The 110,656-nt window shown below is 39.6% G+C and overlaps 2 protein-coding genes, 1 long non-coding RNA gene and 1 pseudogene across 8 annotated transcripts; 1 reads left to right on the top strand and 3 right to left on the bottom strand.

Moving 5' to 3' along the window:
• Positions 1-14,059: 14,059 nt before the first annotated feature.
• Positions 14,060-40,445, bottom strand: LOC131371227 (guanylate-binding protein 1-like). 5 transcript variants are annotated; one of them, XM_058419089.1, is made up of 12 exons: positions 25,377-25,510; positions 24,593-24,688; positions 22,275-22,479; positions 21,936-22,063; positions 21,245-21,354; positions 20,146-20,360; positions 19,618-19,860; positions 19,346-19,494; positions 17,349-17,480; positions 16,698-16,910; positions 16,032-16,134; positions 14,060-14,947 (listed from the first exon to the last, which is right to left on the bottom strand). In XM_058419089.1, exons 3-12 carry the CDS (start codon positions 22,456-22,458, stop codon positions 14,544-14,546), a joined length of 1,881 nt encoding a protein of 626 aa, XP_058275072.1. In that variant the 5' UTR covers positions 22,459-22,479; positions 24,593-24,688; positions 25,377-25,510; the 3' UTR covers positions 14,060-14,543. The 5 variants fall into 5 exon arrangements, with proteins under 5 accessions (XP_058275072.1, XP_058275073.1, XP_058275070.1 ...); XM_058419088.1 differs by lacking the exons at positions 14,060-14,947; positions 16,032-16,134; positions 16,698-16,910; ... (7 more) ...; positions 24,593-24,688; positions 25,377-25,510 and adding exons at positions 29,493-30,171; positions 31,146-31,248; positions 31,769-31,981; ... (7 more) ...; positions 38,406-38,486; positions 40,242-40,444; XM_058419090.1 differs by lacking the exons at positions 16,032-16,134; positions 16,698-16,910; positions 17,349-17,480; ... (6 more) ...; positions 24,593-24,688; positions 25,377-25,510 and adding exons at positions 31,146-31,248; positions 31,769-31,981; positions 32,419-32,550; ... (5 more) ...; positions 37,379-37,583; positions 40,242-40,445.
• A 2,286-nt stretch (positions 40,446-42,731) lies between these two features.
• LOC131370560 (guanylate-binding protein 1-like) lies at positions 42,732-54,760 on the bottom strand. 2 transcript variants are annotated; one of them, XM_058417909.1, is made up of 11 exons: positions 54,637-54,760; positions 52,389-52,593; positions 52,046-52,173; positions 51,359-51,468; positions 50,247-50,458; positions 49,719-49,961; positions 49,446-49,594; positions 47,373-47,504; positions 46,722-46,934; positions 46,091-46,193; positions 42,732-45,038 (listed from the first exon to the last, which is right to left on the bottom strand). In XM_058417909.1, the coding sequence occupies exons 2-11, from the start codon at positions 52,570-52,572 to the stop codon at positions 44,632-44,634; spliced, it is 1,881 nt and encodes a 626-aa protein (XP_058273892.1). In that variant the 5' UTR covers positions 52,573-52,593; positions 54,637-54,760; the 3' UTR covers positions 42,732-44,631. The 2 variants fall into 2 exon arrangements, with proteins under 2 accessions (XP_058273892.1, XP_058273891.1); XM_058417908.1 differs by lacking the exon at positions 54,637-54,760 and having other exon boundaries at positions 52,389-54,088.
• A 4,784-nt stretch (positions 54,761-59,544) lies between these two features.
• Positions 59,545-69,681, bottom strand: LOC131371128 (uncharacterized). Its single transcript, XR_009207501.1, has 4 exons — positions 69,581-69,681; positions 60,682-60,890; positions 60,432-60,534; positions 59,545-60,158 (listed from the first exon to the last, which is right to left on the bottom strand). It is a non-coding gene; the product is annotated as an uncharacterized LOC131371128 (long non-coding RNA).
• A 119-nt stretch (positions 69,682-69,800) lies between these two features.
• Positions 69,801-88,217, top strand: LOC131371127 (guanylate-binding protein 1-like; annotated as a pseudogene).
• Positions 88,218-110,656: the final 22,439 nt, after the last annotated feature.

Raw genomic sequence — 110,656 nt, 5'->3', positions numbered from 1 at the left:
CGTCCATCAGATTTCCAGATGGAGAAGCGCGATTCGTCACTCCAGAGAACGCGTCTCCACTGCTCTAGAGTCCAGTGGCAACGTGCTTTACACCACTGCATCCGACGCTTTGCATTGCACTTGGTGATGTATGGCTTGGACGCAGCTGCTCGGCCATGGAAACCCATTCCATGAAGCTCTCTGCGCACTGTTCTTGAGCTAATCTGAAGGCCACATGAAGTTTGGAGGTCTGTAGCGATTGACTCTGCAGAAAGTTGGCGACCTCTTCGCACTATGCACCTCAGCATCCGCTGACCCCGCTCCGTCAGTTTACGTGGCCTACCACTTGGTGGCTGAGTCGCTGTCGTTCCCAAACACTTCCACGTTCTTATAATACAGCTGACAGTTGACTGTGGAATATTTAGGAGCGAGGAAATTTCACGACTGGATTTGTTGCACAGGTGGCATCCTATCACAGTTCCACGCTGGAATTCACTGAGCTCCTGAGAGCGACCCATTCTTTCACAAATGTTTGTAAAAACAGTCTGCATGCCTAGGTGCTTGATTTTATACACCTGTGGCCATGGAAGTGATTGGAACACCTGATTCTGATTATTTGGATGGGTGAGCGAATACTTTTGGCAATATAGTGTATATTCTGGCATATGCTGTTTAAAAAAGGTATAAAAAAAGAGGAGAGACAAACAGCACTGCAATGTGTAATATGTATATTACCCTATGAATTTAAACAATCTAGGCTGTTGAGGTCAGCGATGTGTAACTATGAAGCTTGACTGTGCCTAAGAGTCTTCTATCCTGGAGCACACTGCCATCTACTGGTTTTGGGTATATCACAGATGTCTGTCTTAAAACCTTCCTGAAGAGCCACTCTTATAGTCATTTACAGTTCTTCAAATCCTTACAAATAGTGACTTACAAAAGAGATTGTATGTCACTTTTACACAAAGTTGTCTATACATCTTCATCAATTTATTATGATTTAAATTTATACTGTTCAAGAAATTAAGTCTGGACTCCCACACACATATGGTTGGAAGAAGCAGCAGATGGTACAAAGTGCCTCTAGGGTTTACGATATGGCTCCACAACATTGAATACTAAGTGGCAAAAGAAGCAAGTGAACATGACATGCATACAATGCCAATGTGTTTGTCATCTTTTGAAAAGTGTGCTGTATGTAAAGCATATAACTGAACATTTTCCTGAAATGCACTGTTATTGTTTTCCTATATATAACATGTAAGTGGAACAACAGGCAAACTAAATACATAAAGTGACAGAAATCTGACATGGCAGTCCTAAAAGCCAGAGGTTTTGGATGGTGGACAATGTGTCTACATTATAGGTGGCTGCTCCATGTAGCAGAAATCCTATAACTATTTAAAAGAACTATAAATTGTCTTGACTTCCTGATAGTTATCAATAAAATGTTTGGCCCAATGCAAAGTGCTTATTTGTTCAGGGTTCTATAACCAGCTGATTTTACCATACATTTGAAGAAACAGAATTTTAAATCTATTTTCAAAATATGCATTTATATAAATTCAGTCAGTTAATTAAAATAAAAAAATCTTTTAGGCCCAATATAGGGTTTAAAACAGTTTTATTTAAAAGCCTGTCATATTTGTAGAATGGATGGATGCTTGGGTGCAGCTTACATCCAAACAGTTTTTTATGTTAAATCTCTTTGCAGAACTGGGTCTATGATAATGGCCAGGCATTGCACCCACTGCATGATGTCTCTCTGTCACAGATTGAGACACTTTATGTTTTTTTTTCTCTTACTGTCCCTCTCTCTCCTCTTCACTCTACCACTCACTGCTAAAACAGAACTGCTATATCCAGTCAACTGTTTTAGTCCAGGAAACAATTTGTTATAATAAACACTAAAATCTTAATAAAATGTAAACATTCTGGTGTATTTCATTTTCTAGAAATAATCATAAAAAAAGTTTTGTTATACTTTAGCAGTCAATATTTTCTTTGCAGAACACTGCCTTATTTGACCCCTTAAGAGCAAAAACATCACACACATCAATCTGAGATCTACCTACTACCTCTGTATAATGTAATAGGCATTATCAAGTGCCAGACAGCTCAGGGTTTGGTTAAATGTACTAGAGCGTACAAAAAAATTAAACAATATCATGTCAGTTTCCATGAATGTTCATTCACAATATCCACAGTATAGCAACAGGGCATTCTTGGAAATAGAATGGATTGGAGAAGGAGTATGAAATGTTTTGATTAAGTGGGTATAATTTTAAATGCTGTGTGTCATGGAGTAAGGAACAAAGGCAGGGAAAAATAAACCTGTGGTACAGATCAGTGTGACTTGGTCCAGTAATCTCATGTGTGTGTGAGTGTGTAATTTATTGACTTTTTTGTTTTTTGACATTCAGGTGTGTAATCTCTTCACCTTCTTTCTTACATTCTGTGATGAGCTGCTGTAATATTGTAACATAACCATTAAATGATTCCTCTATAAAATCAAATGAATAATTTGATACACAGAAAAGATAAAAGGCAATTTTTAATAAAACTCACATTACAGTTACAAGTGCTCTTACAATTTGTACTCTCACATTGTGTACGCTGTTTCCAGTTCTAGTTTTTGTTCCTCTCATTCTCTTCCTCTTGTATCAGACTACTCAACATGTCCTCTCTCTTTATTTAGTATGATGAATACAGGTTTTACATGTGAAATACCTGCAGATTTATAACTTTCTGGGCTGTCTGTGGTGTCTTCAATACATCACACTGGGCCAGTGCACAATAGCGAGGACCTTCAGCACCTACTACTGGTTGTTGAGTAAAACGCAGAATATTGACCCATCTACTCTATCCATAGAATGCTTTAAGATGTTATGTTATCTTCATCATTCCTCTGTGGTCTTATTTCTACTTCGTCCTTATTCTGTTTTAACTTAATGTTGCTTTCTGAAGGTACCATACCGGCTCCATGGCTTTTGGTGCCGTCTTTGTCACCATGTTCATGCATCCGGCTTGTTCTCAAAGATGCAACCAATGGTAACAATATATTTACAGCCCTCTTCTCACTACTCCTTTATCCTGCTTTATTCTTTGAGTACGTGTTGCTGTTTTATGACACTAATAATTAATACTCTGCTCTTCACTCAGGTGAACAGAGATGATGTTACTGTTGCTACCCTTTGAAGATACTGCTAAAATTCTGCTTTTGAGCCTTGGGTAAAGTCATTAAATACATCAACAGAAACAACTACATAGTGGTCAGTAAATAATTCCCCAAAATATAGTGATCTGTGTTTGTGTGCTTGTGGTTAATGTACAGATGGCAATCTCTCATTTCCTGTTTTATTTTGAAAGTACTCAACTCTGTTCTCATTTTATTTCAGAGACAGCTTAACAGACAGTTTTACTTCCTGTGGTCCCTGTCTGAGCAGCCAGTTTGTCTTAGTCTTTAGAGTCTAGAGTTCCAGCCTAGAGTCAGTTTCCCAAGCAAACTCCTAAGTGAATTGCGTTAGCCAATTACCTGTCAGCATACTCCTGTTCCAGATTCCCCTTCAGTGGATCCACCTCAGAGTTTTGCTCCATCTGCCCCTGATTTGGACCCTGTTTCCAACCCAGCTCTCTGTGCTGCCAGAGACTCAGTGTGGCCTCCATATTGAACTCCAGGCTTCCTCCTTCTCTACTGCTAAGACAGCTTATCATATTACCAGCAGAGTGGTCTTGGTCATGGGCTTCTTGAATGTAGCAGAAATGCCACCATTTGCAACTCCCTCCATCTTTTTTAACAGATTTTCACCCAAAATATTCTGAAGCTTTCTCTTATAGATTAGCCAACACCCTAAAGTTAGATTCACCATTAAAATTGACAAATGACTCCTGGAAAGAGAAATGGAAAGACCCCTTACAACATCTTCCCTTCCCACCAAGAGGAGGCATTCCTCATCATTCTGTTCCTTCATCTTGTTCTCCCATTCTGACTCTCCTATATTACCCCTTCAGCTCTGGCACAGACCATGAAATTAGACAGAACCAGGCTGACTGTCAATGATGGAGTGTCAATGATGCCTGCAGGAGGGGTGGTGCATCTACTGTGCTCAGCTGGGGCACTTCATCATCTCCTGCCATGTAAATGTAACTTGTCCCTCCCCACAGACTGTTCCTGTTTCCTCTGCTAGTGACCTCTTAGATTTCCCAGCATAATCTGTAGGAAGTGTTCACCAAGTGTTTACCTCCTCATTAACTTCTCACTGCACATAAGACTGTGCCAATGCCATATACAGACACTCGGCCTCCTATGGGGTGACTTTACTCTCTATCTCTGTCTAGGTTGCAGGCCATGAAGGTGTATGTGGAGTCCTCACTGGCTGCTAGTATTATGTGTCCCTCATCTTCACCTGCTGGAGCTGATTTCTTCTTTGTGGATAAGACTCATAAAAGCACTATGATTCTTTGACCACTGAGTCCAAATTTAATTCATTCACTCTTTACTGTTCTGTCTAGTTAGATTTTTGAAATGACTGACAAGGGTCTATGACTGTTGTATTGTATTCTGTTACCATTTATTTAAAAGAAATAATGTTGCATCAACAATTTTCTTGTGAAGTGTACACAACTAAATGATTGTTTGTTAATTACTCTAGGGTACATTTTTTTCAAAAGACACAACCACATTTTACAGACGTAATATGGTTAAAGGAATAACCTTTAGCTCTGTGACACAGTGAAATAAATAAAAACTACACAAAAATACAGTGTTGCCTGCAGCAGACTGAAGTAAACATTTTTGAACTTTGTACAGGGTTATATTTTATTTTGCAACAATTGCTTCTCAAAAAATAAATAATAGAGTGAGGAAAGTTCATAGTCTGGTGGCTTTCTGTATGAGTCAACAAACCAGAGGTTTTGTCATTAAGACATAAAGGTAGCCAGCGCTCTCTCAGCATGTGTTTTGGATGTATTCACAATAAACAATGCAGGAAACTGTCTCAACATATTTAAAGCTAACTCCTGTTGTCTATATCCTGTGAGTTTTATAACCAGTGTGCTCTCAAGCAAAACTAGGCTTAACAATGACTTTAAAGATGGGCTATAAAACATGTGTGCTGGAGGTTGGCCAGGTTGCAAAATATCAAGTGAAGATTAGCTGAATCTCAATGATTCTTTTGCACAGATATGATAAATTTCATGATCAAAGACCTGGCGGGGGGGCTTAAGCTGGGGGACAGTGTCAACACCATCTCAGCTGGTAAGTTAGCAAATATATATAAAATAACTTGTGCTACCTTTGAATATTTATTCCATTCCCTAATACACAAATAAACAGTGTTTGTCAGACTGTGATGGTTCCAAATTGATAGGATGACAAAGCAGTGAAACCAGCCCTGAGAAGAAAAACATTCTGCTATCTTTTAAGAAAGTTTCCCACATGAGGTTTTTCCAGAGCCAGGGCTGTTTGCTCTGAGAGTTTGTATTATTGAATGGTATGTCAGAGCTTTTTCCAGAGAACTGGTGCCATGTCCTCAAAAAAATGATGTCTGGGACTCACTTCAACTAAACCCTGGCATGTTTGTTATTGTGTGTGAAAGCTGATTCACATTTCACAAAGCTCATCCATGTTGAAAGGAATTCTTCTGTGTGAAAGGAAACCTCTGATCCTTCATAGAATCTCTCTGGGTGTGGAGTCAATAGCACTAAGTGTGTAAACGCCCATTTTTATCTATTTTTATCGTATTTTTATCCACCTTTACAGGATCTGCCTCTGTATACTTCAGTAAAGTAGAGTCACCTTCTACTGTGAGACTTAGCAGGAAGAGTAAGAGTTCACTGACCTTCAGCAAAACTGATGAGCCATCATGCAACTGAACTATGGTGAGACACTGGCCTCAGCTACAGAATATACACTATATTGCCAAAAGTATTCGCTCACCCATCCAAATAATCAGAATCAGGTGTTCCAATCACTTCCATGGCCACAGGTGTATAAAATCAAACACCTAGGCATGCAGACTGTTTTTACAAACATTTGTGAAAGAATGGGTCGCTCTCAGGAGCTCAGTGAATTCCATGCGTCGGATGCAGTGGTGTAAAGCACGCCGCCACTGGACTCTAGAGCAGTGGAGACGCGTTCTCTGGAGTGACGAATCGCGCTTCTCCATCTGGCAATCTGATGGACGAGTCTGGGTTTGGCGGTTGCCAGGAGAACGGTACTTGTCTGACTGCATTGTGCCAAGTGTAAAGTTTGGTGGAGGGGGGATTATGGTGTGGGGTTGTTTTTCAGGAGCTGGGCTTGGCCCCTTAGTTCCAGTGAAAGGAACTCTGAATGCTTCAGCATACCAAGACATTTTGGACAATTCCATGCTCCCAACTTTGTGGGAACAGTTTGGAGCTGGCCCCTTCCTCTTCCAACATTACTGTGCACCAGTGACCAAAGCAAGGTCCATAAAGACATGGATGACAGAGTCTGGTGTGGATGAACTTGAGTGACCTGACCTCAGTCCGAGAGAACACCTTTGGGATGAATTAGAGTGGAGACTGAGAGCCAGGCCTTCTCGTCCAACATCAGTGTGTGACCTCACAAATGCGCTTCTGGAAGAATGGTCAAAAATTCCCATAAACACACTCCTAAACCTTGTGGACAGCCTTCCCAGAAGAGTTGAAGCTGTTATAGCTGCAAAGGGTGGACCGACGTCATATTGAACCCTATGGATTAGGAATGGGATGTGACTTAAGTTCATATGCGAGTCAAGGCAGGTGAGCGAATACTTTTGGCAATATAGTGTATCTGCATTATTATTAGTTAATTAAATTCACTGCTAACAAACATCCAGTTAAATGATTTTCAGTTGTTCCTTCACATTCATAAATCTGATCATCTAAAACATACTAAACATTATTAAACTACACTTTTGTGTGTGAACCAGAGGCCCTTTATATGATATACAGTGAAGACAAATTGTTTCTCCTCTCCTCTAGTTTCAACACCTTTAACTCAGGAGAGGCAACACCTCTATTTCCAAGACTCCTGCACTACATACAAATAAAACTGCACATATTCTCGTATTTTCTGGAATTGTTTACAATTTGCACAAGAAGGCAAATGACATCTCACATTGGAAGGAAACCCATCCTAATTAAAGCTGATAAACTAGAATAGAGTTATATAGAATTGAGTCAAAGCTACTTTCTGAGCATCAGACCTCAGTGAGTTGTGAACGTTAGTCATTAATGAAACTACTACAGTCAGATGATTATGCCTTTGCACTGACACTCCTTTACGATTTAAAGGAACTGATGTTAAATCAGTTTCTGCTTGTAATACAGCTCTTTGACTTAAGAACCAGTTTAGCGCATCTTGATTTGGCAATTTTATTCCAGTCTTCCTTGTAAGAATGCTCTAGATCTATTCAATTGTGATCTACTGAGCATAGCCCTCTTCATGTCATTTTACAGGTTCCCCTCTTCATTCCAGAAGTCATTTCACTTTTGAGAGGACTGAGAGCTAAGCTCTGACTGAGCCATTCCTAAACACTGGTCCTTCTTCAGGCCTTTGTTGTGCTGGAAGATGAATATCTTTATTGAAGGTTTGATTTATTTTATAATTAATAAATACAATGGACTACATATTTATCTATTTATATAAAGTAAAAAAAAAATTAAAGAGGAAAAAATTAAGAGACCTCTTAAAATTTTTCACAAGTCAGCATCTCTACATGTATGGCATTCATTCCATGCCAGTGTCTATTGAAGTCCAACACCAGCAAACCTCATTCTGTTTAATGAAGTACTAATTCGGTGATCACGTAAACCAAATCTTATTTAACGAAGAAAAGTGTTGATATCACTATCCTCTTCCAAATCGGACCAGCTGGATGGCAAAACCAGTGCTAGTAGGTACCTTAAAAGTAATTGGGGTAAAATAATAACTACTAGCCTTGCCAAAAGAGTTGAAAAGAAATGTTTTGAGTGAGGAAAAGAAGGGTTCAATTCTGGCTTTCTGGCAGAAGGAGAATCAAATTGCTTCCATCCTTAAAATTTTAAAGACAGCAGTTCATAAGTAAAAGGTCGAGCTGCAGACATTGGAGACAACAAAGCTAGAGACCAGCAGAGAGAAAATGACTCTCCTCTGACTGGGATGACTGCCAGTTCATTCAAATGTTACTCAACAACCATAGGATGACATCACTGACCTGAAAAAAGAATTGCAAACAGCAGCTAGAGTGAAGTGTACAGCAAGGACAGTTTGAAACAGGCTCCTAGAGGCAGGGCTGAAGTCATGCAAAGCTAGAAAAAAGAGCCAGGCTGAATTTTGCAAAAGACTATAAGAATTAGACCGCTGAAGATCGGCCAGCCCAATCTCCAGACATGAACCATAATTAAAAACTCTATTAAAATTTGATAAAGCAGAAGATGGATGGTTACAAGCCATCAAACAAAGCTGAGCTGCTTTAATTTTTGCAATTTTTGCTTTAATTTTGCACCAGGAGTGGCATAAATTCACCCAACAGCAATGTGAAAGACTGGTGGAAAGCATGTCAAGAGGCATGAAAGCTGTGAAAGTTGAAAATCAGGGTTATTCCACCAAATATTGATTTAAAAAACAAAAACAAAAAAAAAAACAACTTAGTTAACTAAGTTAAAACATTAGTATTTTGTTGTTGTATTGTTTTTTTTGTTGTAAAATTGAATATGAGTTTATTTGCATTATTGAAAATACTCCATCTTTTTAGTTGTAATTTTCTTCAAATAAATGCTCTAAATGACAATACATTGGAATTTGGGGAAACTGTCAGTAGTTTATAGAATAAACAAAAAATATGTTATTCAAACACATATCTATAAATGGTAAAACTAAAGAAACTAAGGATTTTGCAGTGGTCTCTTCAATTTTTCTGGAGCTGTACATGTATAAAATATAAACATTACATTGCAACATCTTAGAATTGTCTTCAATATGCCAATAAACATGATAATGCCATTATAAGTTTTCAAAAATTAAACTTATATGATTGTCTTATATGAGTTTCATCTGTGTTCCCAACATTCATTTAACTCAAGTCAGTAAGCTATAAGTTGATAGAAGGGCAATACAGAGAAATTGTCGACATTTTTTGAAACAACAATTAAACAAAAATGGTGATGCCACTGAAGCATCGTGCTGTTTTCTATAAAGGATAAGTCATAGTATGCCAATGACAGCTAAAATATTAACACCCAAAATAACAATGTACTACCTGCTGCAGCGGAGGGACGCACCTGTGACCTGACCATGATTTGAGGAAGACTGAGTGCAACTGCAAGGTTTCAGTATAACAAACTGGATTGCCTTTATTAATTTATGTTGAGTTAACATGAAGTCGATGAGGAAATTTTTATTTTTAAAATTTAAATATTATTTTTTAATAACCGCCATTTTCTTGAGTGGTGAAAAGGAAGAATTCAACACATTTTCTATGCTCTGTAAATGTTGCCACATCATGCCTTTCATTGCTAATTTGCTGTGTTTATCTATATTTCATAGTTGGTGGTGCTTATTAAGATTATAAATGCTTATGTTACAGCTTGTCATGATCCAGAACACCAGGAGGAGCCCTCTACTGAATACTAGCACCCACGAACTACACTTCCTGTTCCCTCCCAGACATAAAAGCAGCATGCACACATGGTTAGTCACACAGTATCGCTCCCTTGTGACATACCAAGCCTTGGATTACCTCTGCCGTTGTATTGATTACGGTCTACATTTTTCAATTCTAAAGAGAGAACGAGAACTTGGAGCATGTTTTTACTTTTAAGTGAATGAACATGGTGATCTGCTGACTCTGTTTTTAAATGTAACCACCATGAAAGAGTAGGAAAATACTTTTTTCTCATTTTTTTCTCATTAATTCATTTTGCTTTATTTACCAGTGCTCCCGTGCTTTTTCTAGCACAATTTATTATAATCTCTCTCTCTCTCTCTCTCTCTCTCTCTGTCTGGCACCACAAACATAATAATAATAATAATAATAATAATAATAATAATAATAATAATAATAAACGATTGGGCAGTAAAGATGACGATTAAAAAAATGAAAATAGCTGCCACATGCCAGTTGATGTCTGTCCTGGGGCCATGAGAGAGCACGAGCAAACCAGCAATAGATCATCAATTAGCCCTGAAGGACCTGGTACCCTGGAATGGGGTGCAAGTCCAGGTTATAGAACCTGATAAAAGTGTGTGGATAGGACCAGCCTGCCGCAGCACAAATTTCCTGGAGGGGAACACCCCTAGCCAAGGCACTGGACAAGGTGATACCCCTAGAACAGTGAGCTCTAACACCTAGAGGTGAAGCAGTAACATGCACCTCGTAGGCCTGGATAATGGCCTCTACTACCCAGTGTGCCAGGCGTTGCTTGGAGACCAGATTGCTCTTGTTCTGGCTTCCAAAGCAGACGAACAGGGAGGAGGACTTACGCCATGAGCTTGAGCCTTGGACATAAGTTCTCCGGGCCCTTACTGAGTAAAGCAAGTGCAACCTCTCCTGTTCTGCCAACTCATGGAGCATCCTGGGCACCTGGGCTTGGACAGGCCAGGGGCAAATTCTAAGCAGGTAGAGTTGACTGATAAAGCCTGCAGATCTCCTACCCTTCTAAGGGAGGCCAAGGCTAAGGGCAGAGCCATCTTTATGGTCAGAAACTTCTCCGAGGCTGACTCCATGGGCTCAAGGGAGCTTCCAGCAGCCCCTCTTGGACCACAGAGAGGTTCCAGGAGGGGAGGTGTGGTCTGCAGGAAGGCCTCAGCCACCTGGCACCACACAGAAAAGATGAGATCAGAAGGTGCCTACCCAAGGAGACAAGTTTGTGGTTCGCAGCAATGGCGGCCACATACACTTTTAAAGTAGAGGGGGACAGGCCCCGAAAAAGGTGAGACTGCAAGAACTCCAGCACTGTACTGACTGGGCAGTGAACTGGTTCTTGACCATGCTGACTGCACCAGAGGCACAAAAGCCTCCACTTCAAAGCACACAGCTTTCTAGTGGAGGGAGCCCTAGCATTCAACAGAGTCTCCACTAGAGGCCTGCCTCTAGGAACTGGTTCACTTCAGGGGCCAGACTCAGAGCTTCCACTTCTCGGGGCGGTGGTGTAATATTGCCCCCTGTGCCTGAAAGAGGAGATCTTTCCTGACAGTAATCCCCCAAGGAGCGCCATCTAGAAGGGAGACAAGGGCCACAAACCAAACTCGAGCAGGTCAGCAAGGAGCCACTAGAAGAAGGTGGACTCGATCAGAACACCCTGATGATTGATATAAGAAACTACTGTAGGGCTGTCTGTGCCCAACATATGGTAGCCCCTGAGGTGTGGAAGAAAGTTTTTCAATGCCAGAAACACGGCCCTCATCTCCAGGCAGATTATGTGCCATGAAAGTTGAGGCCCCTCCTAGAGACCCTGGGTGGGGCAGTTGTCCAAGAACACTCCCCAGCCCAAAATGTCGAAAGAGTCTTGCGACCACAACACACCCCTTGTGTGAGACCGAAGGTCAGAAACCAGGGTCTTTTTCACATAAGAAGCAGCACATAAACCTTATGGCACTGAGGGGATGGCTGCGGGGATGAAAGCCCAAACCCTTGAGCCAGAGCTGGAATGGCCTCAGCGACAGAGAGCCTTTGGTCTAGCCGAATAGCTTTCACTGCTGACAGTATGGAAGCCACCCGAATAGTAGATAAACATGCCTGCATCCTGGTGGAATCCCAAACTACCCCCAAAGGGGTTTTCAGAGAAGGAGAAAGTACACACTTCTCTGGGTTCAATTTGTGGCCTAGAGACCTCATATGGGCAAGCACAGCATCTTGATAACTGGCTGCCATGGCCTTCAACTGGGCCTGGATGAGTCAGTTGTCCAGGTAATTTAGTACACGGATGCCCTGGAGATGCAGCAGCACCAGGGCAGTATCCATGCACTTTGTAAATACAACAGGGCTAGACCAAAAGAAAGAACACCTCAGAACCTCACATAGGACTCATCTGATTAGACCTACTATGCCCCTACACACAAGTGTTGGAACTCCAACCAACCACACCGGACATTGCACATTACAGGACTGTGGCACACAATAAACACACAATGTACATCTGCACATTTGCACATTTCAAGACTGTGCACACAATACAAACACATAAACATACATGTTGCACAGTCTGCTCCCGTTTACAAAAAAAGAGGACTTAAAAGAGGACAATACCACTGCTCTCATCACCTCATTCCACTTCGTGACCACCCCGTACTGCTGCTGTCTGCACCTTGGACACCTTGGACACTATTGCACACTACACACTTCACTTTATATAATTTTGCAATAATTTTGTATTCACTTTATATAATTCACTTCACTTTATATAATTTTGTACTGCTGCTGTCTGCACCTTAGACACTATTGCACTACACACTATTCACTTTATATAATTTTATAATTTTATATAATTTTGCATCACAGCTGTTGTATTTTACACTTCCTGTATTTTACATTTTACATTTTACACTTCCTATATACATATTCTATATACATACAGTATATACATACCTACTTTATTTATATTTATTATATTTTATTCTATTTTTATTCTATTATATTTTTTTGCTTACTGCAAACTTGTTTTTATATTTTATATTTGGTATTTTAGTATAATTCGTATTCTTATTTTTTATATTTCATATTTTTGTATTTTATTTTTATATTTTATCCTGTCTTTTGTTCTGTCCTTATTCCTTTTCCTTTTCCTAGGGTCATAACAGTCGTGTAAGCATTTCACTGCATGTCATACTGTGTACGATTATGTATGTGACTAATAAAATTTGAATTTGAATTTGTATGGCAGAATACCTGCATGAAAATAGGCATCTTTGAGGTCTACTGTCACAAACCAGTCCTCGGACCGGATTTGTGACGCGATGAGTGTGAGCTTGAACTTGAATGTCTTCAGTGCACAGTTCAGAGCCCGCAGGTCCAAAATTGGATGACATTGGGAACGACAAAATACTGGCTGTAAAAGCCTGAGTCTCAATCTGCTAGGGGAACATGTTCTATGGCCCCTTTCCTCAAAAGAGAGAGAGGTTCCTCTTGAAGGAACATGGTTTGGTGTTTGCCAACGACAGTGGCAAACACCAAGCTTGATTGTTTAGTATTTAGTATTTAGTATTGTTTAGTAAATCATATATGCATGCATTTGAATGTGTGGGATCCACTTGATTTATTTATGTTTTTATATCTCCTTAATGTTGTTTGCAGTTGCTAAGTCAATATGTTTTCCTCTCCAGCAGCTCTGAGCCTCAAGCTAGGTCCACATTATCATAGAAGTCTCAAGGGAAAGAACTTTGAGGGCATTTCACTACTCCAATAGAAAATTTATCTAAATATCTTCTTCTAACACAAACTCCCTGTTAATAACTGTTTCAGTGGAATGTCTTAGATATCAGGAGTACCCAAACATATATTAAATTCCCTTTTGTTAATTAAGCAGCCCTATATGGTATTGCATGTATGGTGGCATCTAATAGTTTCCTCTATTTTGGTCCTGATGCTAAACATACTTTAATTGTTAATCTACAAATATTTCAGACAAAATAAATTTTACAGTCAAATGCCTAAGACATAGAAAATTCCCCATTGTGATTTTTCTGTCTGTAACCACATCCAAGGGATCCTTCTGGGCTAATAGTTAAATCTTCCTATTTAATACTAGTCTTAAACGCTTCTGGTCCAGTCCTTGCTAAATGTGCTCTGTGTTGTTTTGTGTTTAGTTGTGCAGTAAAGTGCATTTGTAAAGTGTATTTCTGTGTTATTGTATTATTTAATTATTTTCTCTTTATTATTCATCTATTCTACACATTTTAAATGTTTGAATTACTAAATTACTATGCATTATTTGGAATGTGCTGTGGGTGAGTGTATACAATCAATGTATTTGTGCATTTTAAAAGATTCTATTTAAAAGTTTGTCATTTTTTCATTCATTCCATCCCTTAAGTAATTAGTAAAACATGGAAAATAATTTTATAAAAATGAAACATTGAGACATGAAATATCTACCTGCCCATATTTTATTATTATTCAACAATATCAACACAGTCTATTTAATTAGAATCAAGCTTTCAACAGCCTTGTGGTATAATAATCATTTAAAGTTCAATATCAGTTTTAACAGTGCACCACATGACATTGAGATTTATAGTTAAGTACAGTTATGATAGAAAAGCATTGAAATAACACAAGATGCAATGCACAAATATCACTGCTTTTCATTTATGACTTATGGACAATATGCAAAAGCTTAATTTCAGTACTTACATTGCTTAGATTCTTCAGTGAAAAACAATCTGCAGGTATAATCTGAAGTACATGCTGATTTTATGTCAGAAGTGAATGTCACATTGCAGTTACACTGGATTTCACCTTTACAAGTTCCACACTGAAATATATTACTTCACACAAAAACTTAGGAGTTATCAGGTTTCTTAAGCTGGTTTTTAATATATATCAAATAATATTTCACTCATTTAAACACTTTTTTCTCTGGCATTAAAATGGTATTTTGAGTTTACTCATGAGTTTATACTGAAGAAATGTGGAAAACACATCTTTGGCAGTGTCAACAAGTGGCATGACATAATCCTTAAAAACGCCACCAGATTCTTTTTCCTTTTCCTTTTCTTTTTTAAGTTGTTCAATCTCCTGGCCCAGCAGCCGGGCTTTCTCATCAAACCCTTTCTGTATGAGTTCTTTCTGTTCAGCTAGTTTGCACTCCACTGCTCTTCTCATCTCCTCCTGTTGCTGATTCTTCTCCTCCTCAAACTTCTTCTCCATCTGCTGTACCCGTTGCTGATGGTTCACTTTTTCCTCCTGTGTTAGTTTCTCCATCTCCATCTGTTTTTCCTTTTCTACATTAAACTGCTGCTCTAAGAGAGCTGCTTGTTCTTTTTCCTCTGTGCATCATCACCAAGGGTCAAAGGAGGAAATAAAGTAAAGAACTCGACTTGTTAGTGTTAGTACTAATAGTTAATTAGTTAATTAGTACTAATAATTACTAGTGTAATGTTTTTATTAATTTTATTAATAAACAGTATTTTATTAATAGGCATTCATAATTTGCAGTATTCTCTTGCAAGCTATTGGATTGGACAGTGTTGACATTTTAATAAGATTCATAATTATGTATCAGTTTTCTGTTCTCACACATCGATGAAGTGAGAACACAAAAGCCATCATGCAATGTGCAAATCTGTTATTTACCTCTGACAGGAAAAGGAAAAGCAATACTTGTCCTCACCCTTGCACCTACTATTAAGTCTACTATCATGGCTTGTAAAGTTGCTAACACAATCATGTAACATTACTAAATAATGTTGTAGTAGATTTATTTTTGTTGCTAACATTCATTATTTGTCTCAGTGTCATTTTGAGCTACTTATCTGTGAACCTCCTCCTTGCTGGTACAGTTCTTCTTCAGTATATTCTGGCTGAAGTATTTAAGGTTTGATGTCACTGTTTAACAGTAACTCAGAAAATCTTCATCCACTGAGTCATTTCTGTTGCTTGAGTAATCAATTTGCTCCCTCACAATAATTTTCTTACAAACCAAAGTTATTGCTTATTATCAGTTACCAGCTAGATATCTGGCTTCATTTATCTAGTGAGCACCTCCTTCCATTCTTTTCTGCCCAAATAGTCTTCCTAATTTCACATTTACCTCCAAGCATGTTTCCACCAGGTATATTTATGGGTAGATTTTTTTTCCAGTAATCCTTATTTACATTTGCAACATTTGGCAGACATCCAACTTACATTTTGTCTCATTTTTATACAACTAAGCAATTGAGGGTTAAGGGCCTTGCTCAGGGGCCAAGCAGTGGCAGCTTGGTGGACCTGTGATTCGAACTCACAAAGTCCAAAGCCTTCACCACTAAGCTACATTTATTTAGTTGGGTAACATCAATACAGTTTCTTTTCCAGAATGTTTTCACACAATGTTCACACAATATTTGAATATATCAGTTATGCCCAGCTTACTTCGAATCTGTTTCTCACTTTCAGTCAGTTGTTCACCAGTCTGGAGAATTAAATTTGCCTCTGCACTTTTCCCCTTCAGAAAGCTCTCCAACAAAGCCTCAGCCTTCACAAAAAAAAATACACATACATAAACGCCACAGAGACACAGAGAGAGAGCGAGAGAGAGAGAGAGAGAGAGAGAGTTAGAGAGAGAGAGAGAGAGAGAGAGAAAGGAAGAAAACACACCCACAGTAGTGGAATTACTGTATTAGTAAGGAACTGGAGCCTTCTGATTTGGGTTTTTCATCAAACCTTAAGGTGGATGGATTATGTCCACCTCATTAGGTTTCTGTCAGTCAAGAAGAGGAATCTGAGAGTGTCATGGGCACAGGCTCACCCTAACTGGACAGATGAAGATTAGAATCTGTCCAGTTGCCGTAAATCTGTGTCCATGATATCTTGCCAGGGTTGCCATTGTTAAAATCACAGAAATCATAAAGCTGAAGCTTTTGACCTGTATCAGCAGAATGTTATGCATTGTGCTATTGCATGATTGGCTTATTAGACAACTGCATGAATGAGGAGGTGTATACTGTGTATACATACATGCATACACACGTGTATTTATATATAAAACTTTACTTGTGTGTGTGTGTGTGTGTTGGTGTGTAAGTAAATGTTTCTTACCTGGTTTCCCTTGTTGGGCTTGCTGTGGTACTCAACAATGATCTTGTCTCTATGTCTGCAATAGAGCTCATATCCTCCAGGCTTTGCATACTCCCCCTGCCGTACACACACATTCACCTCCTCATACAGATCAGTCAGAATTTGGTGGCACTTCTCTTCTGATGCCTCCATGTTCTGAACAGTTAGCTCAGCATAGTGCTTATCTATTTCCTCCTGAAAATAACATTGCATGAACAAGAACAAAATACATAAACATAAGTAATAAAAATAATCATAGATAAACTTCTAAAATCATCTTTACACCTAGAGAGTAGTACATATAATATAAACATATATGTTTTCTAAGTGTTCTAATATTTTTTATTCTGGTCAAGGTCATCTTGGATCCAGAGTCTATCCTGGGAACACCACACACAAATTAAGAAAAAAACCATGGATGGGACACTAATCCATAACTAATCTATGGGGCGCACATATTGAACATTCTTTCATATCTAGGGGAACCTCAGAATAGACAATCCATCGTATTTTGGTGGATAAATTAAAGTGGAGGAAAATGGAGAAAACTGAGCTCAGGATTGACACTAAAGAGTGTGTGCATCTGTGTGGTGTATGTGTGGGAGTGTGTGTGGGGGGGTGTTCAAAACGCACCATCAGTTTCTTGAAGTATTCCCCTTTTTCATCTTTAAAGGAACGTTTCATAAACTCACTGCAGGCCATGTTGCTGATCCTCTGGTGTTCAGCAGAAATTTCATTAAAACTGGCAGGAAATGTTCTCTTCACCTGGATTAACATTGGATATGCTTTAGATTAGAGTCATAAGTCATATCTTAATGCTAGTATCACACACACACACACACACACACATACACACACTATTTTATATATTCATATAACATGTATATTTTTACTTATTAACTATTTTTATTATTATTATTATTATTATTATTATTATTAACTACTTATGTCAAGGCTGTGTGAGAGAGAGAGAGAGAGAGAGAGAGAGAGAGATCTGTAATTGCACCTATATCTGTTTAGTATTTAAATCTGTAAATCAGATTCAAAACCTGAGTGGACATGGCCTAAACATGAAATATTAAATATTAAATATGAACCATTCCACTATGTCCACAGCTACCCAACTCACACAGATTCAATAATTAATATATAGATGGATGTGGGACTGCTATTTGTAAATAGTGCTCATGCAGTTATTATTTTTGTTCGTACACTATATTGGCAAAGGTTTTGGGACATCCCTCCAAATCATTGAATTCAGGTGTTGTTTTTCAGGGGTTGGGATTTAGTGAAAGAAACTCTTAATGCTTCAGCATATCAAGACATTTTTGACAATTTCCTGCTCTCAACTTTGTATATGGACCTTGTTTTTTGCATTGGTGTGCAGTCATGTTGGAACAGGAAGGGGCCATCCCAAAACTGTTCCCACAAAGTTGGGAGCATGAAATTGTCCCAACCCCTGAAAAACAACACCTGAATTCAATGATTTGGAGGAGTGTCCCAAAACGTTTGGCAATATAATGTACTTGTGCCCAGTATTTTTAATAAATTACGTTAAAATAATGTATTCTGTCTTGCATGTATTTGTGGATTAGTCCAGTCCAGTCCAGGCCTTAATGCTACCACTTTGATTACTGATGCTCACATATATTTGCATATGCATTTCTGATAACTCTTGGTTTTTCACAATTATTTTGTCTTTAATTTCTACCATTTAATTTTTGCTATTTTTCTCTATATATTGTTAACTATATCCCTTTGTTTTTCATGTCCACACACTTTAATTTTTACTCTTTTCTTTCTTCATATGTAGGACAGTCGTAAAAAGCATTTCACTGCAAGTCGTACTGTGTATGATTTCGTATGTGATGAATAAAATTTTAATTTGAATTTGATTTTAATTTGGTTGGGTTGTGGTTGTGTTTCTTTTGTGTTTTGGTGATGACAGTTTTGGTTTTCAAACTTACTATAACTGCAAGTTTGGTCAGTCCCATGTTTTGATTTGTCTCCCTTGGCTGTACATAATCACCTTGTATGTGTTAATATTGATATACGTTTGCATTCACTTGTAGTAGGGGTGTGACAGCCATTTATGTTGGAAGTGGGTTTTGTCTTTTTAGGAAAGATTACTGTCTTTTGTTTCTTTCTATTTTTCTGTGTAGGTCAGTTAGTCCCTAACCTCATTGTGTTTTTTCAATTTCAATTCAATTCAATTTATTTGTCTAGCGACTTTTACAATGGACATCGTCTCAAAGCAGCTTTACAAAAGAAGATGAACAGAGAAAGGAGAGGGGAAAGAACAAAAACCCCAAATAACTAGAAATAAAAATAAATTATTAAATTAAATTAAATTAAATTATGAAACTATTTTATCCTTATTTTATTTTATCCCTATTTCCTGTTTTCTGTTTGTTATTATGGCCTTGGTCCACCCTGTAGTTTAAAACAATACTGCTAACGCATAGTACAGTGCCATAAGTTCAGGGTACACAACTTCAAGCTTTTTGCTTCACTAATCACTCAATGCACACTGCTTTATTTAAGAAAAGTGCCTCCTTTTCATGTATATATTCATATTTGGTAACGTGTGTGTCTGTGTGTGTGTGTGTTTGTGTGTGTGTGTCTGTTACCTGTTCCATCTCACTCTCATATAGCTTAAACCCCTCCTGCACAGCTGCCTCATTTTCAATCATTGCCATAGCAACCACAGCATTCTCCAGACAAGGGACTTTTCCACTAGAGATCGTCTGCACATACGTCTGCACTAGGTGACCAAACACTGTCAACACAAGCACACACACAGTCACAGCACAGAGATGAACAGATCTATATGTAGTGAAACTCAACTGAAATGTTGATACAGATAAATAATAATATTGGAGATAAAAAAATTAGTGCTTACTCCTCCCTGTGACTTTATATCCTCCTTTAACTGTTTTTGCTCTGCTTTTAGCAAAGACATAGTCACAGAAATGCTGTGTAACATCCAGAAATTTGGGGAAAATTTCACTCTCATCCAGGCTCTCAATCATAACCATTTTCTCCTGGGAGGCAGGAAACGGGAAAACAAAGCACTTGCGGGTTGGAAAATATTTCCGGATACACTGCCTTGGAAGGTTATAGTTGGTGTCCTTCTTACTAAAACCTGCATTGTAAAAATAATTTTGATCTATTCACACATCCCAGTGGAAATGTTACAGAACAATACAGTTTGACTTCCAAATGCAACAAAATACACAGGTGGCTAAAAAATAATCTGTGACATTGCAATTGAAGTTCTATTGTCCTACTATTTGGAATAAGCATTGCAGTAATAGTTTAAAAGTAAATATTTTGTTCTATAGTGATTTCCACATTTAGAGTATGCTATTAGAAAGAGAGTTCTTGCACATGTTCTTTCAATATCTTGGATCACTAATGTCGTTTATACCTTTCTTCAGCTGCAGGGCAAAATCCAGGTACTCATCCTCGGTCACTTGACCCTTATTCTCAAGCACCAGCTGTAATGAAAAATCACGCACAGTCCAGATAAAGTTAGGAAAAAACTGCACAAACTGAGTGTCTTCCTCCTCCTCCTCCTCAGCCTCAGCTGCTTTGGATGCAGGTGATTTGATCTTAATCTGCTCTGCAAGCTCAGTGACATAGCTGCAACATGTTAAGGAATCATGACTTAATGAGAAATACAGTCTTGGGGAAAAGAAACCTTTTTCAATTCTGTATTTTTTTCATCTATCAGGACCAATATAACAACTGTGTGGTTCTCAGCAACCTTTATAAATGAAAAAATGTTGTTGTTGTTGTGGTCCGCATGTTTCAATTTGGCCCAGGTTTTACGCCAGATGCCCTTAGTGACACAAATAATAATGAAAAAACACAATAGATTTTAATATGTAGTAATTTTATCCAAAATATAAAAAATATATATAGATGTAATATAAAAAAAATGTGCTATATTTCCTCCCAAAAGTGTTTACTAGTGAACCAGTGTTGATTTATGCATTGACAGAGACTTCAAAGCGCTTTTGCATGTTGCTCTGGATAAGGGCGTCTGCCAAATGGCAATAATGTAAATTTTCAGCATACAGTATCTAGGGGGCGATGGTATCTCAAGTGGTAAAGGCTCTGGGTCATTGATCAGAATATCAGGGTTCAAGCCCCAAAACCGTCACAGTTGAGTCCTTGAGCAAGGCCCTTAACCCCACCTGCTCCAAACAGAAACTCCTACTGAAATTGTGTACTTTAATTTACTGTTGCTAAAGGTGGTTTTACATGTTACTGAATTATATGGTATACTTTTGGGTAAAATTATACTTACTGAAATCTGTTATATGTTATTTATAGGTTATATGTTTTTAGAAGTTGGTGAAGACCACACAATTTTGCCTAATCCTAATAAAAAAATAGAATTGAATGAAGGTGTACTTTCTTTTTCCCATGACTGTATCTGTGGCTTTTTAGCATTGTCTAATGGACAATCTAATGGAATTTCTGTATTTGTTTTATTAATTGTATTTTACAAGGAAGGATACTGTAGTTTTTCCACTGCTGTGTTGTCGATGGTTCCACGGCTGTTGTAGACCAGAGTGCTGCTCAGAAGAACAGCCAGACAGAAGATCCAGGCATCATTTTTAGAGTCTCCCTAAAACAGTATAAATAATGTACACTATAGTTATGTATATTTAGAAATGTTCAATATTATATGATCCTTATATAGTATGTTTAGACAAAAAATACTTTTAAAGATATTCTTAATTGTATAGCTCATCAGTTTCAGGAAAATGATTACAAACATTTTATTAAATGTTAATTGTTTCTTTTCTTGTCTTATGCTCATGCAATTAAATCCTCTATAGAATGCATATGTCCCAACACCATAGGCAGGTCCTGCTTTAAATTAGGAACTTAAAATATAATTGTTAATCAGTATCTTTTTGGCTGTGCAAATGAATGAATTCAAACAGATTCATTGCAAAGATATGATTTTTTGTGCTAATAAAACTTTGTTTGCTGATAGTTTCTGATAGTAAATTTGAAGTAACCAATGTCTACCACAACAGATTAAATACCTTGAATGCAGATCATCCAGCTATTCATTATTACAGTAAAGCTTTTCAAATATATGACCAATGTAATTTGGCCACTAAAGCATATATTCTAATTTGATAATATGCAATAAATGCACATTTACAATGATATACTCTGTTGCTATGAAGTCCTTACCTTGTCAACATCCCCAAGTCCCTCAGTGTCCAGCAGCACCAGAGTATGTCCTGTTCTACTGGGATGTGGCACACACCACATCCAAATACCTTTAGTTTTGGACTCAATGGTGCTGCCCAGAGCAAAGCCTGAAAACATCCACAGCAGTCATATTCACTATGAGATTCAAATAAAGTTTGGTATTCTAGACATGTTGGACGGACAGAAGTGTTCACATATTGCTCATGAAGCTACTTTGGTGCATACACTTCTACTGGTTGAGCTATTTTCAAATTCCATAAGGAAGAAATGTCCAATTCTGAAAAAGTGAAAAATCACCAAGCCCTCACCAAAACTCACCAGTTTGTTTTCCTGCCAGTCGATTCATGAGGTAAGACTTTCCTGTGCGATAGAGTCCTACCACAGACACCACCACCACAGGCTGGTTATTCCTGGACAGATACTCTATGGCTGCATCACTTACATGCAGTGAACCATTGACATTTTCCACCAAACAAATAGGCCCAGGCATTGGGATGCACATGATGATCTCCGCCTCTGCAGTCTAGATGTTGAAAATTAAATAGTCTTTTTATTGCAAGTACACAAAAACAGTTAGTTAGCATGCAAGCATGGATTAGAGCCCTGAAGCAGAGGCATGAGAAACACGATGACATGGTCAAACAGTAACAAAGTCACACAGGAGCGCCTGTAAAATACTAAATTACCCCAAGAATCCATGGAAAATTAACCCTATTCAGTGGCGCCAAGTAGACCAGTGAAAGGCTACACTCCTGGGCCTGCTATCCCCATTAATGCTGCCTTGTTTGAAGCTAGGACCTGGATGCTACCAGGAAGGCCCTGATGTGTGCAGGGTCAGGTTTGTCCCTGCAGGTTTTCTACACTGCTAATCTGCTCACTATTATAACTCACTGACTAGTTCTACTAGTGTAACTCTGAGGAAGATTCAGTTGTATTCTACCACATATATTTTACTTTTTACCATGCTATGGCTGAATTCCTGATAGTAGAGGTGGCTGCAAGATAAATCGCAGGGTTTTATTTGTTAACTGGCCCAAGTACCCTAACCAGTTGTCAAACAAGGACCAAATGCTTTCAAATTAATAGAATGTTTCCCAGAGACCATCAAGTAATGCTGAAAGGCAACACTGAGGATTCTGAGACCACAGACAGCAAAAACCTTTCTGTTGTCTGTAAGGAGCCAACTGAAGTTTTGGTGAAAAGTGCCCTATTCATTTTCCGAGCTCTCCAAGCTTACACTCCATGTCAGGTTGTGGACTGTATTCTGCCTTTGGGCAACAAGATGGTGACTCTGAGGACTTTCTATTTTGGAAGTTGCCCTTCCTGTTTGCTTCCTGTCTTTGCCTTGGTCTTTATTATATGTAAGTTTCTGCCTTGCTTTCCCTTATTACTGTGCCTTTTGTGATTTATTGAATTTGTGAGTTCTGTTACCTTCTGAGAGTTGGATTTTTTGAGAATTGTGACTAAGACTTTTTTGCCTTGAAACTTTTTGTGAATGTCTTCAATTAACTTAATTGTGCTCCTGTACCAGCTTTTGCTTTTGGGTCCTTGTTCTGTGTGTAGCCAATTTACACAGACATTTATACACAATCCTGAATCAAACAGAAAGTGGATTTGAGTTATGGTCAGTCAGAGAAAGAGACATTGTTCTGTACTGTTCTTTTATTTCAGCAAACCACTTTTCAAAGCATATCACATGGGTGGCCCCTGTTTTCGCTTCTTCTGTCTAATTGTTACAACTTACCCCAGCAGGTGCTATAACCTACCCCGGTAGTTTTAACAAAGGAACACTGTGCACATGACATCTACAAAGTGCTTAAGGGGACATGGTAAATGGAAAATTTGAGATGGGAGGAAAATGTATATTTCAATGCTTTTGTGTTCACTTGCAAACCTTTTGTCATTGAGTTTGTACAAGCAGTACTTCCAGTTTCATTTATCACTGTCTGCAGGAGCCAGCTGATAAGCCAGCTAATCTTTTTAAAAGTATGTAACGGCAGGTCAGTTTTATTTATTTGACACTCAGAAAGTGAGCATCTGTGAGCTGCTACACTGCCAAAGTGAGTAAAAAAAGATAAAAAAGATTAAAAAAAAGATCATTTTAAATATATATGTAACAACATGAACACAACAATTTACAGTATTTATGAGTATACATGCTTAAAGTTTTAACAATCCTTTACCTTTAAAAATGGCAACACTGGTCAAGTTTAAAGATATGCTATAACGTATTAAGCCAGATAAAAATATATTTAGCAAAAACATCTTTTAAGAATTATTATTATTATTATTATTATTATTATTATTATTATTATTATTATTATTATTACATTTTTAAAAATAATAGATGGTTCACACCCATATGCACTATATTACCAAAAGTTTTGGGACACCCCTCCAAATCATTGAATTCAGGTGTTGTTTTTCAGGGGTAGGGCTTGGCCCTTTAGTTTCAGTGAAAAGAACTCTTAATGCTTCAGCATACCAAGACATTTTGGACAATTTCATGCTCCTAACTTTGTGGGAATCATTTTGGGATGGCCACTTCCTGTTCCAACATGATTGCGCACCAGTGCACAAAGCAAGGTCCATAAAGACATGGATGAGCGAGTTTGGTGTGGAGGAACTTGACTGACCTCAACCTGATAGAACACCTCTGAGATAAATTAGAGTAGAGACTGCAAGCCAGGCCTTCTCATCCAACATCAGTGCCTGACCTCACAAATGCACTTCTATAAAAACAGAATAAAAATTCCCGTAAACACACTCCTAAACCTTCTGGAAAGCCTTTCCAGAAGAGCTGAAGCTGTTAAAGCTGCAAAGGTTGGGACAACTCCATATTACATTCATGTGCATGTAAAGGCAGACATCCCAAAACTTTTGGCAATATAGTATTACATATTATTATTAATAATATAGTATTAATATTTAACTTTAATTTAATGCTGAACTGAAATGACCATTTCAAATTTCGGATAAGTTCACAGTGAACTACTCTATGCTCACAATTATAATCAATTAATTTCATTGTAAAATTTTTAAGTATTTGCTCTTCTACCACTAGATCTCTCAAAAGCTTTCATGCCTTATATTCTTTAAAAATGATTATATCATTGTCAGAAATTTATTTGAGTGTGTGTGTGTGTGTGTGTGCAGAGAGAGATGTCAGCCAAAATCGTGTACAGTAAACGGCAACAGTGCTCAAATAAAACGATCAACATTTCATTAATTCCTCTACACTCCGGTGGCAAAATTTGGGATAAAACATTCGGGGCTCGATTTTAATCTATGAATGAATAGCGCTAACGACGCCCCTGGTTACAGGCACTGCAGCAAAATAAGTGTTATACCCATTAGAGAGAATCTGCAGGGTAACACATTAGGTAAGGAAACCAACCAACCAACCAACCAAAAACTTACCTTACAGGTCAATCTTCAATTGCTAAAGAGATGCAAACCAAACTGATGTCGAACTGCAGGCACCAAGATTTATAGGCTATGATCAGGTCCGAGCGGGATCACGTGGGTTAGTTCGTGAAAGTCATTATATTTCTGAGAAATCATGCAGTGCAATCTGCCTCAGCAAAGCAGACGGGGTGTGATCTAACTGTGGACAAATCTAAACACCCCGTGTGTGTTTTACTTTCACTTTTGCCTGCTTCCGAATCCACAGTAACAGTGAGCACAGGATGTCCTCAGCAGATGTTGCTAGACTACACGGTTGCCATGGTGGTACAGAAACACTCAGACAAACAGTCACACATGAATAAAGAAAGGATGATGCATTAAAAAGGTTTTATTTGTTAAGTAGTCAAACATATAAAACTGAAACAGGCCAGCATTCATTTGCTTAGCAGATACCGCTGAGATGCAGGCAGCAGGATTTATAAGCTATGATCATCGCATGAGATCACGTGGGAGAGTTCATGGAGGTCAAGACATTCCGGGAAATCGTATCATGCTAGTCAGCTTCAGAATGACGGGGCGTTGTCTAACGGTGCAGCATCCTCTGTTTAGTTCACCTTATATGAAGAGAAAGCTTCAGTTTGCTGTACTTTCTCTTTCACATGCGTCCATAGCTGACAGATTCATGCTGTTTACTTCACGACCTTAAGGACTGATGTTTTCTACTCTGTTATTTATAACTATAATATAGACTACTTTACATCTCTTCCATGGACTTTCAGGTCTTGTGACCTGAGGCTGAGTTCACCAATGCATTTCTTCTTTTTAAGAATGTAGCAAATTTTTTGATTGGGCCACTTTAAGTTTCTCTCTCTGATATGTCTTTTTTGTTTTTTCAGCCTCCCTTAACTGCCACCACTTTGAATCACATATTGTGTGTTCCCATAAACAGCTAGGAATTCACATTTAGCACTTGGAATAGTTAATGGAATATTTCTCAGCACACTAAATGCTTGGTAGTGATTTCCTCAGCCTCAGGAAATCATTTAACTTGACCTCTGTTCAAAGTCACCTAATACATGTTATCATACAACTGAGAACTGTGTTCCACACGAGAACTGAACTGTGCTGGACACACACACACACACACACACACACTAATTGTCCTGTTTGCACGCACGTCACTTTACATTTCACTTTATATTTTTAGATTGATCCTGTTTACATGTGTCACTTTAATATTTGCACTCACTGTCTACACTGTTTTGCACAAAGTCGGTCTATATGTCTATATGTTGTTTGTCTGAACTGTCTTGTCTCATCATCCTGTGCACTTCTGTTGTATGTCTAGTCTTTTCTTGCACCTTAAGTATAATTTAGTTTTATCTCTGTGTTTAGCTCAGTGTTTGTCTGCATCACTGTACTTTGTCTGTGTTATGTGTAACACCTTTGGTTTAGGAGGAACATTGTTTCATTTCGCTGTGTACTGCATCAGCTATATATGGTTGAAGTGACAGTAAAGCTTCTTTGACTTTGATTTGACTTGAACTATGTACAGCACACTTTTATCAGTTATTTATTATTAAACAAGAAGAAGTGTGTTTATTTTCACTTTCACATGTGTCCCCACCATACATCTCTGCTATTAATAATCCTCTCTGTAGTCTGTACAGAGAGTAATCCTATCAGTGTTTTATCTCAAAAAGGAACTAACTCAATGAGATGACATGAGGAAGTCATCTTGAGAGGAATCATAAAGAAAAGGGAACATTGGGTGACACGGGATAGAAATATTATGAGTTATTCTTCCACATCTGTACTTCAAACAGTGCGTTTATCTCAATATGACCTTTCAGTTTTTGGTTCACATTCAGGAAGATGTGGAACTGAAATTGGTTTTCGACGTATTGTGCATCCTAGGAGTCTCAGGACAGTTGTGTTGTGGTGGTTATCTGAGCCTATGGCCTTTTTGAGCATTATGGCCTTTTTGTAAGTTTGAACCAGTCTGGCAATTTTCTGTAGATCACATCTACAGCAAATGCATGTACATGTTGCTTTGATGGGTTTTTTTTTTTAAATTGCACTATTCTGTGTAGAGATTCTGGCACCAACTATGGCATATTCAAAATAACTGAGATCACATTTTTTCTCCATTCAGATTTTTGATGTGAAGAATAACTAAAGCTGCTAGACAATATTTGCATAATTTGGAAAGTTGAGGAATTCCATGAATTTTGTAAAGTTTAATTGTTATTAAACTTGATAGAAAATTGGCTTTGAGAATGACAGATGAGGCACCTGATTAATCAGCTGATTAATCCATTCCTTAATCTCTATTCAGTAAGTCCCTGAATGCAGAAACATATGGCAGCCTTGATCAAAATCGATTGTGTCATAAAGGTTTGGGATGGATTTAGATAGATCTAAATCTAGAGTCTAAAAATAAACACATGTCCATCTGAAACTCTGTGCCTTATGTATAGTAGATAAAATTAGGAGACTTGAAAGAAAATGCCATTTTATTTTCTGTTTAGTCTTAGTTAGGCAGCAGAGGCAGAAGTGTTGGAATGGAGTCAAAAGACAGGGGAAAAAGAGTCAGAAAATCTTTGTGCTATAAACTGGTTAGAGAGGTGATCTTGCGACTGAAAATGTTCTCCAAAATCCTGGCCATTGGCCAATTGTGGGTGGAGGCATGAAATTGGCCCAGTCAAGGGATCTGGGTTTTGGAAGGGAGAGTGGACAGAGGGTCAGCTTAAGATGAAGAGTGTTTGAAATCTCTGCATCAGAGTCTGGATCGGAGCCAAGTTCATTGAGTGAGACATTTTCCCAATGTAGGAAGCAGGGTTTTTTAGTGGGGAGACATCTGGAATTCATGATCATATAAGGGTTCATAGATATGGAATGGAATGTGCTACTGAGAAGGCTGTGAACTGACTGGGTGAATGTGTAGACATACATGTGTTCTGTGAGTGTCATTGTTTTAACAAAGTTCATAATATTTATAAACAGAACTCCTTGTCCATAGGTTTTCTATGGGATTCAGGTCTGGAGAAAGTGCAGGCCACTCCATTTGTGCAGGCCACTCCATTTGAGGTACCCCAGCCTCCAGCAGCCATTCCTTAATGATGCGACCTCGATGAGCTGAAGCATTGTTGTCCATGAAGATGAAATTAGGCCTGTGCTGTTCATGCAGGGGCACAATGACTGGATTTATGATGTTATTCGGGTAGTATTGGCTTGTCACTGTACCATTCACAAGATGTAGGGCAGTTCTGTATTGAGTAGACACACCTGCCCAGACTGTAACACCACCACGACAGTGGCTGATGCATAGCACTCTCCTTGATGTCTCCAACATCGTTGGAGGCCATCATTTCTGATCAACGTGAATTGACTTTCATCAGAGAACAGCACTGAGGCTAACTGGTCCCTTGTCCAGCGTAAATGCTCCATGGCCCATGCAAGACGATAATGCCTGTGCCTAGTGGTGTGGCAAGGTACCCTTGCAGGTCGTCTAGCACGCAGACCACGCTGATGTAAACGGTTTCGAATGGTCTGACGTGACACTTGGGTGCCTCTCACCTCCCTTAAATGTGCCTGGAGTTGAGTGGCATTCTTCATCTGGTTCTGCAGGGCACTGTTCACAATAATGCGGTCATCAACGTGGGATGTGGCCAAAGGACATCCACTTCTATGCCTTTCTGTGACTCTTCCAGTCTCTCTGTATCTCTGTCACAACCTGCTGATGACACTCTGTGACACTCTAAGCTCAGTGGCCACTTCCCTCTGAGAACATCCTGTTTGAAGCCTCGCAATGGCGAGGTACTGTTGATCAGTTGTTAGGTGTCGTCTTGGTCTCATGATGTCAAAATGTGAACAGCATGATGAAGAGGACTGTTTAAATAACAATTCTAATTGATCCAGAAAATTTATTGGTCGATTCATGGATCAAACACCAGTTGTGAATTTTGCCGTTAAGCACCTTGTTAGAGAACAGCAAGTTATTCAAAAAGTACTGAAACACTGAACAGTTGGACATGTGCATTCAAAAGTGTAGAGAAGGTCAAATTAAGTTCACCTGTAAAGGTTAAGTACAGTTATGATAGAAAAGCATTGAAAGAACACAAGATGCAATGCACAAATAGCAATTTATGACTCATGGACAATATGCAAAAGCTTAATTTCATTACTTACATTGCTTAGATTCTTCAGAGAAAAACAAAAAATCTGCAGGTATAATCTGAAGTACATGCTGATTTTATGTCAGAAGTGAATGTCACATTGCAGTTCCACACTGAAATATATTACCTCACACAAAGACCTGGGAGTTATCAGGTTTCTTAAGCTGGCTTTTAATATATATCAAATAATATTTCACTCATTTAAACTTTTTTTCTCTGGCATTAAAATGGCATTTTGAGGCATTTCCTCATGAGTTTATACTGAAGGACTGTGGAAAACACATCTTTGGCAGTGTCAACAAGTGGCATGACATAATCCTTAAAAACGCCACCAGATTCTTTTTCCTTTTCCTTTTCTTTTTTAAGTTGTTCAATCTCCTGGCCCAGCAGCTGGGCTTTCTCATCAAACCCTTTCTGTATGAGTTCTTTTTGTTCGGCCAGTTTGCACTCCACTGCTCTTCTCATCTCCTCCTGTTGCTGATTCTTCTCCTCCTCAAACTTCTTCTCCATCTGCTGTACCCGTTGCTGATGGTTCACTTTTTCCTCCTGTATTAGTTTCTCCATCTCCTTCTGTTTTTCCTTTTCTACTTTAAACTGCTGCTCTAAGATAGATGCTTGTTCTTTTTCCTCTGTACATCATCACCAAGGGTCAAAGGAGGAAAGAAAGTAAAGAAGAGAAAGTATAAAAAACTCGACTTGTTAGTGTTACTACTTTTTTTTATTAATTTTATTAATATATTTTATTAATAGGCATTCGTAATTTGCAGTATTCTCTTGCAAGCTATTGGATTGGACAGTGTTGACATTTTAATAAGATTCATGATTATGTATCAGTTTTCTGTTCTCACACTTCGATGAAGTGAGAACACAAAAGCCATCATGCAATGTGCAAATCTGTTATTTACCTCTGACAGGAAAAGGAAAAGCAATACTTGTCCTCACCCTTGCACCTACTATTAAGTCTACTATCATGGCTTGTAAAGTTGCTAACACAATCATGTAACATTACTAAATAATGTTGTAGTAGATTTATTTTTGTTGCTAACTAATTCTGGCTCAAATATTTAAGGTTTGATGTCACTGTTTAACAGTAACTCAGAAAATCTTCATCCACTGAGTCATTTCTGTTGCTTGAGTAATCTATTTGCTCCCTCACAATAATTTTCTTACAAACCAAAATTATTGCTTATTATCAGTTACCAGCTAGATATCTGGCTTCATTTATCTAGTGAGCACCTCCTTCCATTCTTTTCTACCCAAATAGTCTTCCTAATTTCACATTTACCTCCAAGCATGTTTCCACCAGGTATATTTATGGGTAGATTTTTTTTCCAGTAATCCTTATTTACATTTGCAACATTTGACAGACATCCAACTTACATTTTGTCTCATTTTTATACAACTAAGCAACTGAGGGTTAAGGGCCTTGCTCAGGGGCCAAGCAGTGGCAGCTTGGTGGACCTGTGATTCGAACTCACAAAGTCCAAAGCCTTCACCACTAAGCTACATTTATTTAGTTGGGTAACATCAATACAGTTTCTTTTCCATGGTTTTCACACAATGTTCACACAATATTTGAATATATCAGTTATGCCCAGCTTACTTCGAATCTGTTTCTCACTTTCAGTCAGTTGTTCATCAGTCTGGAGAATTAAATTTGCCTCTGCACTTTTCCCCTTCAGAAAGCTCTCCAACAAAGCCTCAGCCTTCACAAAAAAAAATACACATACATAAACGCCACAGAGACACAGAGAGAGCGAGAGTGAGAGAGAGAGAGAAAGAGAGAGAAAATACACCCACAGTAATGGAATTATTGTATTAGTAAGGAACTGGAGCCTTCTGATTTGGGTTTTTCATCAAACCTTAAGGTGGATGGATTATGTCCACCTCATTAGGTTACTGTCAGTCAAGAAGAGGAATCTGAGAGTGTCATGGGAACAGGCTCACCCTAACTGGACAGATGAAGATTAGAATCTGTCCAGTTGCCGTAAATCTGTGTCCATGATATCTTGCCAGGGTTGCATTGTTAAAATCACAGAAATCATAAAGCTGAAGCTTTTGACCTGTATCAGCAGAATGTTATGCATTGTGCTATTGCATGATTGGCTTATTAGACAACTGCATGAATGAGGAGGTGTATACTGTGTATACATACACGCATACACACGTGTATTTATATATAAAACTTTACGTGTGTGTGTGTGTGTGTGTGTGAATGTTTCTTACCTGGTTTCCCTTGTTGGGCTTGCTGTGGTACTCAACAATGATCTTGTCTCTATGTCTGCAATAGAGCTCATATCCTCCAGGCTTTGCATACTCCCCCTGCCGTACACACACATTCACCTCCTCATACAGATCAGTCAGAATTTGGTGGCACTTCTCTTCTGATGCCTCCATGTTCTGAACAGTTAGCTCAGCATAGTGCTTATCTATTTCCTCCTGAAAATAACATTGCATGAACAAGAACAAAATACATAAACATAAGTAATAAAAATAATCATAGATAAACTTCTAAAATCATCTTTACACCTAGAGAGTAGTACATATAATATAAACATATATGTTTTCTAAGTGTTCTAATATTTTTTATTCTGGTCAAGGTCATCTTGGATCCAGAGTCTATCCTGGGAACACCACACACAAATTAAGAAAAAAACCATGATGGGACACTAATCCATCACTAATCTATGGGGCGCACATATTCAACATTCTTTCTTATCTAGGGGAACCTCAGAATAGACAATCCATCGTATTTTGGTGGATAAATTAATGTGGAGGAAATTGGAGAAAACTGAGCTCAGGATTGACACTAAAGAGTGTGTGCATCTGTGTGGTGTATGTGTGGGAGTGTGTGTGGGGGGGTGTTCAAAACGCACCATCAGTTTCTTGAAGTATTCCCCTTTTTCATCTTTAAAGGAACGTTTCATAAACTCACTGCAGGCCATGTTGCTGATCCTCTGGTGTTCAGCAGAAATTTCATTAAAACTGACAGGAAATGTTCTCTTCACCTGGATTAACATTGGATATGCTTTAGATTAGAGTCATAAGTCATATCTTAATGCTAGTATCACACACACACACACACACACACACACATACACACACTATTTTATATATTCATATAACATGTATATTTTTACTTATTAACTATTTTTATTATTATTATTATTATTATTATTATTATTATTATTAACTACTTATGTCAAGGCTGTGTGTGTGTGTGTGAGAGAGAGAGAGAGAGAGAGAGAGAGAGAGAGAGAGAGATCTGTAATTGCACCTATATCTGTTTAGTATTTAAATCTGTAAATCAGATTCAATACCCGAGTGGACATGGCCTAAACATGAAGTATCAAACATTAAATATGAACCATTCCACTATGTCCACAGCTACCCAACTCACACAGATTCAATAATTAATATATAGATGGATGTGGGACTGCTATTTGTAAATAGTGCTCATGCAGTTATTATTTTTGTTCGTACACTATATTGGCAAAGGTTTTGGGACATCCCTCCAAATCATTGAATTCAGGTGTTGTTTTTCAGGGGTTGGGATTTAGTGAAAGAAACTCTTAATGCTTCAGCATATCAAGACATTTTTGACAATTTCCTGCTCTCAACTTTGTATATGGACCTTGTTTTTTGCATTGGTGTGCAGTCATGTTGGAACAGGAAGGGGCCATCCCAAAACTGTTCCCACAAAGTTGGGAGCATGAAATTGTCCCAACCCCTGAAAAACAACACCTGAATTCAATGATTTGGAGGAGTGTCCCAAAACGTTTGGCAATATAATGTACTTGTGCCCAGTATTTTAAATAAATTACGTTAAAATAATGTATTCTGTCTTGCATGTATTTGTGGATTAGTCCAGTCCAGTCCAGGCCTTAATGCTACCACTTTGATTACTGATGCTCACATATATTTGCATATGCATTTCTGATAACTCTTGGTTTTTCACAATTATTTTGTCTTTAATTTCTACCATTTAATTTTTGCTATTTTTCTCTATATATTGTTAACTATATCCCTTTGTTTTTCATGTCCACACACTTTAATTTTTACTCTTTTCTTTCTTCATATGTAGGACAGTCGTAAAAAGCATTTCACTGCAAGTCGTACTGTGTATGATTTCGTATGTGATGAATAAAATTTTAATTTGAATTTGATTTTAATTTGGTTGGGTTGTGGTTGTGTTTCTTTTGTGTTTTGGTGATGACAGTTTTGGTTTTCAAACTTACTATAACTGCAAGTTTGGTCAGTCCCATGTTTTGATTTGTCTCCCTTGGCTGTACATAATCACCTTGTATGTGTTAATATTGATATACGTTTGCATTCACTTGTAGTAGGGGTGTGACAGCCATTTATGTTGGAAGTGGGTTTTTAGGAAAGATTACTGTCTTTTGTTTGTTTCTATTTTTCTGTGTAGGTCAGTTAGTCCCTAACCTCATTGTGTTTTTTCAATTTCAATTCAATTCAATTTATTTGTCTAGCGACTTTTACAATGGACATCGTCTCAAAGCAGCTTTACAAAAGAAGATAAACAGAGAAAGGAGAGGGGAAAGAACAAAAACCCCAAATAACTAGAAATAAAAATAAATTATTAAATTAAATTAAATTAAATTATGAAACTATTTTATCCTTATTTTATTTTATCCCTATTTCCTGTTTTCTGTTTGTTATTATGGCCTTGGTCCACCCTGTAGTTTAAAACAATACTGCTAACGCATAGTACAGTGCCATAAGTTCAGGGTACACAACTTCAAGCTTTTTGCTTCACTAATCACTCAATGCACACTGCTTTATTTAAGAAAAGTGCCTCCTTTTCATGTATATATTCATATTTGGTAACGTGTGTGTCTGTGTGTGTGTGTGTTTGTGTGTGTGTGTCTGTTACCTGTTCCATCTCACTCTCATATAGCTTAAACCCCTCCTGCACAGCTGCCTCATTTTCAATCATTGCCATAGCAACCACAGCATTCTCCAGACAAGGGACTTTTCCACTAGAGATCGTCTGCACATACGTCTGCACTAGGTGACCAAACACTGTCAACACAAGCACACACACAGTCACAGCACAGAGATGAACAGATCTATATGTAGTGAAACTCAACTGAAATGTTGATACAGATAAATAATAATATTGGAGATAAAAAAATTAGTGCTTACTCCTCCCTGTGACTTTATATCCTCCTTTAACTGTTTTTGCTCTGCTTTTAGCAAAGACATAGTCACAGAAATGCTGTGTAACATCCAGAAATTTGGGGAAAATTTCACTCTCATCCAGGCTCTCAATGATAGCCATCTTCTCCTGGGGGGCAGGAAACGGGAAAACAAAGCACTTGCGGGTTGGAAAATATTTCCGGATACACTGCCTTGGAAGGTTATAGTTGGTGTCCTTCTTACTAAAACCTGCATTGTAAAAATAATTTTGATCTATTCACACATCCCAGTGGAAATGTTACAGAACAATACAGTTTGACTTCCAAATGCAACAAAATACACAGGTGGCTAAAAAATAATCTGTGACATTGCAATTGAAGTTCTATTGTCCTACTATTTGGAATAAGCATTGCAGTAATAGTTTAAAAGTAAATATTTTGTTCTATAGTGATTTCCACATTTAGAGTATGCTATTAGAAAGAGAGTTCTTGCACATGTTCTTTCAATATCTTGGATCACTAATGTCGTTTATACCTTTCTTCAGCTGCAGGGCAAAATCCAGGTACTCATCCTCGGTCACTTGACCCTTATTCTCAAGCACCAGCTGTAATGAAAAATCACGCACAGTCCAGATAAAGTTAGGAAAAAACTGCACAAACTGAGTGTCTTCCTCCTCCTCCTCAGCCTCAGCTGCTTTGGATGCAGGTGATTTGATCTTAATCTGCTCTGCAAGCTCAGTGACATAGCTGCAACATGTTAAGGAATCATGACTTAATGAGAAATACAGTCTTGGGGAAAAGACAGTACAACCTTTTTCAATTCTGTATTTTTTTAATCTATCAGGACCAATATAACAACTGTGTGGTTCTCAGCAACCTTTATAAATGAAAAAATGTTGTTATTGTTGTTGTGGTCCGCATGTTTCAATTTGGCCCAGGTTTTACGCCAGATGCCCTTAGTGACACAAATAATAATGAAAAAACACAATAGATTTTAATATGTAGTAATTTTATCCAAAATATAAAAAATATATATAGATGTAATATAAAAAAAATGTGCTATATTTCCTCCCAAAAGTGTTTACTAGTGAACCAGTGTTGATTTATGCATTGACGGAGACTTCAAAGCGCTTTTGCATGTTGCTCTGGATAAGGGCGTCTGCCAAATGGCAATAATGTAAATTTTCAGCATACAGTATCTAGGGGGCGATGGTATCTCAAGTGGTAAAGGCTCTGGGTCGTTGTCCGGAAGATCAGGGTTCAAGCCCCAAAACCGCCACAGTTGAGTCCTTGAGCAAGACCCTTAACCCCACCTGCTCCAAACAGAAACTCCTACTGAAATTGTGTACTTTAATTTACTGTTGCTAAAGGTGATTTTACATGTTACTGAATTATATGGTATACTTTTGGGTAAAATTATACTTACTGAAATCTGTTATATGTTATATATAGGTTATATGTTTTTAGAAGTTGGTGAAGACCACACAATTTTGCCTAATCCTAATAAAAAAATAGAATTGAATGTGTACTTTCTTTTTCCCATGACTGTATCTGTGGCTTTTTAGCATTGTCTAATGGACTATTTCTGTATTTGTTTTAATAAATTATTTTAATACAATTTGTTTTGTATTTTACAAGGAAGGATACTGTAGTTTTTCCACTGCTGTGTTGTCGATGGTTCCACGGCTGTTGTAGACCAGAGTGCTGCTCAGAAGAACAGCCAGACAGAAGATCCAGGCATCATTTTTAGAGTCTCCCTAAAACAGTATAAATAATGTACACTATAGTTATGTATATTTAGAAATGTTCAATATTATATGATCCTTATATAGTATGTTTAGACAAAAAATACTTTTAAAGATATTCTTAATTGTATAGCTCATCAGTTTCAGGAAAATGATTACAAACATTTTATTAAATATTAATTGTTTCTTTTCTAGTCTTATGCTCATGCAATTAAATCCTCTATAGAATGCATATGTCCCAACACCATAGGCAGGTCCTGCTTTAAATTAGGAACTTAAAATATAATTGTTAATCAGTATCTTTTTGGCTGTGCAAATGAATGAATTCAAACAGATTCATTACAAAGATATGATTTTTTGTGCTAATAAAACTTTGTTTGCTGTTTCTGATAGTAAATTTGAAGTAACCAATGTCTACCACAACAGATTAAATACCCTGAATGCAGATCATCCAGCGATTCATTATTACAGTAAAGCTTTTCAAATATAGGACCAATGTAATTTGGCCACTAAAGCGTGTATTGTAATTTGATAATATGCAATAAATGCACATTTACAATGATATACTCTGTTGCTATGAAGTCCTTACCTTGTCAACATCCCCAAGTCCCTCAGTGTCCAGCAGCACCAGAGTATGTCCTGTTCTACTGGGATGTGGCACACACCACATCCAAATACCTTTAGTTTTGGACTCAATGGTGCTGCCCAGAGCAAAGCCTGAAAACATCCATAGCAGTCATATTCACTATGAGATTCAAATAAAGTTTGGTATTCTAGACATGTTGGACGGACAGAAGTGTTCAAATATTGCTCATGAAGCTACTTTGGTGCAAACACTTCTACTGGTTGAACTATTTTCAAATTCCATAAGGAAGAAATTCTTTTTCAATTCTGAAAAAGTGAAAAATCGCCAAGCCCTCACCAAAACTCACCAGTTTGTTTTCCTGCCAGTCGGTTCATGAGGTAAGACTTTCCTGTGCGATAGAGTCCTACCACAGACACCACCACCACAGGCTGGTTATTCCTGGACAGATACTCTATGGCTGCATCACTTACATGCAGTGAACCATTGACATTTTCCACCAAACAAATAGGCCCAGGCATTGGGATGCACATGATGATCTCCGCCTCTGCAGTCTAGATGTTGAAAATTAAATAGTCTTTTTATTGCAAGTGCACAAAACAGTCAGTTAGCATGCAAGCATGGATTAGATCCCTAAATCAGAGGCATGAGAAACACGATGACATGGTCAAACAGTAACAAAGTCACAGAGGCGCACCTGTAAAATACTAAATTACCCCAAGAATCCATGTAAATTTAATCCTATTCAGGGGAGCCAAGCAGACCAGTGAATGACTACACTCCTGGGCCTGCTGTCCCCATCAATGCTGCCTTGTTTGAAGCTAGGACCTGGATGCTACTGGGAAGGCCCTGATGTGTGCAGGGTCAGGTTTGTCCCTGCAGGTTTTCTACACTGCTAATCTGCTCACTATTATAACTCACTGACTAGTTCTATTAGTGTAACTCTGAGATAGATTCAGTTGTATTCTACCACATATATTTTACTTTTGCCACGCTATGGCTGAATTCCTGATAGTAGAGGTGGCTGCAAGATAAATCGCAGGGTTTTACTTGTTAACTGGCCCAAATACTCTAACCAGTTGTCAAACAAGGACCAAATGCTTTCAAATTATTAGAATGTTTCCCAGAGTCCATCAAGTAATGCTGAAAGACAACACTGAGGATTCTGAGACCACAGACAGCAAAACCTTTCTGTTGTCTGTAAGGAGCCAATTGAAGTTTTGGTGAAATGTGCCCTATTTAATTTCTGGGCTCTCCAAGCTTACACTCTATGTCAGGTTATGGATTGTATTCTGCCTTTTGGCAACCAGATGCCACTGATAAAACAAAGAGTCTTGCTGAGAAACCTTTTGTGAATGTCTTCAATTAACTTAACTTAATTGTGCTCCTGTACCAGCTTTTGCTTTTGGGTCCTTGTTCTGTGTGTAGCCAATTTACACAGACATTTATACACAATCCTGAATCAAACAGAAAGTGGATTTGAGTTATGGTCAGTCAGAGAAAGAGACATTGTTCTGGATTGTTCTTTTATTTCAACAAACCACTTTTCAAAGCATATCACATGGGTGGCCCCTGTTTTTGCTTCTTCTGTCTGTTACAACTTACCACAGCAGGTGCTATAACCTACCCCGGTAGTTTTAACAAAGGAACACTGTGCACATGACATCTACAAAGCGCTTAAGGGGACATGGTAAATGGAAAATATGAGATGGGAGGAAAATGTATATTTCCATGCTTTTGTGTTCACTTGCAAACCTTTTGTCATTGAGTTTGTACAAGCAGTACTTCCAGTTTCATTTATCACTGTCTGCAGGAGCCAGCTGATAAGCCAGCTAATCTTTTTAAAAGTATGTAACGGCAGGTCAGTTTTATTTATTTGACACTCAGAAAAAAGAAAAGATAATTTTAAATAAATATGTAACAACATGAACACAACAATTTACAGTATTTATGAGTATACAGGCTTAAAGTTTTAACAATCTTTTACCTTTAAAAATGGCAACACTGGTAAAGTTTAAAGACATGCTATAACGTATTAAGCCAAATAAAAATATATTTAGCAAAAACATCTTTTAAGAATTATTATTATTATTATTATTATTATTATTATTATTATTATTATTATTACATTAAAAAAATAATAGATGGTTCACACCCATATACACTATATTTCCAAAAGTTTTGGGACACCCCTCCAAATCATTGAATTCAGGTGTTGTTTTTCAGGGGTAGGGCTTGGCCCTTTAGTTCCAGTGAAAAGAACTCTTAATGCTTCAGCATACTAAGACATTTTGGACAATTTCATGCTCCTAACTTTGTGGGAACAGTTTTGGGATGGCCACTTCCTGTTCCAACATGATTGCGCACCAGTGCACAAAGCAAGGTCCATAAAGACATGGTTGAGCGAGTTTGGTGTGGAGGAATTTGACTGACCTCAACCTGATAGAACCCCTTTGAGATAAATTAAAGCATAGACTGCAAGCCAGGCCTTCTTGTCCATCATCAGTGACCTCATAAATGCACTTCTATAGAAATAGTCAAAAATTCACATAAACACACTCCTAAACCTTCTGGAAAGCCTTTCCAGAAGAGCTGAAGCTGTTAAAGCTGCAAAGGTTGGGACAACTCCATATTACATTCATGTGCATGTAAAGGCAGACATCCCAAAACTTTTGGCAATATAGTATTACATATTATTATTAATAATATAGTATTAATATTTAACTTTAATTTAATGCTGAACTGAAATGAGCATTTCAAATTTCGTATAAGTTCACAGTGAGCTACTCTATGCTCACAATTATAATCAATTAATTTCATTGTAAAATTTTTAAGTATTTGCTCTTCTACCACTAGATCTCTCAAAAGCTTTCATGCCTTATATTCTTTAAAAATGATTATATCATTGTCAGAAATTTATTTGAGTGTGTGTGTGTGTGTGTGTGCAGAGAGAGATGTCAGCCAAAATCGTGTACAGTAAACGGCAACAGTGCTCAAATAAAACGATCAACATTTCATTAATTCCTCTACACTCCGGTGGCAAAATTTGGGATAAAACATTCGGGGCTCGATTTTAATCTATGAATGAATAGCGCTAACGACGCCCCTGGTTACAGGCACTGCAGCAAAATAAGTGTTATACCCATTAGAGAGAATCTGCAGGGTAACACATTAGGTAAGGAAACCAACCAACCAACCAACCAAAAACTTACCTTACAGGTCAATCTTCAATTGCTAAAGAGATGCAAACCAAACTGATGTCGAACTGCAGGCACCAAGATTTATAGGCTATGATCAGGTCCGAGCGGGATCACGTGGGTTAGTTCGTGAAAGTCATTATATTTCTGAGAAATCGTGCAGTGCAATCTGCCTCAGCAAAGCAGACGGGGTGTGATCTTACTGTGGACAAATCTAAACACCCCGTGTGTGTTTTACTTTCACTTTTGCCTGCTTCCGAATCCACAGTAACAGTGAGCACAGGATGTCCTCAGCAGATGTTGCTAGACTACACGGTTGCCATGGTGGTACAGAAACACTCAGACAAACAGTCACACATGAATAAAGAAAGGATGATGCATTAAAAAGGTTTTATTTGTTAAGTAGTCAAACATATAAAACTGAAACAGGCCAGCATTCATTTGCTTAGCAGATACCGCTGAGATGCAGGCAGCAGGATTTATAAGCTATGATCATCGCATGAGATCACGTGGGAGAGTTCATGGAGGTCAAGACATTCCGGGAAATCGTATCATGCTAGTCAGCTTCAGAATGACGGGGCGTTGTCTAACGGTGCAGCATCCTCTGTTTAGTTCACCTTATATGAAGAGAAAGCTTCAGTTTGCTGTACTTTCTCTTTCACATGCGTCCATAGCTGACAGATTCATGCTGTTTACTTCACGACCTTAAGGACTGATGTTTTCTACTCTGTTATTTATAACTATAATATAGACTACTTTACATCTCTTCCATGGACTTTCAGGTCTTGTGACCTGAGGCTGAGTTCACCAATGCATTTCTTCTTTTTAAGAATGTAGCAAATTTTTTGATTGGGCCACTTTAAGTTTCTCTCTCTGATATGTCTTTTTTGTTTTTTCAGCCTCCCTTAACTGCCACCACTTTGAATCACATATTGTGTGTTCCCATAAACAGCTAGGAATTCACATTTAGCACTTGGAATAGTTAATGGAATATTTCTCAGCACACTAAATGCTTGGTAGTGATTTCCTCAGCCTCAGGAAATCATTTAACTTGACCTCTGTTCAAAGTCACCTAATACATGTTATCATACAACTGAGAACTGTGTTCCACACGAGAACTGAACTGTGCTGGACACACACACACACACACACACACACTAATTGTCCTGTTTGCACGCACGTCACTTTACATTTCACTTTATATTTTTAGATTGATCCTGTTTACATGTGTCACTTTAATATTTGCACTCACTGTCTACACTGTTTTGCACAAAGTCGGTCTATATGTCTATATGTTGTTTGTCTGAACTGTCTTGTCTCATCATCCTGTGCACTTCTGTTGTATGTCTAGTCTTTTCTTGCACCTTAAGTATAATTTAGTTTTATCTCTGTGTTTAGCTCAGTGTTTGTCTGCATCACTGTACTTTGTCTGTGTTATGTGTAACACCTTTGGTTTAGGAGGAACATTGTTTCATTTCGCTGTGTACTGCATCAGCTATATATGGTTGAAGTGACAGTAAAGCTTCTTTGACTTTGATTTGACTTGAACTATGTACAGCACACTTTTATCAGTTATTTATTATTAAACAAGAAGAAGTGTGTTTATTTTCACTTTCACATGTGTCCCCACCATACATCTCTGCTATTAATAATCCTCTCTGTAGTCTGTACAGAGAGTAATCCTATCAGTGTTTTATCTCAAAAAGGAACTAACTCAATGAGATGACATGAGGAAGTCATCTTGAGAGGAATCATAAAGAAAAGGGAACATTGGGTGACACGGGATAGAAATATTATGAGTTATTCTTCCACATCTGTACTTCAAACAGTGCGTTTATCTCAATATGACCTTTCAGTTTTTGGTTCACATTCAGGAAGATGTGGAACTGAAATTGGTTTTCGACGTATTGTGCATCCTAGGAGTCTCAGGACAGTTGTGTTGTGGTGGTTATCTGAGCCTATGGCCTTTTTGAGCATTATGGCCTTTTTGTAAGTTTGAACCAGTCTGGCAATTTTCTGTAGATCACATCTACAGCAAATGCATGTACATGTTGCTTTGATGGGTTTTTTTTAAAATTGCACTATTCTGTGTAGAGATTCTGGCACAAACTATGGCATGTTCAAAATAACTGAGATCACATTTTTTCTCCATTCAGATTTTTGATGTGAAGAATAACTAAAGCTGCTAGACAATATTTGCATAATTTGGAAAGTTGAGGAATTCCATGAATTTTGTAAAGTTTAATTGTTATTAAACTTGATAGAAAATTGGCTTTGAGAATGACAGATGAGGCACCTGATAAATCAGCTGATTAATCCATTCCTTAATCTCCATTCAGTAAGTCCCTGAATGCAGAAACATATGGCAGCCTTGATCAAAATCGATTGTGTCATAAAGGTTTGGGATGGATTTAGATAGATCTAAATCTAGAGTCTAAAAATAAACACATGTCCATCTGAAACTCTGTGCCTTATGTATAGTAGATAAAATTAGGAGACTTGAAAGAAAATGCCATTTTATTTTCTGTTTAGTCTTAGTTAGGCAGCAGAGGCAGAAGTGTTGGAATGGAGTCAAAAGACAGGGGAAAAAGAGTCAGAAAATCTTTGTGCTATAAACTGGTTAGAGAGGTGATCTTGCGACTGAAAATGTTCTCCAAAATCCTGGCCATTGGCCAATTGTGGGTGGAGGCATGAAATTGGCCCAGTCAAGGGATCTGGGTTTTGGAAGGGAGAGTGGACAGAGGGTCAGCTTAAGATGAAGAGTGTTTGAAATCTCTGCATCAGAGTCTGGATCGGAGCCAAGTTCATTGAGTGAGACATTTTCCCAATGTAGGAAGCAGGGTTTTTTAGTGGGGAGACATCTGGAATTCATGATCATATAAGGGTTCATAGATATGGAATGGAATGTGCTACTGAGAAGGCTGTGAACTGACTGGGTGAATGTGTAGACATACATGTGTTCTGTGAGTGTATATCATTGTTTTAACAAAGTTCATAATATTTATAAACAGAACTCCTTGTCCATAGGTTTTCTATGGGATTCAGGTCTGGAGAAAGTGCAGGCCACTCCATTTGTGCAGGCCACTCCATTTGAGGTACCCCAGCCTCCAGCAGCCATTCCTTAATGATGCGACCTCGATGAGCTGAAGCATTGTTGTCCATGAAGATGAAATTAGGCCTGTGCTGTTCATGCAGGGGCACAATGACTGGATTTATGATGTTATTCGGGTAGTATTGGCTTGTCACTGTACCATTCACAAGATGTAGGGCAGTTCTGTATTGAGTAGACACACCTGCCCAGACTGTAACACCACCACGACAGTGGCTGATGCATAGCACTCTCCTTGATGTCTCCAACATCGTTGGAGGCCATCATTTCTGATCAACGTGAATTGACTTTCATCAGAGAACAGCACTGAGGCTAACTGGTCCCTCGTCCAGCGTAAATGCTCCATGGCCCATGCAAGACGATAATGCCTGTGCCTAGTGGTGTGGCAAGGTACCCTTGCAGGTCGTCTAGCATGCAGACCACGCTGATGTAAACGGTTTCGAATGGTCTGACGTGACACTTGGGTGCCTCTCACCTCCCTTAAATGTGCCTGGAGTTGAGTGGCATTCTTCATCTGGTTCTGCAGGGCACTGTTCACAATAATGCGGTCATCAACGTGGGATGTGGCCAAAGGACATCCACTTCTATGCCTTTCTGTGACTCTTCCAGTCTCTCTGTATCTCTGTCACAACCTGCTGATGACACTCTGTGACACTCTAAGCTCAGTGGCCACTTCCCTCTGAGAACATCCTGTTTGAAGCCTCGCAATGGCGAGGTACTGTTGATCAATTGTTAGGTGTCGTCTTGGTCTCATGATGTCAAAATGTGAACAGCATGATGAAGAGGACTGTTTAAATAACAATTCTAATTGATCCAGAAAATTTATTGGTCGATTCATGGATCAAACACCAGTTGTGAATTTTGCCGTTAAGCACCTTGTTAGAGAACAGCAAGTTATTCAAAAAGTACTGAAACACTGAACAGTTGGACATGTGCATTCAAAAGTGTAGAGAAGGTCAAATTAAGTTCACCTGTAAAGGTTAAGTACAGTTATGATAGAAAAGCATTGAAAGAACACAAGATGCAATGCACAAATAGCAATTTATGACTCATGGACAATATGCAAAAGCTTAATTTCATTACTTACATTGCTTAGATTCTTCAGAGAAAAACAAAAAATTTGCAGGTATAATCTGAAGTACATGCTGATTTTATGTCAGAAGTGAATGTCACATTGCAGTTCCACACTGAAATATATTACCTCACACAAAGACCTGGGAGTTATCAGATTTCTTAAGCTGGCTTTTAATATATATCAAATAATATTTCACTCATTTAAACTTTTTTTCTCTGGCATTAAAATGGCATTTTGAGGGATTTCCTCATGAGTTTATACTGAAGGACTGTGGAAAACACATCTTTGGCAGTGTCAATAAGTGGCATGACATAATCCTTAAAAACGCCACCAGATTCTTTTTCCTTTTCCTTTTCTTTTTTAAGTTGTTCAATCTCCTGGCCCAGCAGCCGGGCTTTCTCATCAAACCCTTTCTGTATGAGTTCTTTTTGTTCGGCCAGTTTGCACTCCACTGCTCTTCTCATCTCCTCCTGTTGCTGATTCTTCTCCTCCTCAAACTTCTTCTCCATCTGCTGTACCCGTTGCTGATGGTTCACTTTTTCCTCCTGTATTAGTTTCTCCATCTCCATCTGTTTTTCCTTTTCTACTTTAAACTGCTGCTCTAAGAGAGATGCTTGTTCTTTTTCCTCTGTACATCATCACCAAGGGTCAAAGGAGGAAAGAAAGTAAAGAAGAGAAAGTATAAAAAACTCGACTTGTTAGTGTTACTACTTTTTTTTTTATTAATTTTATTAATATATTTTATTAATAGGCATTCGTAATTTGCAGTATTCTCTTGCAAGCTATTGGATTGGACAGTGTTGACATTTTAATAAGATTCATGATTATGTATCAGTTTTCTGTTCTCACACTTCGATGAAGTGAGAACACAAAAGCCATCATGCAATGTGCAAATCTGTTATTTACCTCTGACAGGAAAAGGAAAAGCAATACTTGTCCTCACCCTTGCACCTACTATTAAGTCTACTATCATGGCTTGTAAAGTTGCTAACACAATCATGTAACATTACTAAATAATGTTGTAGTAGATTTTTTTTGTTGCTAACATTCATTATTTGTCTCAGTGTCATTTTGAGCTACTTATCTGTGAACCTCCTCCTTGCTGGTACAGTTCTTCTTCAGTATATTCTGGCTGAAGTATTTAAGGTTTGATGTCACTGTTTAACAGTAACTCAGAAAATCTTCATCCACTGAGTCATTTCTGTTGCTTGAGTAATCAATTTGCTCCCTCACAATAATTTTCTTACAAACCAAAATTATTGCTTATTATCAGTTACCAGCTAGATATCTGGCTTCATTTATCTAGTGAGCACCTCCTTCCATTCTTTTCTGCCCAAATAGTCTTCCTAATTTCACATTTACCTCCAAGCATGTTTCCACCAGGTATATTTATGGGTAGATTTTTTTTCCAGTAATCCTTATTTACATTTGCAACATTTGGCAGACATCCAACTTACATTTTGTCTCATTTTTATACAACTAAGCAATTGAGGGTTAAGGGCCTTGCTCAGGGGCCAAGCAGTGGCAGCTTGGTGGACCTGTGATTCGAACTCACAAAGTCCAAAGCCTTCACCACTAAGCTACATTTATTTAGTTGGGTAATATCAATACAGTTTCTTTTCCATGGTTTTCACACAATGTTCACACAATATTTGAATATATCAGTTATGCCCAGCTTACTTCGAATCTGTTTGTCACTTTCAGTCAGTTGTTCATCAGTCTGGAGAATTAAATTTGCCTCTGCACTTTTCCCCTTCAGAAAGCTCTCCAACAAAGCCTCAGCCTTCACAAAAAAAAATACACATACATAAACGCCACAGAGACACAGAGAGAGAGCGAGAGTGAGAGAGAGAGAGAGAGAGAGAGAGAGAGAGAAAACACACCCACAGTAATGGAATTATTGTATTAGTAAGGAACTGGAGCCTTCTGATTTGGGTTTTTCATCAAACCTTAAGGTGGATGGATTATGTCCACCTCATTATGTTACTGTCAGTCAAGAAGAGGAATCTGAGAGTGTCATGGGAACAGGCTCACCCTAACTGGACAGATGAAGATTAGAATCTGTCCAGTTGCCGTAAATCTGTGTCCATGATATCTTGCCAGGGTTGCATTGTTAAAATCACAGAAATCATAAAGCTGAAGCTTTTGACCTGTATCAGCAGAATGTTATGCATTGTGCTATTGCATGATTGGCTTATTAGACAACTGCATGAATGAGGAGGTGTATACTGTGTATACATACACGCATACACACGTGTATTTATATATAAAACTTTACATGTGTGTGTGTGTGTGTGTGAATGTTTCTTACCTGGTTTCCCTTGTTGGGCTTGCTGTGGTACTCAACAATGATCTTGTCTCTATGTCTGCAATAGAGCTCATATCCTCCAGGCTTTGCATACTCCCCCTGCCGTACACACACATTCACCTCCTCATACAGATCAGTCAGAATTTGGTGGCACTTCTCTTCTGATGCCTCCATGTTCTGAACAGTTAGCTCAGCATAGTGCTTATCTATTTCCTCCTGAAAATAACATTGCATGAACAAGAACAAAATACATAAACATAAGTAATAAAAATAATCATAGATAAACTTCTAAAATCATCTTTACACCTAGAGAGTAGTACATATAATATAAACATATATGTTTTCTAAGTGTTCTAATATTTTTTATTCTGGTCAAGGTCATCTTGGATCCAGAGTCTATCCTGGGAACACCACACACAAATTAAGAAAAAAACCATGGATGGGACACTAATCCATCACTAATCTATGGGGCGCACATATTCAACATTCTTTCATATCTAGGGGAACCTCAGAATAGACAATCCATCGTATTTTGGTGGATAAATTAATGTGGAGGAAATTGGAGAAATTGGAGCTCAGGATTGACACTAAAGAGTGTGTGCATCTGTGTGGTGTATGTGTGGGAGTGTGTGTGGGGGGGTGTTCAAAACGCACCATCAGTTTCTTGAAGTATTCCCCTTTTTCATCTTTAAAGGAACGTTTCATAAACTCACTGCAGGCCATGTTGCTGATCCTCTGGTGTTCAGCAGAAATTTCATTAAAACTGACAGGAAATGTTCTCTTCACCTGGATTAACATTGGATATGCTTTAGATTAGAGTCATAAGTCATATCTTAATGCTAGTATCACACACACACACACACACACATACACACACTATTTTATATATTCATATAACATGTATATTTTTACTTATTAACTATTTTTATTATTATTATTATTATTATTATTATTATTATTAACTACTTATGTCAAGGCTGTGTGTGTGTGTGTGAGAGAGAGAGAGAGAGAGAGAGAGAGAGAGAGAGAGAGATCTGTAATTGCACCTATATCTGTTTAGTATTTAAATCTGTAAATCAGATTCAAAACCTGAGTGGACATGGCCTAAACATGAAGTATCAAACATTAAATATGAACCATTCCACTATGTCCACAGCTACCCAACTCACACAGATTCAATAATTAATATATAGATGGATGTGGGACTGCTATTTGTAAATAGTGCTCATGCAGTTATTATTTTTGTTCGTACACTATATTGGCAAAGGTTTTGGGACATCCCTCCAAATCATTGAATTCAGGTGTTGTTTTTCAGGGGTTGGGATTTAGTGAAAGAAACTCTTAATGCTTCAGCATATCAAGACATTTTTGACAATTTCCTGCTCTCAACTTTGTATATGGACCTTGTTTTTTGCATTGGTGTGCAGTCATGTTGGAACAGGAAGGGGCCATCCCAAAACTGTTCCCACAAAGTTGGGAGCATGAAATTGTCCCAACCCCTGAAAAACAACACCTGAATTCAATGATTTGGAGGAGTGTCCCAAAACGTTTGGCAATATAATGTACTTGTGCCCAGTATTTTAAATAAATTACGTTAAAATAATGTATTCTGTCTTGCATGTATTTGTGGATTAGTCCAGTCCAGTCCAGGCCTTAATGCTACCACTTTGATTACTGATGCTCACATATATTTGCATATGCATTTCTGATAACTCTTGGTTTTTCACAATTATTTTGTCTTTAATTTCTACCATTTAATTTTTGCTATTTTTCTCTATATATTGTTAACTATATCCCTTTGTTTTTCATGTCCACACACTTTAATTTTTACTCTTTTCTTTCTTCATATGTAGGACAGTTGTAAAAAGCATTTCACTGCAAGTCGTACTGTGTATGATTTCGTATGTGATGAATAAAATTTTAATTTGAATTTGATTTTAATTTGGTTGGGTTGTGGTTGTGTTTCTTTTGTGTTTTGGTGATGACAGTTTTGGTTTTCAAACTTACTATAACTGCAAGTTTGGTCAGTCCCATGTTTTGATTTGTCTCCCTTGGCTGTACATAATCACCTTGTATGTGTTAATATTGATATACGTTTGCATTCACTTGTAGTAGGGGTGTGACAGCCATTTATGTTGGAAGTGGGTTTTGTCTTTGTATTTTGGGGTAAGTGAGTTTAGGAAAGATTACTGTCTTTTGTTTGTTTCTATTTTTCTGTGTAGGTCAGTTAGTCCCTAACCTCATTGTGTTATTTCAATTTCAATTCAATTCAATTTATTTGTCTAGCGACTTTTACAATGGACATCGTCTCAAAGCAGCTTTACAAAAGAAGATGAACAGAGAAAGGAGAGGGGAAAGAACAAAAACCCCAAATAACTAGAAATAAAAATTATTTTATTATTTTATTAATTATAATTTAATTTAAATTATTAAATTAAATTAAATTAAATTATGAAACTATTTTATCCTTATTTTATTTTATCCCTATTTCCTGTTTTCTGTTTGTTATTATGGCCTTGGTCCACCCTGTAGTTTAAAACAATACTGCTAACGTGTACATAGTACAGTGCCATAAGTTCAGGGTACACAACTTCAAGCTTTTTGCTTCACTAATCACTCAATGCACACTGCTTTATTTAAGAAAAGTGCCTCCTTTTCATGTATATATTCATATTTGGTAACGTGTGTGTCTGTGTGTGTGTGTGTTTGTGTGTGTGTGTCTGTTACCTGTTCCATCTCACTCTCATATAGCTTAAACCCCTCCTGCACAGCTGCCTCATTTTCAATCATTGCCATAGCAACCACAGCATTCTCCAGACAAGGGACTTTTCCACTAGAGATCGTCTGCACATATGTCTGCACTAGGTGACCAAACACTGTCAACACAAGCACACACACAGTCACAGCACAGAGATGAACAGATCTATGTAGTGAAACACAACTGAAATGTTGATACAGATAAATAATAATATTGGAGATAAAAAAAAATGTAGTGCTTACTCCTCCCTGTGACTTTATATCCTCCTTTAACTGTTTTTTCTCTGCTTTCAGCAAAGACATAGTCACAGAAATGCTGTGTAACATCCAGAAATTTTGGGAAAATTTCACTCTCATCCAGGCTCTCAATCATAACCATTTTCTCCTGGGAGGCAGGAAACGGGAAAACAAAGCACTTGCGGGTTGGAAAATAGTTCCGGATACACTGCCTTGGAAGGTTATAGTTGGTGTCCTTCTTACTAAGACCTGCATTGTAAAAATAATTTTGATCTATTCACACATCCCAGTGGAAATGTTACAGAACAATACAGTTTGACTTCCAAATGCAACAAAATACACAGGTGGCTAAAAAATAATCTGTGGCATTGCAATTGAAGTTCTATTGTCCTACTATTTGGAATAAGGATTGCAGTAATTGTTTAAAAGTAAATATTTTGTTCTATAGTGATTTCCACATTTAGAGTATGCTATTAGAAAGAGAGTTCTTGCACATGTTCTTTCAATATCTTGGATCACTAATGTCATTTATACCTTTCTTCAGCTGCAGGGCAAAATCCAGGTACTCATCCTCGGTCACTTGACCCTTATTCTCAAGCACCAGCTGTAATGAAAAATCACGCACAGTCCAGATAAAGTTAGGAAAAAACTGCACAAACTGAGTGTCTTCCTCCTCCTCCTCAGCCTCAGCTGCTTTGGATGCAGGTGATTTGATCTTAATCTGCTCTGCAAGCTCAGTGACATAGCTGCAACATGTTAAGGAATCATGACTTAATGAGAAATACAGTCTTGGGGAAAAGACAGTACAACCTTTTTCAATTCTGTATTTTTTTAATCTATCAGGACCAATATAACAACTGTGTGGTTCTCAGCAACCTTTATAAATGAAAAAATGTTGTTATTGTTGTTGTGGTCCGCATGTTTCAATTTGGCCCAGGTTTTACGCCAGATGCCCTTAGTGACACAAATAATAATGAAAAAACACAATAGATTTTAATATGTAGTAATTTTATCCAAAATATAAAAAATATATATAGATGTAATATAAAAAAAATGTGCTATATTTCCTCCCAAAAGTGTTTACTAGTGAACCAGTGTTGATTTATGCATTGACGGAGACTTCAAAGCGCTTTTGCATGTTGCTCTGGATAAGGGCGTCTGCCAAATGGCAATAATGTAAATTTTCAGCATACAGTATCTAGGGGGCGATGGTATCTCAAGTGGTAAAGGCTCTGGGTCGTTGTCCGGAAGATCAGGGTTCAAGCCCCAAAACCGCCACAGTTGAGTCCTTGAGCAAGACCCTTAACCCCACCTGCTCCAAACAGAAACTCCTACTGAAATTGTGTACTTTAATTTACTGTTGCTAAAGGTGATTTTACATGTTACTGAATTATATGGTATACTTTTGGGTAAAATTATACTTACTGAAATCTGTTATATGTTATATATAGGTTATATGTTTTTAGAAGTTGGTGAAGACCACACAATTTTGCCTAATCCTAATAAAAAAATAGAATTGAATGTGTACTTTCTTTTTCCCATGACTGTATCTGTGGCTTTTTAGCATTGTCTAATGGACTATTTCTGTATTTGTTTTAATAAATTATTTTAATACAATTTGTTTTGTATTTTACAAGGAAGGATACTGTAGTTTTTCCACTGCTGTGTTGTCGATGGTTCCACGGCTGTTGTAGACCAGAGTGCTGCTCAGAAGAACAGCCAGACAGAAGATCCAGGCATCATTTTTAGAGTCTCCCTAAAACAGTATAAATAATGTACACTATAGTTATGTATATTTAGAAATGTTCAATATTATATGATCCTTATATAGTATGTTTAGACAAAAAATACTTTTAAAGATATTCTTAATTGTATAGCTCATCAGTTTCAGGAAAATGATTACAAACATTTTATTAAATATTAATTGTTTCTTTTCTAGTCTTATGCTCATGCAATTAAATCCTCTATAGAATGCATATGTCCCAACACCATAGGCAGGTCCTGCTTTAAATTAGGAACTTAAAATATAATTGTTAATCAGTATCTTTTTGGCTGTGCAAATGAATGAATTCAAACAGATTCATTACAAAGATATGATTTTTTGTGCTAATAAAACTTTGTTTGCTGTTTCTGATAGTAAATTTGAAGTAACCAATGTCTACCACAACAGATTAAATACCCTGAATGCAGATCATCCAGCGATTCATTATTACAGTAAAGCTTTTCAAATATAGGACCAATGTAATTTGGCCACTAAAGCATATATTCTAATTTGATAATATGCAATAAATGCACATTTACAATGATATACTCTGTTGCTATGAAGTCCTTACCTTGTCAACATCCCCAAGTCCCTCAGTGTCCAGCAGCACCAGAGTATGTCCTGTTCTACTGGGATGTGGCACACACCACATCCAAATACCTTTAGTTTTGGACTCAATGGTGCTGCCCAGAGCAAAGCCTGAAAACATCCATAGCAGTCATATTCACTATGAGATTCAAATAAAGTTTGGTATTCTAGACATGTTGGACGGACAGAAGTGTTCAAATATTGCTCATGAAGCTACTTTGGTGCAAACACTTCTACTGGTTGAACTATTTTCAAATTCCATAAGGAAGAAATTCTTTTTCAATTCTGAAAAAGTGAAAAATCGCCAAGCCCTCACCAAAACTCACCAGTTTGTTTTCCTGCCAGTCGGTTCATGAGGTAAGACTTTCCTGTGCGATAGAGTCCTACCACAGACACCACCACCACAGGCTGGTTATTCCTGGACAGATACTCTATGGCTGCATCACTTACATGCAGTGAACCATTGACATTTTCCACCAAACAAATAGGCCCAGGCATTGGGATGCACATGATGATCTCCGCCTCTGCAGTCTAGATGTTGAAAATTAAATAGTCTTTTTATTGCAAGTGCACAAAACAGTCAGTTAGCATGCAAGCATGGATTAGATCCCTAAATCAGAGGCATGAGAAACACGATGACATGGTCAAACAGTAACAAAGTCACAGAGGCGCACCTGTAAAATACTAAATTACCCCAAGAATCCATGTAAATTTAATCCTATTCAGGGGAGCCAAGCAGACCAGTGAATGACTACACTCCTGGGCCTGCTGTCCCCATCAATGCTGCCTTGTTTGAAGCTAGGACCTGGATGCTACTGGGAAGGCCCTGATGTGTGCAGGGTCAGGTTTGTCCCTGCAGGTTTTCTACACTGCTAATCTGCTCACTATTATAACTCACTGACTAGTTCTATTAGTGTAACTCTGAGATAGATTCAGTTGTATTCTACCACATATATTTTACTTTTGCCACGCTATGGCTGAATTCCTGATAGTAGAGGTGGCTGCAAGATAAATCGCAGGGTTTTACTTGTTAACTGGCCCAAATACTCTAACCAGTTGTCAAACAAGGACCAAATGCTTTCAAATTATTAGAATGTTTCCCAGAGTCCATCAAGTAATGCTGAAAGACAACACTGAGGATTCTGAGACCACAGACAGCAAAACCTTTCTGTTGTCTGTAAGGAGCCAATTGAAGTTTTGGTGAAATGTGCCCTATTTAATTTCTGGGCTCTCCAAGCTTACACTCTATGTCAGGTTATGGATTGTATTCTGCCTTTTGGCAACCAGATGCCACTGATAAAACAAAGAGTCTTGCTGAGAAACCTTTTGTGAATGTCTTCAATTAACTTAACTTAATTGTGCTCCTGTACCAGCTTTTGCTTTTGGGTCCTTGTTCTGTGTGTAGCCAATTTACACAGACATTTATACACAATCCTGAATCAAACAGAAAGTGGATTTGAGTTATGGTCAGTCAGAGAAAGAGACATTGTTCTGGATTGTTCTTTTATTTCAACAAACCACTTTTCAAAGCATATCACATGGGTGGCCCCTGTTTTTGCTTCTTCTGTCTGTTACAACTTACCACAGCAGGTGCTATAACCTACCCCGGTAGTTTTAACAAAGGAACACTGTGCACATGACATCTACAAAGCGCTTAAGGGGACATGGTAAATGGAAAATATGAGATGGGAGGAAAATGTATATTTCCATGCTTTTGTGTTCACTTGCAAACCTTTTGTCATTGAGTTTGTACAAGCAGTACTTCCAGTTTCATTTATCACTGTCTGCAGGAGCCAGCTGATAAGCCAGCTAATCTTTTTAAAAGTATGTAACGGCAGGTCAGTTTTATTTATTTGACACTCAGAAAAAAGAAAAGATAATTTTAAATAAATATGTAACAACATGAACACAACAATTTACAGTATTTATGAGTATACAGGCTTAAAGTTTTAACAATCTTTTACCTTTAAAAATGGCAACACTGGTAAAGTTTAAAGACATGCTATAACGTATTAAGCCAAATAAAAATATATTTAGCAAAAACATCTTTTAAGAATTATTATTATTATTATTACCTTTGATGCATTACATTCTTTAAAAATGATTATATAATTGTCAGAGATTTCCTTGATTAAAAACATTGAAACTATTGATTATTAAATATAATACTACTACTACTACTACTACTACTAATAATAATAACAATAATAATAATAATAATAATAATAATAATAATAATAATAATAATAATAATAATAATAATAATTATTATTATTATTATTATTATTATTATTATTATTATTATTATTATAAAGACTGCAAACCATGTCCCCTTATGGGCTCTGAAGACATTATCTCACATAGAAGTGATATTCTTGCAGAGATCTGAATTGCTGCCATTTCTAGAAAAGAAATATGGTTACTTTCAAATAACCAACACAAATTTGCGAACTCTAACTCTAATATTCAGTAGGTTACAGGCACGGAAGCAAAATAAGTGTTACAACGATACCCAATAGAGAGAATCTGCAGGGTAACACATCAAGAAAGGAAACCAACCAACCAAAAACTTACCTTATAGATCAACCTTCAATTGCTAAAGAGATGCAAACCAAACTGATGTCGAACTTGCAGGCACCGAGCTATTTATAAGCTATGATCAGGTCCGAGCGGGATCACGTGGGTTAGTTCGTGAAATCAGGGTATTTCTGAGAAATCATGCAGTGCAATCTGCCTCAGCAAAGCAGACGGGGTGTGATCTTACTGTGGACAAATCTAAACACCCAGTGTGTGTTTTACTTTCACTTTCGCCTGCTTCCGAATCCACAGTAACAGTGAGCACAGGATGTCCTCAGCAGATGTTGCTAGACTACACGGTTGCCATGGTGGTACAGAAACACTCAGACAAACAGTCACACATGAATAAAGAAAGGATGATGCATTAAAAAGGTTTTATTTGTTAAGTAGTCAAACATATAAAACTGAAACAGGCCAGCATTCATTTGCTAAACAGATACCGCTGAGATGATCATAGGCGCATGAGATCACGTGGAGGTCAGGAAATCGTATCATGCTAGTCAGACAGGGCATTATCTAATGGTGCAGCATCCCCTGTTTATTTCACATTATACAAAAAGAGAGCTTCAATTTGCTCTACTTTCACTTTCACATGCGTTTCATTTTCTCATGCTGTTTACTTCACGACCTTAAGGAATGTTTTCTTCTGTTATTTATAACCCTCTCTACGGTCTGCAGGCTGGAACTGAAAAAAAAAAAATGCTTTGCATCTACGTTCACACAGATTTCAACTAGATCAACTCTATACAAACATAAGACATGCAGTAAATAGGAATCATTTACACTCTACAATGTAAATGAAATATTATGTTTACTATAAATCGAACAACTGTGCATAACACAGTTATGCTGAGTTAACTTCCAAATGGTGGACTGCAGAACAATGTAGGAAAATGTCTTTAAGCTTTGGAAAGAAAAATGCTTAAAAAGAAAAAGGAAAATGATTATTTGCCCTTTTTATAGTAGATTTTTTATTGATTATGTGAAATATTTGTGGATGTTTTTCCCATGTCCATGTGGGTTTCTTTTGGGTTTATATGCAAGCATATGCCAGGAAGAGGATTGGCTATAAATATAAGTATGTAATACATATACTACATATGGCTATGTAGGTAATACATATGGCTATGTAGGTAAATATAGTGCGAGTAAGTGTGTGAATAAGTTAGTCCATGATGATGTACGATGGACTGTCATCCTATTCAGGGTGTGTCCCTCATATGCAGTGTACCCAAAATTGGCTCCAATAGGCAATAGACTACTTTACATCTCTTCCATGGACTTTCAGGTCTTTTTGTGTTGCTGAGTTCACCAGTGCATTTCTTCTTCTTAAGAATGTAGCAAGTTTTTTGATTGGGCCACTTTAAGTTTCTCTCTCTGATATGTCTTTTTTGTTTTTTCAGCCTAATGATGGCCTCCCTTAACTGCCACCACTTTGAATCACATATTGTGTGTTCCCATAAACAGCTAGGAATTTACATTTAACACTTGGAATTAACTTCAGACCTTTTATCTCCTTAGATTGTCACAAAATAATAGAAAACAGGCCACACCTGGCCACATAACCTTTTGTCAGTCAATTGTCCAATTACTTTTCAGCCTGTCAAAAAGGATGGACTTTGTAAAAATTGGCCAAATCGTTAATGGAATATTTCTCAGCACACTAAATGCTTGGTAGTGATTTCCACCACCTCAGCCACAGCAGGTTCGTGCACAAAGACAGGAAATCATTTAACTTGACCTCTGTTCATAGTCGCCTAATACATGTTATGTTTTATCTGTATTATGTACAGCACACTTTTATCAGTTATTTATTATTAAACAAGAAGAAGTGTGTTTATTTTCACTTTCACATGTGTCCCCACCATACATCTCTGCTATTAATAATCCTCTCTGTAGTCTGTACAGAGAGTAATCCTGTCAGCGTTTTATCTCAAAAAGGAACTAACTCAATGAGATGACACGAGGAAGTCATCTTGAGAGGAATCATAAAGAAAAGGGAACATTGGGTGACACTGGATAGAAATATTATGAGTTATTCTTCCACATCTGTACTTCAAACAGTACGTTTATCTCACTATGACCTTTCAGTTTTTGGTTCACATTCAGGAAGAAGTACAACTGAAATTGATTTTTCACATATTGTGCATCCTAGGAGTCTCAGCACAGTTGTGTTGTGGTGGTTATCTGAGTCATTATGGCCTTTTTGTAAGCTTGAACCAGTCTGGCAATTTTCTGTAGATCACATCAGAAAATGCATGTACATGTTGCTTTGATGGGTTTTTTTTTTCTAAATTGCACTATTTTTTTCTAAATTGCACTATTCTGTGTAGAGATTCTGGCACCAACTATGGCATGTTCAAATAACTGAGATCACATTTTTTCTCCATTCAGGTGGTTGATGTGAAGTCTAACTAAAGCTGCTAGCCAATATTTGCATAATTTGGAAAGTTGAGGAATTCCATGAATTTTGTAAAGTTTTATTGTTATTACAACTTGATAGAAAATTGGCTTTGAGAATAACGTTTCTAATGACAGATGAGGCACCTGATTAGTCAGCTGATTAATCCATTCCTTAATCTCTATTCAGTAAGTCACCGAATGCAGAAACATATGGCAGCCTTGATCAAAACTGATTGTGTCATAAAGGTTTGGGATGGATTTAGATAGATCTAAGAGTCTAAAAATAAACACATGTCCATCTGAAACCCTGTGCCTTATGTATAGTAGATAATATTAGGAGACTTGAAAGAAAATGTCATTTTATTCTCTGTTTAGTCTTTGTTTGAGTGTCACTAGGCAGCAGAGGCAGAAGTGTTGGAATGGAGTCAAAAGACAGGGGAAAAAAAGTCAGCAAATCTTTGCACTATAAACTGGTTAGAGGGGTGATGTTGGGGCTGAAATGTTCTCCAAAATCCTGGCCATTGGCCAATTGTGGGTGGAGGCATGAAATTGGCCCAGTCAAGGGATCTGGGTTTTGGAAGGGAGAGTGGACAGAGGGTCAGCTTAAGATGAAGGAGTGTTGAAATCTCTGCATCAGAGTCTGGATCGGAGCCAAGTTCATTGAGTGAGACATTTTCCCAATGTAGGAAGCAGGGTTTTTTAGTGGGGAGACGTCTGGAATTCAGGCTCATATAACGGTTCATAGATATGGAATGGAATGTGCTACTGGGAAGGCTGTGAACTAACTGGGTGAATGTGTAGACATACATGTGTTCTGTGAGTGTATATCATTGTTTTAACAAAGTTCATAATACTTATAAACAGAACTCCTTGCCCATAGGTTTTCTATGGGATTCAGGTCTGGAGAAAGTGCAGGCCACTCCATTTCAGGTACCCCAGCCTCCAGCAGCCTCCCGCAGCCGTTCCCTAATGATGCAACCTTGATGAGCTGGATGAAGATGAAATTAGGCCTGTGTTGTTCATGCAAGGGCAAAATGACTGGATTAATGATGTTATTCGGGTAGTATTGGCTTGTCTCTGTACTATTCACAAGATGTAGGGCAGTTCTGTATTGAGTAGACACATCTGCCCAGACTGTAACACCACCACGACAGTGGCTGATGCATAGCGCTCTCCTTGACGTCTCCAACATCATTGGTGGCCATCATTTCTGCTCAACGTGAATCGACTTTCATCAGAGAACAGCACTGAGGCCCATTGGTCCCTCGTCCAGCATAAATGCTCCATGGCCCATGCAAGACGATGACGCCTGTGCCTAGTGGTGTGGTCAGGTACCCTTGCAGGTCGTCTAGCACGCAGACCACGCTGATGTAAATGGTTTTGAATGGTCTGACGTGACACTTGGGTGCCTCTCACCTCCCTTAAATATGCCTGGAGTTGAGTGGCATTCATCATCCGGTTCCACAGGGCACTGTTCACAATGAAACGGTCATCAACATGGAATGTGGCCAAAGGACGTCCATGTCTATGCTTTTCTGTGACTCTTCCAGTCTGTCTGTTTTTCTGTCGCAACCTGCTGATGACACTCTGTGACACTCTAAGCTCAGTGGCCACTTCCCTCTGAAAACATCCTGTTTGAAGCCTCGCAATGGCGAGGTACTGTTGATCAATTGTTAGGTGTGGTCTTGGTCTCATGATGTCAAAATGTGAACACCATGATGAAGAGGACAGTTTAAATACCAATTCTAATTAACCAGAAATTTATTGGTCGATTCATGGATCAAACACCAGTTGTGAATTTTGCCGTTAAGCACCTTGTTAGAGAACAGCAAGTTATGCAAAAAGTACTGAAACACTGAACAGTTGGACATGTGCATTCAAAAGTGTAGAGAAGGTTAAATTAAGTTCACCTGTAAAGGTTATAGTGCAATTTAGGTGCATCCTGAAATTTCACCAGAAAGCCGAATATCCTTAACTTTTTGTGAGTAGTGTACTTCACATGGTCAGCACAGTGCAAGACTAAGTTAGAAGAATAAGCCTTTATTATTGCTACATATACATTACATCACAGTGGAATTCTCCTCTTCACATATCCCAGCTTTGGATTTTGAAAGTGCAGTGATGTTTTATGTGAAAACATTAAGGATTCCCTGTTTTAGTATTTTCATTCAAGCTAATATGTAAGATTGACATGAACCATAAATCCAGTCCAAAACAACATCTACTCTTCAATAAATATATAAGGTAAGAGGAAATCATTCTGTCCACTTGTAAACAAAATCAGTTTTTTAGTGCATATTATTTTCTTTTTCTTCAACTGTCATTTTAGTTCAAAAGCAGTGATATGTTATTTTTTGTAGCACATACATTGTACACTTTTATTACTCACTTTATATATATATATATATATATATATATATATATATATATATATATATATATATATATATATATATATACTATATTAGTATATTTAGGGACCTCAGTATTTAGTTTTGATCTATTTCATGTACCACAGGTTCTGGAATGACAATAAATCTCCCTTGAACCTTTAATATATCAATATACTTAAAATATACAAGTGCAAATGTATGTATAAAGGTCTATATTAGTAAATATACTGCGCAACATCATTTTCCAATATATTACAGTATGTAATTGTTACTTAATTTTAGTTAGTGTTTTTTACAGAAGTGTGTTTTACAGAATGACAGTCTTGACTTTCTTACATAATAGGCAATCCTTGCTTCATTGCTCTATACTTGAGATAAAAACCCAACGATTCTTTAGCAACACCCATACCAGGAACAACATAATCCTTAAAAAAACTGTGAGACAGGTTATCTTTTTCTTTTTTAAGTTGCTCAATCTCCAGGCTCATCAGCTGGGCATTCTCATCAAACCCTTTCTGTATGAGCTTTTTATGTTCGGTCACTTTGCTCTCTAGTGCTTGGTCCAGCTCCTGCTGTTGCTGATGCTTCTCCTCCTCATATTTCTTCTCCAGCTGCTGTAGTCGCTGCTGATGGCTTTCTTTTTCCTCCTGCATCAGCCGCTCCGTCTCCATCTTTTTCTCTTGTTCTATTTTACATTGCTGCTCTAACAGAGCCACTTGTTCTCTTTCGGGTCAAGGGGGAAAAGGACAGAGTAAAGAAGTGAAAGTATAGAAAAGGATATTTCACAGTCTACAGTGTTCTCCTTAAGTATTAGAACTAGTACTAAGTTTGGTTAAAAATGTTCAAACAAATTGTACTAACATGATATTATGCATGTAAAAAAATGTACGTTTTAGGAGGGCAGAAGTAGGTACAGTAACTGAATTTTACTCCTATAACAGTCAAACTGTTTTGTAATGTATCAAACTATCAATGATATGGTTATGCTCAACCTACCTTGAATCTTCTTGCCAAATTCGGTCAGTTGTTCATCAGTTTGAAGAATTAATTTTGCCTCCACACTTTTCTCATTCAAAAACCTCTGCAACACCTCCTCAGCCTTCACACAGAAAACATACACAAGCATATTGTAGTGAAGCCCTGTTTTTCTAAGGCACTACAAAACCAACCTTTGTTGATTTCGAGATTATGTTTTAGCTAGCATTGTTGTGTGTTTCTGCAACACTGTATATCTGTATATCAGTACCTGGATTCCCTTGTTTGGCTGGCTGTGGTAATGGATGATAATGTTGTTTCTGTATGTGCTGTAGAGTTTATATCCTCCAGGCTTTGCAAAGTCTCCCTTCTGCACAAGCTCTCTCATCTCCCTGTTTAGATCATACAGAATCTGCTGGCATTTCTGTTCTGATGCCTCCAAGTTCTGAATAGTTCAGCATAGTGCTTATCTACCACCTCCTGAAAATACAATAATAACATACTATAAGAAACTTCATTAAAATCCTCAACGCCCTCATCATTTTATTTTTCTTACAAAACACATTCAGAAAAACAGCAAAACAAAACTCATCAGGTGCTGTGCATATATTAAATATACGATTGTGTTTTTTTTGTTTAAAAAATAATCAAGATCTTGATAATACCAAATGCATTTTCCAGCTTTTCCAGTGTTTTTATTAAACAAATCATAAGAATAAGTGTGCAAAATAGTAAAACTGTGTATTACACAATTTAATCATATGGAAAAGCTGGTGGCTAAGATGAAATTACTGATTTTGAAAGAATGCACAGCATGGTGAAGAAGATTCTTATATCTTAATGTCTGATACACACCAGTGTCTGAGATGTTTTTTCTGCTCAGATAATTAATACATGATTAAGAGTTTGGATTGTTAGAGTTTATCTCAGCAAGTGCTGGTGATCTAACTCCAGTGGTGGGCCGTGCATTTCACACCTAGGCCTTCACTGGTGTCCTTCCTGAATTAATCCACCTCTATGCCATCATTATGACGCCACAGCAATAGATACTAATCAACCGTTAAATAGCAAAGTAAAAAAGAAATTAGTCTACAGTATTTCACACCTCACAAGGAATAGTCAATTTTATTACACTTACTTTTCTCAAAAAAGACATTCTTGATGACATATGCAGCAAACTGCAATCTCCGGAGAATGCAGCATCCGAAATGAGATGCAGTGAATATAGAAACAATGTATAAGGTGCCATGTATATGCATACATATACAATGTATACCATATACAATGTATATGGTGCCTGGCTCTTCTGCTGGCGGACAGCACATCGCAGAAGGAGGTGCGCTAACTCCCATACTCTCCCTCTCTCTGAACCAGTGGTCCACAGCTGGTACTTCGGATGGTTCTCCCGACCAAGGGAACAGAGGTGGTTGGTAACCGAGTATGCACTGAAAGGGGGTTAATCCGGTGGATTCCTGGCGGAGAGAGTTCTGTGCATATTCGACCCAAGGGAGGTATTAACTCCAATCTTGTTGGTGGTTATGGCAGTAGGCCCTGAGATAACGCCCGATCTCTTGGATCTTTCGCTCAGTCTGGCCGTTCGTCTGGGGGTGGTAGCCCGAGGATAGACTTACCGACACTCCCAGAAGTTTGAAGAACCCCTGCCATACCCTGGAAATGAACTGAGGCTCTCTATCAGACACAATGTCTTCAGGGATGCCAAAGTGTCTGAAAACATTGTGGAAGAAGGCAGGGCGGTGGGTAGGCCTTTGAGTGGGATGAGCTCACAAGCTTTGGAGAACCTATCCACCACGACGAGGATGGTAGTGAAGCCATCAGACGCTGGTAAATCCATGGCGAAGTCAACGCCCAAGTGGGACCAGGGTTGGTGTGGAGAAGGGAAAGGCACTAGCTTACCCTCCGGCAGACAGCATGGTGTGGAGATCATGGCACAGACTGGGCATCCTTTCACGAAGTGGGTGACATCCCAGGCCATGTTGGGCCATCAATACCTGTCTTGGAGGAGTGAGATGGTTCGCTGCCTGCCTGGATGACCAGAACCTGGAGCGGCATGTACGGAGTCCAGAAGGGAAGGATGTAGGGAGGTTGGCACGTAGGTTTTCCCTTCAGGACCTCCCGGCGGAGCAGGTTCCTCTACAGTGGTGGCACAAATGTCCTCATCAAGGGACCAGATGAGAGGACATACAAAGAGGTCTGGAGGGAGTATGTTTTCCAGTTCCTCTGGTTTGGGATCAGGTGAATGGATTCTGGAAAGAGCATTGGCTTTGGAGACAGTTCCCAGTTTCCAATGTCATAGTTCTGCTCTGCTGGGGATAACTTCTTGGAATAGAAGGCGCATGGGTGGAGTACTGGGGGCTCACCTCTCCACTGGGACAACACTGCTCCCACTCCTAGAGAAAAGCCATCTACCTCCACTACAAAGGGATGGCTTGGGTCTGGATGGAAGAGGGTCAGTGCAGAGCAGAAGGCAGCTTTCAGCTTCTGAAAGACTTCGACCACGTCTGATGTCCAGCTGAGTATTTTGGGTTTTCGACGAGGTGAGAGAAGCAGTGTATTCACTATAATTGGCGATGAATCATCGGTAAAAGTTTGCAAACCCCAGGAAGCGTTGGAGATCTTTGAGGGTTTGGGGTTGTGTCCAGTCCTTTACCACTTCCACTTTTGTGTGATCCATCTGGATGCCCTCAGAAGTTATGATGTAACCCAGGAAGTGGATAATGAGCTGGTGGAACTCACATTTCTCCATCTTGAGGTAGAGGTGGCAGTGGTGTAGTCGATGGAGTATGTCTCGGAAGATTTCTTTCATGAAGTTCTGGAAGACTGAAGGGGTGTTAGAGAGCCCATGGCATGATAAGGTACTCGCAATGTCCGGATGGAGTGATGAAGGCCATCTTCCACTCATCACCTCAATGGATGCGGATGAGGTTTTATGCACTGTGCAGGTCCAGTTTGGTAAAAATGTGAGCTCCACGTAGTTCCTCGAAGGCCACAGGCACCAGAGGTAGGGGTAAGCAAATTTTACCATTTGAGAATTGAGAGTCCAGTAGTCAATGCAAGGTCAAAGCCCTCCATCCTTTTTGGCCACAAAGAAGCTGGAAGCTGCCAGAGAGGTGGATGGTAGAATGAACCCCTGTTGTAATGCCTCCTGGATGTACTCCTCCATGGCCTTATGTTCTGGGACTGAGAGTGGGTAGATTCTCCCCTTTGGTACCTTGGCGGCGTGTGGTGGAAGTTTTGTAGCGGCAGCTTTGCTGAAGACATCCTGGTAAGCCTGATATTCCTCAGGGAGGTCGACTTGGGTGACGGTCTGAGGAATCTCGATGGTAGTAGACCCCAGGACCACAGTTTCTGGGACAGGGACTGGGAATGGTCATAGGCAGTGTTGAAAACAGTAGTCACTCCACTGATCAATACTCCCTGAGCTCCACCTGATGTTGGGTTGGTGTTGGGCCAGCCAGCGGTGTCCTAGGATGACATCAACTATGGACTCCTCCAGCACCAGCAGGGATAATGTCTCTTCGAGAAGGCAGCCAATGCGAAGGGTTAATTCGGGAGTTATCCACTGCACCAGTCCATTGCCCAGCAGTTTACCTTGGATGGTGGTGATCTGGTAACGTGTAGGGTTATTCTGGCATGGGATATTACAGGTGGACAGGATATGTGAGGAGATGAAATTCCCAGAAGAGCCAGAATCAAAGAGCACCTTCGTCTCTTCGTCATTGTCATTGCAAAGTACATAGCAACGAAATGCTGTACATAAGAATACAGCCTTTACTGCTATCTTGCAAATCTTCACAAATTACATGCGGAAATCTAATTTTAATTATTTTACTGCTGTCATAAATTCTTTTGGTCATTGCTTATCTAACTTTATGGTTAGTTTTATTGTTATTATTTTTATGACACATGCAATTTCTGGCACTAAATGTAGTGCAAGCCAATGTTTTGTTTGTAGCTTATTCTGTCAGTGCTTTTGCCATTAATTAATGCTTTCTAAATACAAGATGAGTGCAGTTTATTTGATGCTAAGTGTATTGGGCTTTCTTGTAATTTGGTAAAGATACAAACATATAATGTGCATATTTACAATGAAATTGCATGTATTGTGTATCCAAGGAGATGGTATTATCACCTTGTCAATGTCCCCCAGTTCTTCAGTATCAAGCAGCACCAGAGTTTGTCCTGTTCTATAGGGATGTGGCACACACCACATCCAAATATCTTTAGTCTTCGACTCAATGGTGCTACCCAGAGCAAAGCCTGAAAACATCCACAGTAGTCATCATTGATCAGCTTATATATACAGTATATATACACTATATTGCCAAAAGTATTCGCTCACCCATCCAAATAATCAGAATCAGGTGTTCCAATCACTTCCATGGCCACAGGTGTATAAAATCAAGCACCTAGGCATGCAGACTGTTTTTACAAACATTTGTGAAAGAATGGATCGCTCTCAGGAGCTCAGTGAATTCCAGCGTGGAACTGTGATAGGATGCCACCTGTGCAACAAATCCAGTCGTGAAATTTCCTCGCTCCTAAATATTCCACAGTCAACTGTCAGCTGTATTATAAGAATGTGGAAGTGTTTGGGAACGACAGCAACTCAGCCACAAAGTGGTAGGCCACTTAAACTGATGGAGCGGGGTCAGCGGATGCTGAGGCGCATAGTGCGAAGAGGTCGCCAACTTTCTGCAGAGTCAATCGCTACAGACCTCCAAACTTCATGTGGCCTTCAGATTAGCTCAAGAACAGTGCGCAGAGAGCTTCATAGAATGGGTTTCCATGGCCGAGCAGCTGCATCCAAGCCATACATCACCAAGTGCAATGCAAAGCGTCGGATGCAGTGGTGTAAAGCACGCCGCCACTGGACTCTAGAGCAGTGGAGACGCGTTCTCTGGAGTGACGAATCACGCTTCTCCATCTGGCAATCTGATGGACTCTGGGTTTGGCGGTTGCCAGGAGAACGGTACTTGTCTGACTGCATTGTGCCAAGTGTAAAGTTTGGTGGAGGGGGGATTATGGTGTGGGGTTGTTTTTCAGGAGCTGGGCTTGGCCCCTTAGTTCCAGTGAAAGGAACTCTGAATGATTCAGCTGGCCCCTTCCTCTTCCAACATGACTGTGCACCAGTGCACAAAGCAAGGTCCATAAAGACATGGATGACAGAGTCTGGTGTGGATGAACTTGACTGGCCTGCACAGAGTCCTGACCTCAACCCAACATAACACCGATGAATTAGAGCGGAGACTGAGAGCCAGGCCTTCTCGTCCAACATCAGTGTGTGACCTCACAAATGCGCTTCTGGAAGAATGGTCAAAAATTCCCATAAACACATTCCTAAACCTTGTGGACAGCCTTCTCAGAAGAGTTGAAGCTGTTATAGCTGCAAAGGGTGGACTGACGTCATATTGAACCCTATGGATTAGGAATGGGATGTCACTTAAGTTCATATGCGAGTCAAGGCAGGTGAGCGAATACTTTTGGCAATATAGTGTATATAAGTGTGTGTGTGTGTGTGTGTATTAAACTTATTACATGTGCTATTACATGTGCTATTGTGAATTCTTGCTAAATCCCCCAAATCAGGTGCTAGTAATGGATTTACTGTCTGGTCATTTCTCAAAGACATTAGCTGGTACTGCATGTAATAACTTGCTCAATTGATCAAACTAGGGCAATATTCCCGGGGCAATATTGCTGTTGAAGTACTGTTTTCTTACTGTTTATTGAAAGCAAAACAACAGTACTTATTTACTTTAATACTCTAATTTAGACTGGTGATCATGGTAGAACTGACAGTGACCTGGGAAGAGTGCACGGATGAAGCATATGAAAGGAATCACTCTAAGCACCAACTGCACATGGTGCTCTCCAGCTCTGCAGTCTAGATGTTGAAAATAAACAACTTTAATTAAATAAAGAAAGCTGAATTGCTTTCTGTCCAATACAATGAAAATTACCTAGATAGGTTTCTTTAGCACATGAAAAACCATGCAAATATCATCAAAATCTACAAAGGTCCAAAGGTCCCTGAAGTTCATAAAGCCACAAATACACTATCTGGCCAAAGGTTTTTGGACATATGCCCAATATATTCATATAAGTTTGTTGAGCATCCCATTCCAAAACCACGGGTTTAAAAGTGAGTAGTTTCCTTCTTTTTGTTATAATAGCCTCCAGTGTCCTTGAAAGTTATTCCACTAAATTTTGGAACATGGATGTGAGGATTTGTGCCCATAAGAGCCAGAAGATTGAGAAGCTGAGCCTGCTAGGCCTGAACAACTCTCTCTGCAACTGGATCCTGGATTTTCTGACTGGGAGACCTCAGTCAGTCTGGATCGGGAACAGCATCTCCAGCACCACCACACTGAGCACTGGAGCTCCTCAGGGCTGCATGCTCAGTGCACTGCTGTTCATTCTGCTGACTCATGACTGTGCAGCAATGCAAGGCTCCAACCATATCATTAAGTTTGCCGATGACATGACCATGGTGGGTCTCATCAGCAAGAACGACGAGTCAGCATACAGAGAGGAGGTGCAACAGCTAACAGCATGGTGCAGAGCCAACAACCTGTCCTTGAACATCGACAAGACTAAAGAGATGGTTGTCGACTTCAGGAGCGCACAGAGTGAACATTCTCCACTGTTCATCGACAGATCCTCTGTGGAGATCGTCAAGAGCACCAAATTCCTTGGTGTTCATCTGGCAGAGAACTTCACCTGGTCACTCAACACCAGCTCCATCACCAAGAAAGCCCAGCAGCGCCTCTACTTCCTGAGGAGGCTGAGGAAAGCCCATCTCCCTTCCCCCATCCTGACTGTGTTCTACAGAGGGACCATCAAGAGCATCCTGAGCAGCTGCATCACTGCCTGGTTTGGGAACTGCACCGTCTCAGATCAGAAGACCCTTCAGCGGATAGTCTTCACCCTCCTGCCATCTGGAAAGAGGTACTGGTGCATTCGGGCCCTCACAACCAGACTGTGTAACAGTTTCTTTCCCCAAGCCATCAGGCTCTTCAACACCCAGGACTGAACTGTACAAACCTCTCTCTCTCACACACACACACACACACACACACACTCAGGACTGAATTGTACAAAACTCTCTGTCTCTCTCACACACATACACTCACACACACTCTCTTTCTCACCTGTGTGGACACACACATAATTTATATTGTTCATTACTTATTGTACTACCTCAACCCTTGAGTTTATTTCATCTGCTGCTATATTTATATTTATGTTTATTTCTATTTGCACTACCTCAACTGCTGCTATTGTATTTTTGCACAATACATGTTGTCAGGCTGCTACATATATGTGATAATCATATATGTTATTAGTTGGATGTTTTTTTTTTCTTTTTTTTCCTACAGTTTCTCATAGTAGTACATCATTTCATTTTATTTTATTTCATTTCATTTACATTTCATTACACATGGTCTTTTCTTTTTTCGGCGCTAAGTGTCCTGTGTTTTTGTGTTGTCTTTTTGTACTTATTGTTTTTGCACTGTCTTGTCTTTGCTCTGTTTGCACCTATCTGCACACTTTGCACTTTATGTGGCTTGGACAAACTTCTGTCCTAGCTGTGTTGTTGTTTTGTGTTTAAACAGGTCCTGGAGAAACATTGTTTCATTTCACTATGAACTGCGTCAGGTATATGTGGTTGAAATGACAATAAAGCTTCTTGAATCTTAAACTTTTGAATCTTGAAGAGCATTACAGAGGTCAACCTGGGGCACAGTCAGTGTTTCAATTGATCACAAAGGTGGTCATTTGGGTTGAGGACAGGGCTCTGTGCAGACCACTTGATTTTCACCCTAAACTTGGAAAGCCATGTCTTAACAGATCTTGCTTTTTGTGCTGGGGCATTATTGAGGTAAAAAGAGTTTCATCCCCCTTGATTCCAGTGAATTAAAATTGTAAAGCTTCATTATACAAAGACATTATATTAAACACCAATCAGGCATAACATTATGACCACCTGCCTAATAATGTTTTGGTCCCCCTTTTGCTGCCAAAACAGCTCTGACCCATTGAGGATCCCTTAAGGTGTGGTGTGATATCTGGCACCATGATGTTAGCAGCAGACCCTTTAAGTCCTGTAAGCTGCAAGGTGGGGCCCTCCATGGGACTTAACTTACAGGACTTAAAGGATACTTACAGGACTTAAAGGACACTTTTGATAGATACTGACCACTGCAGGGTACAGAGAACACCCCACATGAGCTGCAGTGCAGTTTTGGAGATGCCCTGATCGAGGTGTCTAGCCATCACAATTTGGCCCTTGTCAAACTCACTCAAATCCTGACTCTTGCCCATTTTTCCTGCTTCTAACACATCAACTTTGAGGACAAAATGTTCACTTTCTGCCTAACAGGTGCCATGATGATGAGATAATCAGTGTTATAATGTTATGCTTGATCAGTGTTTGTATATACAATTCTGTGCTTCCAACAATGTGGCAACAGATTTTGGAGGGCCCATATGTTGGTGTTCCCCCTGTGATTAATAAAGTTCTTTGAATCTTGATTCTTGAATGTTCAGGTGTGCAGAAAAACTTGGCATTATAATGCATGTAAATAACTAGTGTTCTATTTTAGTCCTTCTAAAAACCAGGAGAGATGCAGTATAGTATAGCAAGACAGAAGTAATACCCATGAGGAGGATACACTGTCATGGTAAGGGCTGGTTGTTTGACCAAGCCTGTTTTTCACTGTGTCATTTAAAAAAAATATCACACACTATGACTTTATTTAAAAGCTTTGCGCTGCGTGCACACAAGCACAAAATGGTGCCCAGGTAAGGGCTAAAAGAAAAACTCTTCCAGATTCTTTATCGCCTTAAATAGATACTGGTTAGGCTGGCATCTGATATTATATTCTTTCTCACCTTTTTTTTTAAAGCATCACCAAAACAATTTTAAGTTTGCGTTTACATTACTACAACCGTAAAAGTAGTTTAAATGAAATATATTGAGTTTGAAAGGATTGATTTGAATCCAAATGTGAAAGATATTTTACCACTGATTCAGGTTATATGACAAATATTTATTAAATGTTTATTGGGGTTTACAGAAATGTCAAGATAAATAATAAAATCATGTTGTAAAGATCAATATATTTTGAAACCAACCAAATACTTACCTAATGCTATGACTGGATTTTAAGCTGACTCTAGAGCACTGGCTACACCAAACTGACAGAGAGACTAAGCTGAGAGGATTTATATGGAGTGATCCTTCCTATAACACAGGGCTTTCCGAGAAACCACGGTGTCACGTGTCTTCCCTTCATGCATTAATAATCAATACAAGAAGCGTTTCTCTGATGACTTTGGGACTTTCGCTTTCACTTTCCCTTGCAGGGCGGGAGCACTATTTAATCATCATGTTTAGGAAACGTCAGTTTAGTTCGTCCTAACATCGGAAACTCGCTTGTGCTTTCAGTTCAGAGCAGAAGTAAAAAAACGCTGCATGATATTATCATCTAATCATTAAGCTGTTCTCTCTGCCAAGGTAAGCGCTTTCACTGATTTGTTATTCTAAGCATTGAAACTGTATATTTTTTACTGCTCTGATGAGTTCTGTAAAGCTGCTTTGAGACAATATCCGTTGCTAAAGGCGCTACACAAATAAATTTTACTGATCAGGGTAAAGATGCTTTTATTCCGCTATAAAATATACAGTGTCATTCACTGGAGCTTAAGCTGATATAGTTGCAGGGCAATACATTTGCGCGTGCAAAAGGACACGATAATTTGACTTAATGTTTATTTCACTGATTTTTGTCAAAGCTGTAAGAAATGATGCGGTCCTATCCTAGAAAAAAAAAAACAGTTCGAAAGTCTGTTTAGCTTTACACCTTCATTTACATCTTCTTTTCTTGACAATGCATGTTTATTACTTTCTTTGCTCATACATTTATCTGGGTTATAATGTTTACACAGTGCTGTGGTATTGTCTAGCATGCTAAGTGTGATGAACCTGCTGTGGGGAAATGGTCGCTTATATCATTTTTGTTTGTCTAATTCACCTCGATTTTATATCGGCCATTCCCTGCCTTCTCTTTTCTAAAAATGAAATAAAATGTATATATTTTAACTGGACAGAGAACCAACTACTATTTATACATTTAATTATATTTTCCGTTACTCCATAGTCGTTTGTCAGTAAGGGACCGTCTAAAAAGTGCATTCTTTTTAGTAGCTTCTCCTTAGATTATACTCGTCTCTTTTGCAAGATATCTTACTGTACTTATTATATTTATTTAGTATCCGACTTGCTGTACTTATTATATTACTTATTATACTCCTCTCTTTTGCAAGATATCCGACTTACTGTAATATTATGTGTTCAGTACCAATTATAGCACAAGTACAAATAAACCTTTTGTAAGAGCACAGGGGAAAAAATCTAGACATGTCTATTGTAGGTTGTTATATTAGTATTCACCCACTTTACACGAATATTACAGAAGAAAAGAAAAAAAGAAGTATTTGTTCACAGAAAATGGCACTACTGTCAAATAGACAGTGTTTCTTTGTTAAAGCCAACTGTGGTAGGTTGCAGGGGCGTTTCTAGGATTTGGCATCAGGGGCTGAGCCAGATATATAATTAGGGAGAGGGGGTAAGCAAGAATAACACGTTTTGCAATGGCATTTTAATGTAATATTGTTTAATAATAAACACATTCATTTCATTCCTCATTTATGCTGGGACTACTGTATTCTTTGTTTATTTTAATTTTATTTACAGCCTCTCTTCTCTTCTCTTCTCTTCTCTTCTCTTCTCTTCTCTTCTCTTCTCTTCTCTTCTCTTCTCTTCTCTTCTATTCTCTCATCTGTCATTCTCTCACCTGTCTTGCTGTTTGTATCTTATCTACTTCGAACTCTTTGTGACTTTCCTATCCTATTTCTTCGAGGGTGGAATCATCAGAGAGTATCTCCGAGACTTGACTTGAGCAAAACGGTCAATTACCATACTAGTATTTATAGTGCTGAGAATTCCTTTTTCAATAGACAGAACAGCCGAATGATGGAGTTTGTTCTGGTCCATTGTTCACCTAAGCCATGTCTGTATATTAACTTAAATACTGCATTAGTTGAATAATAGAAAGTCATGATGTCCAGACTGCCCAAGCCCCGAATGATTAGCCCTAGCGACGCCCCTGGTAGGTTGTAATACATGCTGGGGTAAGTTGTAACCAAAGTATCAAATACAGTTTCCAGCCAATATGATATGCTTTAAAAAGGCTTATTAAAAATAAATAAATTAATGTTGTTCTCATTTTGTCTTTTGCATCTGTTTATTCTTTCCTAAAGTAATCATTGTTTAATTTTTTGCTTCATCTTGTCTGTTCTCCTTTCCTCATTGCTTGTTTCAGTAGTGTAAGTATGTCATATCATTTAATCTTGACCCTGACAGTTTTTTTTTCCCAAACATTAGTGATGTACCCAAGTCTGGACCGCCAGTGACATGTGATGGTGCATAATCATACTCAAAAAGTCAGAAGTGAAAGAACACGTGTCTGTAGATTGGAAACCGAGTTGAATGTTTTTGAGTGTGGCAGCTGCATTCAGAGCAGGCTTCACAATACTTGTATATCATTGTCAATACTTAAAATATTGTATATCATTGTCACATTGGCAAGATTTCATCTTCATCCAAGCATCCTTTGCAGTAATGACCATTTTCTTAAATTGACCTGGATACTGTGATCCACTGACCTGTGGCTACAGTGGCATAACCCTAATGTTTGCAGAAGTCAAAAGTTTTCACAGATATTTGTGAACAGTGTTTATCCTCTGGGCTGACCTTTGTGTGTTTTGCAAAGTGATCATGGTTAAAAAAAGATCTCTTTCCTCATTTGTGTGGTTTAAATCTTATGGCCTATGTAAGGCTGGATGCCACGGAACTCCTCATTGATAGTTTGCTCAGTGTTACAGTGCAGTTCCCATGTGCCTTCACAGATGATCTGACTGATTTTCCCTTGTATGTGGCCTTATCAGATGACTTTATAAAAAAAAAAGTATTGTTATATGGGGATGGTTGTAACACTTTTTTTTAAAGATTCTTTGAATTAATTTATGAATTAATTAATACACAATTCATGCAATATTGATAAAATATGTTTCATTTTCCAATATAAATACCCCAACTTCAAATAATACCTCCAATAAATAAATAAATTAGAAAATCAGAATTTCAAAAACTACTTGAAAAATGATAAAGGGGCTCAACCATTTTCATTTTTATTTAGAAAGTGAGTATTGTAAGTGAAATAGTAAATCTTTTTGTTTGTTTGTTTTCTTGCTTTGCTTTTTTGGGCACTGCACAGACAGCAAGAGATCTGGGAATAGGCACACAGCAAATGCTGCCAGGTATACATCAACAAAGAGGGTGATAGGCCCTCAAAGAGGCATGTCTGCAGCAACTCTAGCACTGTACTAAAAGGGCATTGAACTAGATCCTGACAACGCCGATTACACCAGAGGCAAAAGTCCAACATAGTCTCAACAATCTCAGTTGGGAGATCAGAGTCTAGGAGCTGGTCCCTCTCAGGAGAAAGACCAAAAGGTTCTAATCTTGGGACGGGGATAGAGAATTGCCCCCTGCGCCTGAGAGAGTAGTCTCCTCCTGACAGGAATCTCCCAAGGAGCACTGTCCAGAGGGGAAATTAGGTCCACAAGCCAGACTCCGGTGAGCGAATGAGGAGCCACAAATTTGTATAGCACTTTTAACAGTGGACATTGTCTCAAAGCAGCTTTACAGAAGTAGGGAAACAGAGAAGGAAAAAAATGCTGGACTAGGTCATAGCATACCATGGTTAGAACCCCTGTCAGCAGAGCTATCAGGGAAAGCATACAGACAGAACCTTCTTTACACAAAGAAGTTTTCCCTCGAAAGGAAAAAAAGGGAACTTGTCTGGTAATGCTTCGAAAGGGAACTTGTCTGGTAGTGTTTCGAAAGGGAACTTGTCTGGTAGTGCTTCGAAAGGGAACTTGTCTGGTAATGCTTCAAAAGGGAACTTGTCTGGTAATGCTTCGAAAGGGAACTTGTCTGGTAATGCCTGTGACCATGCTGATGTCTTTGTGGCAGTCGATTGTCACTTCTTTTGATTCGTTGACCAGACTTGAAGTTGTAAAACTATATTTGTTTGAATGAAAACTAAATCAGTCATAAATTTTGGAGTCATACTCTTAGACACAATGAAAATGTTGTGTTTGTTGATTTGTTTTATATGGTTGATTTTGGGATTGATCCCTCACATAAACAAGAATATCAGCATTTTTACATTTTAAATTAATTAATATTTTTTTTTTATACAATTAAATTTTATCTCATAAGCTGGAGAGTTTTTTTTATATTTATATTTATGGCATTAGGTATCTAGTAGACACCCTTATCTAGAGCGACAGGGCAGGCACTGTTCAGAAATCAGAGAACTTTCGGTCAGTCAAAGGAGCTTGTTTGTGTGCATTTCTCATGACAAGACGAAAAAACAACAACAACTCCAAACTTGTTCTTCCACCGCGGTTAAGCAGCCCCTCAAGTAAAATGCAAAGACGCGGCTTTTATACTTAGCTTGCGCTGAAAATCGGAGCTACTGTACAAGACAGCACCATAACTTACTAAAAACATTTTTAATTAAACACATAACAAAACGAAGTCACAATATTTACGGGTACACAGACTAAATTTTAAAAGGGTTTAAATAATATTTAAATAATGTTTAGAGACACTAAAATGTATTAAGCCAAACAAAAATACGATAAATTCACCTGTCAGTATAGTTGAGCTTGAGCCAGGCAGTTTTTAATTCATTATTAAACAAACATTTTAGAATGGTAGTTGATCAAACCCACTTAGATTTGCATTGTTACCTGTGCTCACAATGATGTTCAAGAGTGTGAGCACTTTTATCGCTCTTATCGCTAAGTATTTAAAAGCCGTGCTCCTCCTGTTTAGATGAGGAGACTCAGGAAGAGACTAGTTCTTAAATGTCATCTAGCATCTTATGTTTAAGGTTTGTATTTTTCTGATATCATCCACTGTTATGCTTTTATTAATAGTTTAAATAAGCGCGCTGGTCAGCTAAGTTGGTCAGCTAAGTCATTTCTTGTTACCTAATGTAAATGAACCGTTCGGGAAGCACGAGCTTACCAAAGAAACATAGCATTTAAACATGCGTGCTGATTTGTTAGGTTAGGTCTTAGGTTAGGTCTTTACAGGGGTTGGACAATGAAACTGAAACACTGGCCAGTTTAGTGTTGGAGGTTTCATGGCTAAATTTGACCAGCCTGGTGGCCAATCTTCATTGATTGCACATTCCACCAGTAAGAGCAGAGTGTGAAGGTTTAATTAGCAGAGTAATAGCACAGTGTTGCTTAAAATATTGCAATGCACACAACATTATGGGTGACATACACTATATTGCCAAAAGTATTCGCTCACCTGCCTTGACTCGCATATGAACTTAAGTGACATCCCATTCCTAATCCATAGGGTTCAATATGATGTCGGTCCACCCTTTGCAGCTATAACAGCTTCAACTCTTCTGGGAAGGCTGTCCACAAGGTTTAGGAGTGTGTTTATGGGAATTTTTGACCATTCTTCCAGAAGCGCATTTGTGAGGTCACACACTGATGTTGGACGAGAAGGCCTGGCTCTCAGTCTCCGCTCTAATTCATCCCAAAGGTGTATCGGGTTGAGGTCAGGACTCTGTGCAGGCCAGTCAAGTTCATCCACACCAGACTCTGTCATCCATGTCTTTATGGACCTTGCTTTGTGCATTGGTGCACAGTCATGTTGGAAGAGGAAGGGGCCAGCTCCAAACTGTTCCCACAAAGTTGGGAGCATGGAATTGTCCAAAATGTCTTGGTATGCTGAAGCATTCAGAGTTCCTTTCACTGGAACTAAGGGGCCAAGCCCAGCTCCTGAAAAACAACCCCACACCATAATCCCCCCTCCACCAAACTTTACACTTGGCACAATGCAGTCAGACAAGTACCGTTCTCCTGGCAACCGCCAAACCCAGACTCGTCCATCAGATTGCCAGATGGAGAAGCGCGATTCGTCACTCCAGAGAACGCGTCTCCACTGCTCTAGAGTCCAGTGGCGGCGTGCTTTACACCACGCTTTGCATTGCACTTGATGTATGGCTTGGATGCAGCTGCTCGGCCATGGAAGCCCATTCCATGAAGCTCTCTGCGCACTGTTCTTGAGCTAATCTGAAGGCCACATGAAGTTTGGAGGTCTGTAGCGGTTGACTCTGCAGAAAGTTGGCGACCTCTTTGCACTATGCGCCTCAGCATCCGCTGACCCCCCTCCATCAGTTTACGTGGCCTACCACTTCGTGGCTGAGTTGCTGTCGTTCCCAAACACTTCCACGTTCTTATAATACAGCTGACAGTTGACTGTGGAATATTTAGGAGCGAGGAAATTTTACGACTGGATTTGTTGCACAGGTGGCATCCTATCACAGTTCCATGCTGGAATTCACTGAGCTCCTGAGAGCGACCCATTCTTTCACAAATGTTTGTAAAAACAGTCTGCATGCCTAGGCGCTTGATTTTATACACCTGTGGCCATGGAAGTGATTGGAACACCTGATTCTGATTATTTGGATGGGTGAGCGAATACTTTTGGCAATATAGTGTATCAGAGTTCAAAAGAGGACAAATTGTTGGTGCACGTCTCGCTGGCGCATCTGTGACTAAGACAGCAAGTCTTTGTGATGTATCAAGAGCCACGGTATCCAGGGTAATGTCAGCATACCACCGAGAAGGACGAACCACATCCAACAGGAGTAACTGTGGATGCAAGAGGAAGCTGTCTGAAAGGGATGTCCAGGTGCTAACCCGGATTGTATCCAAAAAACATAAAACCACAGCTGCCCAACTCACTGCAGAATTAAATGTGCACCTCAACTCTCCTGTTTCCACCAAAACTGTCCGTCGGGAGCTCCATAGGGTCAGTGTACATGGCCGGGCTGCTATAGCCAAACCTTTGGTCACTCGTGCCAATGCCAAACGTCGGTTTTAATGGTGCCAGCAGCGAAAATCTTGGGCTGTGGACAATGTGAAACATGTATTGTTCTCTGATGAGTCCACCTTCACTGTCTTTCCCACATCCGGGAGAGTTACGGTGTGGAGAAGCCCCAAAGAAGCGTACCACCCAGACTGTTGCATGCCCAGAGTGAAGCATGGGGGTGGATCAGTGATGGTTTGGGCTGCAATATCATGGCATTCCATAGGCCCAATACTTGTGCTAGATGGGCGCGTCGCTGCCAAGGACTACCGAACCATTCTGGAGGACCGTGTGCACCCAATGGTTCAAACATTGTATCCTGAAGGCGGTGCCTTGTATCAGGATGATAATGCACCACTACACACAGCAAGACTGGTGACAGAGTGGTTTGATGAACATGAAAGTGAAGTTGAACATCTCCCATGGCCTGCACAGTCACCAGATCTAAATATTATTGAGCCACTTTGGGGTGTTTTGGAGGAGCGAGTCAGGAAACGTTTTCCTCCACCAGCATCACGTAGTGACCTGGCCACTATTCTGCAAGAAGAATGGCTCAAAATCCATCTGGCCACTGTGCAGGACTTGTATCTGTCATTCCCAAGACGAATTAATGCTGTATTGGCCGCAAAAGGAGGCCCTACACCATACTAATGAATTATTGTGGTCTAAAACCAAGTGTTTCAGTTTCATGGTCCAACCCCTGTAGGTAACATTAAGAAACGTTAATTACCTTTGATTAACCAAAAATTCTCTAATATCTGAATAGTGCTGGCCTGAGACTCTACAGTTGCAACTTTTGCTGTAGATTTCAGTGATTATGAGATGAACGTTATCTGTACACCTGTAAAACCTGCGATGAGGCGAGCACATTTCAGTGTTATGTGGTGGAAAAGTGAATGGGAAAAAAAAACAGATTTAAGCAAGACAAGAAGTATACAGAAAATACAAGACAAAAATGCACTTGGGAGAAAATATTCTACAGATGTAGGGATGCATTCACATGCTGATGTGAACAATTTGCTCATAACATCCCTTTTTTTATACGGGTGTGTGAACGTGTTTTGGAACACTGCAGCAATAGTAACAAGCTTATGATTTTCTTAATTATTTGTTTAAACGCCTCATTTTGTACTAAAGTTCTACAAAAGACTTTGATGTTCTGGAGTCAACTGGCTGAGAAAAGGTATTCATGACAGGACCTCTACACTGATCAGGCATAACATTATGATCACCTGCCTAATATTGTATTGGTCCCACTTTTGCTACCAAAACAGCCCTGACTCGTCATACACTGTGTATTCTGACACCTTTCTATTAGAACCAGCATTAACTTCTTCAGCAAATTGAGCAGCAGTAGCTCATCTGTTGGATCCGATCATACGGGCTAGCCTTTGCTCCCCACATCCATCATTGAGCCTTGGCCGCCCATGACCCTGTCTGCAGTTCACCACTGTTCCTTCTTTGGACCACTTTTGATAGATACTGACCACTGCAGACCGGGAACACCCCACAAGAGCTGCAGTTTTGGAGATGCTCTGATCCAGTGGTCTAGCCATCACAATTTGGCCCTTCTTCAAACTCGCTCAAATCCTTATGCTCGCCCATTTTTCCTGCTTCTAACACATCAACTTTGAGGACAGAATGTTCACTTGCTGCCTAATATATCCCACCCACTAACAGGTGCCATGATGAGGAGATAATCAGTGCCATTCATTTCACCTGTCTGTGGTCATAATGTTATGCCTGATCAGTGTACATTAAGGGCCACTTTTTTAACCAGTGTGTAATTCAAAGATCGAGGACCACCACCTTTTTTTATTAGTATTTTTAGATCAAAGCAATACAACATTTTCTGCCAAGGTTATCTAATGCAGTTGTGATAGCAGATCCATTTATCAATGACAATTTATTGCTAGTGAGTTAAAATAAAACACTTTTATAATTAAAACATTCAGCTTTTGTATTTCACATGTTTTGGCCTTTTGCATGTTCAGGTGTACACTATCAGGGCATTTAACTGCCCTTTTATTGCATTGCTGTTTATGTTGCCAAAGCCACTTACACACTAGTTCTTGCCCTGTGACACAATCTACAGTAATGTGTTTTAAATGTTTAATGTTTTTAATGTTAAAAAAATATGAAAAAACAATAATGTTGATATTTCTTTCTAGTGCATAAATATTGCTATTTCTATTAAAATTAAATTGATGTAGTGTGAACAGTGGATTTGCCTTGGTGTTCTATTGGAATTAATGTAATTTAATTGTGTTCTTTTGTGTTCAGATGTTCAAAGCCATGGAGGCACCAGTATGTCTGATTAGCAGTGATGCTAAAGGACAACTATGCGTTATGAAGGAAGCTAAAGAGATACTGGATGGGATCACTCAGCCAGTTGTTGTAGTGTCTGTAGTGGGGCTCTACCGTACGGGGAAGTCTTACCTCATGAACCGCCTAGCAGGAGAACAAACAGGTAAGAATCAACATGGGAAAGAATATGTAATAACACATCTAGCAATCTAGGTTATTTTAACACTGCCCAATACTAATACTTTTACATTATTAGAATTTTCAGTAATGCTCTTGTGACCCAACAGGTGCATGTCCAAATCTTGTCAAAAGCCTTCTCAGAAGAGTGGAGTACATAAAAACAGCAAAGGAGGTACTAAATCTGTAAAGTGATGGTCAGATGTGATGGGCAAAGTGATGGGCAATTTAATGTAGATTAGAACATTCTGTGTGCCATGAAAATGACTTCACTTTAAACCTTTTTTTTCTCAGCAATGGATGACAAGCAGACTCATGAATGAAAGATTTTTAAAGTAATGATCAACATTTTCATATAATTACATATAAATTTTGCTGCTGTCTATCTGAAATTGATATTATGAGATAGTGATGTAACCCACACAGTTCATAAAAGCTTTTTGCTTTTCCTATTCTAAACCCCTGCCGTTTGGTGGATGTGTCTCTGACAAACGTCCTGTTCAAGTGATTAATTTTACAGGTACAGTGGTTAGTTTGAAATAAAAGTTTTCTTAACCGTGGAAATTGAGTCTCACATTATTCAAATTTTGTTCACGCACAAAACAATAATGGTGAATGGTGAAGTCTTAGTGATCGGCCACTATTAAACAATAAAGAAAGTAAGACATCTTTTTTGTGGACATAGCTTACTATTCTTTTTGACAGAAAAAAAGAATAGGCCCTAAATGTATGTTAATGCATTGTAAATGTAATCAAAAACATTTTCCCCATTTTGTGCCCCCCACTTTTCAAACCAAAGTTACACCCTTGGCCCACTGTAACCTGGACTGAAACCAGCTGTCTATCTACACTATATTGCCAAAAGTATTCGCTCACCTGCCTTGACTCGAATGTGACATCCCATTCCTAATCCATAGGGTTCAATATGACGTCGGTCCACCCTTTGCAGCTATAACAGCTTCAACTCTTCTGGGAAGGCTGTCCACAAGGTTTAGGAGTGTGTTTATGGGAATTTTTGACCATTCTTCCAGAAACGCATTTGTGAGGTCACACACTGATGTTGGACGAGAAGGCCTGGCTCTCAGTCTCCGCTCTAATTCATCCCAAAGGTGTTCTATCGGGTTGAGGTCAGGACTCTGTGCAGGCCAGTCAAGTTCATCCACACCAGACTCTGTCATCCATGTCTTTATGGACCTTGCTTTGTGCATTGGTGCACAGTCATGTTGGAAGAGGAAGGGGCCAGCTCCAAACTGTTCCCACAAAGTTGGGAGCATGGAATTGTCCAAAATGTCTTGGTATGCTGAAGCATTCAGAGTTCCTTTCACTGGAACTAAGGGGCCAAACCCAGCTCCTGAAAAACAACCCCACACCATAATCCCCCCTCCACCAAACTTTACACTTGGCACAATGCAGTCAGACAAGTACCGTTCTCCTGGCAACCACCAAACCCAGACTCGTCCATCAGATTGCCAGATGGAGAAGCGTGATTCGTCACTCCAGAGAACGCGTCTCCACTGCTCTAGAGTCCAGTGGCGGCGTGCTTTACACCACTGCATCCGACGCTTTGCATTGCACTTGGTGATGTATGGCTTGGATGCAGCTGCTCGGCCATGGAAACCCATTCCATGAAGCTCTCTGCGCACTGTTCTTGAGCTAATCTGAAGGCCACATGAAGTTTGGAGGCCTGTAGCGATTGACTCTGCAGAAAGTTGGCAACCTCTTCGCACTATGCGCCTCAGCATCCACTGACCCCGCTCCGTGAGTTTACGTGGCCTACCACTTCGTGGCTGAGTTGCTGTCGTTCCCAAACACTTCCACGTTCTTATAATACAGCTGACAGTTGACTGTGGAATATTTAGGAGTGAGGAAATTTCACGACTGGATTTGTTGCACAGGTGGCATCCTATCACAGTTCCACGCTGGAATTCACTGAGCTCCTGAGAGCGACCCATTCTTTCACAAATGTTTGTAAAAACAGTCTGCATGCCTAGGTGCTTGATTTTATATACCTGTGGCCATGGAAGTGATTGGAACACCTGATTCTGATTATTTGGATGGGTGAGCGAATACTTTTGGCAATATAGTGTATTTCCTGTTGTTGTAGTCCATCTGCCTGAAACTTTGATGTGTTGTGCTTTCTGAGATTCATATTTGTATACACTGATCTCAATTACCATAGTGTTTCTGTCAGCTGAAACCGTTCAAGTCATTCTTCTCTGACCTGTCATCAAAGCATGTTTGACAACAAAACTATCACTCATTGGTTTTTTAAAATGTAAATTCTATTAATTATTGTGTGATAGTGCAGTTAATTATTAATACATAATATAAGTTCTCTATTGATTCATTTTAGTTAATTCTTTTACATGTTGAAAAATAGCTAAACTCCCAGGGCACATTGTTTAGAATCATTTGATAGTATGGGTTATGGTGGTCTAGATTATGGTTTCCCAGTTGGATTGTGTCTAAAGCATTCTATCCAAATAAAGTGTTACTATAAATTGATTGGAGGTCTTCATAATAATGTTTCATTTCTATTATATTTAGACTTAGTGAATAATATTACAGGAGAGTATTCAACATGTGTAATAATATATTTCTGTTTTTTTGTGGATGTTTCAGGCTTTGCTCTGGGCAGCACCATAGAGTCAAAAACCAAAGGCATCTGGATGTGGTGCGTTCCACACCCCTTTAAAGATGGACACACTCTGGTGCTGCTGGACACTGAGGGACTTGGGGATGTGCACAAGGTATAGACAATGTCTGGATAGCAGCACAGTATCATTGTTTGCATCAGCATTTACACAAATCATTTAGTATTCATGAAAATTTTGTAAATTCTAAAAACCTTTCATATCCTGCTCCTGAGTTTGTGTAAATTAATGCCAAAGAAGAGTTATTAATGTTAACCTCTGCTGATTGGCCATTGATCACAGCATCACAACAAAAATCTGCCATTTTTACAGGAGTTTGTAGAATTTATATATCCTTTGTTTGTGTGTGTGGGAGGGGCGTTTAATACAATAAGGTTACTTGAAGATGGGCCAAAATGAGGAGTTTTTAATGGTTTCTTGTATAAATGATGGAGGAAAAAGGATAGTCCAAATTTTAAGAATGTGACAATCTGTGTCAGACCATTTAAGAACACCAAATATATGTAAATGGCTTTTCAGGGCGATGAGAAGCATGACACGTAGATCTTCTGCCTGGCTCTCCTACTCAGCAGCACTCTGGTCTACAACAGCCTTGGGGTCATAGACAACAATGCACTGGAGAAGCTGCAGTATCCTTTACTGAATAACACACACGTACAGTACACAAACACAAGATACACATAATAGTGCTATTTTCTTGAACAATACTCTGTGCAGCTATGTGACAGAACTCACTGAGCATATCCGAGTGAAAGCACAGGCAGGTGGTGACCATGATGACTCAGCAGAGTTCATGCGAGTTTTCCCTTCTTTCATCTGGTCTGTGCGAGACTTCACGCTGAAGTTGGAGAGGGACGGCAAAGCCATCACAGCTGATGAATATCTGGAAAGTGCTTTGGAGCTTAAACTGGGTGAGCAATAATAGGTCTAAATATCCCTGTTTTTATGGCCATTTAAAAATATACAGTAGTCCCCTGTTTATCGTGGGGGTTACCCTCAAAATGCTTTTTTTTTATTGTTTAAGCCATTAATTACCTCCAATACTTTTTAATCACTCACAGAAAACATTTGCAAGCATATAACGAGAAGAATTTTGGGTAAATTTGTAGAAATATCACATTTAGATTGAGTACTGTATGTATGTTTCTTGCCAGAAGCCTTAGAAGGTGCAGAGCATTTGGGCGCCAACCGTGATTAAGTGAATGGGGCATTCCGATTGGCCAGACTCGTTCCTCCAGCCATACTGTATTTTGATTTTCAGCATCCCCACACCATGCTTTCCTAAACAACACTATGTCTTCTTTGTCTCTGGAGTAAATATGCCGTACAGTATTTTATATATTATTAACATTTTACTTCATTTTAATTGATGTTTATATTTTGTAATTGATCATTATATTTTTATTAATAACTTACCTTATTTCAACATAAAAACAATTCAATATAGAATTGGGGCATGTACATCCAACTTTATGAGCTTTATGAGCTGTAACCCAGACCCTTAACTATTGAGCCACCAGTGCTCCCAAATTTTAAATGTTATAGTACAAATTGCTGTGGTCATTTGAGACTTGCAGGTTGCTATTTTGCCACAAGTGTAATTCTATCTTGTAACAGCAGCTTTACATTTTTTTTTAAATTGGGCTACTGTATATCTCAGTTTGTACCAAGGGACTATTTTCATTGTAAGAAATTAATGCTTCTGACCAGGGAGTGTTGTATTCAGAGCAAGCAACCATAGTGTTTTTTTTCTGGGAAAAACCTGTACTGTGAAGACAAATGACATGTACATTACCAGTTTATACATTTGAAAACTCATTTTTATGTTCCTTTTTTAATTTTTAGGTAATTCCCCTGAAATTGAGAAGTTCAACATGCCCAGGCGCTGTTTGCGTCACTTTTTCGCAGAACGGCGGTGTTTTGTATTTCCAAGGCCAGCTGGAGATGATGACCTGTCAAGAATGGAGGAGCTGTCTGAGAGAGATCTTAATCCACGGTTTTTGCAGCGTGCTGATGAGTTCTGCAGCTATGTGTTTAGCAGTGCCAAAACAAAAACCTTAACAGGGGGGCAGACTCTCACTGGCAGTGGTCAGTGTTCACCTGTTACAGCAGCACTCTGATTAAGTGTAAAAAAATCAGAATCTTTGTTAAACATGGTAAATATTGCTTTCTTAAATGATGTTTTGTTTGTTTTGTCAGCTCTGGCAAGTCTGGCGGAGGTGTATGTGGGGGCAATTCGTAATGGCGAGGTTCCTTGTCTGGAGAATGCGGTGATGACTTTGGCTCAGATACAGAATGAGCGGGCAGTGGAACAGGCCTTGCAGGTCTACCAGAGTAAAGTTTTTGAGTTATTGTGCTTTCCACTTAACCCATCTGAGCTATCTGACATCCATAGAAAAGCAGAGACGGCAGCGATCAATGCCTTCATCAGCACTTCCTTCAATGACACTGAGCAAAAATCACAGCTGAGGCTCATGGTAACCTGCACACACTAAACAAACACACATACACACAGAGAAATAAAATCAGTTTCTAAAATTATAAAATCATTTTCTGTCTAACCATCTAGCATTCATATTAGTTTACTATCACAGACAATCTCTCTTTCTCTCTCTCTCTCTCTCTCTCTCTCTAATTCTCTGTCACTCCCCAATCCAAGGAAGAGATCCAGACATTGTTTCAGGATCTGTGTGTTCAGAATCAAGAGGAGTGTTTGAACGTTTGTAAGCGGGAGCTGACCCAGATATTTTCTCCTCTGGACGAGGCTATTTCTGACGGCTCATTTATGTGCCCTGGAGGATACAGAAAGTACCGTGATAAACTGCAGAGCTTCACAAATGAATACAAAGCACGCACACACAAACAGATGATGGTATGACTGCTTAAAACACTTCTTTCTTTCTCTTTTTCTTCTTTCTTTTCTACATAAATGTGTGTGTGTGTGTGTCTGATTTTACAGAGTGAGGAAGTGTTGAGTGAGTATCTGAAGGAGAAGGACCTGTTTGGACAGACCGTTCTTTTAGCTGATCACTGAAGCAGATCAAAAAAAGGAAGGTATGTGTATATATAAAGCAGCAGGCTGGATCAGCAAGTTCTGTCCATTACAAGATTTACCAATAAAATTTTAAATGGTTTCACTAGACAAGAATATTGAAACCAAAATGTTGAGTTAATACAGGGGCCAATCAGATTATAAATGGGGCCATTGCCTCTGTGTGTGTTTGTGTGTGTTTGTGTCCACATATATAGATTTGTTTGTGTGTATATGTATATATTGTGTATGTGTGTTTATCAGTGGAGCGTTTGCATAAGGAGCTTCTAGAGCAGAAGAATAAATCTTTAGAGGAGATGAGGCATCTTCAGGAGCAGGCGTTCCAGGACCAAACGAGGACCTATGAGCAGCACGTGACCCACCTGTTAGAACGCATGAAGCAAGAGAGCAAGAGAGCAAAGGAGGATAATGAACGAGTGCTGGAGGCTAAGCTTAAAGTAAGAAGTGATAGTACTATTGCAATCCAACATTTATTCATACAATTTTTTTGTGTACGTCAATACCAAGCATTACAAATGAAATATAACTCTTAATTTAAGTAACAAATCAGCAGTGTTATATTGCACACAGGCAGGGAAGATCACAAAGCTGTTGAACAGTGTTATAGTGAATGGTAAGAAAGTTGTCTTTAAGTTGTCGAACTGAAAATCTTCAGGAATAATTCTCATATTTACAGTACCCAGAAATTACTTCCTAGATTATTCCTGTATGGTGTGTAAGGTGGGCAAATTAAAAATAGTATTAATTAAAATATTAGAAAGATTTATTTTTTTATCCAAACAGGGCACCAAAAAAGGTTCATAGGGAAGCATTATAATTATACTCTAATAATGACTTTTTGGTGGTTCAGTCACAGAAGTGACTACAGCATTGTCATGCCATCTACAGTGATCACAGAGTAAATGTGGCACAGTTCAGCACATATTATGCTAAACATCTAGATGTAGTGTGGCATCTGGTTGAAGGTACTGCTTTAGCATCAGTTAAATCTTGTACTTGGGATTGTGGACAAGGTCTTTGAGACTCCTGCATCTGTGTCTTGCAGTGGTCTTGGCCAGATCTAAGCAGGTTTAGCCAGAATATAAAATAGAAAATACCACTGAATTTGATGAGTGATGATCCGGGTGGATGGAAATCTAATCCCCTGCCCAAGTAGTTGAGTTTCCTGAACCCTTAAAAAGAGGGGATTAGTCATTTTTAGACTTTATGTTTTTTTGCACAAATTCTCAGATTTGATGTGTTGGAAAGGACAGCGCTTCTTGGGATTTTTAACCAGATGTTTGGATAAGATTTTGTTCCATTGTCTTCCTAGAGAGACAGTCTTGTCTATCCTGCCATTGCCACCTTGAAGCAGAAGGGCCTGGGGTATTGTACATTGGGGCTCTCCTGGAGGTTGTTCTTGCTGATAAGCTAAAGTGGGTTTCCCAGGCAAACCAGAAATAGAGTTGATATAAACAAGAATAACCGTTGTTGACTTTAAATGAAATGGTTTGTGGGTTGTGAGCTGTTTCGTTATCATTTTATGACAAATTAAGGAGATAAGCGGTTTGGTTTTGATGCTGAATTTGAATTTGGTAGCTGTTCTTTGGTACTCTCAATATCTAGTCCAAAGTGGTATCAACGTGATAGAGGCCATCATTAGGCTTGGCAAAAAAAATTAAATATCAGACCTATCAGAGAGATAGCAGAAATATCAGGAGTGGCCAAATCAGCAATTTGGTTCATTCTTATAAAGAAGGTACACATTATGGAGCTCAGTATCACCAAAAGGCCTGAAATCTAATGGAAGTCAACTAAGTGGATGTTGTGGAATTTTTTCCTTGGTAAAGAAAAAAACACTTCACAACATCTAGCCAAGTCAAGAACACTCTTGGGGAATTAGGAATATCACTGTAAAAGGCTACAATGAATGTAATTACCTCAAGATGCAAACCACTGGTAATTCTCAAGAACAGAATGATTTTGCTAGAAAACAACTACAAAAAATACACTGATTTCTAATTACATTTTGGCTCCCTAAATCACTGCAACAGTTGCATGCCTTTGAAACACATAGAAAATAATGAGCAGGAATGTTCTTTTCAGTTATATCCCGATACATTCAGTTATATCCCCATATATATTATATATTATAACAAAATAGTATGCTCTTATATAGTGAACTTAAAGTTTAACTAAATGTAGAGGCCCCTTGTCTAAGTGTGTGTGTGTGTGTGTGTGTGTTGCAGGAACAGAAGGCTCTGTTGGAAGAAGGTTTTAAGGAAAGGGCAGATCTGATGAATAGAGAGATTCAGAATCTGAGAGGAGAGATGAAGACAGAGGAGGAGTCAAAGCGCTCTACACTCAGTACAGTAGCGGATGCTATGGGCACTGCAGCAAGTCTGTTCCTGCCTGGCATCATCCCTAAGGCTGCTGGTGCTGTTGTACCATTTTTCTCACGATTTTTTCGATAATCTATTTTGATCAATGCTCCAACTCTTTATTAAATTTTAGAGTTGTAGTTGTATAACGAGGGGCAAACATTTATTATTTGCTATAAATCTTTAAACTTTACAATTAAACAAAAATCTAGAAACCCATTGGACATTAGAACATCAATCAAACAACAAATCACACCCTTTTAAAGGAAAGAAACGATGTAGTTATAAATGAGGATTTGGCTGAGGCACCATGACTAAGGTCATATGAAAATTTGATTACAGAGATATATGATGCATACTGCTTGTTGCTTTTTATTTGTTGTTATTCTTTTAAATCTTTACTTTTCAAGTTACACAGTATAACAGTATTTCGGTGCACACTATGTTAATGAAGATAATAAATAACGATAATTTGTTGTGCTTGTTTTGACTCCTATACAAAATGCACTTGTTTAATAATTAAGTTCAGCTATATGCATAAATCTTTTTTCAGTCTAATCTATTTCTTGGGTATTACACAAAATTGGACAAAATTGTTGGTACCCTTCCATTAAAGAAAGAAAAACCCACAATGGTCACTGAAATAACTTGGAACTGACAAAATTAATAATAAATAAAAATTTACTGAAAATTGACTAATAAAATACAGACATTGCTTTTGAATAAAAAAAAAACTAATGAAACTGGCCTGGACAAAAAATGATGGTACCCCTAGAAAAGATAATAAAGAAAGTAATTTGACCATAACAACATGTTAAACTAAAGTGTGCCCTGTAATTAACATGTGTCTTCAAACTTGTGATCAGGCAGTCTGCCTATTTAAAGGGTGAAAAGTAGTCACTGTGCTGTTTGGTATCATGGTGTGCACCATACTGAACATAGGCCACAGAAAGCTAAGGAGAAAATTGCCTCAGGAGATTGGAAGGAAAATTATCGACAAGCATGTTAAAAGTGATGGCTATAAGATCATCTCCAAGCAGCTTGATGTTCCTGTGACTACAGTTGCACATATTATTCAGAAGTTTAAGGTCCACAGGACTGTAGCCAACCTCCCTGGATGTGGCCACAAGAGGAAAACTGATAACAAATTGAAGAGGCAGATAATATGAATGGTAACCAAAGAGCCCAGAACAACTTCCAAAGAGATTAGAAGTGAACTCCAAGGTCAAGGTACTGTGGGAATTAAAAATTGGAAATAAACACACTCAATACATGAATTTGGTGTAAAATGCAGTTTAATGAATTGATAGGTGGCTAGTTAACAGTCGGCTGATATGTGACTGAATAATAGTGCCAGAAAATGACGTAGACATTGTATTGGTTCAGGATGACCTTGCTCAGGAAGAGTGGAAATTCCAGTGGTGGAGGCTAAAAAAAAACAGACACAATAGTGACTTCTGCTTCTGCCCGCATGGAATGAGCAGCACAAAAGGGAGCTCTGCGAATAAATAATTAATTATTGCTAAATAGACCAATCAACCAAGTAAAGCCTTTACATTTTTGTCAAAGAGTTATAGCAACAAACTTTGACATAAAACCAAGCTCGTGCAAAAAGTTATGCAAAAGTCGACAATTCAGCATAACACAAAAGCAGAAAGCGGTGAAAGAAAAATGGACGAACACGATGCCGATTCTTCGCTAAATGCACTCAGGGCGGAACTATATTCGCATCGAGAGGCAGTGAAAGACATTAAATCGCAAATTAAAAACCTTCATCTGGAAATGCAAAAGAATCGAGAGAAGATGAAAGAGGACGCACATGCACTGCAAGAGGAAATCTTCCTGGAGCTGGCCGCCTAACACAAAGCACAGGCCAAATCGGCAAATGAGGGCATGGAGATGGGGAAAACCCTGAGTGACACAATGAACAGAGTAGCGGTGCTTGAACAGTCTCATGAGTGCATGGCTAAAGAACACAAGAAAATGCAGGAGAAATGTCCAGAGACAGAATTTTTGATTTGTCTTAATCCTAGAAGGAATGGAGGCTGGAAATCAGGCTCGATTAATCAAAGACCCGCTACTGTCCGAGTTATTCGGAGCCAATACTTGGGGGATCGGGAGAGAGGCCCCAGATATTAATTGTTCTTTTCCACTACTATTTGCACAAAGAAGAAATTCTGAAGAATTTTGTGAAATTCTGTGCATATCTTCCCAGATGTGAGTCCAGAGCTTGTTAAACTTTGCGTAGCTTTCAACCCAGTGAAAGTCAAGCCGAGATAAATTACAGTTTGTTCTATCCAGTCAAACTAACTGTTACGACCCCGAAGTAGGCCTAGGGGAGACTCAGGGTCAGCAACCGGTGGTTTATCAAGCTGACAGTGGGTGAGAGTCCAAACCGGGTCTAAACAATGACACACAGTGTAGACTGGCTGAATAAAAAAAAAAACAAGGTTTCGCGACACAACCTGTAGTGCTTAATCAGTTTACTGTGCTGTACAACAGAAAACACGTATTTACAATATTTACAAATTTCACAAACAAGCCAAACACGGGGCTGGACAACGGCGGTGCTGAAGAAAAGAAAACCAAGTAAAAGAAAAAATGATACTTCCCTAACGCTGCTTTATTTTTAATACATCCTGGACTACAAACAAAAGTGAAACCAAAAACCTGCCTATACTGCGCTTCCCTTACAAACTTAAATACAGGGGGTGGCACCCGCCCCTTTCCTAAAGTGTCTAGACAGTGTGACGTCCTACGTGTTGCACAGTGTATGAGCGCGCTCTTTCTTACCTGTCCGAGCCCCGTCAGCACAACACTACACAAACACACACAGCTGTACATACACCTCAATACACCAAGTATTTAGACAGACAGACAAACCACGCGACTGCACACACAAGCAGAAACAAAATGCCGCCCCCGATGCGGTGTCAGTGTCTCGCTTTTATAGCCTGACTCTTCTTCCGGTTAATCATCCGGGGCGGCGATAGCGCGACTCGGCTCCTCCCGTCAGCGGCAGGTATATGGCATGCGGCCAACTGCATCACGTTCCTCCCAATCGGTTACGCTGTAAACAAAGCCATCATAATAACCGAAATACGTGCCGTGGCACGTAACACGCCCCTCCTCAAAAAAAATTATCCTACTAGGATATTTTACACTCTAGAAAGAGCATCAGCTATTTTATTTTCAACACCCTTTTTGTGTCTCATCTCCAAATTGTATTCTTGGATAACCAGAAACCACCTCATTAGCCGTTGATTGTGGTTGTACATCCTAGATAAAAACACAAGGGGATTATGATCTGTGTACACAACTACAGGCCATAGGCTTGAGCCTACGTACACCTCAAAGTGCTGCAGAGCCAGAAGTAACGCCAGTGCTTCTCTCTCAATTGTAGAATATTTTACCTGATGTTTATTTAACTTACGTGAGTAATAGCAGACTGGATGATTTACTTCATTTTTACCTTCCTGAAGTAACACTGCGCCGATCCCCACACCACTCGCATCAATTTCCAACTTAAAAGGTTTAGCAAAGTCAGGGGCAGCTAGAACCGGAGCAGAACACAACAAAGCTTTCACATTATTAAAAGCAAGTTGACAATCATGAGACCATCTGAAGGTAGCCGCAGGGCTCAGCAATGAAGTTAGAGGTTCTGCAACAGAAGAAAAGTTTTTGCAAAACCCGCGGTAATAGCCAACCATTCCTAAAAATCTACGCAATTCACGTCGGGTTGTGGGCACAGGGAAATCAATAATGGCCTTAACTTTAGCTTGCAGTGGACAAACAATTCCATGACCAACCCTCATCCCAAGATAAACCACAGCAGCTTGTGCAAATTCACATTTTGCCAAGTTTAGTGTCAAATTAGCCTCTTTTAACTTGGTAAACACAGTTCGAAGAGACTTCACATGACTTTGCCAATCACAAGAATGTATGACCAAATCATCCAAATAGGCTATGCAATTTGGTACACCAGCAAGAACTGTATTAACAAGTCTTTGGAACGTAGCAGGTGAGTTTTTCAACCCAAAAGGCATCACTGTATACTGTAAAAAAGCATCTGGTGTCACAAACGCAGACAGCTCTGAAGCCCTTCGGGTTAGTGGGACCTGCCAGTATCCTTTAAGAAGATCCAACTTTGTAACAAAACTGGCCTTACCTACCGTATCAATGCAGTCGTCAATTCGCGGCAGAGGAAATGAATCAGTCACAGTTATGGCATTGAGTTTTCTATAGTCTGTACAGAGTCTAAAAGTACCATCAGGTTTTGGCACCAACACACATGGTGAGCTCCACGGACTACAGCTAGGGACTGCTAAGCCATGTTCCAACAAGTATTCCGCTTCCTTACGCAAGATTTCACGTTTGGTGGAATTGAGACGATAAGGATGTTGTTTTAATGGTGTATCCTTTATCACTTTAATGTCATGTTGTAAGACAGATGTCTGTGTGGGCACGTCACTAAATATGGAGGGAAACTCCTTAATTAAAGCCACAATATCTCTACGCTGAAGGTCAGGTAAATGAGCAACCAGCGAGAGACTATCAGACTCAAGAGTTTTTAAAATCTGGGAGTTCATGAGTCTAGCCCCCAACTGGGTTGAAGACTGCTTGACTAAGTGCTCATCAGACTCCCAAGATGCAGCAATAGGCACTACTGCTACAGCAGCTTTCTGTCCACCTTGCACAAGTTCAGGAACCGGAAGACCCTCCACAGGCATTTCCCGATCTAGAAATGGCTTCAACATATTTATATGACACACTCGACTCTTACGTTTCCGATCTGGCGTATCAATGACATAATCAGTTTGACTTAACTTCTCCTTGATTATATACGGCCCTAGAAACTTTGAAGACAGTGCAGACCCAAGAATGGGTAAAAGAACCAGCACTTTGTCACCCGTTTTAAATTCACGGGACACTGATCTTTGGTCAAAACACCGCTTCATCTTAGCCTGCGACTTATCTAGCATTTTCTTTGCTAGCTGACAAGCTCTGTGCCACCGTTCACGAAAAGCACTGGTATAATCCAAAACATTCTTGCGTGGCTCTACTTTATTAGACATGAATGTCTCTTTTAATACCTTCAATGGGCCTCTTACAGAATGTCCAAAAACTAGTTCCGCTGGACTGAACCCCAAAGATTCCTGAACTGCCCCTCGAGCAGCAAACAAAACCAACGGCACACCCTCGTCCCAGTCTTTTCCACTGTCCATGCAAAACTTCCTCAACATAGATTTTAAGGACTGATGAAATCGTTCTAATGCGCCTTGTGACTCTGGATGGTACGGACTTGACATTTGATGTTGTACCCCTAGCATTTGAATGATCTGTGAAAACAAAGTGGACGTAAAGTTAGTTCCTCTGTCTGTCTGCACTACCCTTGGAAGGCCAAATGTAGTAAAGAACTTTGTAAGTGCTTTAACTACAGTCTGTGCTGTAATTCGGCGTAGTAGAATTGCCTCTGGAAATCTTGTAGCAGTACACATAATAGTGAGTAAAAACTGATTTCCTGCTTTTGTTTTGGGCAAAGGACCTACACAGTCAACCAACACCTTTTCGAAAGGTTCTCCCATCACAGGAATAGGGTGCAAGGGAGCAGGAGGAATCACCTGGTTTGGTTTTCCTACCTTCTGACATGTCTCACATAAAGCACAATACTTAACTACGTCTTGGCGTAGCCGTGGCCAGAAAAAATGTTTCAACACTCGGTTGTATGTCTTGGTAACCCCCAAATGTCCAGACCAGGGATGATCATGGGCTACACTCAAAACCAAGTGTCGATACTTTAAAGGAACCACAATCTGAAAAACAGCATCTTTAGTTTCATCTACTCTAGAAGTCCACTTGCGCATCAACAAACCGTCATCTAGAAAGAAAGCCACTTGTTTCTTGTCCACATCATTAATGTCAGGTATCGCAGTAAAGAAGGAGTGTAAACTTTCATCACAATGTTGTTCCGAAATTAATTCATTTCTAGTAACACTTTTACTAGACAAGGGGCCTGTAAGCAGCTGGGTTTTAACATCTGGCTGAACTAATTCCCCAGAGTTTTCTTGTGTGAAAAATGAGTCAGAAAGATCCAAAACATCACCAGAATATTTTGCTTGGGACCGTGTTACCACACATGAAGAAAAAACCTCTGGAAGTTTCTCTGCCAGATCATCAGATTGGCAATCAGCACAAACCTCAGACACTTCCACTACTGGAACAACTTTCCCACCGGCTAGGTCATTACCTAGAATAAAATCTACACCAGTAACTGGTAAAACCGGCCGAACTCCAACTTTAACAGTACCAGTCACAACACCAGATTTCAAAGACACATAATGCAAGGGAACACAAATATACCCCATCTCTAAGCCCTGGCAAAGAGCATAAGATCCAGTAAATGTGTGTTCTGATAGGGCAAGTAAGCCTTCACGAATAAAAGACTGAGCTGCTCCAGTGTCACGTAGAATTACAATCTCTTGTTCCTTACCTTCTAAAATAGACACACTACCATGAGAAAGAAATGGTTTGTAGCATTCATCTGCACTTACCACAGACTGTTGAGAAATGGTTTTCACAAACCCCACACCTTTTGGTTGTTTGACATCAAGACCAGAACTCTTTTCCTGTCTCTCCTGCTTTCGTTTCAAGGCAAAACAATCAGCAGCCACATGACCAGGCCTGTGACAATAAAAACAATCAACATTTAATGATCTTGTCCTGTTGCGACCAGGGGAACTCACTGGTCCTGGCTGTTCTGGTTTTGGCTTCTGTTCACCTGGAGTTGGTTGCTTAGGTTTAGATAAGAACAACGTTTTGTGTGTTAGGATAAATTCATCAGCCAACACAGCAGCTTGGGACAGAGTGTTAACCTTGCACTCATTCAAATAAACTGAAACCCGTTCAGGCAGACAATTTTTAAAATCCTCTAGAAGCATTAGTTCCCTCATTGTCTCCTGACTGTTAACCTTACTTGCTGTAGTCCACTTATCAAAAAGGAGAGCTTTCTCCCTAGCAAACTCCACATAAGTTTGTGTCTGTGTCTTTCTGAAGTTCCGAAACCTCTGACGATAAGCTTCAGGTACAAGCTCATATGCTCGAAGAATTTCAGCTTTTACCGTGTCATAATCCATACTATCGGGTACAGACAGTGAAGAACAGACCTCCTGAGCTTTTCCAACCAGTTTACATTGGAGTAATAATGTCCACAACTCTTTTGGCCACTTTAGAGAATTAGCAATTCTCTCAAACACACTAAAGTATGTGTCAATTTCAGTCTTTCTAAAAGGCGGCACGAGTGCAATGTGTTTTGTAATGGCAAAAGAAGGGCTCGAATCCACAACTCCTCCTGGAACGGGTACAACTGGAGGGGGAGCTGGAGGCTCAGGCTTAGGAACGGAGAGAGAAGGCAGACTCGGCTGGGTAGAAGACATGGGAGTAAACTCCTTTACCCTCAGATCTAATTCCCTGAACCGAATTTCCCTCTCCAAATCCAGCTCCATACGACGGATCGCGAGCTTTAATTCATATTCAGCCCTCCTTTGCTCCGCACGCTCCTCCTTTTCCAGTTCCAAGCGCCTTACGCGCACCTTTACACGGGCACCCTCTCGGGACCCAGAGGTCTGTGGAGAAAATGGTTCGAACCTAGGTAAAGTTGCCTTAGTCTTGGGGAGGTGCAATGTAGACTCCCGTTCAACAGCCTCAACAGGAGTACTTAAGCCAACAACAACTTCAGGGTCAACTGAAGGACCTAACAGATGCAACTCCACCAGTTTTTCCAATATAAGCCTTTTAATCTCTTTCTTTACGAGTTGCCTTGACACAGGAAGTTCAAAATGGGCTGCAATTTCTAACAAATTGTCCTTTCTACAATTATCCAAACACTCAAGAGAGGGAGCACTCACGAAGGCCTGCAGATCAAATGTAGCCATGTTTAAAGCGGTAGCAACTACAAGTCCACGTTACCCAGATAACCTAACCACACACCAAGCACGATAACCACCAAATACACGGGATAGACAAAAATATAAGGATATCCTGGACGAGCCCCCAATTGTTACGACCCCGAAGTAGGCCTAGGGGAGACTCAGGGTCAGCAACCGGTGGTTTATCAAGCTGACAGTGGGTGAAAGGGTCTAAACAATGACACACAGTGTAGACTGGCTGAATAAAAAAAAAAACAAGGTTTCGCGACACAACCTGTAGTGCTTAATCAGTTTACTGTGCTGTACAACAGAAAACACGTATTTACAATATTTACAAATTTCACAAACAAGCCAAACACGGGGCTGGACAACGGCGGTGCTGAAGAAAAGAAAACCAAGTAAAAGAAAAAATGATACTTCCCTAACGCTGCTTTATTTTTAATACATCCTGGACTACAAACAAAAGTGAAACCAAAAACCTGCCTATACTGCGCTTCCCTTACAAACTTAAATACAGGGGGTGGCACCCGCCCCTTTCCTAAAGTGTCTAGACAGTGTGACGTCCTACGTGTTGCACAGTGTATGAGCGCGCTCTTTCTTACCTGTCCGAGCCCCGTCAGCACAACACTACACAAACACACACAGCTGTACATACACCTCAATACACCAAGTATTTAGACAGACAAACAAACCACGCGATTGCACACACAAGCAGAAACAAAACGCCGCGCCCGATGCGGTGTCAGTGTCTCGCTTTTATAGCCTGACTTTTCTTCCGGTTAATCATCCGGGGCAGCGATAGCGCGACTCGGCTCCTCCCGTCAGCGGCAGGTATATGGCATGCGGCCAACTGCATCACGTTCCTCCCAATCGGTTACGCTGTAAACAAAGCCATCATAATAACCGAAATACGTGCCGTGGCACGTAACACTAACAATCAATGTGGACGGAATCAGGTACACATTTGAGCACCCTCGAGAAATTTTTTTGAAAAGAAGTCTCCAACCTAGAGGGCCGAACTGTAAGGCTCAATTATCTGATTAAGCAGAGATGTGGCTTCTGTTATTATTTTCAGCACATTCAGACAGACTTAAGAATAACTTAAAATTCTGGATATTAGTATAGTCTAATGGGAAAAGGACTCCAACCAAAAAGCTAAAGTGAAAGAAATGCAAGAGTGTAAACTGTCTATAGAGTACTTTTTTGTGGTGTGTCAGATGGTTTACTAACCTTTTTATTGATGTTATGGGTAAAAATGGTTTTCTAAACTTGCTCTGTTCTTTTTTGTGTGACTCTTGTTCAAAGAAAGGTAAATTGAGCTATTGTTCAAATTGTTCAAGTTATTTGGTTGTTTTCATTCATTCATTCATTGTCTCCCGCTTATCCGTAGCCGGGTCGCGGGGGCAGCAGTCTAAGCAGGGATGCCCAGACTTCCCTCTCCCTAGCCACTTCCTCCAGCTCTTTCCAGGGGGAATTCCAAGGCGTTCCCAGGTCAGCCGAGAGACATAGTCCCTCCAGCATGTCCTGGGTCTTCCCCAGGGTCTCTTCCCAGTTGGGCATGCCCGGAACACCTCCCCTGGGAGACGTCCAGGAGGCATCCGAAACAGATGCCCAAGCCACCTCAACTGGCCCCTTTCGATGTGGAGGAGCAGCAGCTCTACTCTGAGCTCCTCCCGGGTGACAGAGCTCCTTACCCTATCTCCAAGGGAACTCCTTGCGAAGAAAACTCATTTCGGCCGCCTGTATCCGGGATCTTGTCCTTTCGGTCATGACCCAAAGCACATGACCATAAGTAAGAGTAGGAACGTTGATTGACTGGTAAATTGAGAGCTTCGCCTTTCAGCTCTCTCCTCTCCAGTACCCTGGAATAGACTTTACCTGGGAGGCTGAGGAGTGTGATCTCCCTATAATTGGAACACCAGTCCAGAGGCACTGTCCCTGACTGCCACGCTATGTTGCAGAGATGTGTCAGCCAAGACAGCCCCACAACATCCAGAGACTTAAGGTACTCAAGGCGAATCTCATCCACTCCCGGCGCCTTGCCACCAAGGAGCTGCTGGACTACCTCATTGACTTCAGCTTGGGTAATGGATGCATCTACCTCTGAGTCCTCAGCCTCTGCTTCCTCTACAGAAGGCGTGTCAGTAGGATTGAGGAGATCCTCTAAGTATTCCTTCCACCTTTCGACAATATCTCCAGTCAAGGTCAGCAACTCTCCACCAGCACCATACACAGTGTTGGCAGAGACCTGCTTACCCCTTCTGAGGCGCCGGATGGTCTGCCAGAATTTCCCCGAGGTCGACCGATAGTCCTTCTCCATGGCCTCCCCGAACTCCTCCCAGACCCGAGTTTTTGCTTCCACAACCACCTGGGCTGCAGCGCGCTTGGCCTGCCGGTACTCATCAGCTGCCTCCGGAGTCCCACGAGCCAACCAGGCTGGATAGGACTCTTTCTTCAGCTTGACAGCATCCCTTACTTCCAGTGTCCATCACTGGGTTTGGGGATTGCTGCCACGACAGGCACCAGAGACCTTATGGCCACAGCTCCTGCTGGCTGCGTCAACAATGGAGGAGGAGAACATGGTCCACTCAGACTCAATGTCCCCAACCTCCCTCAGAATCTTGTCGAAACTCTCCCAGAGGTGGGAGTTGAAGACCTCCCTAACAGAGGGTTCAGCCAGACGTTCCCAATAGACCCCCACAATACGTCTGGAAGTGGATCCAACTCACCACCAGGTGGTGATCAGTTGACAGCTCAGCCCCTCTCTTCACCCTAGTGTCCAAGACATATGACATTGGTTTGTAAGAATACAAATATTAGCACTTTTTTTTATTATCTCTCTTTTTTCCTCTTTTCCCCTTCACTTCAAATGCTGCTTCTCACAATATTAAAGATGGGTGGGTCAAATTTTTCATTCAAACTTTAAGTCTACAGGTACAGCAATCCTCATAAGGGTATACAATTTACTGCAACAACAGTTATTTCTGACTCCAAGGGACGTTATGTTATAGTAGAGGGGAAACTCTATAACATGCCAACATTGTTTGTTAAAATATATGCCCCCAATGTAGATGATGAACAATTTATATTTTCTGTTTTGAACATCTTACCTAATCTAGATATTTATCAAATGATAATGGAGGGTAATTTTAACTTTGTGTTAAACCCAATATTAGACAGATCTTCAAATAGAATGATACTCCTACCCAAATCAGCCAAATTGCTACAAATGTTTATGAAAACCTTTAAAATAACAGATCCATGGAGATTCACCTTTCCAAACCAACGAAAGTTCCTTTTTTCACCAGTTCATCACACATGCTCTAGGATGGATTATTTTTTTTTTTATAGATTTTTTATACCAAAATTTGGGAGGCATTTGAAGTGTATATGTGTGGACAAATTATTTCTCACAGTGTCTCGATTAGGAAGAAATGTAAAGAACAAAAAAAGAAATTAACAGACAGAATACTAGAAATAGATCAGATGTATGTAGTTTCTGCTACATACCAGAATTGTATAGAGAGAGGCTCTCTCTCTCCAGTCAGAATTTCAGTTACTGTCCACTTCAGAGACTACTGATCATTTGATACGGGCAAAAGCCACATATTATGAGCATGGAGAGAGCAGGTGTCAGGAACAGCTGGACAGTTCCCTGCCAGGCCCAGAGAGGGCGCTGGCAGGTGAACCTTGGAAGCCTGCTTCTTTGTGTGTCTTTTGTTACACCCTTCCTATTGTTCCTATCCTGATTGTGTCACCTGTATCCCATTAGCCCTAATGTCTACCCCTATAAATAGGGATCCTTGTGTTTGTGTCCTTGTCCATGATTGTTATCTGTACCGTGGTTTCTGTTGGGGTTTTTGTTTGCTAGGTTCCATGTCCACGCTAAGGTCTAGGTTTTGTTTAGTTTAGTTTAGTTTAGTTTAGTTAACCACGCCATGTCTAGTGTTACGTTTGTTTCCCTATGTCGTGTCTTAAATGTAATAAAAGCAGTGCTTCGCTGAATCCTGCGCATGGGTCTCATTACACCGTGTGCTGGCGTGCGCACACACACCACGGACGTCTGGGGTCGAGCCCCGCATAGGGCAGGGGTCCCAGACGTTACAGAATCATGGACCATCTTTGAGACCCAGCGGGATTCCCAGCTAGTTCCTGTCTTCGGTAAGGATTTGCAGTCTGCTGGCTAGAGCCCTGGACAACCGGTGGATGGCATCCGACGGATCCTTTTCCCCATTTCCCCAGGGAGGTGTCCCCATCTTCGTTATGGTCGAGGACGTCACTCCCCCAGGGAATTTACAAGGAGGACGTCACTCGACTTCAGGCCAGGGGGGGCACCCCCTTTTTATCGGTCCCACTGGAGGCGGGCTTCCACCACCTTGTCAGCCGGGGACGCCGCTCCGTGATGGAGTTTCCGTGGAGGACGTCGCTCGGCACCACGGGTGAAAGACGCTTCTCTCTCGTTTCTTTCCAGGGCCGGATGTCAACTTACCCCTGGGACCTGGGGCATCGCCGTAGACTGCATTTATGAACTACATCAGGCCTTGCATCTCCCCTCTATGAACCACATCTTCCGCCTACTCCTGAGGCATCCCCTACGCGGAGGTTGGGCGCTTCGGGAGCTGCGCCTTAGAGGAGGGGTTATGTCAGGAACAGCTGGACAGTTCCAGGCCCAGAGAGGGCGCTGGCAGGTGAACCTTGGAAGCCTGCTTCTTTGTGTGTCTTTTGTTACGCTGTTCCTATCCTGATTGTCACCTGTATCCCATTAGCCCTAATGTCTACCCCTATAAATAGGGATCCTTGTGTTTGTGTACTTGTCCATGATTATCTGTACCGTGGTTTCTGTTGGGGTTTTTGTTTGCTAGGTTCCATGTCCAAGCTAAGGTCTAGGTTTTGTTTTTAGTTTAGTTAACCACGCCATGTCTAGTGTTGCATTTGTTTCCCTATGTCGTGTCTTAAATGTAATAAAAGCAGTGCTTCGCTGAATCCTGCGCATGGGTCTCATTACACTGTGTGCTGGCGTGCGCACACACACCACGGGCGTCTGGGGTCGAGCCCTGCATAGGGCGGGGGTCCCAGACGTTACAGCAGGTAAACTCCTTGCTTGGCAAATTAAAGAAACAGCAGCATCAAGAATGATAATGGAAATTAGGAGAAAGACAGGACAAATTGCATCTAATCCACAAGAAATAAATAACCTCTTTAAAAACTTTTATATCAAATTATACTCCTCAGAATCTGTTAACGACCCATCATGTACAGCCCAGTTTTTTTTAATCAATTAATATACCCTCCTTAAGCATGGAAAATTTTAGGAAGTTTTGGAACAGCCACTAACTATTGATGAAATCCACCACCAACATTTTATCAGGTTAATATTTATTTAATACACAAGGCTGATAAAGACCCCTTAGACCCTAGTTCATATAGACCTATCAGTCTTCTTGATGTCCCATCTTGAAAAAGTTCTTCCTTCTGTGATCTCCACAGATCAAACAGGATTCATCAAGAATCGTCTCCTATTTTTTAACATTAGAAAATTATTAAACATTATTTACACATCAAGTCCCAGTCCCACTCAGCCCAAGGTACATATTTCTATTGAATGCAGAAAAGGCCTTCGATCAAGTTGAGTGGGATTCTTTTCGCTACTCTGGTAAAATTTTGATTTGGGTTTTATTTGAATTTTATTTCATTTCTTAAACTATGTCACCTGTTCACAATATATGATAATACATACTCACACATAACCAGAAAATACACACAAACACAACTATGTAGAACTTAGAAGAATATATACAGATACATTTGTAGAATTAGTAAACTCAAACTCTTACACATGATGAAATTATCCAAAATGATAAGTATAACCCAGAGAAGATCCATTCAGCACAGTGTCTGGAGGTGAGAATGCAAATTCCTAGGAGGGTTTTTTTCCTCAGCTAAAGGGTGGGGAACATTTAATTGGCTGAAGGGAACGAATTTGAGGTTCCTTTCATGATTGACAAGCGGGTCTACAAATTCAAGTGTCAGTAAGGAAGGCATGTAGCATTTGAGCCTTTGTTCAAGAGATTTTGTGACACTTAAGACTAGGATAAAGGCTGGTGACATACTGTAGCGTAGATCTAAGAATGTCCTTTAAGGTAAGTAAACTGACCAAAAACACATCCTTCAATGTTTTAGTTGTAAATTTGTCTTACTATTATATGAGCCATCTTGTCATCATAAAAAGTGTCAAAGTTGAAGTGTTTCACTTCTGCAACATTTCAGATATGCATTTATGAGCAGTTATAGACTTGGAAACAACATGCAGCCCACTGTGACACCCACAAAAATGGTGAGATTCTAAACTATCAAAATTCTGAGAAGCAAGCCATTTTGGTATTTTGAAGATTGATTGATTTTTTTTTGGCATTTTTTGACTTTTTTTAACAGTGGCAGTGAAAACACAGCAGAGAGAGATGGAATGATTTGCAGTGAAGGGCCTAAGCTGAAATTGAACCTTGACTGCCTGAATAACAGCATGTGGTACATGTTCCGCCAGGTGAAGCACTTGTTTAGCCATTTATTTATTTATTTATTGAATATAGCCATTTAATTGTCATTTACATCCTATATACAGTAATTAAAAGAATAAAAGAGATGCTTGAGATGATTTCACTTTAACTTCTGTCAAGAATTCCTGTCTTTGTTGCTGTCATCTGCCAGCAGATGCTTGTGAAATGGAGCTCATAAATCTCTTTTCTGTTCTACAAGTCCCCCCTTCGCATGGCACAGCTGTAGAATACAAAGTTGCAAACTTTGCAGAAAGGTGGGATGGCTAGCACTCTGATTTGTCATCAGTGTTTATTAGTACTCAGCTCCACTGAGTACTTTTAATTTATAGGCTTTTGAACTGGTACTGCCCTGCATCCTGTATCCCTTATGTCTCTTCTAACTTATTATGTGGAGTTCCTCAATAGTCCATCTTTAGACCTTGTCATGCATGCTAAATTTTGGTAACTTGCTCAACTATTCTAATATTATTTATAGTCACTGATATCATAAAAACACAGCTAGAGTTGTCATGATCCTTCATGACTGTTTATGTTGTATAACAGAGTGGCTGTCTCAAATTTTGATCTTGAAAAAGATGACCTTATATTTGATCTCGGCAGCTTTATTTTAAAGATTTTTGTTGTTTTTTTTAATTTTAGATTACTCATTATGCTAATAATCTTGGTGTTTTTCTGATCAATTTCTGAACTTGTTATATATAACTATTGTTATATTTTTCCCCCCACTGCAGAGAGGATTATGTTGGTACATGTTGAAATTTTTCAGAAGAATGTACTCATTTTTATAAATCTAATTCTAATCTACTTTAATAATTAAATAAAAAAAAGTTATTGTTTAATCCTTAAACTTAGTTAAGATGAATCAAATCTAAGACTATTTTAATCCATAATCCAGAGTTAAGTTTAATTTTAATATTTACTAATTTTGATTTACATATATTAATCTCACTTATCTTAATCTGTGCTTAAGAAATATAGTTATCAGTTATCAGCTATGGCAAAAGTTAACCAAATAATGAGAAGTAGCTTAAAATAGTTTATATAATGACCACGTCTAATGTCCATGTTTCTAGCAAATTCAAGAAAGGAAAACAGGTCAGAAAGGTCGGTCAATGTGGCCTGCGCATATGTCCTCACTAACTAGATAGGGAGCTAGGAACAGAGTGTTCCTTGAGCATAGGAGAAAAGAAAACCATAACAGGCCGCAGATATGACAACAATAAGATATGAGACTCATAATAAAGCAAAATAACCAGAAGTAAAATTCATATACATTATACAGAAGCATGGTATAGGAGTGATGAGAAGCTGATAAGATAAGATGCTTATGTAGGCCCATAAGGAACCATTCTAGTGGCTGGTAATAACTAAAACATGTGAGGAAAATGCCAAAATACTGTATTTACTGTATAAAGATAGTGAATGACAGTAAAGCACAGATGTGGTGAAACTAGGGCCTGATATGTAAGAAAAAACGTTACAGTTAAGTAAGTTAAGGTAAACTGACAGAAAAGAACAGGCTAGTGTGAATGAGAGAGCCATAACATTAATAAGAAGAGCAAATACATTTAAACAACTAAGTAACAAGTAAAACTAAGTCACAAGTAAGTAAGAAAATAAGGATCACATCCTCAATTAAGAGTTGGGGAAAATAATTAAATGTCAGGTAACCACAATGATCCTCAAAATACAATTTTACAAGCGTATGGGATATAATAATAGATTTGTACAGGTCAGCTAGGCAGAGGGATCAAGTTGGGAAGGATGTGCGGCAAGTTAGAGTTATTAAGGATAGAGATGGAAAGGTGCTCACAAGTGAGGAGAGTATACAGAGGAGATGGAAGGAGTACTTTGATGAGCTGATGAATGAGGAATATGAGAGGGAAAAAAGAGTAGAAGGGGTGAACTCTGTGGAACAGAAAGTAGATAAGATTAGAAAGGATGAAGTCAGGAAGGCTTTGAAGAGGATGAAAAGTGGAAAGGCAGTTGGTCCTGACGACATCCCGGTGGAGGTCTGGAGAGGCGGCAGTGGAATTTGGTGTCTAGGAGAGGCGGCAGTGGAATTTTTAACTAGTCTGTTTAACAGGGTTTTAGAGAGTGAGAAGATGCCTGAGGAATGGAGAAGAAGTGTATTAGTGCCGATCTTTAAGAATAAGGGTGACATGCAGAGTTGCAGCAACTATAGGGGGATAAGGTTGATGAGCCATACAGTGAAGCTATGGGAAAGATTAGTGGAAGCTAGGTTAAGGAAGGTAGTGGAAATTTGTGAGCAGCAGTATGGCTTCATGCCCAGAAAGAGCACAACAGATGCAATTTTTGCTCTGAGAATTTTGATGGAGAAGTATAGGGATCATCAGAGAGAGTTGCACTGTGAGTTTGTAGACTTGGAGAAAGCGTATGACAGGGTGCCAAGAGAAGAGCTGTGGTACTGTATGAGGAAGTCAGGAGTAGCAGAGAAGTATGTCAGAGTGGTGCAGGACATGTATGAGAGGAGCAGGACAGTGGTGAGGTGTGCTGTAGGTTAGACAGAGGAGTTCAAAGTGGAGGTGGGACAGCATCAGGGATCGGCTCTGAGCCCCTTCCTGTTTGCTATGGTGATGGAAAAGTTGTCAGAGGAGGTCAGAGAGGAGTCTCTTTGGACAATGATGTTTGCAGATGACATTGTGATCTGTAGTGAGAGCAGGGAGCAGGTGGAGGAAAACCTGGAGAGGTGGAGGTATGTGCTGAGAAGAGGAATGAAAGTCAGTCGTAGTAAGACTGAGTACATGTGTGTGAATGACAAGAAGGGAAGTGGAACAGTAATATTACAGGGTGAAGAGGTGAAGAAGGTACAGGAGTTTAAGTACTTGGGGTCCAGAGTAATGGAGAGTGTGGGAAAGAGGTAAAGAATTGAGTGCAGGCAGGTTGGAATGGGTGGAGAAAGGTGTCGGGAGTTCTGTGTGATGGAAAAATTTCAGCGAGAATCAAGGGGAGGGTGTACAGGACAGTGGTGAGACTGGCCATGCTGTATGGTTTAGAGACAGTGTCACTGAGACAGAGACAGGAGTCAGAGCTGGAGGTAGCAGATGATGAAGATGTTGAGGTTCTCTTTGGGAGTGACAAGGTTGGACAGGATTACGAATGAGTACATCAGAGGGACAGCTCATGTTGGACGTTTGGGGGACAAAGTTAGAGAGGCCAGGTTAAGATGGTTTGGACATGTTCAGAGGGAGAGTGAGTATATTGGTAGGAGAATGTTGGACATGGAGCTGCCAGGCAGGAGGAAAAGAGGAAGGCCAAAGAGGAGGTATATGGATGTAATAAATGAGGATATGAAGCTAGTGGGTGTAAGTGTTGAGGATGCAGAAGATAGGGATAGGTGGAGAGAGATGATTCGCTGTGGCGACCCCTGAAGGGTAAAGCCGAAAGAAGAAGAAGAAGATGGGATATAATAATAATAAATAAATTCCTGGTACTATTAGTATTAACTAATACAGTAATACCTTGACTTACGAGTTTAATTTGTTCTGTGACCGTAACTCAATTTCTTAAATAAGAAAAATGTACTTTATAAATAACAAATAATGTATAAAACAATAATAATACATAATTAAAGAGAATGTAAAGAAATAAACTGGTTTTATTAAGTGTGTTTACCTTGAAGATCAGAAGAAGATGCTAGCGAAGGTGGGAGGAGGGTGTCGGAGTTTTTCATTTCGTGCTCTATCGCTTAACTTAACTTACTCGCTACACACAATGCTACAGTTAATTGCTAAATTTAACTTACACACTATGCTACACTTTATCACTAAACTTAATTGCTACTTTTTTATTTATTTATTTATTTTTTCACTTCACTTAATCATCTTCTTCACTGACTTTTGCCTTTTTCTCCACACTTACCTCACTTTCAAAATGTTTGGAAAATAAGTGAGGCAAGCATTGTTACACAGTGCCAATACACGACCTGGAGAGATAACCACGTGAACTGAACGCTCGCTGGGCTACCAAGTGGTGGGTGGCGTAAGCTCGCTCACTCGTAACTCAGATCTCGGCTCGTATCTTAAAGCAAAAAATTGACCGAGTGACAGCTCGTATCTCGGAAAACTCGTAAGTTGAGTCAATCGTAAGTCAGGGTTTCACTGTAATAAATTATACTGACTTGCAATAATAAGGCAGAGCTCACTTGAACAGATATGATAAACAGCACTGTGTCTAACTTGAAGGGCAGTGATTGGTATCCACAGGGTCATCAGTTAAAATATAAATATAGACAGACGCTAAAGGAAGGAGAGGTTGTTTTTATAGGGTATATTAATTCTCAGAAAAGGGATTTTTGTACGGGGGATGCACTTGACTGCATCAGGCCTGATGCTGTGTACTTGAATGCCATTTTGGTGATATTGTCTTGCTAGAATAAAGCCAGCTGCTTCTTCTCATCCAAGCCTGAAGAAGTTTCTTTATTTTATTTTATACATTTAGTGATTTAGTGATTTAGTTTTTGTAAGTATTTAGCAGTAATAGGTAATTGGAGAAGACTTCAGAACCACCCTGTAGCGTGTTGGACTCTGAGTTCTGACATTTTATTGGTGCAGAAACCCAGGAAATCCACACCAACAAGCCGGCAAAGGCTCAACAACGTGGGACTGCACACCTACTGGGCTACAGAGGCAGGCCACAAAAGAAACAAGGTAAGCAGACACCTGTTTAATCAAAGTCTGTTTTATAATTGTGTCTGTGACCTGGGACCCCGGGAAGGGCTTGGGCAGCTGGCTTTGAGGTGAGAAAGCTAAAAAGGGTGGTGAGAGAGAAGGAGTGGATGAGAATAAGCAAATATTTAAACTCCCACCTGTAATTTTGGGGAGCCTGTGTGTGTGAAAGGAAGTCTTGTGGATACTGCTATTCATAGTGTAAAGAGCATGACCAGATGTGATGAGTTTGTCTGTGAATAGGTCTGAACGGGCGAGTGGTTTTAGGATCCGGTAAAGAAAATCCTAATCCCCAAACCCCCAAAAATCCCCAAACTGATTTTCCAATTCTCTATGTTACACTTGGCAAAATTCAACTTGTATAATAATTTTGGGTCTTTAGGGATTGTCAACAGGCTGACTGTATACCCAGATAATCTCCCCAAAGTAGTAATTAACTCTAAAAGAGCAGGAACAGAACTTCAAGAGTTCTTTAAATACAATATTACACCGTCTCCATATAGACTAATAAGGGCTTCGCTCCCCCCGACTTCAAGACCCACGATATCTTTATGACGTTTTATACATATGGCAAGAGGCTCTTTTGCAATGACAAAAAGGGCAGGCTAAAGGGGACAGCCCTGTTGTACCAAGCAGTGTAAAAGGAACTTAAGCCTCGTTCACACTACAGGATTTTAAGCCCGATTTAAGTCCAATTTGCAAATTAACGAGCTCGCTGACAGATCGGGCTGTGATCGTGGGAAAATCAGCGGCAATCTCTATGTGTGAACTACTCAACGACGCATCAAAGAGGCTCAGTGGCGCGTCGCTGACACCTCGCAGACAAAATCCAGATATCTGGCATGTTAAATATCTTGGACGGTCAGCCGACTCGACATCATGTGGTGTCAATTGTAGCTACAACCTCCAGCCAATGAGAGAGCAAGTCAACAGAGTTGAGGTCACCGGAAGAAAAGCAGGACCAGCAACATGGCTTCAAAAATAGTGTGGACACAACATTTATTTTAATAAATTAACATTTATTTAGAGTGAGTCTCTTGCCAACCATCCGTCCATTTTCAAAACAAACCTCTACCAAAAGTCTCGTGTCATTTCCGGATCCACCTGTCATGTGTTTTCGTGACAAAACGTGGTTTGGGGACGGCGTTGAGTGACAAGAATTGTTGTCAGATCGTGTGGTGTGCGACCCCCTCTTGTGGATCATTTACGAAGCGTCGCATAGTGTGAACGCCACAAGGACAAAAAGACATACAGTGAAGTCATGTAGTCTGAACAGCAAAGCAATCTGCTGATGGTTAAAGTCTTGTAGTGTGACCAGACCTTTAGGCGACCTATCTGTGTTCATTCAAATTGAACACACTGGCCTAACATTTATTAACCTAACCCATGATATAAATGTCTCACCAAACCCAAAATTCTGTAATGATCCAAACATATAAGGCCACTCAACCCGATCAAAGCCTTCTGTGCATCCAAGGACAGAATCTTTGCCTCATTGGCTTTCATGTAATTAGTGTGTATTGTATTGAGGAGGCGACATACATTTAAAAAAATGAATCTGCCAGGGATAAATCCAGTCTGGTCAGGGTGAATGATGGAGGATAGATGTTTCTTGTGACAACAACAGAAGAGTCTAGATGTATACCTACCTTTTACCCTGAGAGATGGTGGGACCAGTCGAGCAGTGCTAGTGGACCTGAGGGAGCAAGGTGCAGTGCGAGGAGTAATAAAATCTTTGAGGTAAGATGGTGCTGGTCCGTTCTTGGCTTTGTATGCAAGCATCATTGTTTTGAATCTGAGGCGAGCAGCTACCAGAAGCCAGTGGAGGGAACACAGCAGTGGGGTGGTGTGGGAGAACTTAGGCAGGTTGAAAATAAGCCGTGCAGCTGCATTTTGGAACATTTGCAGTGGACAAATTGCATTCAGAGGAAGACTTGCCAGTAAAGAGTTGCAGTAGTCCAGTCTTGAAATAACCAGAAACTGAACAAGCACTTGAGTAGCCTGTGTGAATAGGAATGGTCGAATCCTTCTGATGTTTTGCAGAAGAAACCGACATGAGCGTGACACATTAGCAACATGGGAGGAAAAGGACAGTTGATTGTCCATGGTTACCCCAAGGTTGCGAGCAATGGCTGAAGGGGAAATCATTGAGTTGTTCAGAAATAATGCAAGATCCTGGGCTGGGATAAATCACCTGGGATGACCAGCAGTTCAGTTTTGTTGGGATTAAGTTTCAGCTGATGAGTTGTCAAGATGAAATGTCCACCAGACATGCTGACATCTGAGCAGAAGCTGTGGTATCTGAGCAAGGGAAGGAGAAAATAAGTTGTGTGTCATCAGCATAGCGTTGGTATGAAAAGTGTCCATGTTCATGTCCACATGTCCATGTGAGGATATAATTTTGCCAAGAGTGTGGGTGTAGAGAGAGAAAAGGAGAGGACCAAGTATTGAGCCTTGTGGGACACCAGTATACACCAGTATACACAGAGTCTGTGTGGAGCAGATGTCAATCCCTTCCATGTTACATCCTATGAGCGACCATCCAGGTAGGGAGCAAACCATTCCCATGCTTTTCCACAAATTCCAAGTCTCCTGAGGGTGGACAAGAGAGTCTTGTGGTTAACTGTGTCAAATGTTGCAGTAAGGTCGAAAAGGATGAGGACCAATGACAGCTTGGCTGATCTAGCAGCATGTAGTTTCTCATTGACTGCCAAAAGGGCAGTTTCTGTGGAATGTGCTGCTTTGAAGCAAAACTGGTTGGGATCATGGAGGTTATTCTGCAAGAGATAGTGAGACAGCTGATTATAAACAATTAGCTCGAGAATTTTTAAAAGAGGTTTCTTCAGTATAGGGATAACCCTTGCTTACTTATAGGCAGTTGGTACCTGACCAGATGTTATGGATCCATTGATGACTGTGGTGATGAAGGGCAGGAGGTCAAGTGAGATGGTCTGGAGCATAGTGGAAGGGATTGGATCCAGTGGTCAGGTGGTAGGATTGTAGGAGTGGATGATTTGCAAAACTTCTTCTGCTGCTATGGTTGAGAGATGCTTCAGTGAAGGAGTAGCTGAGTCCTGACTGTGTAATGTAGATGAAGTTGGGGCAGACATGAAGGTCTTGGCAGATCTTCTACATCTTCTCTGTGTAAAAAGTGGAGAAATCTTCAGCTGTCAGGGAGGATGGAGCAGGTGGAGTCAGAGGGTTGAGTAGTGCAGAGAAGATGTTGTGGAGCTTTGGGGATATTGTGCAGAAGCTTCAAGCTTTTCTTTGTAGAAGGAAGTCTTGGCAGAAGTCATGTCGGAAGAGAATCTGGACAGAAGCGTACGATAAGAGGTGAGATCTGCATCCAGTCAAGATTTCTTCCACTTCCTCTCTGCTGTTCGTAGTTCTCTCTGATTGTTGTGAAGTACATCTGACAGCCAAGGAGCAGGACAAGAAGTCTTCCTGCGTTTAGTGGATAAAGGGCAGAGAAGGTCCATGGTTGAGGAAAGAGAGGAGAGAATAGTGTCTGTAGCTGAGTCTAGGGGTAGGGAGGAAAAGGAGTCATAGTCAGGAAGAGATGAAAGCGTGCAGGAAACTTTAGAGGAAGGAGAGAGTGAAGGTTTCAGCGGATGAGAGAGGGATGCTGGGAGTTATGTTTGGGTAGGACAGGGAGAATGATAGTGAAGGATACCAAGTGATGATCTGAGATGTGAAGTGGGGTAGCAGTCATGCCTGTAGCTGGGGAAGGGCAGGTGAAGACCAAGTCCTGGACGTTTCCTCCCTTGTGTGTTGGAGGGCAGATGTTGAATGACAAGAAGAACGAATTCAGAAGGCTCTCAGAAGGCTTCAGAAAGCTTGCCGGCTTGCCGGATGGGAGGTTGAAATCTCCAAGGACCGTCAGAGGGGTGCTGTCAGATGGAAAGACACTGAGGAGTGTGTCCATTTCTTCCATGAAGTCTCCTAGGGGACCAGGAGGGCAGTAGATAACAATGATGAAGAGGTTGATTGGAGAGGTAACTGAAACTGCATGGAATTCAGAAGAAGAGATGGTTACATGAAACAAGGGGAGAGATGTGAAATAGCATGACAACAGCAGACCTGTACTACCACCCCTGCCTGATTCTCTGTTTTGTTTAGACAGCTCTAAATACTTTTCTAACTTCTGTATCCTTGCCTCAAAGTCACTGGTCGCCAACTCTTGATTGGCCACCCGGGCTTGTAGCTCAGCCTGAGAAGTCACAAGCTTCTGAAAGTTGAGTTCAGAAGTGTCGGAGTGGGCGTTCACTTCCTGTAAAATAAAACACATTAAAATAACAACTTTGTCGAGACCACGGAGAGGACCTCAAGCCAAACATGTCTATACCTCACACATGCTCACTAGTGCCCCCGGAGTCTGTTATTTCTAATATATTCTTTTATTTGGAATCCTAGTTTGCGTAAAGCATACCTTCAGAGGTCTAGACGAGATGGTGGTATGTCTCTGCCTAATTTTA

Source organism: Hemibagrus wyckioides, linkage group LG20 (genome assembly GCF_019097595.1).
Source record: "Hemibagrus wyckioides isolate EC202008001 linkage group LG20, SWU_Hwy_1.0, whole genome shotgun sequence".
Classification (NCBI taxonomy): Eukaryota; Metazoa; Chordata; class Actinopteri; order Siluriformes; family Bagridae; genus Hemibagrus; species Hemibagrus wyckioides.
This window is presented reverse-complemented; position numbering and strand designations above follow the sequence as displayed.

Bases quoted from the DNA above. Each gene is read 5' to 3' on its own strand.
- LOC131371227 (XM_058419088.1), bottom strand. From the start codon at position 37,562: ATGTGCATCCCAATGCCTGGGCCTATTTGTTTGGTGGAAAATGTCAAT. The intron at 37,164-37,378 runs GTGAGTTTTGGT...GGATGTTTTCAG, and splicing joins ACTGGCAGGAAAACAAACTG to GCTTTGCTCTGGGCAGCACC. The intron at 31,249-31,768 runs GTAAGAAACATT...TTTTTTGTGAAG, and splicing joins AGCCCAACAAGGGAAACCAG to GCTGAGGCTTTGTTGGAGAG.
- LOC131370560 (XM_058417909.1), bottom strand. From the start codon at position 52,572: ATGTGCATCCCAATGCCTGGGCCTATTTGTTTGGTGGAAAATGTCAAT. The intron at 51,469-52,045 runs GTAAGGACTTCA...ATACTGTTTTAG, and splicing joins GACTTGGGGATGTTGACAAG to GGAGACTCTAAAAATGATGC. The intron at 46,194-46,721 runs GTAAGAAACATT...TTTTTTGTGAAG, and splicing joins AGCCCAACAAGGGAAACCAG to GCTGAGGCTTTGTTGGAGAG.